We start from the raw sequence: 143,457 nt of genomic DNA on the forward strand, positions 1-143,457 counted from the left end.
GATTTGAAAGAACTTTTCACAATTTTCCCTTTCTGACATGCACCACAAAGTGCATCTGAATGATAATCAATGTTAGGCAATCCTTTGACCAGTTGTAACTTGCTAATTTTAGAAATTAATCTCCAATTAGCATGTCCCAACCTTTTATGCCATACCCATTTTTTATCATTCATTGACAGAAGGCAAACTACCTTCTGATCAGCCAGATCAGAGAAATTTATTTTATAGACATTCTCAACTCTCTTTCCCTTGAATGTAATGGATTTGTCATCCTTGTTGACTAGTGTGCAGTTGGTCTTACTGAACGTTACATCATACCCATTGTCACAAAATTGACTAATGCTCAATAGGTTATGCTTCAGACCATCTACTAGCCACACATTATTAATTGAGATGGAGGAATTACCAATAGTACCTGTACCAATGATCTTTCCAGTTTGGTTGCCACCAAACTTCACTTCTCCTCCATCTTTCATTGTAAGGGTAAGGAACAAAGCTTTCTCTCCAGTCATGTGCCTTGAACATCCGCTGTCTAGGTACCATGACCTTTGTTTCTCTCTTGCCCTTAAGCACACCTGCATTTTTGGCCAATTCAGATTTAGGTACCCATATCTTCATGGGTCCTTTTGGGTTAGTTTTGGAGGTTTTACTTTTCCTCCCTTGTACCTTAGGGTGAATGCTGAGTGGCTTCTGATCATTCAATACTTTAGGTTTGACACCTTTTGGTATTGTTTTCTCAGAAGCAGTAGCTGCTTTGTTCTTCTGATCCTTTTGTTTTGGAATTTTAGATTCTGGTTTAATCAGATTCTGATGAACAGGTTCTGATCTTTTCAGAATTTTAATCTTTTGACTCTTAGGATCAGATTTTGTCACTACCTTGATCTTAAGATTCTCTGGCTTTGATGTGATCTTAGCCTGTGAACCTGAAGCTTCAGGTTTTGACTGAACAGCAGTTATAGCATTTGTACCTTCAGGCACAAAGGTGGATTTCAATCCATCCTTGATACAATCACAGTAGCTCTTGAGACTGTATTCTTTGGATTTCTCCTCAGAATATCCAATCCCTTTGCCTTTGTTCTTGTATGTGCTGTAGATCATAGAAGCAACTTTGCTTCTGTCTATTCCAGCCATAATAAAATCATCCAAGGCAATCTCATGTTTATTGCCTGAACCTTTATCACATTTTTCTTGTAGCTTCTGACAAAGACTCTTGAGTCTATCTTCATATGTTGTTGATATGAGGTTAAACCCTTTGAGTTCTTCTTCAGAAGCTTTCAGTTCCAATAGAGTTGATTTTTGTTGTTTCATCAAATCAACATATTTTTCTTTTAAATCTGTCAACTCATTGGTTCTGTGTTCAAACAGTGATAAAAGTTCTTTTAGAGAATCAACAAGTTCTTGTCTAGGGATTTTGGAATATACCTCATTTTCATCTTCTGAATCTGATTCAGCTTCTGATACTGCTTCTGATGATACTGTTGCCACTAACCCAACGGCTGCCTTAGCATCATCATCAGCTTCTTCTTTATCAGAACCAGATTCACTATCCAAATCTTCCCAGGTCGCCATCAAGCTCTTTTTGATTTGCTTTCTGAATTTACTGGAGTTGAAGCTTGATTTCTTGGATTTGCCTTTAAACTTCTCCTTCTGAAGATCAGGGCAATCAGCAATGAAATGACCAGGCTTCTTACAATTGAAGCATCCCTTCTGATCTTCTTTCTTGAAGTTCTTGTAGCTACCTCTCTTGCTCAAAAATTTCTTCTGCTTCCTTGCCAGATACTCAAGCTTGTTGGACAGCATAGCCATCTTTACAGATTGATCTTCATCAGAATCTCCATCAGGTGATTCTTCTTCAGATTCACTGGCTTTGTAGGCTTTGGAAGACTTTGAGGTCTTTCCTTTAGATGGTAAAGCAATGGATTTACTCTTCTTAGAGGTTTCATGCTCATTTAAACTCATTTCATGCACTTTGAGTGAGCTAACAAGATCTTCAACACTTAAAGTATTTAGATCCTTAGCTTCCTCAATAGCAGTTACTTTGGGTCTCCATCTTGAAGGTAAGCTTCTCAAAATCTTACTAACATGATCAGAAGCAACATAGCTTTTCTTCAGTATCTGCAATCCAGAAACTAAAGTTTGAAATCTTGAGTACATTTCTTCTATACTCTCATCATCCTTCATTCTGAAAAGTTCATACTGATGAACTAACATCAAAGCTTTAGCCTCTTTTACTTTCTTGCTGCCTTCAAAGTTTGCACATAGAGAAGCAAACATGGCCTTCGCAGTAGATTTGTCACTCATTTTCATGTATTCGGTGCGAGGTATAGAAGCCACAATGATTCCTCTTATCTTGTGGTGTTTCTTATAAAGCTTCTTCTGAGCAGGAGTATGTATTCTTCTGTCTATAGCAGCTCCTTCTTCATCCAAATCCAGATCATCAACTCCATCTTCCAGTATATCCCATAGCTCTTCATCCAATCCCATGATAAAGCTGTACATATTAGTTTTCCACCATGAAAACTCTTCTGGATCTCCATTAAACTTTGGAGCTTTTCCAGAGTCTGTTTTCTTGTCAGCAGTATCATAGTCATGCTTGACACTTGTGTATTTTGTAGTAGTTGATTCCTCATCTCCAGACATGTTTTTCTAATAGATCTTGAACTGTAACACGGTTAAGTGCTGTGATAACAGAGCAGGCTCTGATACCAATTGAAGGTTAGAAAAACACAAGAAGGGGGGGTTGAATTGTGTTTTCTTTTTCTGTCTAAAAATTCTTCTTCTGATAAAACTTCAGAAGCAGTTTGATTGCTCCTGATGAAGTGATCAGAGTCAGATTGCAGCGGAAAAGAACAGAGCAGAGAAAAGAAAGACAAAGACACAAGCAGTTATCCTGGTTCCTTCCACAACACGGAAGTAGTCCAGTCCCCCTTGCACTTCCAAGGAGATTTCACTATAATCACAAGATTACAACTGCTCAATACTTTCAAAGTATGAGACTTCACAAAACAATGCTCAAGCACACACGCAAGAGTCTTCCAATGCTCAAGCACTAAGCAAGAGACTTCTAATGCTCAAGCACGCAGGCAAGAGACTTCTAATCAAACAAAAATACAGAGAATTGAGTTTGAATTGAACACTTGATATACAATCAGTGGTGTTCACAATACAATACAGAAAAGACTCTAGACTTTGAATTTCTAAGATGTATCAAATCAGTGCAGAAATTCAGTGTGCTTTGTAGTATCAAATTGACAGAGTTTTGGCGCTTTTGAACTTATGTATATCTCTATCTTATCTTCAAGTCTTCACTCCTTTATATAGAGGCGTGAAAGAGACGTTGAGATAATCAGCACGTCTAAAGAGTCGTTTGAAATCCTTTGATTATCCACCAGTGATCCTTTGCCTGATTTGGGTGTAGTCCTTTGAAGGATAAACTTCAAATTCATTCCCATCTTGAGTTGTACAAATTCTGCAGGCATGGCTGTTGTTTTGTCTTGTAGCGTAGACAGAAAACAGAGTAGTGGAGGTAGTGGTTGTACACTTGTACTTTGTCAACTCTATTAATGAGAGACAAGTGCTCAGTGCTTTCCATATATCCGTTGATACCTCCCTTTCAGTTCTTCGTTCTTCTTTGATAAGACTGAATTGAGAATCAGCAACTTTGAATCTTCAGTTTGATTAAAGGATCAAATGTAGCTTCTGGTGAAAATATTGCTTCTGATGAAAACTTTTGCTTCTGATGACTTTCTGCTTCTGATGACGTCATCTCTTCAGGAGCAGTTTAGCTTCAGGAGCAGTTTAGCTTCAGGAGCAGTTTTCTTCAGATGCTCAGAATTTCTTTTTCTTTCCATTGTTCTTCCAAGACCTATTGAAATAACTTGAGTAGCCTTTGGTCCTGTACACTTGAACAATTATTAGTAATAACCAATTGACAATTTTTAATACCTTGTTATCATCAAAACTTAATAAGGTTCATTGTGAAACACATTTTGTTCCAACAATTTGTACCTTGCCACTTTATGCTATTAACATGGATGTTGCGAGTCTGTTCACAGATTCATCCTTTTTGTTTTTAGCGAATTTGCATTATATCGATGTACTCTATCAATTTGAATTAATGAATATCTTTTACTTTTGTCAAAAAATTGAGATTTTCCTAATACTTTATGGAAAATTGTTGTATACACATGTTGTTTGGCTGAGAAACACATGTAAAAGTCGAAAATACCCCTCAACAATTAACTATAGAGGAAAAATAAAATCGACTGCAGTTAATTACCGAAGAAAACCTCGGCAGTTAACTATCGAAATCCAATTCCATGCCGCGGAGCATTTATTCCATCATTAATGCATTATCCTTTTATTCTGCCCCCATTGATTTTTATTTACGATTTTGAGTTATTACTATATATACCGCATTGCCTTAGCATTGATAGTATTTGATTTAGTTAATTTTTGTCATTACTAATACTAACACCAACCGTTAAATAAATATTCTCCTATGATTAATTCTTCAGTGACTACACGATGACGAAATTTTATTTTTCATGAAGAACTTTAACAGAATTATTTCCGTCACATATATTATAAATAATTTTTCAGTGAATACTAATAAAGGACTATCCTTGTAATTATTGTAATACGTTTTTTTTTTTATTTTTTTTATTTTTTTATATCAAATACTGTATACAAGGATTAAATCAAAAGTTGATTAAAGTACCAAAGTGTTGATTTTGTAATAAAGAAATGTATATATTTACAAGGAATAGCTAAGTGCGTACAAACTAATTACATATAAATGATACACATTTTCTCAAAAAAAATAATATAAATGATACACATAATGATAAAATATTCTAGATTAATTGAGAGATATGGTCAACCGATTTTGATCATTTTGTTTGCAAAAATATTGCACCATTAATGACAAAAATATTACTCCTTTACGAGGAAGATACAACTACTTTAACAAATTCTAAAGGAAAATGCATTAATGATGGAATAAATGCTCCACGGCACTTAAGTGCCGATGGATGAAATTGGATTTCGGCAATTAATTGCCGAGGTTTTCCTCGGTAGTTAACTGCAGCCGGTTTTATTTTTCCTCGGCAGTTAACTATCGAGAGGTATTTTCGTCTTTTACATGTGTTTCTTAGCCAAATCACATGTGTATACATCAATTTTCTACTTTATGTGAGCTTCATATGTATGTCTGTGTGAAAATAAGGGCGCATGCGCTCTTTGAAGATTCTACAAAAAAGGACACAAGCAAAGGAGACCTTAGATTTTCCACCAATTATCGAATGTTTTCCTTCGCCTCCTGAAAAGCCACAATGATAACTTTGTGTTTTGATCGCTCCATCATTTTTCAGTTTGAGATGTGGTGTTTGTGTTGGGGTATTTGTGTTTTTCTCGTTAGGTTTATTTGCTTGTGTTTTAATGTTATTTTTAGTTTGTTTTAAATTTGTACCTCATATTGTAAGGAACTTAGTGTGGATATCACCAAATTCAACATTCTCTCATTCTATAAGATGATTTGTGAACATGTGATTGAATTTGTCATTTCAGAGACCATATATAGTTGACATGAACAAACACCAACAATAATTTTTCTTTGAAGATGGATGCAAGTAAAGAGTGTTGATCTTTTACTATTCTTAACCATTCACCATATATGGAAGAAATTAGTTTGGTTGTCAGAATTAAGATTTAGTTTGTTAATGTCCTTTTCGACTTTTGAAATTTTAATGTATATCGATAGCATGTACTTGACTCTCAAAATATGGATGAAAAATGTTTCGACTCATTTTAGCCTCGAAAGGCCATACTGCACCTCATCATTTTGATAATTTGAATAAAGAAACTTATGAAATTGTAATCAATTTTATAAAATATTAAAGTCGTTCAATTTTATCTCTACCTATTATTATTACTTTTTATCTATAAATCAGCAATTTGAGACCGCAGTTAGTAGTGTCGTGTTCTTCTCATTCTTTTTCTTTGTATCATGGGATTCGACCAATAATTCATGCATAAACTTTACACGATGCATCCTTACAGCTGGAAAAATGGTGACATGTAATAATGTACAAGAGAATTGTGGTTCCTAGCATATACTACTACAAATCTTTTAATATCTATCGTAAACTTTTGGGTCCCCTTAATTATCCATCTTCTCTTTTGATTTGGAAAAAATGTACGAGTCTATTTCTTATGATATCTATCAGCCACAATCTTTAGCTAGCTTCACTCACTGGTTCAAATCATCTAATAATACTCTAATACAAATTTGTCATCTTCTTTCTTAATTTTTTAATAATTTAATTTGACTCTAACTTTATTTTTCTTTTTTGGTCAAATGGGGTGCCAATCCTTGAGTAGCTTTCCCCCCTTATATTTCACATTTTGAAAGAGATGCGAGACGGGCTAGTTTATTGTGATGAAAAAAGAATCGCAAGATTGTGAAAATATTTCTTATTTTCATTTGTTAAAATTTATGTAAGTTTTACTTATTAACAATTAGAAAAGAGACTTTTGAAGTATATAACATTATTTTCAATTTTCAAAAATTATAAAAATATCAAAAAAATTATTTTATTATTTTTTAAAATGCATCATTCCCATATAATATTCTATCTTCTTTTCATTATATTGATTCTCTTTAAAAGTCTCTTTTCCTTTTTTTAATAACTAAAACATACACAAATTTTAAGAAATAAAAATAAAAAATATTTTCATAAATAAACCGTCTCTTAACTTACATAAATTCAAAGCTTGTTAAAATGACATTTGATACACTGGAGTGCGAGTTCAAGCCTGCAATCTATGTGACAAGTAATAATGTAAAAATAGAAAAACGACCCAATCAATCCAGTTGAGGAATTGAGGCTCATCAAGTCATCGTAGAGTATATCTCAACGAAGAGAGTTAGAGACCTAATAATGTTTGTCGTGTGTGAATATGACCAGAAATTCTTATGAACTGTTCCATAGAGACAAAACAACTAAACGGCTGATCCTCGTGTACTCTTCACATTCACAATCTCCCAATCTTCCAATTCAATGAATTTAGCAGAGACAGTACGGCATAATGTATACAAATATTTAGACACAAACACATAAAAAAAATTAAATAATATAATTTTTTTACCATATGTTTTTTTAGTGTGATCAAATAATGTGTTTAATTTTTTTAAAGAAAATGTGTTTATATCTTCATGTTCATATGATAATTGTTCGTCTATTATAAGCCATTGATTTATGAGTTTGAAATTCAGTCGACATGACTTCATAAAAAAAAGTCTCATGTATATAGTTCATAACAATGATGCAATATTCTTTTTTTGAACAGGCAATGATGCAATATTCTAACTCAAGGTCGACTCAATAATTTTAAATAGTAAATGTAGCATAAAACAAAATTGAATATATGAGGTCTATCTAATTAGATATCAGACATTTTTGCTTGTAAAATTTAATAAATTTTTTTTTTTTTATCGGTCGGTCTAAATTGAGGGTTTTGATTACCTTACCCTTGAATCGGTTCCAACTTTGACTACATTGAACTCAACCCGCCACAATATTTACATACATTAAATTTGGAGTATGTTGATAGGAGGAATGTTAGCAATACTCTTTTGAGCGATCACTCTTTTATGGGGTGAAATTAATGTATGTCTCACTATTTTATGTGGGTTCCATTTTTAAAGTGTAGGTTCTACATTTCAATAAAAGAGTGCTAAAAAATAAGTGTTGCTACCATTCATCTGTTGATAAACATGATGAATATGCTGTCACATGTTTCACGGCTCCACCTCAAAGCCACATCTACCAACATTAACGGAATGACGTTATACACAAAGGATGAAATGATTGTTGCAGTAAAACAATAGCATAACATAACATGCATACTCTAGACTAATTAAGGTAGTCAACTCTCACACGTGTATGTTTGTTGATGGATTGTGCAAGACATCAATAATAAATGAAGCAAACCTATGAGATCACGACCCTAACCGGAATCATACATGTACACAAGCGACACTCTCATAGGATCCACGCAAGTTGGACTCGGACATCATTGTTGATAGTGTCAAGATCTGATTAAACGAAACCAATCATTAACAATGTCAATGCAGGTAGGACATGTCCGGAAAAGGTTCAACTATACAATACCTTCGAGGCGTAGTTTTGCCGGAAGGGTTTGGTATAGTCTTTGAGATGGCTGGAAATGGGAGTAATTTTGTGCGGAAATGTAATCACCATTCACCCTCCTTGATTACTTTTCTTCATCCTCTCCTATCAAGAAACATTGGAAATCGCTAACTCTGATTTGACATGCATGCAACAGTTTGAAAAATTTGGAAAGCTAGAAAACTTTCTTAAAATTTTTCTAATTTTCGGCATTTTCACTAATAGACCAATCTTTAAAATATTCCATTTTATTTATAACTTTGAACATTTTCGTTCCATCACCAATATTCTTATCCCGTAGTTCGAAAATTTCTTGATTCTCCCAACTTCTTTCTTGTTACTTTTCTAATCCTCCGTCCAATCTTGTCTCACATATCATTTACATTTTCTTGTGGTAGCTCACAATCTCTCTAAAATCTAGTGTAGAAAAATCCATTGTTTTACTTACTTCAAAAGCCACCATTTGAACTGTGGAGACCCATCACGACTTCTTATCGTCGCTCTCCTCTCAACCTTAATTACATCGATAACAAATACTCTATGTTGGATAAAATATGTTTGAAAAACAAAGAAACATGTTCGAAAACATTTTATCTCACTCTTGTATGTGATAAAATATGATCATCTCTCTTTTGAAAGCAATGTATTAACTATAGTAAGATCAAAAGGTGGCAAAAAATATAGGGTATATTTACCCTCCATTTACCTCCTCAAGACCATACTTCTCATGCAAGCCCTTAAAACATTTTCGATACACTTCCTGCATGCCCATTTAGCTCTCCTTCTAGACAAATCTTTTCTTAGTGTTGTATCTTGAAGTAAGTCTTTTAAGTTCTCCTTAAACTTTACTTTAAAGTATTCTTCCAACCTTACATAAGGTGCGTAAGCATGAATAACATAAAAGGTATCTTGTTCTATGACAATTTCAGGGCCATGACCCAATCTCATATCCTTTGCTACATCCACAATATCCTTCTTCCATTCTTTATGACCAATGGTGCCTACTCCATTTCTACATTTAACTTTATCGCTATATCAAAGTTTTTGCTTTTGACCTGCCCACTTAGTTTTTTGTAGGCACACAAAATTGATTCTCGTTCCTAAGCACAATGTCAACTATTTTCATTGATTTTCTTTTAAGAGTGTACAGATTCCTAGTTACAAAAAGGAATTATACTATAATGAACTAACTTCTTTAACCACATCCATTTACAAAAATTTGAGAACTCATGCTTATTTTTCATTTCATCCAAACACATATGGAGCAACTCTGACTTAATTATTTGATAATGTACTCGAGTTATACAATGTGTTGCTTTCAGGCAACGACATAATCACATTCATTAATTACCTATTTGATCTATGTCATAGAGATTCAACTGTCTAACACAATCACCTTCTTTTATCTAGACTTGGGACCAACTATGCATATCAAGACTAGCATATGCAGATTTGAAGCTATATACAAATAAAAAAATAAAAGGTTTACTTTTTCTTAAAACACACAACAATAAGTTTATGTAAACTTCAGATTGTGTGACTCATTGCCTGTTTGGTTGAATGTTATTGTCCTTAGACTTGCGTTTGCTGCCAACCAAACGTAACTTTATTGAAAGTTATTATGCTTGGTTTTGAGATAGGCAAATTGGTTAAAGGTCCAAACTCAAGTTAAGAGAATTGCATGTCATTCCTTCAAGGTGAACAATCATGCATCGGTGATGCTGATGTAGTAGGTAGGTGTCTCTATAGATTCTGGTGCTTTCATTTGAGTTATAAACGTGTATAATGGTGACTGGTTACACTGACAATGTAATCTTGGAAGATCAATTACAAGGGGCAGCTGTCTCATGCTCAGGCTTTTGTTGTACGTTTTTGTGAAATCCACCCTGTAATATATTTGATTTATGCACTAAAGTATCCATGGTGTCAATTCCAGCTATATTGCATGTTTCATGAAATATGTTATGTTCAAAATAAGAAAAAGGACGCATGCATATGCTTCGCCAAAGGGGGAAATTTGGAACCTACCACCACCATTGTTGCTCCACACGTACAACAATATTTATAATGTAGTTTCTTTTGACGCAAGAATAATATAATTATGACTCTCTTTTTTAAAATAATATAACTAGGGTTTAATAAGTTTCTCGTTTTTAAGATAACAAATTTTGATTTTAATCCTAAAAAATAAAATAAGATGTTTTCATCCTCCAAACAATTTTCTTTTTTGTTTATGATCTCTTATTTTATTATTTTAAAATGTGCTCATTTTGAGATAGTTGCCATAAAAAAATCAACTCATTTAAAAAAGTTAGTGGCTACTTAAACCGTCACAAAAATCCAATTGATATAAAAAGGGTTTTGTGGTGGTTCAAACCACCACCAGAAATGATTTTTTTTTTTGTGTGGTTTTAACGGTCACAAATGACTATATTTTGAAGAAAAAAACATAAATATTAAAAAAAGTTAATTAAAAAAATATAAATGTAAACATTTTAAGAAAAAAGCATAAAAATTCTAGTAATATAGTATTAATTGACAATGCATTAAATCAAATAACATCTGAATGAAACTCTTCAAAGGTCCATTATTCTTTAGATCCCACTTAAACTCAATCTTCAACAATGGATCTAGAGTTACCCCCACTTAATAGACAATTTTTTTTAGAGGATTTAATAGACAAACTAGACATCTAGATACTCTGTCTTATGCTAAACCTCCATTATAATGGATGTACTTCACCAAACACATTGCATGTAACTAAACCCTACTAGAGAGCAACGTGTAATGGTTTGAGCTAATCAAGCGATGGTCACTAATCACCATGTACCCTTTGAAGAAAAAGGTATACTTCCACTATATTTTTTTAAGGGTCTTATTAAGAGTGTCCTTGGAGCACTCTTTAAGGATTTCAAAAGAAGAAATAATTTTATAAAAAAATCAAAGATTTCGATTTTCGATGCATTGATTACAAATATTCATGATAAGTTACCATTTAAAGGCTTTATCTAGTGCCCCGAAGCACTGATTAACATTTTCTTTATTTTAAAAATGTTAACTAGTGTCCCCGTAACACTAATTAAGGAAATCAAATATAGTATAAGTATTTTAGAACTTGTGCAGTCAAAGTTTAAAAAATGAAAAGAATGATGTTTTCAATGCAATTTTTTTTTTAACTAGTGCCCGAAGACACTAGTTAACAAGACCTTTTTTTTTAGAGTAGTATTAGCAACACTCTCTCAATCACTCACATTCTCAGTGGTTTAAATTAAGATGAGTCTCACATTTTAGAAATGAGTTCTTTTTTTTTTCAACAAAAGAGTTTGTGTTAAAAAGAGTGTCCTTAACAATATTTTTTTTTTAAAAGTTAGAAACACTATTTCTAACACTTTTTTTGTTTGGTAAAAATATGTAAAACTCACTATTTTGTACGAGACTTATTTTCAAAATGTAAAACCTGCACAAATTTCACCAAATAAAAAACCATGTGTTAATAAAGAGGGTGTTCACGACATTTTCTTTTTTGACATCGTAAACTTCCACTACTTTTGCTGCCACATAATTGCTTCCTATGTGATTTTTTTATGAGAGAAAATAAAAAGTGAAGATTAAAAATTAAGAGATGAGGATGAGAGAGAAAAAAAAAAAGAGAAAGATAGAAACATAAAACGACAAGATAGGGCAATATGATATGGAGGGGCAGCAGGATCTAGATCCTTCACAGAGAATTAGAGACACATTAAGATTCAAGTTAAGGGTTAATGAGCTAGAGGTTTAAATCCTGACAACAAAAAAAAAAAAAATTAACATAACAACGTAATATATTAATATTCGCTATTAGAAAACACGCACTAAAATTCTATGGTTATTCCTTGGAATCTCTCTCTATATTGTATACATCACTTTTTCAGTACATCATTTAATAAATACTTCATCCGTCCCTATAATTAAACATCTATTTAATTTTATTTTTATTCTTAAATGTAAAACTCTTTTCAAATTACTAGATGCATTTATTATTTTTTCCTAAACATATCTCTAATTTAATACTACTCCCTCCGTTTCAAAATATAAGCAAATTTTACTTTTTAGGTTCATTCAATTAATGATGTATGTGGTTTATAATATGGACCACATACATCATTAGTTGAATGTACCTAAAAAGTAAAATTTGCTTATATTTCAAAACGGAGGAAGTACTATCTTATCTTGAAATATGAAAAGTCAAATTTAATACACATGCAAACAAAGGACAATTTCGGAATATTAACACATAAAACACACATTAATTACACCGGCAACTTTCTTTAACAAATATGTAAAAGACAATTGGTACCTACATTAAGGGACGGAGGGAGTATAACGTTTAAGGATATTATTTAGGTACATTGACCATTCATGAATTTTAAGTTGGTTTTTAAACAAAAAATATTAGTAATTTTCCATTAAAAAAATATTTCTAATTTGGTAGAACTATTTTCTTATAATGATTAGGTCATTAATTCTCTTACATTGTTGTTAGTCGAATTATACTGGAAATATAAAATTGCAAAACATATATTGGTTCAACAACTTGATCACAACATTTTTAGTTTATACTTTATACCTCTAAAAAATACATTTTTAGTTTAGAGATGTATTTGAAAATTCTCAAATAAATTCGAGACTTAGGCAAAATAAATTTGTTCAAAATAATTGACACTATCAATTTTCAAGACGATGGTCAATACATTTTTTCAATTGTACGATTATATAAAGTTTTCATCGTTGTTTAACCGTAATTAATTTTCGTTGAAGAACCAAGAGAGCATACAAGGTAGGTTTGTCTATACCAAGTTTCTTATCTCTTGAACCAATCTATCGTTGATAGTAATTAAATATTGTTCAACACTTGATAAATGTAATGTAGTAAAAATGTTATTTTCTCTCTTTTCTGTTTATACACTTTTTTTTATTTACATATTGTTCAAATAAACAGAGGTTGACAGAAAAATTACAGCATGTAAAGGTTGAGTTTCGTACTAATTATGCTTTTAAAGGGTGAATTTCTAGTCACGTACTAATTATGCTTTTAAATATAATCACAAAAGTAATTGAACTTATTTAGTTATTATTAATTTCATTTGACACCCCTTGACTAACGTAATATCATTTAGTTCTTTACAAATTACCCCTTTTATACGAATTTGGATCCCCTGCAATTACGGATCCCACACACTCACTTAATCATCACAATAATGACTTTTGAATTGAAATCAGACAATTTCTATTTAAAGTTCATTTATATATATAAAAATTTAAATTTGCACTGAAACTTAAATTGTTCAATCTTGATCTATCAATTGCCGGTGTATTTTATGAATGTGCGAAATCTCTGTACATAGGAATCATAAAATCTAAATTCTTATTTTCTACTACCTCCGTCCCTAATTATATCACTCTTTTGCCAAAATCACGGAAATTAAGAAAGTTGATTATAACATTAAATTTGTTTATAAATACTAATCCGTCCGTTTCAAAATGAGTGTCACTTTAGCCAATTGCACACAGATTAAGGAATAGAATAAAGTAGTTAAATGTCATAACAATTTTACTAAAATAACTTTACTTTATAAGAAAAAGACAACCTTAAGGTTGCATTGAAAATTGTGTGAGATCGAAAAGTTGGAGTATTTATTGAGGATAAAGTTGGAATAAAAAAATTAAAGTTGCATTGGAAATGTAAAGCGACATTTATTCTGAAACAAATTTCTTTTGCTAAAGCGACACTTTTTTTGAAACCGAGGGAGTATTGTTTTTGCAATTTTATCCTTAGAGATAAAGTTAGTTTATGTTTTCAACATAATATTTATGGTTGATTGAAGAAAAATATGCAAAATAAATAGGGGTATGGTGGTAACGAAATAATCAATCTAATTGGAAATACCAAAAGGGTCTTATATAAAGGGACAAAAAAAATTCTCAAAAGGATCTTATAATTAGGGACAGAGATAATATATGAAAGGTTTTAGAACTACGATTATGATCCACAATACTTCTTAATTTTAATGAATGATTAATATCAATGCTATCAGGCATGACATTAAGGGCTGACCCGCCCAGTTAAGTATGGTCCTTTATTAACCCGCAAAGGCGCAAACCAACGGGGTGGAGTAGGCCAACTAAAGAGGGGTTATGATCCTCTACATTTGAAAGAATAAATGGAGTATACAATTTGAAAAGAGATAGACATAAAAATTTGAGAGTGGATCCTACCATAAAATGGATCCCATCATCATTAATTATTTTATATTTTTTTCAAACACACACCAACTTAGTCAAAAGGCGGACCAATGGATTAACAGATTGACTTGTCTAACATGTTTATTTATGAATAAAGATAGGTAGACACGCTTAATGTTTACATCCCTTTGTACTACTTGAAAAATTTCAGCTAACCAAATATATGGTCTGTGTGACCACATATTTTCAGTTGTGTGACCACAATTTTTCCAACATTTAAAAGCTAAAATATGTGGTCACACAACTAAAATACGTGACGTCTATTTTTCCATTTAATTAACCAAATAAATAGTGGTCACGCAACTAACTAAATGTGGTCACACATACCATATATTTGGTTAACTTAAATTTTTCAGAGTGGTACAAAAGAGTGTACATATTAGTGGTGTCTACCTATCATTGCTCTTGTTTATTTATTTGCACTTTTTTTTAACAATCAATGTAACAATGTCACCTCACTAACATAACTCCAATCCAACAACATTAAATAACTTAATTTGTAGAACAAATTTATATAGAAATTGTGTGTAGATGAAATGCATGTAGAATTAACCAAGTTGTTTGGGCTCCAGTGGCAAGGAGCTCCTTCCAAGGACGTATTCGGGGAATACCGGGTTCGATTCCCAGGAGGAACAACGCTTGGCCAGTGCGCATGCCTCTACGCATGAGGCGGATTAGTCGTTCACCTTTAGTGGGTCGGAAACCGATGCGAAAGCTAAAAAAAAAAAAGAAATGCATGTAGAATTTGCAACCAACATATATAATCATGTTAGTATGTAATAGTACGTTAGGATTCCATCCGCCTAAAATAAGTCGGCCTGAGTTTTCTCTTTTAAGTTATCTCTTCCATTTTTTTATTCATGGAGTGGATTGGATCAATTTTAACTTGAAATCACTCCTATTCATTTTTCTTTCTTTCTCTATTTTAATCTAAATAATTGTTTTTTACATATATCTAATTTTTTTTAATGATTTTGTCGTCTAAGTACGACGTTGTGTTGCTTGTCATCTTGTGCGACATTGTTTGATTTTACGTCTTGTTGTGGTGTTTATTTTGTTTTTATTAAAAGATCAATTGTTCAGTTAATGATTTGTGCGTCAACATTGCAGGTTTGGATGCATTGGTATTCCAATCACTTTAATTTTACCATATTATTTGTAGAAATTTTGCCGTTGTATGCTATTAACTTGAATGTTGCAAATTTGTTCACAAATTCATCATTTACTTTTTTAACAATATTGAACGATGTACTCTATCAATTTGAATGAATGAATATAATTTTGGTTTTTAAAAAAAAAATCATATTAGTATGTAATGCATACTACATAAAAGAAGTTTAGTATAAATCAATTTTTTTTAACTAAAGTATAAATCAGATTTAGAAATCCGGAGTATGCATCGAAAAAAGATTTATGAATCAGAGTAGTATGTAATGCCTATACACCCTTCGGTTACTAATATAAACAAAAATTCATTTTTTAGATTCAATTAATGATGTACGTGACATATAATAAAGACCACATACATAATTAATTGAATGTATTTAAAAAGTGGATTTTTGCTTATATTAGTGATCGGATGGTGTAATAGATATAAAAACACACTTAATCATCTAGTTGGCATACATGTAGATGCTTATTAGTATGAAAAACTCTCCAGTTATATTTATAAGTTAGAACTTTAAGCTTCAAATTTTATAGGCCTCGTATTAGGTCCCAAATTTTATAGGTCTTGCATTTTTAACTTCAAATATATTTATATAGTTGAATTCTGTAAACATGTTCGTTCCTAGCTCAAGCGGTAACTAATTGAAAAGTTGTAATCCATGTTGTAAGTTTGATCTTAAGATTAGCTTTTATATTTAGTTATATGCACCTTAATTTTTTTTTCTCTTCAAATTTCTATTAAGACATGTAGTATCAGATCAAAGTTTACAAAATTAAAAAATGTAATTTATATTTGTATCAAAATTCAATATTATTTTGTTGTTTTAATGTTTTTTTTTTTGGTAGTGTTGTTGTTTTAATGTTTAACAATTGGTAGATAATTTCTTAAAAAAAACAGTTGGTAAATAATGTCCATATTAAATATTATTTTAACACATATTAGAAATCAAATAATGTTTTAAAATAAAGTTCTTGTATTAATGGGGTTGAGTTGATCATAAGTGGTTAGACTCATGCAACATGGCGAACTAAAGTTCAAATTTCAATTTGAAGACAATGGCAGAGGCCCTTTAGGGAAAATATTTTTGTATTTTAATAAGATTATCTTGCGGTCCACCCTTTTCTCTATTTCAGTATGCTTTACTATCACATTTTCAATTTCCATGGTAAGTAATTTAAATTTTGATAGTCAACTTTACGCTTAATGCTTATTAAAATATGAATTTTGTGGGTATATATTTAGTTTTCTTTTTGTAAAAAAAAATTATAGTTTATTTTGATGGTCAACTCAAACCTTTTTTCTGACTCCACCACAAATGGAGAGATATCCACATTTAATGTCCAACATATTTAAAATAAAATTACTTTCAATTAAAGGAACATATGAAAAAATTCATTAATTTTTATATTATTCTCTCTCAACATATTGAAAAGGTCTCAATTTAAAACTCTATTTATACTTATGAAAACATTGAGCCAGCATTGATCAGACACTTAATGTGAGTACCTCTTCTAGTGAATTTAAATTTTGATTTGTCACATTATAGGAGTTTAACTCCTTTCGCTAGACTCAACCTCATTTAGTAACGAAACTTTAATAACTTACGTGGGTTAACTAAAACTTTGAAAGGCTTATCTAATACAAAAACATAATTTTAAAGGGGACATTAGTTAGTTCTTCAAAAATAAAAAGGGACATTAGTTATTCAATGAATTTAAAGTTACGTTAGAAAATAAAAGGATATCCAAATATCATCGTTGAAGAACAATTGGTCTCTTGGTAGATATCTTTTTTATTTTAGATTTGTCTTTTCTTCGGTAAATATTGTGTTGTGGGTGAAAAACGATGAAAAGTTTCAATCCTCTATGCTTGTAAATGTTTTTTTTATGAATTATTTTATTAAGGATTTGTTTAACATGTGCAATATTTGACATATTAAAACAATTAAAAGTAACAACTTTTTATTAAAAACAAGTAATTATTTATTAAAAAGTTATATATTAATAAATAATTGAATATCCAACACTAAAATCTTGGAGGGAGATATTTATGTGCTTAAAAAGTGAATAGCGGATACTCATGTCTTACTATGTTTTTTTTTTAATAGTACATGTCTTAAGGTCTACTCCCTCCGTCTCATAATATAAGTAAAAAAAAAAAATCATATTTAGTATTCTCTCCGTCCCTAATTATAAGACTCTTTTGAGAATTTTTTTTGTCCCTTTTTATAAGACCCCTTTGTTATTTCCAACTACATTAATTATTTCTTTACATACATGCCCCTATTTATTATATAGGGACGGAGGGAGTAGTTTGCAACATAGTTTCTTGTGTTATCCTTGAAATAAGTTTTATAGGAAGATATAAAAACAATTTTCATTGGCTATTGGTTATTGAGAAAATGAAACAGAGAGCAAATTGAATGCACTTTGCATTTAATTTTCCTTTGAAAAAGATAATTTTTTGAAACAACATAATTAAATATGATAAAAGTTTGTCTTTTTTTGCTTATAATTTGGGATAAAGAAAATGAGTTTTTTTTGCTTATAATTTGGGACAGAGAGTATTATTTAATTTCCTCCCCTACTTCCTTTTAAAAGAATAGTTCCCACCAATTTATATGTTTTTTTTTATGTGCATACAAAATTAGAACTCCACTTTTCTTATCTGAAACCTCCAAGCCTAATTCACTCAACAAGATGCACTACTTCTTCTATATAAGGTCACTTCTCCCCCTTTGTTTCGATAACTCCAGATTATTGCTGGAGCTCAAAACATTCTTCAACAAATATTGTTTTTATATTAGGAAAACTCTAACCTTATTAGATTCTTGTACTAATAATACACAAAAATGGATTCAACTTTGGCTTACATCATTGTCCTCTTTCTTCTTACCTTATTTTCATTTAAGTTCTTTCCAAAACGACCTAAAACAAAACAAACAAGTGCAAAACTTCCTCCTGGTTCAATGGGGTGGCCGTACATAGGACAAACCCTTCAACTCTACTCCCAAGACCCAAATGTTTTCTTCTTCTCCAAACAAAAAAGGTTGCTATGCTACCTATCTAGTTCCACTCCATCTCCATGCTTCTCTCATCATTTTTATGGATTCAGATTCTCTGCATCTGATGTAGCCACCGCAGAGTCATTAAATTTATAAGAGATAAACATCTAATAATTTTGCGGTGACTAAATCAGTTCATGCAGAGAATCAAATTGAATATCTAAAGTAGTCTTTATGGTGCCGTCGATCGTAGATGATCCGAGGACTAAACACTATTGTTTTAATCTCATTAAAATTTTATAACCTATATAAGACACTTTTTAATTGTGAATGTAACTCAAAAACATTATGGTTATTAATAAATATATTAATTTTAGGTACGGAGAAATATTCAAGACGAACATTCTTGGATGTAAGTGTGTGATGTTGGCAAGTCCTGAAGCTGCACGTTTTGTGTTGGTGACACAATCTCACTTATTTAAACCAACATATCCTAAAAGCAAAGAACGTTTGATTGGTCCTTGTGCTTTGTTTTTCCACCAAGGTGAGTATCACTTGCGTTTGAGGAAGCTTATTCAGAGGTCTCTCTCCCTCGATTCACTTCGCAACTTGGTTCCTGAAATTGAAGCCCTAGCCGTATCCACCATCAAATCTTGGGGTGACGATGGATGCATGATTAACACTTTTAAGGAAATGAAAAAAGTAGGTTATATTATATCTTATAATTTATTTATAGCTAGTTTTTTTTTCTTCTTCTTCTTCTTATATATGATAACTCGCATGATTTTAAATTGCGGTCGTAGCCACATTGGCGTTGCAATATTTGATATTGCAAAAACCTCACTCAAATGTGATTGAAGTTGCAGATGGCAATTTAAAACCACAATGATTGGACCAATGATTGAATTGATTATTATATAGTACTATTTATATTGAAGTGTCACATTTCTGGCATTAATTTTTGTATGGTTTTACTAAATTGTTGTCATGTGGAATGTGATGTGTGCAATAACAAAGGGTCAATTATTAATCAGGTGGTCCATATTTTTTGCAGTTTTCTTTTGAAGTTGGTATTCTCAAAGTTTTTGGAAATCTAGAGCCGAGGTTGAGGGAAGAGCTAAAGAAGAATTATTGGATTGTTGACAATGGTTACAATTCTTTTCCAACTCAAATTCCTGGTACACAATACAAAAAGGCACTCTTGGTAAGTACTATATTAATTCAAGATATTTAATTTATGTTTTTTAAATGTATTGTTTTTGAATGTTACTATACTTTTGTGAAGGCAAGAGAGAAACTTGGAAGTATTTTGAAGGAAATAATTAGTGAGAGGAAGGAGAAGAAGTTGCTTGAAAGTGAAAGAGATCTTTTGAGCTGTTTATTGAATTGGAAAGGAGAAGGAGGAGAAATTTTATCTGATGATGAAATTGGAGATAACATTATTGGAGTGCTTTTTGCTGCTCAGGATACCACAGCTACTGTCATGACATGGGTGATCAAGTACTTGCATGATCAACCAAAACTTCTCGAATGTGTAAAGGTACCATCAAGAGATAAATTCAAGAAATTTAACTTTAGTTTATTTTTTTGGCGGTTTCTACGGTAGACTGCTTTGATAGGTGGTTCACTTTAGACCAGTGATTAAAGTTCCCTCAAAACTCTACTGGAGATCTATGACGTCTCTTAAAAGTAGAAACTCACAGTCCTCTTTGTTTCTAGTATCGAGTCAGTAGTTTAATTAGTGTATGTTTGACAAAAACATAGAAAAACGAATATGTATTGAGTTTTGAGGCAGGTCTATTTGTTTTTTCTTGTTTTTGTTACACTGACATCAATTAAGTCATTGTCTCAACGATGAAGATGAATAGAATTGAGAACTTCTACTTCTGTACGGAAATTTTTGTCGTCATTGAAGATTTGAACGATTTTTTGAGATTTGAGATATTTATGTCAAGTGACACTATAATTTGTGATAATGCTTGATTTGTAGGCTGAGCAGAAGGCAATTCACATGGAAAATGATGGTAAACTACAGCTGAATTGGAATCAGACTAGAAACATGCCAATTACCTATAAGGTATAAGCAATTAATGCAATATTTCAATGTCAACTCTTAAAATGAATCTCAAACTTTGTTATTAGTCTCGGCATTTATGCGTGGAGGATACTTTTATAAATGCAAGAAGTTTATATCCTTATTCTTGTTGTGTTTATTAGTAAGAATCTAAGAATTGAATTTTGTGGAATTTTTCAGGTTGTGTTAGAGAGCATGAGAATGGCAAGTGTTATATCATTTCCATTTAGAGAAGCAGTAGCTGATGTAGAGTACAAGGGTAAGAGCAATACTTTCTATATTTGCAAAAGTATCCACTATGTAAAGTCACAGCTATTTTGAGTCCATATTCTACTATACTATACTGAAAATTCCCAATGTGGAAAACGTTCATTTTAAATTAAATAATATATGACCAAGCACATGAAAAATATGACTCACATGAGAATATTATGAACCAGGATTCCTAATCCCAAAAGGGTGGAAAGCAATGCCACTGTTCAGAAATATTCATCATAATCCTGAATTTTTTCCAGAGCCTCATAAATTCAACCCTTCAAGATTTGAGGTATGAATGAGTCAATTATAATGGTAATACATGGTTAAGGCTAATTACTTGTCAAATATATAAATAGTAATTTTGTTATTTGTTGATGCAGGTTTCACCAAAACCAAATACTTTCTTGCCATTTGGTAGTGGAGTACATGCTTGTCCTGGCAATGAACTTGCTAAGCTGGAGACCCTTATTATGATCCATCATTTGGTCACCAAGTTTAGGTATTGTTGATTAATCAAGAGAAAGTAAAATGTTAAAAAATAAAGAGATCAATGAATGGATTATAGTTAATCAACAGAAAATAAAATGTTAGAAATAGAAAGAGATCAATGAATGGATTTTACTTAATCAAGAGAAGAAAAAAATTAGTCAAATGCTAATATATATGTGTCATAAGAGGAAATGTTAAAGAATTTAATATATAGTTTTCGTGAACATAGCTCAGTTGGCAGGGACATGCATTGTTATATGTAGAGGTCGGGGTTCGAACCCTAACATATCATTTATTCACCTTAAAAAAAATTGAATTCTACCTACTAAACTACTTGAAGAAAAAAAAAATCCATTCCAATTACTAATCAAATATCTTTTGCTAATGAGGCTAGTAAATTAGTGTTATGTGATATGTGAAAGATTTTTTGTTTTGTTTTGGTATATAGGTTGGAAGTGGTAGGATCACAATGTGGGATTCAATATGGTCCATTTCCATTGCCTTTGAATGGACTCCCAGCCAGGTGTTGGAGAGAATCTACCAGCATTGCTAGAAAAAGATTCATTGGGCAGAAATGAATGACATCATTGCTGAGAAAAATTCCACTTTCTAGAGCCATAAATTAATCTTTTTTTCTTTATCTTTTCTATATTAATTAACTATGTAATTTTTTTTCATATGTGGGCACTTCAACTTTTGCCCCTTCTATTCTACAAAATCCCCTGCAGGCGTCCTTAAAGAAAGATTGGAAAAGCCTCGATAGGGGGGGATGTATCTTTCATAATTTCATTTACTCTGCAAAGCATGAGAATTTGATATAAATAGAATCAAGGGATTTGGTTACTACTATTATAATTTTATTTTTTTTACAATACTACTATTATATAATTAGTTACCCAAAATTTATCAAAGAAATACAATGGTAATCTAATTCATATTACAATGCTAAATAACAAAAAAATTAATCCTCCCTAAAAAAAAAAACAAAAATGATTAATGCTCTAAGATCGGTCTGAGTGCGCCAATTTTTTTATGTGCAAAGGAATAATGTTCAAGAACTATCTCCGTGAGCTTAATTCAGTTGGTAGGGATATTACATATTATATCCAAGGGCCAAGGTTTGAACTCCGGACACCTCACTTCTCCGTATTTAAAATGTGTGAGTTCTAACCACTAGACTACTTGACAAAAAAAATATTCAAGGACTAATGTTATCTAAAATAAGATCGAGTTAAACAATAAAGACAGATGCATATTTGGTAGCAGAGTTAGTTTGTTAGAATCACGACTAGTCGTTGTAATTTTGAAAATGTTACAAGTGTAGATTTTGAAAATTCACGTTGAATTGTTATGATTATAACACATCCACCACAATATCAAAGATGCACTTAGTCATTTGTTTGTATGATCCATATTTTGAATTCCTATTTAGATATGTTCTTATGCAGTGTATGAGGTGATAAGAGGAAACAAAACAAAACCTGAAGAAAAATGTAATTTATCTACACTGCACAATTGGCCTCAGCCTTTCATCTTGTTCATGATCTTTCATGAGGCTGAAAAATAACCACCTATGCTCTGGATGGTTGGTCCAGTAAATTTAATGCAATAATAAATCCCTAAAAAAAAATCACATGAAACTTCCATTTAGGGGCTACGTGGTGTTACTGGTGTGGCCTTAAAACTCATGTTAATGCCTATTGTGGCCAATGTTTTGATATTTTATTGATGTTGATGAGGACCACAATACCCTTCTAGTATTCTTTTGAGGACCACATCATGGAGGGGCCTTAGCCTGGTCGTATTGTCCTAATATTGATCATAACATATTATTGTCATATATTGCTTGTTTCCTTGAGCCAGATTTTGGTGTTTCTGATCATGAAATATTGTCTCCTCTTGTTATATTCATATCATGATATGAAATATCAAATATGTGAATGTTTTTATTTTTATTTTGTTTTTTCTTGATCGCGTTTGAATATCCACTAGAATTATTGAGTGGACCAACCAAGTAAGTGCCAAATGAGATATGGATTTTGCTGAATTAGCACTTTATCATTCCACTCGTATATCATATGATGCATGCATTAAAACAGAAAATTGATCAAGACTTTGATAATCCCATTCACATGATACGTGAAATTGAACGCCGCTACGCCATTGTATGTTAATACCTTTGATAATCCCATTCACATGATACATGAAACAATTAAATAATGTAAATTGAAAAAATACTTGTCCTTGTGAACTTAACTCAGTTGATGGAGACAATGCCATAATATATGCAAGGTCTGAGTTCGAACCCCAACCATCGCAATTTTTTTATTTTTTTTAAATGCTTGAATTTTAAAAACACTTGAATTTGACTAATATAATTATACTTACGTCTTCCATGGACCTTGTACTACTGCTCATGCGCATCTGGTGTAGGGTCAACCGCCTATGAGGTGCCATATCTGAGGTTCATATCCCATAGTAGGAAAAAAAAACTCAATGAAAAATTCTTTGTGGCATTTCATCAAACATTTGAAAAACAAAATATACATACAATGTCTATTGTGTCATTTCTTTTCTTAAACTACCCACAATACACCTATATTAAATCATCAACTACATTTACAATAAAAATACCAATGTAATTGATTAACATCTAGCCAGAAAAGTCATCAGTTTCACAAAAAAATAAAAACTAACATATGAGCAATTAAAAACACCCAAACATATAAAACTAACAATGTTTATGGTTAGAGAATTTGAACACTTCTTGATTACTTGCTTGAGTTTGAAGAAATTTGATCGAGTATGAATTGTTGGAGTAGAGAGGGAGAATGTAGGTTTGTATTTGCTTTGTTTTGAAACAAATCGTACCGAGTTCCAGGATGTTTTCTATATATCAGGGTGGAACATCCACTTGAGAACGATAATTAGCTATTGTTTGAAAGTGAACGGTAATCGGTAATTAATTATCGTTGAGGACATTTTGATCGGTTGGGGTGCCTGTAAGCAATGCACAGGTGCCTAAAGAGCCATTTTCATATAATTATTCCAATGACATGACTTGGCCCAACCTGCAACTATATGAAACAAAAAAGCAAAGGAAATTGCTTTTCCCACCTAGGAAGTTGCTAATAAACATATATAATTATGTTTTTACCCCAACTGTAGTTAACTAAAGTTCACCAACTGTGGTTAACTACCGTTTGTACAATGGCAGTAAGCTGCAATCCAATTTTATAGAAAAATGATCAATTTTCCATGCAAACATTAAGTTCAGAAAACTGACCTACATATTGAGTTTATTTACGGTCTTTTTCAGGCATTTTTAGGACATAAAAGCAACATCTTCCACAAAAAAAAAAAAAAAAAAGAATTTTCCACTAAGGGACGAATTAAATATGAATTTCTAACGCATCAAAAACTCAAGAAACCAAAACATCAACTTAGAAATTGAATTTTGAGTTGGTTTTTTTTTGCAGACACCTCTATAAAAATAATTATAGAAGATCTGCAAAGTTCCGTAGCATTTAGACTAAGCCTCGATTTGTTTTTATTTTTTTAACCAAAACGCGCAAAATCCTTTTTTTTTTCCTCCCAAATGCGCGTCCACCCACGGGTCAAATTTTGTTCCCCAAATATTAAGGATTCAATCATTCCTTCAACCATTTCTGTTCCTAAATTTTGGTACACGACAGTTAGCTGCAGTCCAGTTTTGTAGAAAAAATGGTCAATTTTCCCTGCCGATATAAAGTTCAGAAAATTGACCTAGAGGTTGAATTTTTATACGATTGCTTGCAGGAAAGTTTAGGACATAAAAGCAACATCTGCCACAAAAAATTAGAATTTTCCGACAAGGTACGGATTAAATATGAAGTTTTAATGCACCAAAAACTCAAGAAACCAAAACATCAAAACATTGACCTAGAAATCGAATTTGAAGATCTAAAAAGTTCCGTAACATTCCGACTAAGCCTCAATTTATTTTGATTTTTCGACCGAAAAACGCAAAATCAACATTTTTTCCTGCGTGCGCGTCCACCACGTTTCAAATTTTGTTCAAGAAATATTCAGGGCACAACTACAGTTAAGTACCATTGCCACACTTGTAGTTAACCACAGTTCGGTAAGTTCAAGCTAAAACCATAGTTTCAATGTGTTTTTTTTAACAACTTCTTATGTGGGATAAGCAATTTTCAAAAGCAACATTAAACTTTATAATTTTGATTTTTTTGTTTACAATTGAACTAAGATTTACAAATCATTTCTAAATGATTTTACCAAGTTATAAAATTAATAAATATCACTTGTAAAATCGAAATCCTAAAGAAAAAGGGTTACATCTTAAAAATATTGAAATGCGTGTGAAGGATGGGCCTCATCCTATATCCCCTCATCCATTTCCTACATCGTTGGTTGTTGAATTCAATTCATTTTTAATTTATCGCCCAACGCTCAAAAGTAAAATGAGAAATCTCCTCTAGTAAAAATCTAGTTCATGTAATAATATTAATTTTTTCAGGGAACAATAGTAATCAATTTATTAAAAAATAATATTAGTCTAGTTCAATTTTTATCCTAAAAAAATAATATCAATCTTATTAAGTTAGGCATATTTATTTTCTATTAAGTAGCTTAATTTTCAATTTTTTTATTGTAAATAAGTGGAGAATCAAAAATTCGAACCCAATATCTACATATAATATATCATATCTTTATTAAATGAGCTATCCTAACCAGACAATTATATTTATTTTTATTTGAATTCAAAACCTCACAGTTTTACATGATTTTCATGTAATATTAAAAAAAATAAGAATAAAAAAAATTAAAAAAAAAGTAATATTGGTCCATTCAACTACAAACCAAAAAATAATTTAAAAATAAAAAAGTAAAGATATTAATTAGTTCTTAAGGGAAAAAAATTAAAGGATATTAAATGATTTAACAAAATATTTTTCTTTTAATTTTCTTCCATTTGTGTATATATACTCCAAAAAAAATTTCTTGGAACTTATCTCCTATAAACATTTTATTTTTACTTGAATTCGAAACCTCACCATTTTTACATGATTTTCAAAGTAATATTGATCCATTCAACAACTACAAACCAAAAAATAATTTAAAAAGAAAAAAATAAATGATATTAATTATTATTTTTTTGAGGGAAAAAATTAAAGGATATTAAATGATTTAACAAAATATTTTTGTTTAATTTTTCTTCCATTTGAGTATACGTACTAGTTAGTTACTACAAACAAATTTAATTTGAACTTATCGTTTAAATCGGTGTTTGGTTGAGCATTATAAATACAAGTTACCGGAGAAAGAAGCAAAATCATTAATCCATTCAACCACCAAAAACCAATAATAATAATAATAATAATAATTCGTTTCGTTCACGCAGAAACCAAACCACCATGGCTGATTCATCATCAAATCTGAAATCAGAAGCGATAATCGACTTAATGAAACAACACTTTTCAACCGACGCTGGCAAAAAACTCACCGAAAAAATTGGTCTCGTTTATCAGTTTCAAATTGCTCCTAAGGTCTTTTTCCTTTTTCTAATAATCTCTTTTCATTCATTTTAACTTAATTCCTGAATTATATTCTCTTGTTGTGAATTTTGTAGAAAATTGGAATCAATGAAGTTACATATACCGTTGATCTCAAGAAAGGAGAAGTCACCAAAGGTTAATTTCAATTCAATTTGATTCAATTTTATCATGAATTATCTAAAGTTGCATTGTTCTGATTACGGCTGTAGTTTCTTTAAGGTTGAAATTGCAATTTTGATTACAATTATCTATGATTGCAATTGTAGTTACTGATGCATTGGCTGTAATTAACTATAGTTTTTCATTATATTAAGGATTGTTAATTAATCACAATTTAGACCTATGGATGAGCAATGTGTGCATGAATGAATTAGGTTGGTAAAGATAGGGATTTGGATTGTGTGCAGTTCAGATAGTCTGATTTTGATTTATTTAAAATCTGAATAAAGAGGTTGAAATCTGGACTGTCCAATCTTAATCAGAAGATTGTTGTCTACAAACCTGGTGATTTCCATATCTTCTGTGATTAGATTCTTTCGATTTATTTAGGTTATAGATTGTTGTCTACGTAGCTGGAGTGGAGACTAATCAGCAACTGTTATAATTTTGCTTTGAATTATGAGATGCTTGCTTGCTACAATCTTTTTTCTACAATTATACTTGGTGTATGTTTGGTTCTGCCGTGATAAAGAATTGATTTTTGAGTGAATTGATTATGACTAAAAGCGAGTCGAAGGTAAAATCATTTGTGTTTGGATACGTTCATGTAGAATTAATTTTGGCCCCTCTAAAAGTGGACCAAAACATGCCATCAACTTGGTTAATTTTAATGATTGCTTTCTCCTACAATGCCATCCTTAATGTATTATTTGGGTGTGTATGTAGGGGCATATGAAGGTGGGAAGCCAGATGCAACCTTTTCATTTACAGATGATGACTTTGTTAAGGTTGCATTAGGGAAGATGAATCCACAGATTGCTTTCATGAGGTTCAGCATTTCAGCTAGAGTTTTGTGTTCTCTTTTTTTCCGTTTTGGCTTTTCTTTGCTTAACCATTCACTTCCTTGTATCTATTGTGGTGTTGTATGAATACAGGGGTGCAATGAAGATTAAGGGAAGTTTGAGTGCTGCTCAGAAATTTACTCCGGACATCTTCCCAAAGCCTTCCAAGATGTGAGCAGAGATGTCTATCACTACAGAAATCTAGCTAAATACATAACCTCAAAACCTGAGGAGTATATCTATAGTTAAACACGTTAGATCATCATTCCTAAGGTTGTAGAGGGGTTCATGAGAATATAGTTATGGATAATGAAGGATATTGTTAGTGTTCTGCAAATCTTCCAATGTCTTTTATAATAATACTGTAGTTGGATGTTTCAAGTTTGAAATAGTTTGGATGACTTTTTATAATAATATAGAGCTATCTTTCCATTGTTACTTTTTGCCATTAATACTTGGATTGATGCATCATTCAGTCTATATTTAAATCTTTACTTGTGAATGCTGGATATATTTGTGTGTACTGTGTACAATATTTCCAGTTAAATATTTTAAAAGACAAATTCTATTGTTAACATCTCTTCAGTTGTAATTTCCCCTAGTAGTATAATGCAATTTAACTGCTGAAACATATTGTTGTGATTATGAGAACTAACTTGTGCTCAGAATTATTCTTGCCATGATGCATACTTGGGTGGAGTTGAATTGAAGAAGCATATTCATTGGTTGAATTTGAAAATCTAATTGCAAATTGGGTAAAGAAATCCGGTAATTGAAATTACTCTTTGAACTGGTTTAAGAACCTGCGAAGGCAGATAAAACATAAGTAGTCGGGAAGGGAATTATTCAGGTTCTAATGCTTGTGAATTTTTCAGCATGTTTGGAAATTCGGACGGGAAAACAAAAGGATCGATGCCCTAATCAACTTTGATGAACTCAGTTGTTGACAAATTTTGGTAAGAAACATTTAATTAATTTTTTTTGTTCTAAAAACCAAGTTATTGAGCTCCACCAAATATGGATGGTTCGGAAACATAAATTCGAAACAATCTTTTGTCATAAATAAATTATTTTTTCTACAACGAAAATATAAAGGTCGTGTAAAAGTGACGCTTACCACCAACTATCAATATGGATATTTTAAAGATCACTTTATGTATGAAAGTGAATCAATAGATGTTTTTCATTTTCAAGTGATACAATTATACAACAATTGTTAGTTTGTTACAAAGGATCAAAGGTGTGGGATACGGATCCTTAATACCTTTTGACGAATTGGCAAATAAAACTAAAACGGTCCTCGTGAGTTTAACTCAATTGATAATGCATAATATATGCAAGATTCGGAGTTCAAACCCCGACCACCACTAAAAAAAAAAAAAAATCAAAACGGTTAATATAATAAGTAATAACCATGTCATGAAATGCAAGTTATGGATGGAGATACACATGCATGATTTTAGCTTTGACTTATTTGTAGTTACATTACTTAACTACCGTTTAAAAATATTGATAATGTGAGTGATTAGATTTTGATACTGTTTTAAGCATTTACTCCAATTCTTTCTTAATCAAGGCAACTCTTGGATTACGTACGACACCCTCTGAAAAGTAATATATCATTAAAAAAAAAAAGAGTATCCATATATTTTAGTTGATTACCTTTTTAGTTAATGGGAAATAAAAAAAATATAGAACCATAATATAAGGATTTGATTCATCATTAGATACGACTTGGATGCATTTGCAGTGGAATGAATGACTACATGACTAATACCCGACAAACATTAAACTTCCAAAATGTGAAATTTTGACTCTATATTCCAAAGCTTTGTTCCCACCACTCCCATACCTTAAACTATTCCAAAGTTTTTTTTTTTTTTTTTCTTTTTTTCCATCAGAATTTTATGAAATCCTCACAATTGTGAATCTTTATCTCTAATAAACCCAATTTTCTTTTTTCATATATTCACACTATCCTGATTTCCTTTGATTCATCATGATATATCTCCTCTATTTGTCACCTTGTTTTTTTAGTCAAGTCTTTATTTGTCACTTTATCTTGAGCATAATATACATTTATTATATGGTCAAAAAAAAAAATACATTATTTATGACTTTTATGATATTTATTTACGTCACGCAAGAACCAAATTTTCTTCTATATATATATATAAGTCACAGAACAGCACAAACACTTATAATACATTTGAAGAAATGAATTCTCTTCCTTGGCTCAGTCTTTTCTGCTTCTGTCTTTCTATTTTTCCTCTTTTAGCTTCTTCTACTTTGCTCTTTCAGGTATTTTATTAACACAAATCACACAACACACTTATTTCATTGACAACCTTAATCAAATGTGCATGTATATAATATAATAATTGTTTTTACAGGGATTCAACTGGGAGTCAAGTAACAAAGGAGGATGGTACAACTCTTTGAAGAACCTCATTCCTGACCTAGCAAATGCTGGAATTACACATGTTTGGCTTCCTCCTCCATCTCAAAGTGTTGGTCCTCAAGGTAGCACATTTTTGTACCTGCTTTAATGGATGTGAATATGATGATCATTATTTGTCATTCATTTTCCAAACATATGATTCTCTAATTATTGTACTAGTAATTGATATGTAATCATGTTAGGATCAATTAGGTTTTATGTGTAATTACTTTCTTTGTATGTTTGTCTCCAATACTATAATAGAAATATAAATAGGAGCACATACTTTATTCATTTGAACCAGGATTTCTGTTCTTACATTATATAATATTGTTAATTTTTTTAATCCAGGATATCTTCCAGGAAGACTTTATGATCTTGATGCATCAAAATACGGTTCAAAAGATGACCTAAAGTCACTAATTGCAGCTTTCAAAGATAAAGGAATCAATTGTCTAGCTGACATAGTGATCAACCATAGAACAGCAGAAAGAAAAGATGATAGAGGCATCTATTGCCTCTTTGAAGGTGGGACTCCTGATTCAAAACTTGATTGGGGCCCATCTTTCATTTGCAAAGATGACACTGCTTATTCAGATGGCACTGGAAACCTCGATAGTGGAGAGGGCTATCAAGCTGCACCTGACATTGATCATCTCAATCCTCAAGTACAAAAAGAGTTATCTGAATGGATGAATTGGCTCAAAACTGAAATTGGATTTTCTGGTTGGAGATTTGATTTTGTCAAAGGTTATGCGCCTAGCATAACAAAAATTTATATGGAAAATACTTCGCCAGATTTTGCCGTGGGAGAATATTGGAATTCGCTTTCTTACGGACAAGATGGAAAACTCAACTATAATCAAGATGCAGCTAGAGGTGAACTTGTTAACTGGGTTGAAAATGGTGGCGGCGTTGTTAATGCATTTGATTTTACTACCAAAGGTATTCTTCAAGCTGCTGTACAAGGGGAACTTTGGAGGTTGAAAGATTCAAATGGAAAACCACCTGGTTTGATTGGTATAAAACCAGAAAATGGTGCAACATTTATTGATAACCATGATACAGGTTCAACTCAGAAACTTTGGCCATTTCCTTCTGACAAAGTCATGCAGGGTTATGCTTACATTCTAACACATCCTGGAACACCATCAATAGTACTTTCTCTAACCTTTTCACTTTTTATATTATGTTGTTTTGAGTATTGAATAGAAATTTTTGGTTTTCTTGTTGAAGGAGGTTATTGGACCTGTATTCTTTGCATTTAGAGAATCCTAAATTGACACAGTCAAGCGATTTCAGTCTATTGAAAAACAGTTTAATTTGAATGCATCGACAGTGTTAAAAGTTTTACATTGTTAGTCCACCACAACCAAACATGTCTGCGACTTTTGAGGTGATCATAGAAAAAGTCTTTAACATTTTTGTTTATCGGATGACTGTAAACAGTTAAAACAAAATTCGTTCTCGCTAACTTTTGAGCTGTGGACCTTCTAATTTTTACAAGGGTTGTGCTCACCCCTACAGTCACTTCGTACCATAGGAATCCATTTCCAAGTCATTTTTGTTATTCATTATTATTACTAGTATAAAAGACGGAAATTGATTCCTAATAGTCAAATAGTGACTGTGCGGGAAGATCTCAAGCATCAAATTTTGATTCGTTGAGCTTAAAATCTGAACAACTGGTTTAAATCAAACGACCTTTAGTACACTGCAGGATTTGTCTAGCTTAAAATATGAACTATCTGATTTGAGTTTTTAGAAAAAATATTATAGACATTAATACATATAAACCTACTATTGTAATTATATTTTTATGTAGTTATGGATTATTTTGTTATGCAGTTCTATGACCACTTCTTTGATTGGGGACTGAAGGATCAGATAGCAAAATTGACTGCAATTAGACAGAGGAATGGGATCAACATGAAAAGCACAGTGAACATTCTAGCAGCTGATGCTGACCTATATGTAGCAAAGATAGACAACAAGATTATTGTAAAGATAGGACCAAGGATGGACCTTGGAAATCTTATTCCCTCTAATTTCCATGTTGCTACATCTGGCCAAGACTATGCCGTGTGGGAGTGACTTGAGTGCAATAAATAATATGCGGTGTTCGTTGTAAATTATATAAAATTTGTTTAACATGTGCAATATTGTATATGTTAAAGCAACTGTATTGTTATGTCCCAAAAGACAAAGAATCTGTTTCTAAAATCTGTTCACTATTAATAATATTATTATTTCAAGAATTTAATTACCATATATGCTAATGGTCAATTTTTTTTTTCTTTTTCTGGGAAATGGCAAAGATTTATTTAGAATTGATAATGGAAAAAGAGTACAAGTGCTACTACACCTACAAGTTAGAAACTAGTACAAGTGGACTACATCAACATCCAAAAAATACAAGATATAAGGTCACCTCTAAAAAAAAGTCTCATCTTATCTAAACATACGGTTGATAGGGCTCACAAATCGCTAGAATAAGCTCGGGTCATCCGAGTGTTTTTTCAATAACGAAATTGAACTACATCACTCTTCCACCCAAAATCACATCTATCACTCATGTAGACACCTTAATTGGGTTTTCCCCAATTGGGAGACCAAGATAGACTAAAAGAATTGTTCCCCTTCTACTCTTTAAAAAGGACGCCACATTCCTAAAAAAAGTTCAGTTTCATGCTCCACCAAACTAATTTTTGAAAAATTCACTTTCAACCTGGAATTTAATCCAAACTATCTTAAAATGGTTTTCGTACTCCACAAGTTCTCCACACACGCTCTCGGGTAAAAAGAGTATCGTCCGCTTATTGAGGATGAGATACAACCTTTTCACGATTGGGAATCCAAAAGCCCTTAAAATAGCCTACGCCAACCCCCTTTTGCATCAAGGTTCCAACCCCCTTCGCAACGATTAAAAAGAGAAAGGTGCCAATGGATTCTTGTTTTTCAACCATTTGCTTATTTGCACTTGTTCCCTTGGGATCCCATTAGCCAACACCAATAAGCTCCAGGAGCACACACCCGCCTTCATCCAATTCCGTTATCTAGAGCAAAAATCAAATCTATCAAGCATATAATCTAAAATACTCCAACTAACCAAGTCATATGCTTTCTCGAAATTAAGAAGATTTCACACGTATGTCTAATTGTATAGAAACTCATTAAGATCCACTATGTCGTTCTCATTGAGTATTACTCCATATTCCTTAAATTGATAATTCTTCTGGTTAAATTATTACTATTCAATTCATTGCAATTTCACAATCTAACAAGAGCATTAAGATAATTTTTCCTAAAAAAAAAAGCCGATTGATAATTTTCTTATTCCTAATTAACACACATAAATCGCTTGTTTTCAATAGCTAATTTAAATATTTCCTTAAAACAATATCTAAGTCAAATATAATTTTTTCAATTCTGAATAGATAAACTATAAGAAAGAGAACAAACTCTCGAACATCAATAACGACAAAATCATATCAAAATCCAGTCTCAAAATATGTCATACAAGCAGTTAATTCCATCTATTAAGAAAAATTTAATTATTATTTAAGAAATAAAAAAACGATCAAAATACATGTTAAATAATCCTCCAACATGTGCTTTGTCTCCCAGCATCAGCTCTCCCTTTTGGCTTCTTCAAACTATTCTTCTCTTATGTCTGGAGAGACATGCCACAGCTGAAATACAATGTGCCAAAGAAAATATGGAGCATTGCATGCATTACGATAAGTTAAGAAAATAAGTGTGAAACCTTTCACTTAGAAGACGCCTTAGCCTCTGACTTTCAATGGCAGGGAAATTCAATTTTCCATCTAATTTAGGATTTTTCTTTATGACTTTCTTAATTTCATCCATCACATTCTTTCTCCCAGAATTTGCATCTTGATATGTTGAAAGTAATGAATGATCCCTAATCAGGTTAAAAAATAAAAAAAAGAAGTTATATACAATGATTCAATCCGAACTTCATCACACAACATAAATATTGAATCATACCTTATATTGTCAATTGTCAGAAGATGAGTTAAGTCTTTAAATAGTGCTTCACTCTTTGAGCGAAATATTATCAGATCCGTCATGAGGATATTGGAAGCCTTGGCACGGTCGTTGCTAATGAAATAATACAAAAACTTAGAATAAGAAGAAAAAAAAATCATGATTATTAACTACTAAAATATTGGGAAAAAGAATTCAAAAAGAAGAAATTGAAAAACTTTGTTTTATATTTGGTTCAAACAATGACTAAATACACTTAACATAGTCATTGTTACCTTCCAAAAATTAATTAGGATTTTTCTATCATGTGCAAATTTGCACATGTTAAGAAGTTTAAAATAGAAATTTTAACCTGTCTTTTTTGGTGCAAAACGTTTTACATAAGATTTGCAATAAAATTTGCCATTGCACATATATAGAGCATAAAATTCTTAACTACCTGACCAATGCCTCAAGATATTTTTGCTTTCTAAGTTCAAAGAATATTTTGGTGGAGTGACTGTTATCTTCAACTTTTGTGAATCCAGATAGATATTTCTCAGCTTCATCCCACATCCCTTTGAGGATCATATCCTCGAAATATTCCTTGTCAAAATACAATCCGCTTTCACGCTCAATCCTGTAAATTAACAAAAGAATGAAGTGAAAATGCAATTCAGTGTTAATCAAATAATCATAAAAGAGAAAAAAAAAACATAATCATAATCATATACGATAGTAAAAACTAAATATAAAAATTGTCGGAGTTAGAAGAGACACATACGTGTGAACCGTTTCCTTTAAACCTGCATCATCCAAATATTGTAACACTGAGAAGATGACATGCTCTTTGCTGTTGTTGTTTGCCATCTTGATAACAACTAATTCTGTTGAGAACTAAAGTATTCACTAACCAATAACAAAAGTTATGTAACATGGTTTAAGGTGTGATAGGGTATTTATACACATGAAGAGTAAAATTTCTTCTTCATATATTAACATTTATGATTTAAAATCAATTTAAATATTCTATAAAAAAAATTAAATTTTAATATTTGTAAAAGCCGGTCAAATGCGTTATTGTAAAATAATATATATTTTAATTTATGATTCAAATCAATTTAAATATATTTGTAAAAGCCGGTCAAATGCGTTATAATAAAATAATATCTTTTTGACGAGAAAATAATATATTTCGTACGGTCGATAAGATATCCTAGTATTTATTTAAAAAAGATATCATATTAGATCCTCTTATTCTCGGGAGTTTAATATAGTAGTCGGTAAGGATATTGTATAATATATATATGGGTTGTTGTTGGAATCCCGAACACTCCACTTGTTCACTTTAAGATGTTTTTAAATCATTTACTGAACTTAAAATCTGAACTATCTAATTTCAATCAACGACCTTTAGTACACACTGACCGCAGGGTTTTGTGACTAAAGGGAATCTAGGGCTGATTATTTAATTTTGGTGAAAAATGAGTCTTATAAAAAATAGTGTATACATATAAACCTACTATTGTGATTAATATAGTTATAGATTCTTTTGTTATGCAGTTCTACGACCACTTCTTTGATTGGGGACTGAAGGAGCAGATAACAAATTTGACTGTAATTAGACAGAGGAATGGGATCAATATGCAAAGCATTGTGAACATTCAAGCAGCAGATATGTAGCAGAAATAGACAACAAGATTATTGTGAAAATAGGACCAAAGATGGACCTTGGTCCTTGGAAATCTTATTCCCACAAACTTCCACGTTGCTACATCTGGCCAAGACTATGTATACTAAATCGAGTGCTATAAATACTATTTGGTGTTCATCATAAACTATTATATATTATAATCATGTCTTGTTATGCCCCCAAAATATAACATTCACTATTCATATTATTTCAAGAATTTAATTACTATATGCCAATGATCATTTTTTCCTGAAAATGGTGGCAAAGATATATTTGAAATTGATAATGGAAAAAGAGTACAAGCGGTATTACACCTACAAGTTGGAAACTAGTGTACCAACATCCAAAATTACAAGATACAATGTCTCCCTATAAAAGAGGTCTTATCTTATCTAAGCATACATTCGATCAGGTTTACAAACCACTCTTAGAATAGGCATCCGAGTGTTTTCTCAGTAATGGAATTGATTAACATCGCTTTTCCATCCAAAGTCACATATCTATTTCTCTAAGTGGATAGTTTTTTCTCAACCCATGTAGACACCTTCGTTGGGTTTGCCCCAATCGGAAGACCAAGATAGACAAAAGGAATCGTTCCCCTTCTACTCTTTAAAAAAGGTGCCTTATTTCTAAAAAATTGTTCACTTTCATACTCCCACCAAACTACTTTTTGAAAAAATCACTTTCAACCTGAAAATTAATTCAAACCATCTTAAAATGGCTTGCATACTCCACAAGTTATTCACACACATTTCCGTCTGCTTATTGGAGATGAGATACAACCTCTTCACATTTGAAAAAGTCTTTAAAATAGCCTAAGTCGATCGCTTTTTACATTAACACTCCAATCCCCTCCACAACCAATAAAAAGAGAGGAAAGGTGTCAATGGATTCCCTTGTTTCAACCATTTGCTTATTTGCACTTGTTCCGTTGGGTTCCAATTAACCAACACCAATAAGCTCTCGAAGCACACACGCGCCTTCATCCAATTCTGTCATCTAGAGCAAAAGGCAAATCTACCAAACATATAATCTAAAATACTCTAACTAACCGAATCATATACTTTCTCAAAATTATAGATAATCACCAAGATTTATACGGGTTCCACAACTTCCTTCTTACTAAGTTTATGAATATTACTCCATATTCCTTAAGTTGAAAAGTCTACAGGTTAAATCATTACTATTCAATTTGTTTAGATTTGCAATGTAACTTTGAGATGAAGTTTATATGGAGGCAAGCGAATTTGGTAGCTCATAGTTTAGCTAGAGCTGTCAATTTTTATGCTAGCCACTAAATTCATGATTATGTTCCCCTTGTATTTCCTCGTTATTTAATAATGAAATGAGTTAAGTTAGTTTCTTAAAAAAAAATATTACTATTCAATTGTTGCAATTTCATAGTCTAATTAACAAGAGCATTAAGATCGGTATCTCTCAAAAAAGCCAATTGATAATTTTCTATTCCTAATGAACACACATAAATAGCTTGTTTTCAATAGCTAAATTAAATATTCTCTTAAAAAAAATATCTAAATAAAATATGAAAAAAAATAGCTAAATCAAATATAATTTTTCCAATAACGACAAAATAAAAAACTATAAGAAAGAGAACAAACTCTTGAACATCAATAACGACAAAATCATATCAAAATCCAGTCTCAAAATATGCCATACAAGCAAGTTCCATCTATTAAGAAAAATTTAATTATTACTATTACGAAATAAAAAAACGATCAAAATACATGTTAAATAATCCTCCAACATGTGCTTAGCCTCCCACCATCAGCTCTCCCTTTTGGCTTCTTCGAACTACTCTCCTCTTAATTCTGGAGAGACATGCCACAGCTGAAATATATTACTTGATTAAATGTATAGTATAGTAAAAATATATTTATTAATTTTAATACAATGTGCCCAAGAAAATATGGAGCATTGCATGTAATACGACAAGTTAAGAAAATAAGTGTGAAACCTTTCACTTAGAAGACGCATTAGCCTCTGACTTTCAATGGCAGGGAATTTCAACTTTCCATCTAGCATAGGATTTTTCTCCATGATTTTCTTAATTTCATCTATCACATTCTTTCTCCCCCAATTTGCATCTTGATATGTTGAAAGTAATGGATGATCCCTAATCAGGTTAAAAATAAAGTTATACACATAAAGAATGATTTAATTCGGACTTCATCACACAAAATAAATATTGAATCATACCTTATATTTTCAATTGTCAGAAGATGAGTCAAATCTTTAAATAGTGCTTCACTTTTTGAGCGAAATACTATCAGATCCGTCATGAGGATATTGGAAGCCTTGGCACGGTCGTTGCTAATGAATTAAGACAAAAGCATAGAATAAGAAGGAAAAAAATCATGATTATTAACTACTAAAATATTGTGAAAAAAATTCAAAAAGAAAAAAAATGAAAAACTTTGTTTTATATTTGGTTCAAACAATGACTAAATACAATTAACATAGTCATTGTTACCTTCCAAAAATTAATTACGGTTTTTCTATCATGTGTAAATTTGCACATGTTAAGAAGTTTGAAATAGAAATTTTAACCTTTTTTTTTTTGGTGCAAAATGCTTTACATAAAATTGGCAATAAAATTTGTCATTGCACATATATTGAGCATAAAATTCTTAACTACCTGTCCAATGCCTCAAGATATTTTTGCTTTCTAAGTTCAAAGAATATTTTGGTGGAGTGACCGTTGTCTTCAACTTTTGTGAATCCAGTTAGATATTTCTCAGCTTCATCCCACATCCCTTTGAGGATCATATCCTCGAAATATTCCTTGTCAAAATACAAACTGCTTTCACGCTCAATCCTGTAAATTAACAAAAGAATGAAGTGAAAATGAAATTCAGTGTTAAACAAATAATCATAAAAGAGAAAAAAACATATTCATAATCGTATATGATAGTAAAAATAAATATAAGAATTGTTGGAGTTGAAAGAAAGAGATACATACGTATGTATCGTTTCCTTTAGACCTGCATCACCCAAATATTGTAACACTGAGAAGATAACCTGCTCTTTGCTGTTGTTGTTTGCCATTTTGATAACAACTACTTTTGTGAGAACTAAAGTATTCACTAACCAATGTCAGAAGTTAAGTAATATTGTTTAAGGTGTCATAGGGGGTATTTATACTCATGAAGAGTAAAATTTCTTCTCCATATATTAACATTTATGATTTAAAATCAATTTAAATATTCTATAAAAAAATTAAATTTAAATATTTGTAAAAGCCGGTCAAATATGTTATTTTAAAATAATATATATTTTAATTTATGATTCAAATCTAATTTAAATATTTGTAAAAGCCGGTCAAATGCGTTATTATAAAATAATATCTATTTTAATTAATGATTCAAAATCAATTTAAATATTTATAAAAGCCGGTCAAATGCATTAAAATAAAATAATATCTATTTTACAATAAAATAATATATTTCGTTGACGGTTGAAAAGATATCCTAATATTCCTTAAAAAAGATATCTCAATAGATCATGTTAATAAATAGACATATTTTTTCTCGAAAGTCTAACTTAGTTGGTTGTGATATTTTACAATAATATAGTATAGGTCGACGTTCGAATCTCGAACACTCCACTTATTCACCTTAAGGTGTGAATTCTTAGTCACTAGGCTATTCGATAAAAAAAATAGACATCTTACTAGATATGATTATTTTTTAAATCCTAACATATATACTTTTTTAACAAGTAATCCTTACATATATTATTTAGTGATTAATATTAGGGTTAAATGATGTTTATCCCCTGTCATTTGACCGAGTTTTGGTTTACCTTTATAGAAAATTTTTGGATTCCAACCTTCTAACTTGAAGATTTCTTTGGTTTACCTTCGTGAATTTTGACCCTAGAAAATAGATGATATGATAGGGGTAAACTAAAATTCGTACAAATTATGAGGAGCAAGAGTACCTTAAATTTTAAAATTTGATGTCATGAAGATACAAAGCCACAAGTAATCTTAAAATTACAAGGTTGAAATCCAAAGTTTATTTTTTACATGGGATAAATTAAAACTCGCCCAAATAGTAGGGGTAGACACCATATAACCCTTAATATTATACATTTGTTGTTTTTTTTATTATTATTATTATTACTAGCGCCGTCTTTTCGCTCTTTTTATTGCGTTAACGTTTGAAAATTATGAACGCTATTATTTTATGAAATTTTAATCTTGATCAAAAGTAAAAATATCAACAATATTTATTATAGAAAAAGTTGTTATTTAAGGGTATAATTGGGACAATGAAAAAGTAAATATAGATACAGTCATCTAGTTTGTTACACTTTTTAAACGATAAAGGAAAAAATTGGACATTTGTGTTTGTTACACTTTTATTTTAATATTTACATTTATTCTTATCTATTTGTTACATGTGTTATTTGTATTGAAAATTGATGACATTTATGAAAAGAAAAATTCAGCCCAAAAGAGCTGAAAATGGTTGTTTTCTTTATATATAAGTGTCCATCTTTCCACTCTTTTTATTGCACTAACGTTTGAAAATTATGAGCGGTGTTTTTTTTTTATTTTTTTTTTTTTATGAAATTTTGATTTTGATTAAAACGAAAAAGTTATAACAAATTAAACTAACCATGATTATCTATTTCAATGACACAAAAAAAAAAATTATGGACAATAATTTTTAGCGACGCCAACAATAATCTTTATTATATAAAAAGTTGTTTAACAGCATAAGTGGGATAATGAAAAGGTATGTATAAATATACTCATATAGTTTGTTACACTTTTTAAATGATAAAGGAAAAAAAAACATAATCATAATCATATATGATATTAAAAGCTAAATATAAGAATTGTTGGAGTTAGAAGAGACACATACGTTTGTTACACTTTTTAAATGATAAAGGAAAAAAAACATAATCATAATCATATATGATAGTAAAAACTAAATATAAGAATTGTTGGAGTTAGAAGAGACATATACGTTTGTTACACTTTTTAAATGATAAAGGAAAAAAAACATAATCATAATCATATATGATAGTAAAAACTAAATATAAGAATTGTTGGAGTTAAAAGAGATACATACGTGTGTACCGTTTCCTTTAGACCTACATCACCCAAATATTGCAACACTGAGAAGACGACCTGCTCTTTGCTGTTGTCGTTGTTTGCCATCTTAATAACAACTACTTTTGTTGAGAACCAAAGTAATCACTAACCAATAGCAAAAGTTATGTAACATGGTTTAAGGTGTAATAGGGTATTTATATACATGAAGAGTAAAATTTCTTCTTCATATATTAATATTTATGGTTCAAAATCAATTTAAGTAAAAAAATAAATTTAAATATTTGTAAAAGTCGGTCAAATGCGTTATTATAAAATAATATCTATTTTAATTTATGATTCAAATCAATTTAAATATTTGTAAAAGCCGGTCAAATGCGTTATTATGAAATAATATATATTTTAATTTATAATTCAAATCAATTTAAATATTTGTAAAAGCTCGTCAAATGCGTTAAAGTAAAATAATATCTATTTTACAATAAAATAATATATTTCGTTGACGGTTGAAAAGATATCCTAATATTCCTTAAAAAAGATATCCAATAGATCCTTTTAATAAATAACACCTTTTTCTCGAAAGTCTAACTTAGTTGGTAGTGATATTTTACAATAATATAATATAGGTCGACGTTCGAATCCCGAACACTCCATTGATTTACTTTAAAATGTGAATTCTTAGTCACTAGACTATTCGATAAGAAAATAGACATCTTACTAGATATGATTATTTTTTAAATCCTAACATATATACTTTTTAACAAGTAATCCTAACATAAATTATTTAGGCAGGGCCGTCCCTATTAAACTGGAGGCCCGACTCTTATAGTAAAAGCAGGCCCCTAATAATTTTTTTTTTAAAGATTAATCTTCTATTAAAATTGAAAATAACGCTCGTATAATAATTATTAACCACCGAAATCAAAATTAATAATTATTTTTACTAAAGACGTGTTTTTTAACTTAGAAATTGAAACATGGAACATGATTTTTTACTTAGAAATTGAAACATGAAACATGTTTACTTTTCTTTTTTGAGTGGGGGTGGGGATATTGAGCAATAATTTTTTTCTTGAGGCCCATCACTCTGGGAGGCTCAGCTCGGTTGAATTCTTTACACTCCCCAAAGAACGGCCCTGTATTTAGGGATTAATATTAGAGTTAAATGATGTTTATCCCCTGTCATTTGACCGAGTTTTGGGTTACCTCTATAGAAAAACATTGGATTCCAACCTTCTAACTTAAAGATTTCTTTGGTTTTATACTTTCGTGAATTATGACCGTAGAAAATAGATGATATGATAGATGTAAACTAAAATTTGTTCAAATTATGAGGGGCGAAAGTACCTTAAATTTTAAAATTTGATGTCATGAAGGTACAAAGCCAAATAATCTTAAAATTACAAGGTTGAAAATGAAAATGTGTACGTATGCTAACTTGAATCTTCATATTTTTTGTTGGTCTAAGTTAACAAACTTCATGTTTTTTGTTGGATTCTCTTTGAATTTTTATGTTATGATATAGATTAATGTTCAACTTAATCCATCACTTTTGGACGGTGTATCAACCTGGTCTTCGACTTTTATAAAATATCATGATCGATCATCACTTGGCAGAAGGCTAGCTAAGTTAGACCATCCATCTTAGAAAGATTGTCATGTCAAATTGGTCACCGTAATTACATACATAGTATCAAGTTGATCCTTGAAATAATACATTTTTTTTAATGAAAATAATACATTTATCTGGGTTTTGTTTGAGAGTTTGGAGGGAAGGGAAAAGAATGGTTTTGAGGGGTGAAAAATATAGGAAAAAATTGAGAAATTTTTCATATTTTTTGAAAGAGTCTTTTGTTAGAGAGTGATAAATTAATACTTATGATTAATATATTTTTAATTTTAAAATATTATAACAATCTAAAGTAAATTTGAAGAATTCATATAAACCCTTCTAAACTTCCCAATAACCCTAATCCAATACAACATTTTAGTTCCCTCAAATAAGGAACGACTTATATTTTGAAGAAAAATAAACCCCCAAAGCTCTCTCCTCCTAATGTCTTCTATTTTTGCACTTACTCCTTCCTTTTTTTTCTTTTTCAAACTCTCCATTCGCAACCAAAGCCTTAATGTCTATTTAATCCATAAAATTACATGCTTAGCATCAACGAGGTATCTCCGGTTAACAAATACTAAATAAAGAGATTAATTACCAAAAAAATAAAATAAAGAGACTAATTAGATAAACTTTCTGCAAAGGGAATAACTAACTTAACATTTTATGATAGTGATTGAGGGATTAAATCAAAATACCCTAACAAAGTGAGGGACTAAGTTGAGCATTTGTTCCATGTTTTTTATATTAAAAATATCTCGTGTCTTTTCACTTAAAAAATCAATAATTCATTATCTTATGTCAATGGAGATAATAATCCATTAAAGTTGGAAAAGGCGCAAATCATCTCATCCAAATACTCTTGCATAAATAAAAGAGAATTATGATCTTATATAAACTAGTCAAACCATGCACAAAAAATTAATACAATAACTACATCCCAAAGACTACAAGATCTTGAATTCGAGTTTTGGAGATGAAAATTATAGTTGGGTGTGGAGAGGTCTCTTAAGCAAGTTTCCTTCGACTTCAGATTAATCATCAACAAAATTGATAATCGTTTGTCTAATGATATGGTTAAACCCATAGTTTTCAACATGATCTTATCCTACCGAAATTACCTGCGAAACATGCATCTTACAAATGCAACTATTTTCCACTATTCAGATAAATCACTAGCCTGTAATCAAACATTCTTTGAACCTAAGTAGAATGGATAATTCTAGTTCCATCTATTTGTTTACTAGTCAAACTTTCTGTCCAAACTTAGATAAAGACTTTAGCTAGGTTATAAAATTCTGATGCCATTGCAAATCAGATTTTTTGTATTTTTCTAAAGACTATACTTCCATTGGTCTGAATAAGTTGCTCCTTAAATAAGTAGGGTAAAGTGTAGTACACGACTCTTTGAAAAATCAAGCACACAAAGACCCTACCTGCCTATAAAAGGAAACATAACCGCAAAACCAAATACATACTTAAGAAACATGAAGTTTCTCCATTCAATATGCTTCCTTTGCCTTTGCATTTCTATTTTTCCCTCTTTTTCTTCCTCTGCCATACTATTTCAGGTATAAACATTCTTTTGTCCTTCCACTCCTCTCTTTGTTTCATTTTATATTTAAATTTAATTAATTTATTAGATATTATTATGCAAAAACCATCGAAATACATGTGTTTGTTTTCTTCTATAGCACCGACACTTCAGATGGAAGACGTGTCCAATGTCCGACATGGACATGTTGATTACATTCAATTAATTTTTTTTTCCAGTTTTTTATCGGTATTTGCGAGTCCATATTAGTGTCGTGTCCGGTGTTCGTGTGTGTCTGTATTTTTTTTTTCTTTTCCTTCTAATAGTGGGGAAGAGAGTTTAAAAGATATGAATTACATGTGTACATGTTGTAGGGGTTCAAGTGGGCATCAAGTGAAAAAGAAGGAGGATGGTGGAATTTCCTGAAGACCAAGGTCCCTGACATAGCAGATGCTGGTGTTGAATATGTTTGGCTTCCTCCTCCTTCCAACTCTCATGATGATGGTCCTCAAGGTAATTAATTAACCACTTCACAATATTATTATTTTTTGAGGGATTTTTCTAAACACATTTGTTTTCGTATTGAAAGGTTACTTGCCTAAAAGGCTATATGATCTTGACACATCCAAATACGGCAACAAGCAAGAACTGAAGTCATTAGTAGCAGCATTTCGTGAACAAGGAGTAAAATCCATATCTGATATAGTCATAAACCACAGAACAGCAGAGAGGTTAGACAACAATGGACTTAGCATCTTCGAAGGTGGTACTCCCGACAATCGTCTAGATTGGGATGTGTCCTACATTTGTGGCAATGATGTTCAATTTAAAGGCACGGGAAACAACGACACAGGTATTACTATTCTCGATAGAAGTCACTGATAATATAAAATCCATCAAAGGATAGAAGTATAATGCTTATGTAGTAGAGAAGAACAACTAACCAGTGTAACTAACAATTAGTTACACCAAAAGATACGTAAGACTTATATATAGTCGATAAAAATAAAAACTATAACTAGTTTAACTAACTATTACATCTAATAATCTAATAATAGGAGATGATTGGGGAGGAGCACCTGACGTCGATCACACAAATCCGAAAGTACAACAAGAGTTATCAGATTGGATGAATTGGTTGAAAACAGATGTTGGTTTTGTTGGTTGAATATTCGACATGGTTGTTGGATATGCTCCAAGGTTCACAAAAAACTACGTGGAGAAAACCTCGCCTGATTTCACAGTTGGAGAGCTTTATAGAAACGTCGAATTAGGTTCAGATGGAAAACCATTGGCTAATCAAGATAAGCACCGTGAAACTTTAGTTAAATGGGTTAATGATGCTGGTGGTGTTGTTACTACTTTTGATTTTACTACTAAGATGATTTTAGGTGCTGCTGTTCAAGGTGAACTTTGGAGGATGAAAGATGCTAATGGAAAACCACCTGGGATGATTGGAATAATGCCATCAAATGCTGTTACTTTTGTGGATAATCATGATACTGGGTCTCAGAAATTATGGCCATTTCCAGATGATAAAGTTATGTTGGGTTATGTTTATATTCTTACTCATCCTGGTCACCCTACAATTGTAAGTAACATGCATAAACCACAATCCTCTAATTTTTTTTTTGGTTAATTATAGGTTTTAGTATTAATTAATTGTTTAATTAACTGTTGGTGCATGCAGTTCTATGATCACTACATAGAATGGGGACTAATGGAGCCTATAAAGAAATTGACAGCAATAAGGAAGAGGAATGGAATTACAGCAACAAGCAATGTGAATATTTTGGCAGCTGAGAATGATCTCTATATGGCTAATATTGGCAACAAAATTATTGTTAAGATTGGACCTAAATTGGATCTTGGAAACCTTCTTCCACCCAATGCACAGGTAGCTACCAGTGGACAAGATTATGCTGTATGGGAAATTAAGTGAAGCATATACCTTTGATTATAGATTAAATATGTATTTTCACTATTAAATAAAATGAAATAAAAATAACAATGAATTGGCATTTGCATGCCTATTGTATAAGAACCAAAAATAAATTTCTATGGACTATACTTATGAATATAAAGGCATGTTTGGATTGACTTATTTGAGCTTATCTGGCATAAGCAATTGCGAGACTGTTTGGAGAACTTATGAAAACAACATATGCTTATGACATGTTCATAAGTTGTTTTCAGCTTATTTTCGTAAGTTCTCCAAGATGGCTTATAGAAACAGCTTATAACTTTTGTACGAAAACAATTTGACTTTTTTTTTTTTTTTTTTTTTAGAGAAATAGCTTATAATAAACAGTTATAACTGATAAGCTGCAAATTAAACTGTGTATTCAAACAAGACCAAAATGGTATACTATACAAGGTGATGACATGAATTCATGTCTGAAATTCTTCTGTTGTTAATGAGTATATGAGATTAGTTACTTTATTATAAAAAATGAATTGCTTGCCTTTGTAAAATTAAAACCACAATTCATAATACTTCAAATCTCAAACTCAAAAAATACCTTTGATTTGGTAAAATCTCACAAAGATCTTTACAGAAGCCGAAATTCAATGGCTTATACACAATACAGAAACATCTTTTTTTGTGTTTTGCTCTTTACTCACCAAGGGTGACGAACTTACTTCCATGTCCTCAAAAAGCACATAGTGGAAAACCATTCACAATACTGCAAAATCACTAACATGTACAAGTATGGTATACTCTTTCAATAGTCTTCGAAAATATGAGTAGTTCAGAAGACTACTGCAATATAAGAAAGCACTGTAGTTTCTCAAAAGTAACTACCCCGAAGGAGTTGGATGTGCTTTTCTTCTTGCAAAGAACATAAAAATTCGCGGAAACAATGACTTTTTCTTCTTCTTTCCACTTTTCACATCTGGCGAGGATCCATTTTCGTTGTTTGCATGAACATAAGACTTAGGACTTGAAAAGTAATGTACAGGAATAGTTTCACTATGATTTTGATCAAGTTTACCACTATGGTTTATGTTCTGGTTTACTACATTTTGGCCTATTTCACCGGCTTTTCTCCGTTGTCCATGTTCTGCTCTCCACTTTCTTAATTCTTGCTCTACACCTAATTTTCCTTCCCTTGCCTTCTCAGATTTATCCATAGCAATCTTCAATGATTCCCTTCTAGCAACTATTTCTTTGTTCACTTCATTCAACTTCTCCATTGTTTTCAATTCAGTCTCCTTAGCTATATCGATCTCAGAATTTGCCGTTGCAACTCTCGAATTGGCTCTTTCTTCTGCATCATGAACTTGTTTCGTTATACGATAGTACTCTTCAACTGATAGTATCACACCATTTGATGGATCCACTTCATTGTTGTTGCTTCTAGCCGACTCGCTCTCTTGCAATGCTTTAATTGCTTGTATTGCCAACCTTTCTGAAGCTCTTGCAGCTTCTATCTCCTTTTGAGCTGCAAGTAATCTACTATGCATTGTACTAGCACCGGCCTTGGCTTGTTCTGCTTCCTCCTTTACTCTCCTAAACACTTCGCAAGCTTCTCGAGCAAGCAAGTTGGCCTTATTTGCCTCTTCAGACGCTTCTTGAAGCTTCTTTGGCAGCTCAAGGATCATCTCTTTGCCTTCTTTTTCCTTCATCTGAACAAAAGCAATATCCGATTTAGTTTTGTTCAGCTCGACTTCGATAGACGCAACTGTAATCGAGGCCATTCCCTCTCTTTGCCCAATCGAGGCAAGCGATGATTTCTCTTGTTCGAGTTCTGATCTTAATGATGTTGCAGCCACCTTTAAGTTATTTACCTCAGAAGTAGCTTTCTCTATGTCAAGCTTTACTTCTTCAAGTTCCTTTTTAGCCGACTCAACTGCCGCTTGCATTTCAATATGTGACTTGTCCAGTTGCTCCTTTGAGACTCCTTCATCATCATCTCCTTCTTGGTTTGACTTTGATTCCATATAGGCATTTAACTCAGCTTTCAAATCAAGAAGCAACGCAGAAGCTTTACTATGTTTAGATTTAAGATCCATAGCAAACAAAATTTTTTGATTGAGTTTTTCTAGTTCTTGTTCTTCTTGTTTTAGTTCCCTCTCCCAATTGAGAGAATCTTGATCTCTTGCCATGACTGTTCCTATTCTGTGTTCTTCTGCTTCCATATGTGCAGAATGTGCTGATTCCAAAGACTCTTTTGTGGCAATCAACTCAATAGTCAAATCTTCAACCGTCTTTTCTACTTGCTTCGATGCAGCAACAGCATCTTCGGCTTTGTCAATAGCTTCGCCTTTTTCATCAACTAAAGAAGCGTATTCCACACGCAACGAATCTAACTCGTGTTTCACCGATGTTAACTCCGTAATGGCACTCGTATACCTTGCTTTGGCAACCTCGAGTTGCGCCTTGGCTGCCACACTGGAATCTTCGGCAATACCTTGCTCCATTTCTTCCACTCTGAGCTTTGCAAGTTCTGAGTCTTGCCTTGCTTGATGCTCTTCGGTTTGTGCCCTCTCTAGGCTCAGTTTTAGTTCTTCTATTAGTCTCTTAGCGCTGTCAAGCTCCTGAAGTACTTGGACTTTTTCTTGCTCGGAGTCCTCCGATCTTTTCCTGTACTCCGGAATCTCCTCGTACAATTTTTCAAGCTGTTGTTCTACTTCCTTGCTTCGCTGAAATCAAATAATAATGAAACAATCGAAATTGAAACGGAAAAGAATATCTTTCTTCATGAAGAAGTTAAGTATTCAGGAAATTTTGAGCAAAACACAGAAATGAAAGATTGATATATACCTCGACGGCTATCATTCGATGAGCCTTCCAATCGACAATCCCTCCAAACTTAGAAACAGCTTCCTTGACAGATTCAAATGGAGCTGCCGTATCAATTATGCCTCTATTTTCAGCAATTTTCTTCTCACTTGCAGGTGAGTCGGCACCTCCAACAGCAACATCAGGAATCTTGATTTGAGGCAGATTTACCTTTAGTTCTTTGTGATCATTCTGAAACTCTTCTGTTTCAGAAGATGAAGCCGTTAGATCCAGCTGATTATCTAAAAAACTATCACTAAAACCACCATCCTTATGCATGTTCACAATATCATCTAAAGTTTCTTGTTCAGAATCTGTAACCACAGGTTCCTGGTGACTTTGTTCTGTTACATGAACTTCAGCATCTGAGGTTGAGGCTAAATTTTCTTGAGGAGCATCAATAACTTCGGTTTGAGGACGATCTGTTAGAATTAATTCAATAACTAATCACATACAAGACACAATACATATATCATAATTTTAATCACACTTTAGCGCGAAAACCAAATAAACATGAGCATGCATATAAACAACCTTTAGGGTCAATCTGCAAATCTTCTGTTACAGAAGAGGATGTTGAGAGTTCCATAAGATTATGATCAACATCGCCGTTAGCAGTAACAGTTGAACCACCATCTTGTATATCTTCTAAAGCTTCAAGTTCAGAATCTGAAGTTATGGCTCCTAGGTGGTTTTCTTCTATTTCATGAACTGTTTCTTCTTTTGGTGTTGAAATTGAATCATCTGTGAGAAGATGTTCATCTTGTCCTATAGATTGCTCATCAGAAGCACGCGTTGACTTTGATTCTATTTCAGAGAAATTAGTCTCTTGAAAATGAGTGTCATGTTCCACTATATTTTTATCAGCTAGTGAGTTGATGGAAGCTTCAATGGAAGAGTGATTATCGGTTGGAGCTGTTATTATATCGGTATTTTCTTGAGGAGCATCTGCTAGTGAATTTGGTTCGACATTTCTTGAGGAGGTTGGTTTGTCTTCAACTTCCTCCATTGGTTAAAAAGAAATTGAGAGTGCCAAAAGTATCTAAAAGGCAAGTGAAAAAGAATATCAATGTGTGAAGAAAATGAAAGCAAAAATAATATGTGCAACATGTATAGAAAAAACATATTCAAATTGAAAAAACACAGAATATTATGATAAATGAATTAATAGAAAAAAGCTAGTAGTTCTTCCCTATGCATACATATTCAAATTGAAACTAAAATTACTATCACTAGGTTAAATAAGAATATATATATATAAAAAATTATTTCAAAGAATAATGACATATACAATAGGTTATAAATAATTCAGAAGAAGCAATTTCATAAACATTGAAAGTCAGATTAATTATTTCTTACCTAAAATAATTCAGACATATTCATTGACCCTTTCTGCAAGCTTTCAATTCTTAATCATAATAGGTTAAATGTTGAGATGTCTCCTGTTGCAGGGAAAATTCTTCAGGAAGAAGAGTAGTCAATTTTTATATGGTTTGTTGACAATTCTTCTGATATAAAAAATATCAAGAGAAAAAACAAAAACTTAAGAAAAATTCCAAATTTGCTAGAGAATTGTTAAACCATATGAGAAATAATTATATCAAACTCTAGCTATGATTTATAAATACTAATCCAAACTTTGCAAACCAGAAATTTTTTGGCTATAATAATTATGAATTTTTTGCAACATGGACATGCAAAGAGTGGACAAGGGAAGGAATTGAAAAGACAAAGAACAAAAAAAAATGAAGCAAAAAACTTGGTGCCTTGAAAAAAGAAGCACAAAGGAAACAGAAAAAAAAAATGAAATAACAAAAGTAGGAAAAGAAAGGAACATACCCTGATTAAGCAGGAACAAAATTGATGATTGATAGTAAGCAAAAATTAATGATCAGTGAAAAATTGATGATTAAAATTAGATTTTGCAAAAAATGAATTGAAGGATGAAAAGTTGGAACTAAATTTAGAAAAGAAAGAGTCAATCAAGGTTGCATGTACAGTTAGTGGAGCCTACCTTGGTCACATTAACAAAACAAAAATGTTTGCTCTTACCTCATTCCACATCTTTTGTTGTAAAAAACACTGGCTTTTACATGAAAAGTCAAACCTATGATCATACTCCCTCCGGTCCTATTTATAAGAAATATTTAACTTTTTTAATTAATTGCATATATAATGTATTTGGTTTATATTCAATACCAAATATATTAATTAATCAATGAATATAAAAAAATCAACTTTTTTTTTTATAAATAGGATCGAATGGTGTATTATACAAGGCCAGGAGGTTATAAGAAATTGTACTATTAATATTGTATTTTTTTCATTTTCAATCATCATCATTATCATTATAAAATGAAAGTTGGTGTTGTCTCTGCGTCATTAACCAACATGTCAATGTGCCAGCCATTATTTGACGTCTTACACTTTCTATTCCCTTCTTTAAGTTTTTCTTTTGGAAAAAATACACTCACCACGTTTAAGGTTTTTCTAAATGATACATACACCCTTTTTATTTTATCACATGACACAAACTTTCCGTTTCGTCGTCTAATAAAAATTAGAAACGCTGACATATCTCTTCTAATTCATTTCACTCTGGTTATAAACGTTGTTGTTGTAACTTGTTCTTATTTATTTTTTTCATTGTCAATGCTTTTTCTCCATCGAAGCATTTGATCTCCAAGTTGTGTTTATCTCGATTTACCAATGAGGCGTTCGAATATCTTTGATAATTTAGTTCCAAATAGTTAAATCATACGTGAATGCACTATAACATTATTTCCAAGTTCAAATGGATCAACTCCTAGAATATCAACCAACAGCTCACTAAATTGCCCCAAATATGTTCAACAGTGTATGTCAAAGCAAATGATGGATAAGTGCAATAGACATGAGACTCCATCTCATTAATTCGGTGATGGAAATTTCAGGTTTCCACATTCCATCTCCTTGCAAATGCTAACAAAAGACCGGAATCAATATTGTGGAACCTCTTGCAAGCAACATGTGACAGACAAGTAGTATAATCATTTTTAATAACAAGTGCTCTAAGAACATTGTTTAAGCATTTAAAAATAGTAACTTTTGGATTGGAAATTATACGGTTATGACTTTAATAAGTGTTTGACTTGTATTTTTAAGATATAATTTCTTTTTGTATATTCCTTAAACAATGCCTTTGGGCACAGGTTAACAAGACCCTTTTTAATAAATAAAATTCAAACATCCTAAAATCGATTCTATACCGGCTAAATCAATTTAACTCTAAAACATGTAACCAAACAAACACATCTCCTTGATAAAAATAGCTATTAAATAAAATTAATTGACAACAGACAAATTTCTAATAAATAATCAATAAAAAGACGATCCATTAAATCAAGTGTGTTTGATAAAATTAAATGGTGAACAATTTTTATTTTATTTTTATCAATAAATGGTGAACTAATTGATAAACATGAAACAACATGGAGTAATTTTTTTAATCAATATTTGTTTTTTAATTAAGATTACAAGATCACATTGAATTAAAAAGTATAAGCTATAAAAACATGTAATAAGTTTAAAAAAAAATATATGCTAGTAAAAATAAAGTTATAATTTCATGATTTTTTTTTGAAGAACAAATATATCAATTTTGATGGATTTAACTTATAAGTTTTAAGCTACAAGCTAAAAAAAATGGCATTTGCAAACATGGCCTAAATTGTCGTTTAGCTGCAGGCAGCTTCTTCGAATGGCTTCTTCACTCATCACACCTCGATCGATCACGTTGTAAATTCAATTCACGCGATAATTTGAAGAAACCTTCACATTTTTGGTTCGAGTTGCGATTCCGATTCCTATCGATCGATTGTGAATCGCGGCGGCGATGTATCAATGGCGGAAGTTCGAATTCTTCGAGGAGAAGTACGTTGCAAAATGCACAATTCCAGAAGAAGAAGAACAAGATGACAACAACGTGAAAGAGAAAGAGAAGGAGAGGAAAATCGAGTGTTGTTCGAGTGGAAGGGGTAAAGTGGTAACTGGTTTTGATGATGGAACCGTTTGCTTCTTCGATCGAGGACTCAAGTTCAATTATTCTTTTCAACCTCATTCTTCTTCTGTTCTCTTTATTCAACAACTCAAGGTTCTTCTTTCAAATTTTCAATTTCTTTTGTTTGAGGAATTGGGTTTTGGAAAGTTTGTATTTTTTTGGTGTTTGGTTGCTTGATGAATAGGTTTTGAGGATGAACATTGATTTGGGGACGTGGGCAGTTGTAGAAAGTGGAAATCAAAATCATAAAAGTACAATTTGATTGATTAATTGATTTAGTTTTGGAATTGTTTGTTTTAGGTAATTGGGTATCTGTTTGATTGAAATTGAGCATCCTTTGATCGTTTCATTAGTTTTTTTTTTTTTTGTTGAGAATATTGCTGCTTCATTTGTTAGGATTATTATCATTGTTTGTATTTGTGAAAATTGGTGAAGAATTCCATGGTTTAGTACCATGGGCCTGCTTGGATTGACTTATTTGAGTTTATCTACTCCTACTAGTTTTGGGAGAACTTATGAAAACAGCTTATGTCATTGTTCATAAGTTCTCCAAGATAGCTTACAAAAACAGCTTATAGCTAAGCTTATACAAAAAAAAAAAATTAACTTTATTTTATCTGCCACCATAGAAATAGCTTATACATAAGCGCTTATCATGATAAGCACTTGTGCTATAAGCTTCAAATAAGCTGTTTATCCAAACAGGACCCATATGTATGTGTGTTTGCATGCACACATGAGTGCCTATATGTTGGTTAAAAAGAAAAGATTGGTGACTTTTGTAATTTAAATGTTTTCCAGGGGTCTTGATTTGAACTTAAAACATTGTGCTTTTGTTTGTTGATTAACCAGCAACGCAACTTCCTGGTAACGATTGGGGAAGACGAACAACTTACTCCCCAGCAATCAGCTTTGTGCCTGAAGGTTTTTGACTTAGATAAGATGCAATCTGAAAGTACGAGTACGGCGAGTCCTGATTGTGTTGGGATATTGCGTATATTCACTAATCAGTTTCCTGAGGCAATGGTAATGACACTGTTATGCTTATGCACACTTGTTGCTCTTTTATCTTTAGAGAAATTATATCTGTATGGTAATGGTATGTCTGGTTAGTAACATGATTTGATTATTTCTATGCTTCTTTTTAATGATTTTGGAATTGTGGTGTACTGCAGATTACATCTTTTATTGTCTTAGAGGAAGTGCCTCCAATACTACTCATAGCTATTGGCTTAGACAATGGTTCAATTTACTGCATCAAAGGAGATATTGCACGGGAGCGTATCACCCGTTTCAAGCTTCAGGTGGAAAACCATTCAGACAAAACTCTTTCCTCAATCACCGGTCTTGGGTTTAGGGTGGACGGTCAATCACTTCAGTTGTTTGCAGTAACCCCGAGTTCTGTGAGCTTGTTTTCATTGCATGATCAACCACCAAGGAGGCAAACCCTTGATCAGATTGGATCTGGTGTGAACAGTGTTACAATGAGTGACCGTTATGTATGCAACCTTTGTTCCTTGCTCTCAATATATTTTTATATATTATCCTTGCTGAATGCTAAATGTATCTGTATGTTAACGTGAACAGGAGTTAATAATTGGTCGACCAGAAGCAGTATATTTTTATGAAGTTGATGGACGTGGTCCTTGTTGGGCTTTTGAGGGAGAAAAGAAATTGGTAAGATGGTTTCGTGGATACCTTTTGTGTGTTATTGCAGATCAAAGAACAGGAAAGCATACTTTCAACATCTATGACTTGAAGAATCGTTTAATAGCTCACAGTGCCCTGGTTAAAGATGTTTCTCATATGCTCTATGAATGGGGTAACATCATACTCATAATGACAGACAAATCAACTTTATGTATTGGGGAAAAGGATATGGAAAGCAAATTAGACATGTTATTCAAGAAAAACCTATATACTGTGGCAATTAATCTTGTTCAGACTCAACAAGCAGATGCTGCAGCTACTTCTGAAGTTCTGAGAAAATATGGGGATCATCTATACAGCAAGCAAGACTATGATGAGGCAATGTCCCAATACATAAATACTATTGGTCAGCTTGAACCTTCTTATGTGATACAAAAGTTTTTGGATGCTCAAAGAATCTACAACCTCACAAATTACTTGGAAAAGCTACATGAGAAGGGTCTTGCTTCTAAAGATCATACCACACTTCTATTGAACTGTTACACCAAATTGAAAGATGTTGAAAAACTAAACTTGTTTATTAGAAGTGAAGACAGCATCGGGGAACTTAAGTTTGACGTGGAAACAGCAATCAGGGTTTGCCGTTCTGCCAATTACCATGAGCATGCAATGTATGTTGCAAAGAAGGCTGGGAGACATGAATGGTACTTGAAGATTTTGCTTGAAGATCTTGGTAGTTATGAAGAGGCCTTGGAATATATTTCTAGTCTTGAATCAAGTCAGGCAGGGATGACAATAAAGGAGTATGGTAAAATTCTAATAGAGCACAAGCCATCGGAGACAATTCAGATTCTCATTAGGCTTTGCACAGATGAGGGTGACAAAAGAGGACATTCAAATGGTGTGTATGTGTCTATGTTGCCATCTCCTGTTGATTTTCTCAGCATTTTCGTTCATCACCCTCATTCCCTTATGGATTTTCTTGAAAAATATACCAATAAGGTCAAGGATTCACCTGCTCAAGTGGAGATTAACAATACCCTCTTAGAGTTGTATATATCCAACGAATTGAACTTTCCTTCAGTATCACAGTCTAATGAGGGTGCAGATTACCTTAACGTAGCATCAGAAAAAACTTCAAAAATAAGTGTCCAAACCAATGGAACTATTTCTGATCACAAAAGTTCCAAAAAGGAAAAGGGCCGTCTTGAAAGGCGTGAAAAGGGTCTGCACATGCTTAAGAGTGCATGGCCTCCAGAGACAGAACATCCACTTTATGATGTTGATTTAGCTATTATACTGTGTGAAATGAATTCATTCAAAGATGGGCTTTTGTATTTGTATGAAAAGATGAAACTCTACAAGGAAGTAATTGCTTGCTATATGCAGGCGCATGATCACAACGGATTAATTGCATGCTGCAAAAGACTGGGTGATTCAGTTAAAGGAGGGGATCCATCTCTTTGGGCGGATGTACTCAAATATTTTGGTGAGCTTGGAGAAGATTGCTCCAAAGAAGTAAAAGAAGTTTTGAATTACATTGAAAGGGATAATATTTTACCCCCCATAATTGTCCTTCAAACTCTGTCAAAAAACCCTTGCCTCACACTTTCAGTGATCAAGGATTACATTGCTCGGAAGCTTGAGCAGGAATCAAAGGTGATTGAGGAGGACCGACAAGCTATTGAGAAATATCAGGTTGGATCTTTTTTTCTTAAGCATATGATTTGATCTTAACTTTATTTGATAGCTTATGTATTTGTCTTTCCGTACTTCCATTGCATATACAAATAGCCATTTTCCCATTTCCTATTATTGTTGTCACATTATGAACAATATATACGAAAGCATGATGATTTCCATACAATAGACACCGATAGTGGATAAGACTATGGTTTAGTTATGAAGAACATATACAAGTGCGATGATTTCCATATAATAGACACTGATAGCAGATAAGACTGGTTTTTAGAGCTGAAGTTGTTTACATTTTAGGAATTTACAAACAATGGACCTATGGTTGTATGTATGCAGCTAAGCTTTTTTCTTTACTTTTTTCTTCCTACAAAAAACATCCATTAGAAGCAGGTTCATGAATATCTATTTTTCTCATTCTTATCCTGAAGAAGGCCAGCAGGAACGATACTTACTTGAAACGGCGCTTCATTAATTGCACTAATATTGATGATAGTAACACAAGGATATTGGGTCAGCAGAGTGGGCCAAAGGTGTTAAAGGTCTATGTGAGAAAAATTATGAAGTAATACTGCTGATGTGGTAGTAGAGTAGCGCGAGGGGTTTGGTGTAGTTACGATTTGTTATAATCAGTGAGGCTAGCTGGAGAGAGGGTATGCAGAAGTTTGTTTTCTGTTAGTTAGGCAGAGAATTGTAATCTCTCTGTGGAGCTCAGCTCTGGGGTGGATTGGGAGTGTGTTCCCATCTGCATTTGCAATTTCTGATTCACTAATACCAAAACCATTTTCTCATATTTCTGTTCATTTCCTGTTTTACTACTTCTCTGTCTTGAGGTATGCATCAATTGGGACAGTAGAAAACAGTTATAACCTAAAAGGACTAGAGGCATATTAGAATTATGTGACTAGCATGGATGATCCAAAAATATATGGCTAGTACTTTCAACATTTATCAATGTTGGGTTTTGAAATTGTTTCTTATCCCTCTATATCTGAATGACAAAACCATACATGTTTAACATTGTATCTTCGAACTCAGAAGCAATTTGGTCTTCCTAGATATTAAGTCCAGTCCATATCCCATCCTAGATAAGTCTAGCCCTCCAAAGTGTTGTTTGGCCAGTCTTCCATCCACCCTATCTCTAATTCCTGACACAGTTAAAATTCTTGTCTTGAAATTCAGACGCAATTTAACCTTGCTTTTAGTCCACACCTATAAAGCACGGACACTCCTCGGATTAGACGTGTCCCGGTGTTGGACACGTGTCGTGTCTGACACCGACGCATATAATTACACTGAATTATGTGATTTTTTCAGATTATTAGCGGTGTCGGCGTCTCAGTGTCTGTGTCATGTCCGTATCCGTGCTACATAGGTCCACACGCAATCTAGCCTTAATCTTGTGACTGAGTTTTATTTTTTAGTTTATTTTCTTTTAGTAAGCTTTAACTTGAGAGAAAGTACTACAATCATGTTGTCAAATCACAGTGATAGTGGCGCTATAGCACTGTAGCATAGCGGATTTTGATGAATCTGCTATGTAAACAGTAAACTGCAACGCTATCCTAGTTTCTCTGTTAGGGCAATAATGGCCTCTGTTCTAGTTTCTGCTAGTTGATATAGCGGCAATGGGGAAAAGGAGATTTCAGGGTTTTATAAAATAATAAAACTGAAAATCTGCATGTGTGCCGAGCATTACTTATTTTTATAGTTGAAAAACTGAAGAGTTAGCGTGAGCATTACTCCTATATGCACCGTAATACATGAATCTTTCAACAAAATTTTATAAAAGCTATGATTTGCCTCCACCCCGTTTTTATTTGTATGTATCGTGACTTTTTTAATATATAAATGACTTATTCTATTTCACATAGTGTTTTGCCTTTTGTAACTCATGCAATATGAACTTTATCACATACCTCACACTTTTATCTTCCCTAAACAGTTTGTGATACTCCCGGATCATTTCCTCATAATTAAATATGAGCAAGAATTTGGATATGGAACAGAAAATGGAGATATTGGAATTTGTCATGCTTGAACTCTCTGAGGGAAGGGAATAAAAAACACTCATTCGAAATTAGAGCATTGGCTATTACTTACTAGGTGATTGTGGTGTTTTAAAGTAAAACAGACATATTTGTTCTGCTATAATACATGTTACGGACCATATGCTATAAAGCAAGGCACATGTTCATAATTTGTATGAATTGAATTTTAGTCACCTATATCTCTTTTAGTTCCTGCTGAAGATGCAGATTAGTTGTTTAGGGATGATAGATTTGTATACTACAAAAAATTTGTTTTATAAGAAATGATAATCTCTTTTAAATGATAATTTTATTAATAAATATTTCTCAAAGAATATATATATATATATATATATATATATATATATATATATATATATATATATATATATATATATATATATATATATATCACATGAAAATGATAGTTACATGTGAGAATGATAAGAATAAATGAGTCACTAGATTAAAAAGAAGGGCTAAGATTAAAACATAGATTAAATAAGTCATATGCCAAACATGTGCCTTTCTCTCAATACCTGTTCGCGTTCTCACTTCTTCTTTCTTCTTTTCCCTTTCAAATTCTTCTTCCTTCCTGCGTGCTTCAACGTAGCCTCAATTAAAGAAGATACCAATTTCATTGTACCTTTGCATTTGCCTTCCTTTAATGGCAGTGCTAATTTTTCTTGTCCATAAACATCCCGAGGAAAAAAGCAACTACTTCCAAAAAAGTGAAATTATGTGGATTTGTGAGGTCTTGTCTAAATATGTCCTCCCCTTTTATCCTTTCATTAATGAAATTATGTGGAATGTAAATTCAAGTATGATAAAGCTATTTTGAACTTTTGATTTATTAACTGGGTTTAGGATGAACTTTAAAATTATAGAAATCGGCAATCTGGGTTTCTAAATTTTTTAAAACAACCGATAACTACACAAAAAAGAGGAACGTAGAGAGATGGCCGGAATCACCAATGTTGATGATCGGAATTGCCGTCGTTGAGAGATGAGTGAAAAGGGGTGGAGGAAAGATGAGGATGAACAAGAATGTGAAGGGCTGGGAGAGAGAACAAAAGTGAGAAAGAGGCATGTGAATGACACATGACTCATTTAATCTATGTTTTAATCTTAGCCTTTCTTTTTAATCTAGTGGCTTGTATTTATTCTTATCATTCTCACATATAACTATCATTCTCATGTGATATGCCCCCTATATATATATATTAAAAAATCCTTGCCTAATGCGAGTTTGCAGTGGTATTCATACCATCTTAGTTATTTGTTATTTTTCTGTAAACAGCATGGAAGGATTTTTATAAAGTATATTCTCTCTGTGCAGGAAGACACACAGGCAATGAGGAAAGAAGTTCAAGATCTTAGGACAAATGCGAGGATTTTTCAGCTTAGCAAGTGCACAGCATGTACGTTCACCCTAGACCTGCCCGCTGTGCACTTCATGTGCATGCACTCATTCCATTTGTGGTGCCTTGGCGATAATGAGAAAGAATGCCCCGCGTGTGCCCCAGAATATAGGTCTGTCTTAGAAATGAAAAGAAATTTAGAGCAAAATTCAAAAAGTCAGGACAGGTTTTTCCAGCAAGTTAAGAACTCCAAAGATGGGTTTTCTGTCATTGCTGAATATTTTGGAAAAGGGATTATCAGCAAAACAAGCAATGGATCCACTCCGGGTCTCGGATCTGGAAATGCATCATCTAGCAGTGGCTTCTGAGGTTTACTATTTATGCCCTTCCTTTCAGCTTTTCGCTCCATTCAATACTAAAAAGTTGGTTTCTAAATGTTGGATGAATCTGATTAATTTCCGGGTTTTCGACTTCTCCATTATTACGGCTTGTTATCGTGCTTCCATGTTCTTGAGTTTATATGTTATATATATCATCCAGGAATGGCTCGCTCATCAAGAAAAATTTCCGATTCGGAATGGTCACTTTGTTGCAGTGTTATGCTAGAGTATCAATTTTTTAGAAGGATTTGAAGGTACTAGTTGTGTGGATATGCACTGAAGAATTTCATGAAAGCTTCTCCTTGAAGGAATTATAAGATAAATATTTAAGGCAGTGTTAGGTCCAAATTGAAGTGAAACTTTTCTTTTCTTGTTTTTAAAAGTGTAATATTATGAAGGATTTAAATCATGCAGATGAGGTTTTGATTTGTATTTTTGCATAGGCCATGACAAATAGTAACAACTTGAGTTCTGTTTGTATTTTTGCATAGGCCATGACAAATAGTAACAACTTGAGTTCTGTTTGTATCAGTGAATTGCTATTGATTTTTTGTGTTAAAAGTTACATTACTTGCTTAATAATCACTTGGAAAGATAGATTGGTCTTTTATCATTGCACTACACGTAACTATTTGCGTGACTGACTTCCTTGATGTTGAAATACATTCAAGAATGGAATACATCCCCTCATTAAATAAATCAAACTATTAGAATTAAAATATGGTAAATATTAGTACATCAATACCAACACATGTTGCTGACTTGCTGTTGCAGCACGTGCATAGTTAGGTGAGTTCTATTTTTAGTTTTTCCTTTCACAACCCACAAAACAAAAGCAACAGTCTACCTTGTGTTCTGTGAACTTAACCACAAATTTTCATGGAGAAAACAATTCACATTGCTGTTATTCCAGGTGCTTGGTATAGCCATTTAGTCTCTATTCTTGAATTCTCCAAGCTACTTGTTCAGCTCCATCCAGACTTTCATGTCACTTGCTTCATTCCTACACTTGGATCACCCTCAAGTGCCTCAAAGTCATTCCTTCAAACTCTTCCATCAAACATTGGCTACACTTTTCTTCCACCTGTGAATCCCAACGACCTACCTCAAGGGACTAGTGTAGAATGCCAAATTCATCTCGCAACGACACTCACTCTGCCATATTTACATCAGGCATTGAACTCCTTAACTTTAAGGACTCCCCCTGTGGCACTGGTGGTTGATTCTTTATCTGCCGAAGCACTAGATTTGGCTAAGGAGTTCAACATGTTGTCCTATGTTTACTTCCCTCCTGCAGCCACCACTTTGTCTTTCTACTTCTATTTGCTCAAATTGGATAAGGAAACATCATGTGAGTACAGAGATCTGCCAGAACCTATTCAAGCACCAGGTTGTGTACCAATTCGTGGTCGGGATCTCGTTGCCCAAGCTCAAGATAGATCGAGCCAATCTTACAAATTCTTACTCCAACGTATTAAAAGATTCTGTTCTGTTGATGGCATACTTATTAATAGCTTCCTGGAAATTGAAAAAGGTCCTATAGAAGCACTGACAGAAGAAGGAAGTGGTAACCCTGCTGTGTACCCTATTGGACCCATTATCCAAACAAGAACAGAATCTGGTAATAATGGTATGGAGTGTCTGACATGGTTACATAAACAACAACCTTGTTCAGTTTTGTATGTTTCTTTTGGAAGTGGTGGTGCACTTTCACAAGAACAAATTGATGAGTTGGCTATTGGTTTGGAATTGAGTAATCATAAATTCTTATGGGTTGTAAGAGCACCAAGTAGTTCAGCCAGTGGTGCATATCTTTCAGCAGAAAATGATGTTGATCTTTTGCAGTTTTTACCACCTGGGTTCTTGGAGAGAACCAAGGAGCAAGGGATGGTTATTCCATCATGGGCACCTCAGATTGAAACACTTAGTCACAGATCAGTTGGTGGATTCTTGAGTCACTGTGGCTGGAATTCAATCCTTGAGAGTGTGATGCATGGTGTGCCACTAATCACATGGCCTTTGTTTGGTGAGCAAAGAATGAATGCAGTTGTGCTGAGTGAGGGCCTTAAAGTGGGACTGAGGCCAAGGGTTAATGATAATGGCATTGTTGAAAGGGAGGAAATTTCTAAATTGATCAAGGGTCTCATGGAAGGAGAAGAATGTGAGAATTTGCGCAATAATATGAAGGAATTAAAAGAAGCTTCTACTAATGCGCTCAAAGAAGACGGGTCTTCTAGAAAGACCATTTCTCAATTAGCACTCAAGTGGAGAAATTTGGTGCATGAAAACTAGCTTTAAGGAATGATTTTGTCAAGTCTATTTGAAGCATGCTTATAAGACATTCTATTTCACAGTTGAGTTGGTCTGGTCAGGTTCTTCAATATCTACACAACTTGTATTATGTATTGTTTCATATTTGATTATGTTATCAAAATTAAGGCTCATTATAAATGCATCATTGATAATGCCACTTCTATCTCCTCATATTTCACATAAAATAATTAAATATTTGGATAATCTACCTAATTGTTGTAATCTGCAGTGTTGTTTCTACAAGTAAAAGTGACATTGCTCTCATTGGCAACCATTCCAAGGGATCAATGTCAAATTCTATTAGGCTTTTCAAAATCACAAGTCACATTTCGAAAGATCCTAAGATTATTCAAGTTCAATCGCATCCTCCTCGATCAAATGCAATTCAGATGGCGCTACTAGATGCAATCCGAAATTGGCAGCTAGTGGTGGCATCTTTAGCGAGAGACTCCATGGCTTCTTTCATGGAGTTGTTTCACTAATCACATTGATCTTGGTTCTTCTCTTTTGGCTGAGTTGGATGATGCAATGCATTCTATTAAAGTTTCTTTCAAAAATAGGTTGTTTAGTCTTTGACATGAATGTGACTCTCAACTTGTAGTTCTAGCCTTCAACGATGTTTCTATTGTTCCTTGGCCTACAAGTAATTGTTGTAGGAAGAGTTGTGTATCGCTAACAAAGCTTATGAACTTAAGAGTTTTTTCACATCTTTAGAGAAGATAATATTGATGCTGAAATGTTAGCTAATATTGGATTAGCTAGATGATTATCAAAATAATTAGCTCATTATATGGAGATTCATTCTTTTATTTTATAGATTTGTTTTCTGTGTAAAAAAAATCACATATTTCATAATTACATACTATTTGTGTTGACAAATATTTTTTTTTTATATTTATAAGTGACAAACAATTATTCTTCATTTTTTTATTTATCTATGATAAATATTTGTTTAGTTCAATTTTTGATATTTATCAATGACAAGTGCATTGTACACTCGTCCACACCATTTCAATTTCTACTCTCTCTTCTCTTACCTTATCTTTTCTTTATGCAAAATTTTTATTCCATAATTCAAACCCAGCCAATTCTTCTTCTTCCAACAAAAACAAATGTTGCAAATTCAAGATCAACAAAACACGAATAACCACAATCCGTGGTTAATGATCACTTTTCTTCAAATTTCTTAGTCGAAATATACAATTTTATCTCTTTCATGCAATTTTTTTTTTATCAAACACTCCAAATGAGTCGAGTTAGAGGACAGAGATCTTAGTAGCATGTTAATTTGGTATTCCGTTTGAAAAATTTCGAAGTCACATGTTTCAATTGGTGTGCTAGTGAGATGGACATACATTAGCAAATGGTTGATCGTAGTGTCATTGTGGGACTAAATAGACTTTTTCGTCCTTAAATTTTCACAAATATATCAATTTCATCCTTAGATTATTTGAAATAGCTAGAATGTCTCTGAATTTTATAATATTCTATCAATTTAACCACTTGATCAAATCTTTCCGTTAACGTAATGTTAAACGCCGATTTCATGGTTGATTTGACGGTAAGTAACATAATCCATGAACAATTTGAACTATGTTTTCAAAATCAAAAGTTCTTTATAGGCGATCTCAAACCTTTTGATTGTTCCCACTCCAAAAATGAATTTTTGAAAGGATTTACTTGTTACTAATATAATACAACATCGTCTTGATTTGTAACGAATTAATTTAAGGTTTAAATGTGTCATTGGTCCCTGCACTTTTATCAGATTTTGGCATTGGTCCCTGCACTTTTTTTTGTTTGGCATTGGTCCATGCACTTTGTAAAAATATTGGTATTGGTCCCTCGGTTAACTTTCTGTTAAAAAAAAAACACAAAACCAACGGAGTGCCACGTGGCTCAATCATTTCACGCCACGTGACACCAATATCAATATTTTTACAAAGTGCAGGGACCAATACCAATAGTTTTACAAAGTGTAGGGACCAATTCCAAACAAAAAAAAGTGTAGGGACCAATGCCAAAATCTGATGAAAGTGCAAGGACTAAAAACATATTTAAACCTTAATTTAAGGATCAATTTGACAATGTAATAATTTTTAATGACTTTCATTTAAAAAAAAAAATCAATCAAATTCGACATTTCTATAGGTGACATTAGACTTGAAACTCCGCGACTACACTTGATGGAGAGACTAGATTAATTGAACATTATAAAATTTAAGAACGTTCTAGCTATTTCGAATAATTTGCGGATGAACCTGATGAAAATTCAAGCATGAAAAAGCTTATGCATTCGTCGTTGTGGTGTCGTATGTTTTTCCATCAATGGCCTAATTTCAATTTATACACACGCTCTGGTATTATTATCATACTACAATCATGAACATAAAAATCTCAACATGATTAAGGAATAAAAAAAAAAAAAATCACAACATGATTAAGGATTAGTGTCCTTGTGGTTGCTGCAGATCTAGGTTGTTGGGTGAATAAGAAAGAAAATCTTGATGGAGGGGACATAAAAATCTCACATAATTAAGGAATTAAAAAAAATCACGACATGATTAAGGATGAGTCTTCCTTGTGCTTGCTGCAGATCTAGGTTGTTGGGTGAGAAAGAAAGAAGATCTTGATGGAGGGGGTAGACCATGGTCACATGGGGTCACCCTCTCAATCCGCCCATGTAGCACTTGCATTGATATGTGATTTTTTTTTTTTAGGTGAAGATAGTTTAATGTAGAAAATATTTCATGAACACTCATAAATATTTTGGGAACAAAATCTGATAAAAGTAGCAATGGTATGGAGTGTTTGACATGGTTAGATAAACAGCAGCCTTGTTCAGTTTTGTATGTTTCTTTTGGAAGCGGTGGTGCACTTTCACAAGAACAAACTGATGAGCTAGCTATTGGTTTGGAATTGAGTAATCATAAATTCTTATGGGTTGTAAGAGCACCAAGTAGTTCAGCATGTGGTGCATATCTTTCAGCACAAAACGATGTTGATCTTTCGCAGGTTTTACCATCTGGGTTCTTGGAGAGAACCAAGGAGCAAGGAATGGTTATTCCATCATGGGCACCTCAGATTGAAATCCTTAGTCACATATCAGTTGGTGGATTCTTGAGTCATTGTGGTTGGAGTTCAATCCTTGAGAGCGCGATGCATGGTGTGCCACTAATCACATGGCCTCTGTTTGCTGAGCAGAGAATGAATGCATTTGTGCTGAGTGAGGGCCTAAAGGTGGGAGTGAGGCCAAGAGTTAATGAAAATGGCATTGTGGAAAGGATAGAGGTTTCTAAGGTGATCAAGTGTCTCATGGAAGGGGAAGAATGTGAGAAATTGCGCAATAATATGAAGGAATTGAAAGAAGCAGCTACTAATGCACTTCAAGAAGATGGGTCTTCTAGAAAGACTGTTTCTCAATTAGCACACAAGTGGAAAAATTTGGTGCATGAAAACTAGCTTTAAGGAATGATTTTGTTAAGTCTATTTGAAGCATGTTTACAAGACATTCAATTTGACAGTTGAGTTGGTCTGGTCTTTAATTTTACGTAGTTTTCTGCTGTAAAGTGATTTCTCATTCTTGATGCTTAAGGAGATCTCTAAAAGAGTCAGAAAATATGTATTTTCATGGCATTACCCTGCGTAACTGTTGTACAGTATTGAACATTGTTTCATATTTCAATTATGTTATTTTCGTATAGCTAGTATGCTGTTATCATCAATTCAGGCTCATTACAAATGCATCATTGCTAATGTCATTTTTATCTCCTAAATATTCCACATTAAATACTTAAAAATTTTAGGATAATCTGCTGTCAATTTTAAGTTTCATGAGACCAGCACAACACAATAAGTTATACATAGATCTAAACATTAAAAGGCTTCATAATTTTCATTGGCTTAATCTATGAATCTTTTATACGGACAATATTCTATGTTCCTAGCAATAACTGAAAAACCACAATTTGAGTCATAAATTTGGGATGTTCTTTTGGCTGGTGTTACTTCAATTTTCGCAACTATCTGGTCCTGCGGAAATCAAATAAGGTTTCAGGATCAAATCATTTGTCTGCACTGTGTTGTTTCTATGCTTGAAAGTGACATTAATCTCACTGGCAACCATTCCAAGGGATCAATGTCAAATTCTATTAATAAATTTAGTGTTATTAGGCTTTTCAGAATCACAAGTCACATTTTAAAAGCTCCTTGGATTATTCAAGTTCAATGACATCCTACTCTTGTTCCTTGGACTGGCCTAGAATATGCGATTGCGGAAATACCTGAATACGCTATGGGGCTGATCTTTCCCTTGCCAGCTGTTATCTTTCCCTTGCCAGTCATTAATTAGGAATTAGGAGTTCTGTCCATGCGATCTAACAGACTAACAGGACAAGCAGTAGTTTTGAAAGGAAATCTGGCAAGGAAAATAAAGCAAACAAGGGATAGGGATAAGGCAAAGTCTTTCCAGTAAGTGGTCGCAAGCGAATGACCTAGGAAGAAGCCCGTTTAAAAAGAAGTTCACATGCCCTGCAACGGATCTCAAACAAAGCGTGGCTGACAGCGCCAAGAAAGTATGGCTTACACTTCCTTAGGAAGTCAGAACTGGTGGAATCAGTGTAACTTGTATTATTATTATTATTATTATTATTATTATTATTATTATTATATAGTTTTGAGACTTATCAGTGTAATCAAACTTATGTCATTAATGTCCCCGTGAGCTTAGCTCAGTTGGCAAGGACAATGCATAATATATGCAAGGTCCAGGGTTCAAACCCCGGACACCACCAAAAAAAACGTATGTCATTAATCATTACATTTCTTTACCCAAAACAAAATTTTATTGAATCAAAGTTCAACTATTCAAAGATAAATAATCTACATGAAAAGCTCTTCACATGAATGTCTCTATATCATATGAAAGGCATAACATATAAGGAAATTAAGGAAAACGAGAAACAAATAAAGCAAAAGAAGAAGAAAAAAAATGTTGTTGTATAAACATTTAATCCATCAAATGAGAGTCAGAATTTCTAGGATCAATGACTTTAACCTTCCATTGATAATCAAGTGATCCCATGTTACTAGATCTTCTCCTTTCCCAATTCAACTCAGTCCTACGTTGTCTTGTCAACCTACAAAAACTTTGTAAATTCTTGTCCATTCTATCATGAAAATTCCACCAACGTTGGTGCGCCACATCACTTGCATAAACCCTTTGGTCCACCACATCCCAATTGCAATCATAGTCTCTATAGCAATGCCAAGGTTTCAAACCAAGGTAGTGAATAGCATATAGTTTTGGAGGGTCAGCACTAAATAAGCCATTTTTCACACTTGCTTCTACTGTTGTGTTGGCCCAAAAATTCTTTAAATAGTTTACCCGATTTGGAAGCCTATGCCACCACACAAATATCTCATTTAGAAACCCTTGATCACCTCCGTTGTATGATACGATGTCGTGGCGCAGGTTCATGAGCACACTACAATAAAACAACATTATATACACATAAAAGAATGTGTATATAAAATAGTGTGTTAAGAGTGTGTTACTACTTGCTACCAATCCTCATAAATTAATTACTTGATAAATTAAAAATTACCTGAAGGTGCAATCAGAGGGCTCGATAACCATCATCCCAGCGTTGAAAATGGATCGAGCATTACCAGTAGCAGACATTTGAGGAAAATTGAAGAGAATATCAAGATTCCTCAGCACCAAAATATCAGAGTCTATAAAGATGATTTTCTCATAATCAGAAAGTTGCCACAAACGAATCTTGGTATAATTATACTTATTGTAGGTTCCATTCTTTCCTCTCGGGTTTCCAATCCGAGTGATGGTTCGAATCTTCCAACCGGCCCCTTTCAAGGCATGACGTTTGCGGACGGATATGGAGCTGTCAATGAGAAGTATAAGGTCACGTTTGGTTCCTGTTTTTAGGAGGCTTTGTGCAAGTGTTATTGCTCCACAAACATATCTTTCTGAAGAGTGTAGGATTGTTGCATAGGCTTCATGTTTTGCTCTTGTTTTGCTTCTTACATTTTGTTCCATTTTGTCTATCCCTGTAAAAATCAACTCTATTTTTATTTTATTTATGTTATAATTTTATAAAGAACATAATAATGTTTATTATTATAATGCAATGTTTATTATTATAATGCAAGAAATTTGAAAGTTGTTAGCCCAGCTTGCAATGTTTCTTGTTTGTTAAGTAATCTAATGACGAGTGATAGATATGAATTAAGATGATGAGAGTTTAGAGACGAATGTATGTGTTGTAAAACTGATCTCATTAGTGATTTAAATCTGTTACAACTCATTTATATTGAGATTACTTGCTAGTCAAGCAATACAGACTTGACTAGTCTTGATTTTTGCCAGTGTAATGCAAATTTTGCTAAACAAAATATGAAAAACTACAATATTATGGAAGATAACATACCTTGTTCCCATATAGGCAAAGCTAAATTACATGACCCAACAGGCAAAGAAACTTTCTGTTCCAATCTCTTTACATCAACCTCAAAAAACCACCAATCACCTTCATGATTAACCAAGTCATCACATCTAAAAATCTCCAACATTGGTCTACATTTACTCCAAAAAATAACTCTACTCTTCCGTTTCCAATCTTTCTTCCCTTTCTTCACAACCATATTTGCTACCATAAGATGAACTTGTAACCTTAAAACTTCCCTAGCCCATCCTTCTTCTGGATACTTGCATGGTAACTTTGCAACTATTATGTCCATGTTTTCGTATGTTGCAAATTCTGGCATTGGTAATTCAGGACATGTTGGAACTTCGCTTTCTTCTTCTTCGTCGATCCATTCGGGAAATAAATCTTTCCAGTTGAAAAATTGTGATACTTTATCGAAATTAATTGGTATTATTTCTCCATGTATGTTCCATTCACTTATGTCGTCGTCTTCGTTCATGTTTACCATTCCAATTTTCATTTCTTTACCAATTTTTTCGCCTAAAAAATTTGGTACTTCTATCTTAGTTCCGTTTGCCTTTGGCTTCCATGATTTTGGTTTTGGTAATTCCTCTAACACCCCTTTAATTTGTATGCCTTTTTCTGCCTGCAAGTTTGAAGATCACACAAATATACAAGATATATTCCTATGGTAAGGCCACATTTCAAAATAGCCGGAAAAAATGTACAGAATCAGTAATTTTGTCTAAGAAACTGTCGGATACAATAATATGGTCTCTGAAATTGTACTGGTCAAATAATTTGATCATAAAATTAAAAATACTCAATCAAATTAGTTAATTTGTGACAATTTTATAGACTAAATTGATCGGCCTAGAAAATTTAAGCGATATAGGCTCGCCTTACCTTGTGATGGCATTCTCTCAAAGAGCATCCAACAAGTGAGGCTGCACTATCAAAATAGACCGAAGAAGGCAGACGGAGAAGAAGGGTTGCATAAACAATCAGAAAGATGGCAAAACAGAACAAATTGAATCGGACCACCAAAGTTTTGGATGGTGCTCTCTTCACCAGCAACTTATTAACATTTGAAACATCCATCTTTAAAGTGCAATGTTAGCTGAAATAATAGTGCCTAAATGGAGGGGACTGCAAACTATATATGTAAATGTGTTACTCTTTCATATATTATTAGGATATGTTAGTAGTTAAAAATGATGATTAGCTTAAGTAGCAAGGATTAGGAAGCTGCAGTTAGATAATTATGAGTAAATCTCAAAGCAAGACTAACCATTTATGTAGTTCCATTTGACCTTTCGTTGTTTTTTAATTAGACAATATTAAACATAAGGAACAAAATGGAATTGCTTCACTTTTATCTCAGTTAGTGTCCAGCTACAATTTCTAAATGGAAAATGTTTGGTGGACAACCAAACACATCAATGACACCATATATAAAGAAAATAAGGTATTGAAGGAGTGTATAAAATTTAGGGGTGCCCAAATAATAGGCTGGTGAAAAATATATTGTCACAAAATATAAATTTTGGGAAGAAAAAAATGGATTTCAAGCCAAGGACAATTCAACAACCAACTGCCAACGTTTCTACAAGGCATTAAATGCATGAGTAAAATTCTTCTACTCTAGCATAACTATGCATTTAGCTTGCGGTGCAGACTTTGTAAAATTCAATTTACTTTGGCATAGCTATGCATTTAGCTTAGACTTTGTTTGTTTCCACGTTTCTCTCCCTTTTCTTGTGTCCAAAGGCAATCTCACCGTGCAGTGATTTTATAACTCTAGAATTCCTAACTTTTTTCCACTCGTACGTTTAGCGGTTTCAACGTGGAAACAAACATATCATTAGTCTTTTGGCCAATCGCAAGTCAAAAAAGGGTTTTTAATAGTTAGTTTTCTATATTTACGGCACAATGATGACACTGTTTACGTGTAGTAGTTTCAATTTATGTCGCATCATCACATTGCTCATAATTAACTAACTGTTAGACAATATCGGAAAATAGGCGATTTAGGAGCAGACAAATTCCCTTTAGCCAATAGCAAGTTGGGCGAGCGCCAGCATAGCTGAACTAGGGTCAATCAAATTTTTCCGAGTTTACTGAAGTAAAAGAAGGTCAAAGAGATAGTACAGGGGCTTTACCTAACAATTGTTCAAGTGTTACTAAATTTAATCAGTAACATTTTTCTTGATTTAGTTAAAATTTTCAAGTGTTACTATATCATAATCATGTTGTAGTGAGCACCATGTATCCTTAGCTGGAGAAACACTAGAGCATTATAAATAATCATCATGAAATGCTTTTCACATGAATATGTCTCTATACAATACAGAAGGCACAAGATATATGGAGAATAAGGAAAACAAAAACAAAAAATGAAGCAAAAGGAAAAAAAATACAAAAAGGAAGTTGTATAATAATCTAATCCATCAAAAGAGATCCAGATTTTCTAGGATCTGTGACATTAATCCTCCAATGATAATCAAGTGATCCCATCTTATTAGATCTTCTCCTTTCCCAATTTAACTCAGTCCTACGTTGTCTTGTCAACCTACAAAAACTTTGTAACTTCTTGTCCATTCTATCATGAAAATTCCACCAACGTTGGTGTGCCACGTCACTAGCATAAACCCTTTGATCCATTACATCCCAATTGCAATCATAGTCTCTATAGCAATGCCAAGGTTTCAAACCAAGGTAATGGATAGCATATAGTTTTGGAGGGTCAGCAGCAAATAATCCATTTTTCACACTTGCTTCCACTGTTGTGTTGGCCCAAAAATTCTTTAAATAATTTACCCTCCTTGGAAGTCTATGCCACCACACAAATATCTCATTTAGGAACCCTTGATCACCTCCATTGTATGATACGATGTCATGGCGCCGGCTCATAAGCACGCTACAATAAGATAACATTTGTTAGAAGATCAAGGACGGACTTGTTGGTTTACTTGACTCAAATTTGTTGCACATAACAACATCATTAACATACATAATTTAAGAAACTACCTGAAGGTACAATTGGAAGGCTCAATAACCATGATGCCAGAGTTGAAAATAGACTGATCATTCCCAGTGGCAGACATTTGAGGGAAGTTGAAGAGAATATCAAGATTCCTCAGCACAAGAATATCAGAATCTATAAAGATGATTTTCTCATAATCAGTAAGTTGCCACAACCGAAACTTACTATAATTGTACTCATTATATGTTCCATTTTCTGCTCTAGGGTTTCGGATTCGGGTGATGGTTCGAATCTTCCAACCGGCACCTGCCAGTGCACGGCGTTTGCGGACGGAGATGGAGCTGTCGATGAGAAGTATAAGGTCACGGTTGGTTCCTGTTTTTAAGAGGCTTTGTGCAAGTGTTATTGCTCCACAAACGTAGCTTTCTGAGGAGTGAAGTACTGTTGCATAGGCTTCATGTTTTGCTCTTGTTTTGCTTCTTACGTTTTGTTCCATTTTGGATATGTCATATACTTTGTCAATCCCTGCAAAATCAACACTATTTTTTATTTAATTATTTACATTGTTATAGTTTTATTTTGTTTTCAAATTTTTTTTTATCTATGTTATTATAATTTAACAAAGAAAACAAATATCTTTTCATTTAAGATAATAGTATCAATTAATGGCGAAGAGAGTAAAATATATTAGACACACTCTAACAAGATTATATATGACCGACTTTTATAATTATAAGATAAGATAAGATTTTTAAATTTATTTATTATGTAAAAAATTTGAAAGATACTTGTTATTTGGTCCAAATTTACAAGAGGTGTGTGTTCTCCAATCTAAATTATTTTTCATCAAAGAATTGAAAAAGCAACTTTGATTGTAACGTAGGAAAAGTGTTTCTTAGAAAACAAGACTTTGGGTTGGGTAGACCAAGATGTTGAACTAATATTAACAAGCTTATGTTGAGACAAAGACCAAATTAATGCTGACAAAACAAGTAACTACTAACAGAACAAGTCAATATACAGTGGTTGGTTAGGGTCATGCATGCAACATAATGTAGTGGTTAACATGTTATGAATTTTTTTCCTTAAAAAAATGCTACAGTTTTGAAGCACAAACAAAATATAATTTGACTATAATTTTAACCGTCCTCCACTAAAAGGAAAAGATTAATTAAGAATTGGTCTATTAATAAAAGAGAGAGAAAAAAAAAGTCTCATCATAAACTTCAAATAAACACATTTATATATCATCATTATTTAATTCAAATACTAACAGAAACAAAAACAAACAAGCGCCTGTAGCTCAGTGGATAGAGCGTCTGTTTCCTAAGCAGAAAGTCGTAGGTTCGACCCCTACCTGGCGCGTTTCAGTAAAATTTTTACAAAAATTTACTTTTACTATTTTTTTTTACTTCATAAACGTTTTTAATCATAACTCAAGTAATAATAATCACTACTCACTTTTGATTTTTACCATTTTAATGTAATGCAAAATTTTGTGTAAGAATACATACCTTGTTCCCATAGAGGTAAAGCCAAATTGCAAGACCCAACAGGCAAAGAAATTTTCTGCTCCAACTTCTTTACATCAACTTCATAAAACCACCAATCACCTTCATGTTTAACCAAATCATCACATCTAAAAATCTCTAACATTGGTCTACATTTACTCCAAAACACAACCTTACTCTTCCATTTCCAATCCTTTTTTCCTTTCTTCACAACCATATTTGCAACTATAAGATGAACTTGTAACCTTAAAACTTCTCTCCCCCACCCTTCTAATGGATACTTGCATGGTAACTTTGCAACTATTATGTCCATGTTTTCATATGTTGCGAATTCGGGCATTGGTAACTCGGGACATGTTGGAACATCGCTTTCTTCTTCTTCGTCGATCCATTCGGGAAATAAATCTGTCCAGTTGAAAAATTGTGATACTTTGTCGAAATTAATTGGTATTGTTTCTCCATGTACGTTCCATTCGCTTACATCGTCGTCTTCGTCCATGTTCACCATTCCAATTTTAATTCCCTTACCGATTTTTTCGCCTAAAAAACTTGGTACTTCTATCTTAGTTCCATTCTTTGGGTTCCTTGATTTTGCTTTTGGTAATTCTTCCAATACTGCTTTCATTTTCATGCTATCTTCTCCCTACAAGTTGAAGATCACAAAAATATAAAAGATTTATTTCCATGTTTGATTGTTTGGTACACATTAAAATAGAACAAAACTTGAAAAACAAAGAGCAAAAACAAAAGAAGATGAGAAAGGGATGCCATGCCATTAGAATAGGCTCACCTTACCTTGTGATGGCATTCTCTCAATGAGCATCGAACAAGCGAGGCTGCATTATCGAAATAGACTGAAGAAGAAGGACGAAGAAGAAGGGTTGCATAAACAATGAGAAAGATGGAAAGACATAACAAATTGAATCTCATAATCAAAGCTTTGGATGGTGCTGTCTTCACCAACTTATGAAGATTTGAAACATCCATCTTTAAAGTGAAATGTTATAGGAGAAATAACAGTGCCTAAAATGGAGGGGACTACACACTATATATGTAAATGAATCCCTCTTTCATAAATTAGGATGTGTTAGTAGTTAAATATGAGGATTAGCTTAAGTAGCAAGGATTAGGAAGTAGTTGTTAGAGAATTATGACTTATAAGTAATTCTCAAAGCAAGACTAACCATTTATATAGCTCCATTTGTCCTTTCCTTGTTAATTAGACAATATTGGAGATGTGAACAAAATGAAATTGCTTTACTTATATTTCAGGTTATGTTATGTAAACCTACAATTTCTAAATGAAAAATATAAGCTCTATTTTAAATTATTAGATACAATATTATTATTTTAAATATACTGATTATTAATATTACTAACTTATCTTAGAAGATAAAATGTTGGAATTGAACACATATATATTCAAAGGACGATTTGGTAATATTTATATACAAAATTTACATTTTTTTTAAGGAAAATTTACAGATTAAATACACGACTCTTTTTTTCTTAATATATCTGAAAAATGATAAAAAGAGACAAATGTATTATATGATATATGTTTTCATTTTCCTCTTTTATCACTTTGGGACCATATGGGAGGGATAGAGTAGTAAAACAGCAATATGGATTGTGGCAAGCAAAAACAAAATCGAGAAAATTGTGTTGAGAGCAGTTGAGGAGGCTCACCAACAACAACAACAATTAGTTGCCCTGTCAATTTCCTACGTGTAAATAAAGATGAGAGGTTATTTTTGTTCATGAACTTTGAAGCTCCACCAATTCATGATGTTTAAATTTAATCATAAACTCCTTTTGTTTGTCACGTTTTTTTGTTGATAGTACAAAATATATGTATAGGTTGCACGTCAGTGTTTCATAACTCACCAAATGATTTCGTTGAATATTTTTATTTTGTATGGTTACAACCATTAGAATATATGGTAAACTATCACAATTCATGTCTCATGTTATCCCTTTCACGATTAGACTAACTTCGTGGGGTCTGGCCAATACATGAGACCAATTGTTACATACATTTTGTATAATTAGACTTTTATACACAAGATATTTAAGATTCCTATTCATAGGATGTTTAGTATTTCTATCCATGTTTTTTTTCTCTTCATTTTTGTACTTTTGTTTTTTACTTTTAAGCATTGACTAGGTCAACTTTGTTATGATACATTGTAAGGTGAGTCAATATAGTATACATTCATGACCCAAAAGGATGGTGAATTAATTATGACAATCCTCCCTTCAACCATAAAGAAAGGAAAAATAAAAAGGAAAAGAAAAGGCAAAACACTCACATCTCATCCCATCTTTGCAAATAGAGTGCTAGTACGTTTTAGTATTTGACTTGTTTTTATTAACAATAGTGGAATTCATTAGTTAATCTCATTAATTGAAATGGATTATAGTCTTAAGGTCCTAAAGACTGGTCTAAGGTAAGATAATACCTAAATCAGAAAGAAGTTTTAGGTAAATAAATTGTAAGAGATTTCATATATGCAATTTTTGTTAGGTATATCATAAAATTAGTGAGATATGTAGAGTTGGTTAGGGGGCCTAAAACAAATGCTTGTTCCCCCTTATGATTTGACCATCCCTGTGGTCTCTCACACATCTATAATTGCATCCACATTCAGGAACTTTAAAGGTCTATACGCATAAAAAAAAAACATTTCTATCTATATGTGACAGAGAGGGAATAATAACACAACAACTTTGAGACAAGGGTATTGACATGCTACCATTTGACTTAAACGTGACAACAATAACATTAATTTTTCTTTAGGAAATCATTTAAAACAATGGTTAGCTTAACTTTGAATCCTAGGTAGGGAAACATGCATTAATGTCTTGTCTTTGAACTTACACTTTTCCTGGTAAGGGTAAGAAAAGTAAACTAATCTTCCCAACTTAAATTCCTTTCACTGATCAGCATCATGGGATTGTTTGTAAAGTGGTTTGGTCCAACTGGTTGTTGAAAGAAAGCTTACAAATCTTTATTATGCTATATACGTCGGAAGCTGATCATATGGTGATTAATCAGCTTGCGAATCTGATTCCTAATCCATCAGCTTGCAGCAATTCAGAATCGATTTTCATACTTGATTCATTTTAGTCCTTAATCCAGCTTTGAATTCCATCAAGGCTTCTTGTATCAGTGTTCACGTTTCTCCTGATATGTCATCATCATCTGCAGAAAAATTGGAGAGGTAATCTAAGCAGGTTATCATGACAGTACACTATTCAGGATGCAATGGAACTGAAGCATCAATGAAGATGAAGTCTTACACTATTTGCAAAGCTTGCATAGCCTCTTCGGTTAGGCTTGAAGCATTTTTGTCATTAAGAATCCTTACAGATTCCACTGAATCTGAAGAAGTTAAAATCTTTGGTGTATGCAGCAAGAAGTGTGAGGTCTAAATCTTTCAAGGATGTACAGCCTTTTGAGGGAATGCTCCTACACATGATGAATCCTTCTAAATTCTCAAAAAGAATTTCTACTATGTATGCAGGTAGAAATTGTAATGTATGAAACAGGTCTAACTCTTTCACCTTGGCCAACAAGGAAACACATATTTCAAGTAAATCATCTCACATATTGCAGTGACTGAAATGAAGCCGTGCACTAGTAGAGACTAACTTTCTAAATGCACTACAAAGATCTAATCAACTGTAAACACAGAAAGAGACCCACCAGTAGGCATGCTTCCCAAGATATCCAGAAAATTATAATGGCCAGAAACTGTTATTTGCAAAACAGGATGCAGATAATCAGCAACTTCTGCGCAACCACGGCCGAAAGATCCATCTCCAAGCCTTCCCCTTTTACACTTCCAAGAACTAGAAACAAAAAAAATTAAAATTCGGTACTGAGCTGAAATAATTAAAACTCAATCAGTAAATAATGTAAAGATGTCTCTACAAGAATTATTTTTTTTGAAACATATAATGAAACAGATTAATATTCAACAAGAAGAAAATATTACAACAGTTTGTGTATAATGATCGATATACTTACATCAACATCCTGTGTGAACATAATGGCCATGAGTATCTTTGTAGGAATACTTATAACTACATGGTGGAGTCTTGGAATTGGTAGAGTTGATCCCATTCACTTTTATCCACATCAGAATCAAAGCTTAAGATTAAGAGTTTGGTTTTAAAGAGTAACCCCCATATTAACATCATTCTCTGGATTGGTGAATTGGATATCCATCATACTACTTTTCTCTTTCAACACATGGATTCCACTTTTATGGAATTCAAACCCAAAGTCAACTACCACATGGTTCCACTCATTTTCTAAAAGTGCTGCATCCACATCATCATTGAATTTTTCTATTTGCATATGAAAAATATGTAAATGAAACGATATCGGCCACTCATAGTCAGCCTCGACATCCCTGTAGAAAAATGTTTTGCCATTGATGAACACTTTCACGTTAGGTTGATAATTATCCCTTGTCAATGGAGAAACAACACAAAGAACTATGGCAGGGAACTTGTTACGAAACCAGAATGAAATTGACAGTCCTTGCATGCATTGGTGGTCAATCCACTTTGGAATCTCTGCTTGCGGAAAAACAAAACTGGTGTTTCCAGATTCATGGAGTTCCTGTAAGTCATAGATAATTCATAAAAGTTTAGGTCTTTAGGGACATTAAGAAGAATATCAATTATCAAATCAACTAAGCTAAAAAAAAGAAAAATAAATCAAGACCTGATTCATAAACTTGCTTGTACACGACAAAGTCAAAGATATGCAGTTAATGGCCGAAAAAGTTTTTAAGTTTGGCGGAATCCCTTTGATTTCCTGAAGATTCTCACAGTTATCCAAGAAAAGCTTCTATAAAAAGTGGCATTTTTCAATGCAGTTGGGGAGAATGGTAAATTTACTCCAACTTAGGTATAATTCTTTAACATTAGCAAACCACATAAGACCGATTGCCAATGATTCATCAGAAAGGTTGCAGTTCCAGACACGAAGAAATTCTACTTGTGAAGACTGCATTGAGATGACTTCTTTGTCACCCTGGTCTTCTTTTTGGAATAGCCATCCCCCATCCTCTATGATAAGCTCATCCAGTTCTTGCATCATGACAATGCTACTTGGTAACTGAACAATTCCACAATTACAAAGATATAATGTTCGAAGTCGAGTAAGATTTTGAAAAGAAAATGGCAATTCCTTTATGGGAGTTGTATACAGGTGAACTTGTCTTATATTTTCCATCTCTCCTAATATTTTTGGAAAACTCTCAAGGTTATCACAATATGAAAGATCAAGAACTTCTAGCGAAGCAAACTTGAGAGGTGGAATACTCTTGAGCTTGCGGCAATATCTAACACTGAGGACTTTGAGATTATTTGGAAACCGATCCACCACAAGTGGAAAACACTCAAGATTATGACAATATGAAAGATTGAGTTCTTCTAGCGAAGCCAAATTGAGAGGCGGGATACTCCTAATATTGCTGCAATTTGTAACTCTCAAGATTTTAAGTTTCTTCAGCTGTCCATCCACAATAGGTGGAAAACTCTTGAGACTATCACAATAAGAAAGATCGAGTTGTTCCAGCGAATCTAATTTGAGAGGTGGAATACTCTTGAGCTTGTGGCAATATCTAACATTAAGGACCTTAAGTTTACCCAGCAACCCATCTACCACATGTGGAAAACTCTCGAGGCCATCACAATATGTAAGATTAAGTTCTTCTAGGGAAGTCAACTTGAGAGGTGGGATACTTTGGATGCGGTTGCAACTTATAACTCTGAAGATTCTAAGTTTCTCTAGCATCCCATCCACCACAGGTGGAAAACTCACAAGACTATCACAATATGAAAGATCAAAATGTTCCAGTAAAGCCAACTTGAGAGGTGGAATGCTCCTGAGCTTGCTGCAATATATAATACTCAAGAATTGAAGTTTATCCATAAATCCATCCACCAAAAGAGGAAAACTCTCGAGATTATCACAATATGAAAGATCAAGTACTTCTAAAGAAGCCAACTTGAGAGGTGGAAAACTTTTGAGTTTGTTGCAACCTTTGACGCTCAATACTCTAAGTTTACCCAAAAATCCATCCACCACTGTTGGAAAACTCTCGAGACTATCACAATATGAAAGATCAAGTTCTTCCAGTGAAGCCAACTTTAGAGGTGGGATACTCTTGAGATTGCTACAACTTTTAACTCTCATAATTTTAAGTTTCTCCAACATCCCATCCACCACATGGGGAAAACTATCAAGACTATCACAGTATGAAATATCGAGAAGTTCCAGAGAATCCAACTTCAGAGGTGGAATGATCCTGAGCTTGTGGCAGTATCTAATACTTAGGAATTTAAGGTTCTCCAACAGCTGATCAACCACAGGCGGAAAACTCTCAAGACTCTGACAATTTGAAAGATCTAGTTCTTCTAGAGAAGTCAATTGAAGAGGCGGAATGCTCTTGATATTAATGCAACTTTTAATACTCAAGAACTGAAGTTTCTTTAGCAAGCCGTTCATCACTGGTTGAAAATTCTCAAGACTATCACAATATGAAAGATGCAGTTCCTTTAGCGAATCTAACTTGAGAGGTGGGATACTAATAATACTGTTGCAGCAAAAAACTTTGAGGATTTTAAGTTTACCCAACAACCCATCCACCACGGGTGGAAAACTCTCAAGGCTATTGCAATATGAAAGATCGAGTTGTTCCAAAGCACCCAACTTGAGAGGTGGAATATTCTTGAGCTTGCAACAATATCTAACACTTAGGAGTTTAAGTTTATCAAGAAACCCATCTACAATGACTGGAAAACTTGTGAGACTATTACAATATGATAGATCGAGTTCTTCTAGTGAAGTCAACTTGAAAGGTGGGATACTTTTGATATTACTGCAACCTATAACTCTCAAGATTTTAAGTTTCTCCAGTAACCCATCCACCACAAGTGGAAAACACTCGAGACTATCACAATATAAAAGATTAAGTTCTTCAAGTGAAGCCATCTTAAGAGGTGGAATACTCCTAATAGTGTTGCAATTTTTAACACTCAAGGTTTGAAGTTTATTAAGAAACCCATCTACCACATGTGGAAAACTCTCGAGACTATCAATATATGAAAGATCGAGTTCTTCTAGCGAAACCAACTTGAGAGGTGGAAGACTCTTGAGCTTCTTGCAACTTCCAACTCTCAAGATTTTAAGTTTAGCTAACAACCCAACCGAGTCATCCATTGTAATTAAGTTCTCACAATATTGAAATGAAAGTTCTTCTAAATTTAGGAGACCAGATATGTCGGGCATCCGTGCTAAGAATCCACAATTATCTATATTTAAAACTTTCATATTTTGGAACTTCTGCAAAAAAAAAAAAAAAAAAAAAAGAAGAAGAACAGCCAAACTAGTAAGAATGGATTAATATTCGAGTAATTTATTGATATAAGATGGGGGATATAAAATTCATCACACTTGCCTTCTTTAAGAAATCTCCCCACACAAATGATGTAAAGTCAAAGGCAATTTTGCAGATGGCAAGTTTCTTGGGATAAAAATCAGATGGTACACCTCCTGAAGGATATTTCCGCCATTCCAGAATTCTCAAACTATTTGGAAGATATTTGGGACTTTCAGAAAAAGCACCATGCCTAATAATTAGCGTTCTGAGGTTTTCCATCTTCTTGAAAGCCTCTTCATCCCATTTTACTTCAATGGAGGAATCCAAATATATGATTTCAATTTTACTTGTTCCCTTTTAACACAAAAAAAAAAAAAAAAAAAAAAAAAAAAACACAAATCAACCCCATATACATGTATATATGCTAGAGCTTAATATTATAAAGGGAAAATTTGTCAAGTAGGCATTAGTGACCGTAATAATGAACAAAGCTAAATCAAGGTTGAAGTTGAAAAGAAGAATCATCCATGCGAATTTTATTCACTCTCACCGTATTTTCTTCTAAAACTTGAACTATATCTTCAGGGCACCATAACCTACTGCGCTTTCCAGGCTCTTTCGGTGATTCTTGTCTAACAATTTCTTTTCCCATGTCCTCTATCACATCATGTAATGTTACGCTACGAGACTCGGTTATCTTTATGAGAGATTTCTCCACTAACACCTGCATGTGATCTTCCATGTTGTCACCATGATGAGCATGAAGCATTTTATTGACGATTGTCAAATCATATCCTTTGAAGCAACAAGCAATATCAAGAAAAACACTTTTCTCTTCTTCTTCCAAAGCATCAAAGCTCACTTTTAGCAACGTTTGCATCTTTTTATCAGGAATCCTTTCATAACGATCTAATGTAGATTTACATTGTTCTACTGTTTTATGAAATAAGTGAGAACCTATTACTTCTAAAGCCAAAGGAAGGCCAGAAGCATGAGTCAAGGCACGATTCAAAACATCCGCATAATTTGGACAAACTTTGTTGGTTTTAAATGCTTTTTGTCTAAGCAATTCAAAAGCATCCTTCTTGTTCAATTCATGGACCTCATACGTACTTTCAACCCCGTGAGACAATAGCAACCCTTTGTCCCGGGTTGTGATGATGACTCTACTGCCGAGACCATACCAATCATTTCCTCCAGCAATTGCATCCAATTGTTTCTGCTCGTCGACATCATCTAGAAGCAAAAGAACCTTCTTTTTCCGGAGCCTTTGTTGTATTACTGAAATTCCTTGTTTAACACTTGTTAACTCAATCTCCTTCTCTCCAATTATTTCCAAAAGAATGATCTTTTGGAGATATATCAACCCATGTTTCTCTGAATTTTCCTGAATGTTTTCAAGAAAGCATGAACTTTCAAATTGATGGACAATCAAATTATAGACTTCTAGAGCAAGAGTTGTTTTACCAATTCCATGGATCCCTACCTTGGCAACTCTGTCATCACAACCAACATTCAAAAGTGAAAGTACATTTTTCCTTTGGGGCTCCAGTCCAACTCTATATTCAACAACAGGTATAGTAAGAGGCTTAATCTCTCTTGAGACTTGTTCGACAATCTTCCCAATAAACTCATGCTCATATCCATCCCTACCCAATAAGTCAACAACAGTCATGTTATTGCATCATGTCTATATTTTGAACACTTATTTGTTCAAACTAAAAATGAAAGAGTTTAATATGCATACACGCCATTAGTTCAATTAGTTTATACAGTGACATTCAATAAAAGCCCTCTATTTTTCCCTTTCATACCATTTATTTTAAAGCGCTGTTACAAAAGTAGAGTGATGCGGCAAAATAGTGGATTTTTATTGCATGTCACTATAAAACTAGTTTACACTAAAAGTGCATTTCCTTTACTTTCAATCCAAACTACAATGGCATGTTTGGATAAACAACTTAATTATACGCTTATAGCATAAGGGCTTATCATACAAGGATTTATGGATAAACTACTTTTATGACAAAAGATAGGACGTTAAAAAAAAGATAAAATAAAGTCTAACTATTTATTATCAACTATAATTTTTTTCATGAGTTACCCTAGAGAGCTTATGGATATGAGTTGAAAACAATTTATGCAAATGTCATGATCTATTTCCCTCCCAAATAATATCACAATTCACAAATACTTCTACCACTAGGACTCTGTTTGGCAAGACAAACTTTTGAACTTAAAGTGGATAGCTTATATCATATAAGCTCATACAAACAAAATGTACCTATTTTGTAACAGTTCTTTCTCACAAGCTTATAGCTTTTCATTACTGGTTTATACCTTTCTTTTATAAGCTATTTCAAGTAGCTTATAGCTTATCATTTTTTTCTCTGAATTATATTCATGATATCTTAGTTATAACAAAAAAAAAAAATTAAACATATTTATAAGCTAGTTCAACCATTAATTTTACCAAACACTAAAAATTCAATCAGCTAGCTTATCAACCATTTGCCATATTTTACTAAACAGGGCTTAGATAAGTTTAAATAAGACAATCCAAACATACAGAAAAAAAATTGAAAAGTACATAGAGGAAAATATGTCTAACCCCTTCTTGTGATGAAAATATAAGTTGTTTTCATAAGTTATCCTAGAGAGCTTATGGAAATAAGCACTCCTAAACAGTCTTACAAATGCGTATGTCAGTAAATAAGTTCAAATAAGTCAATCCCAATTCAAATATACCCTAATAGTAATGACTAGAATAGGAAAAGCAAAAAATTGTAAGAATCTAACCCATTTTTGTAATGAAATCCAGCTAAATTAGCAACTTGGTAAAGACCCTTCTTCCATTTCTCCAACCTATCAACATCATCACTATACCTAACCTCATGAACAGCCATAGCTTCTCCAAAACTCCCACTCAACTTCCTCACATTCGAAGGCTCAACCTCATAAAAAACCGGCCAAACCAAACCCCCATTTTCAAGAATCTTACAAAGCTCTTGTAAACAAAAAGACGAAGACGCATAGTTTTTGGATAGCACAACAATGGCAATTCTTGAATTTTCAATAGCTTTGAGAAGTGAGGGTGTGATTTGGTCACCTTTTTGAAGATGATCGTCGTCGATGAAGGTCATGATTCCTTTGTTATGGAGAGCTTTGTAAAGATGGCCGGTGAATGTGTAGCGTGTGTCGGTGCCTCTGAAGCTTAGGAAAACATCGTAGGTGAATGAAGAAGAAGAAGAAGCCATAAGAAGAAGAAAGTGGATCAATGGAGTGTATACTATAACTATAACATGTTAGAAAGTGAAGAAAGTTGGTTGACTTTGTTAACTGGAACTCAATTGTTACTAATCATGAAATCCGATGGATAAAGATCATAGTGATCAGTAAAAAAGCAAGCATAAGAGTATTCATATAGGAGATACTCATAGAAACTCATTATAGAATGAATAGATTGATAAAAGATGATGAAATAATACACGAGTGTTCTTATATATAGAGTTTAACTGTTTAACTAACTTCTAACCAAACTACTAACTCTAATTTACCTATCAACTAACTATAGTTGATTATTCATACTCTAATATCAATCATTTCCATTCATGATTCAAGAACACACTTTTGGTTGTATTTGATTGTCCTGCATGTGTTTTTTTTTTTTTTTAAATATTTTTTAAAATAATTTAACAAATATTTTTTTTGCTGGTTTTTTGTTTGTCTTTTTCTTTTCTTTCTTAGCCTTCTTATTTTTTTTGGTCAAGTCTTTCTTAGCCTTCTAACCAAAAAAAGAAAACCTTAAATAGAAATTAATCTTACAATTTGGACCAAACGAACACCACAACAAACAAATAAACAAAATATCGCATTAAGACAACATTAGAACTAATGTCACAACAAAATGACGAAATGATAGGAAAAAATTAAATTATGTGAAAATCACTTATTTAAATCAAATAAAAGGAAAAAAAACAATATAGATGGATGATCTTAAACCAAAAATTGGCTCTAAACCACCTCTCTTGAGTGAATGAAGAAGAAAAAGAGTACTTAGCAGTTATTAGGGTTGAAATGGGGCCATTTCATTTATCAACAATATTTTTAACGAAAAATATGTCGATGTTGGGGGAGGTCGTAGATTGGATAAAACATTTGTTGTGACCTTGGTTCATTAGCAGGGAGGACAAGAACATAAATTTAGTATTTTTAAATTGATGGTTTAATCCAATTGTTTGTCTTTAAACTGTTTAAAGTTTGCCTTTCGACGAAGAATTGTTGGTTGTTAATGTGAAATTTGTGCCCCCTTACGATTTATTATCGTTAACCGTATTCTAGAAGGGCATATGGAGTTTAAGAGGTTCAAGGAAAAAGAATTAACTTACCTTGTTTAGGAGTGGAGCTGTCTTTATATAGACATAAGAGAAAGTGTTGGGTTTGACGCCTTATTGAGCTTTACTTTGTAATTAGGTCTATATCAAGTAGATTTTGACGGACCAAAACACGAAGAATATTTTTTTCTTTTACAAATAGAAAAGAGTGTGTAAAGACAATATCGTCTTCGAACACAAAATCGTCATAGTTGACGAGGTTCTTGCAAGAATCAACGAGAACACATGAAAAATCACCAATCTTGATGGACATTCCATCAAATTTTGGTTCGATTGAAGGATTTGAAACCAGATTGTTTGGAGAATCGAAACTGTCGAAAACAATTCGATTGTCAAAAGCTAAATTTTCCACAATAATTGGTGCCGAAATTGTGGAAACTTAATCACCAACGGATAATTCATCTTCATCCTATGTTGAATCGGAAGCGAAAGCATCATTATTTTGATTTTTATGGTATCACTATGATACCATGTTAGTAATCATGGAATCTCAAGAATAAAGATCATAATGTAGCACCTTACTTTCGTTTATTCGTTGTACTCTGATAGAAGACAAGATTTTCTTGTCCAATGTGAATGCTAAGTTGTGTTTACGGTCATTTGCCAAATCAACACAGCTACACTACTACACATAAGATAGATTAGATGGAGTGCCAATGACAGCTAGTGGTAAAAAAAAAAAAAAAAAAAAAAAAAAAAACTGAAATATGTCTTTCGTCCCTGCAAATATAGGTCATTTGAATTTTCGTCCCTGAAGTTACTAATCCTTCCAATATGCCCCTGCAAACATTAATCATTTGACTTTTGGTCTTAATTAGGTTTTTTTTGTTGAGGTGGGCTGTTATTAGTGACCTGGTGCCCATGTGGCAAGTGATGATTGGGTGAGGTGGTTTGTTTAAAATAGGTATTTCATCCCTGCAAATATAAGTCGTTTGAATTTTCGTTCCTGAAGTTACTAATTAAATGTAATTAGGACCAAAAGTCAAATGATTACTATTTGCAGAGGCAGATTGGACGGATTAGTAACTTCAGGGATGAAAATTCAAATGGTCTATATTTGCAGGGACGAAAGACCTATTTAAGCCAAAAAAATGACTAAAATTTAAAGGATCGAAACAGATTGGAAAGAACTTAAGAAACTAAAATGAAAATAGAAATAAGTTAAAGGAATAAAAAAATTGAAATAATTATTTTTACCTTTTAGTTATTGGCTATCAGGGCAAAAAAAAAAAGTTTCCGTGCATTACTTTTTATTTTAAGGGTTTAGAATTTGCCTTTATTTTATAGGACAAAAACCAAATGAAACGGTTTCTCTGCATTACTATACTTTGTGGATCGTTTAAGAGGTTTTTTTTTTTTTTTAATAAGAAACCAGGCTAAAGTTTAAAACAAAGATTACAATGAAATAAATTCAGGAAGTAGAAATCCTCATAACATCAACAAATAACAACTCCAAATTTATGAAGCACGGACACTCCTCAGATTAGGCATGTTTCGATGTCGGACATTTGTCATGTCCGACACTGACACTTGTAATTACATTAAATTATATGATTTTTTCAAATTATTAGCAGTGTTAGCGTGTCAGTGTCCGTGTCGTGTCCGGTGTCCGTATCCGTGCTTAATAGCTCCGAATGAAGGGGTAAGCCATACACACATGTTGAATTCGCACTCTCCAATCTACTGATGAAATTTAAGACCGCTTAATATTGCAATGTTTGTGGGTTTGAATGGGACTTTCAAAAGCTAGTTCATGAGATGAAGTGGGTGTTTGGTTGCACGGTTAAAAACTCAAAAAGCACTTCCAGTTTACTTAAAGCAATTTTGGGTTGTTTGGTTCTCTCCAAACGTGATGACGATGTCCTACGGTTCCTGCTCAAAATCAATTCTAGGTGAAGCTGCTATTGCTAGCTTCTGAAAATCGATTCTTCAACTGCAGGTTTGCCTTCCATCAAAATCTCTTTTTTGCCCTTGATTTGTACTGCTTTTCACCTCCCTCATAACTTTCCATCTAATCAGAATTCATAACTCGTTTCAAAATTCGAATGCAAATATGATAGTTTTCATAATTCAGTTTTGATAACATTGCATTTGATGTGTTTGATAAAATGCCTAATAAAAAAACAATTTATTTCTTTTGTTTTCCTTGACCTTAGTTATGATTGTTTATTTTTTTTCTTCTTGAAATATTAATGATATTGATGGAGTTTGAAAATAGCTTCTATGTTTTTCATCAAATGATAATGAGATTGATGAATATTATTTGCATTGTATGAGTGCTTTATATTTACTCTTAACAGGTTTTAGATGTCTGTGTTTTTTGCTTCAGATTTGTTGTGCACTTATCCTCAATAAACTCTATATTTCAGTTTTAAGTGGTTCTATATAAGCTCTATTTTTTGGTTCAGTTTTAACTGGTATTTTGGCTATGATTTGCTGGTTTTTTTGTTCAATTTTTACCACCCTTTTGGTTCAGTTTTACCTATTTTTTTGGTCCAATTTTGCTGGTTTATTGTTCTGATCATAGTTATTTGCAATGCCATGATTTCTTATGTTTGTGGATTGAGACATTGTTGATGGTTTGAGTAGACAAGTTTAAGCATCATAATGAAGCATTTGCCAAGAATGTAATGGATTCCTTCAGATTCAAATGTTGTAATTGTTTTAGCAGTGAGAATAGATAGATGTCCTAAACTCATGCATTTTTTTTTTTTGCGAGATTTATAGTTATTAGTATTAGCTGATCTTCTATTTTACTGCATCTTTTCTTGCTATAACATTTCAATGGCATATTGTTTTCCACACTCATGCATAGAGTTTAAACTATCTTCAAACCAAGGAAAAATCTATCAAAATCCAATTCTTGGTTATATGGGTTCTGTATGGACTAACTTCTAACTATTTACCTTTTGACATTCAAGATAGCTCCTGATTTATTGAATGGATTAGACTAAGTGTTTATCTTTCAGAATTGAAGTTATTGATATAGAATTGTGTTAGGAATTATTGTTTTGATCATACATATTTGGAACATTGAAAAATAGAAGTGCTAATATCATGAAGCTATGTTTTTGTAATGTCATGATTGACAGTAGCCAAATCTCATTGGGGGGTTGAATTGTGTTTTCTTTTTCTCCTAAAAAATCTTCTTCTGATATCACTTCAGAAGCTGTTTGAGAGTGCTTCTGATGTGATGTTCAAAATCTGATACGCAGCGGAATAAAAACAGAGTAGAGAAAAGAAAGAGAGACACAAACAATTATCCTGGTTTCTTCCACAAACCGGAAGTAGTCTAGTCCCCCTTGCACTTCCAAGGAGATTTTCACTAAGAAATAATCACACAGATTAAACTGCTCAATACTACCTAGTATGAGACTTCCCAAATGCTCAAGCACGCAGGCAAGAGACTTCCAATGCTCAAGCACTAAAGCAAGAGACTTCCTATGCTCAAGCACTAAAGCAAGAGACTTCTAATCAAACAGAATTACACAAAAAATTGTTTGAGTTTGAACACTTGATATACAATCAGTGGTGTTCACAATACAATGCAATTGAAAGACTCTAGACTTAAGAATTTCTAAGATATATCAAATCAACACAGAAATTCACAGTGCTTTTGAGAAACAAATTTGGCAGAGTTTGGGCGCTTTTAACTTGTTGTAATGTCTCTAGTGATCTTCAAGTCTTCATTCCTTTATATAGGGGTGTGTAGAGAGACGTTGAGATCTTAAGCACGTCTAAAGAGTCGTTGAGAAACCTTGATCAATACCAATGATCTTTTGCCTGATTTGGATGTTGTCCTATGAAGGATCAAGTTCAAATCCATTCCTATCTTGAAGGAACATTTCTGCAGGCAGAGCTGGTGTCTTGTCTTGTAGCGTAGACACAATCAGAGTCGTGGAGGTAGTGGTTGTACACTTGTACTTTGTCAACTCTTCAATAAAGGACAAGCACCCAGTGCTTTTCAAATGAACGTTGGCGCCTTCCTCTTTGTCTTTTGCTCTCTTAGACGAGTTTAAATCCAATAGACAACTCTTAGAGTCTTCAGGTTGAATCTTCTTATCAACTTGCAGATTCTGATGTTGTACAGCTTCTGAACAAATGGCTTCTGAAGGTCTTGCTTCTGATGATGTCATCAGATGCACTTTGCCTTCAGACGCACTTTAAACTTCAGATGCAGATTTCTTCAGATGCTTCTAGGTTTCTCTTCTTGTTGATTCCTTTGACCCTGCAAGACCTATTTTGTTGATCAACTTTGTCTACGGTCTTGTACACTTGAACAAATATTAGCAATATCCAATTGACAATTTTTAATACCTTGTTATCATCAAAACTCATTAAGGTTTATTATAAAACACATTTTGTTCCAACAATTGTTACCAGGAACATTAAACAGATCATACTTATCAGGAAGTTGTTTTAGATTTTACCACCTCTTGTTAAGATTTACTTTTTGCCCTGCCATTTTTGACAGTAGACAAATCTCATTACTAATTTTTACTAATTATTTACCTTTGAAAGTAGCCAAATCTCATTGCAAGAATGAAGAATCAAATGAAGACGATGATTGTTGTAATGTTTTAAATTTGTATTGCACTTTATATTATATTCTCTATTTGTAATTTTAACGAGTACTTCATTTTTTATTTTTTTTAAGGATTAACAAGTACTTCATGTTAAATATATATCCCCTACATGTATTTTTATTTGAATATTGTGTGATTAACAATAATATTAATCTAGTAATTTTATTGTCAATTAATAAAAAAAAATGAAGGATGATAAACTAAATAAATGTAAAATTTGATAATATTAATCTAATAATTTTATTGTCAATTAATAAAAAAATGAAGGATGAAAAAAACTAAATAAATGTAAAATTTGATGTATATATACATACATATACAAGCCCATTTTGGTCTTTTACACATCTAAAAGCAATTCTCACTCAAAACATTCAAACAACATTTTTCATACAAATCACTTTTGTTTTGAAGGTAACCAAACATAAATCACTTTACATTCAATTTACTTTTAACCAAAATCAATTCTATCTAAATTAATTTTTTCCACCGCACAACCAAACACACGCGAAGTTATCCAACTTCAATACAACTTTAGAAATGTATGACTGTAATACAAATTCATTATTTGCTCTCACGTCTAACGTTGGTGTTAGGTCGGGTTCCCATGTTTTTATCCTTAATCTGATTTTGATATCATTTTAAATGGACATAAATCCAACTCTCATAAAACTAGCTCATGTATAAGGTCACACACACATATATTTCAAAATTATAATAATGTAGTAATGGAGAAAATGAACAATATCCATATAGTATTCCAAAAACATATTTAAACCACAATAAAATTTATCCGTTCCCTAATTTTCAAATTCAACATGTTCATCTTTGAAGTAGACTCAAAGATTCTTTACCCAGCTTAGCTAGCCCATAAAAAATAGGATAATTTGGCAAGATGCCGTCAACATTTGTTTCAACCGTAGGATACTTTCGAGCTTCCATTATTAAAAAAAAAAGGTTAGAAGAGAAAAAAATATTCCCAACAGATAATTGTATAAGAAGATAGAAGAGATAAAGTTGCATATATACCATATACGTTTTTTTTTTTAAGAAGCATATATACCATATACGTTGAACGGGGTTATCCTTGATTTGGCTAGATTCTGTGTCGTTTAAAAGAAAGATTATTCCAACAGAAGTAGCCCAGAAGTATACATGAAGATGGAAAGAGATTAGATTTAAATGTTGCATATACATTATCATATGATGATATATGGAAGAAGATTCCTCCTCCCTCTAAAAATAAATAAATAATATCTTCTATGTTTTTTTCATTTTATATTGACGGTCACTTAAACAAATATGAACATTTTACATCAATCTTCAAAAGATAACAAAATATCTTTTATATACAGTTACAACATAATCCGCAGCCAATATACTACACATAAAAATGTGTATATTAAAACACTAAGTTCATACAGTATACATACACAGTGTACAATGTCACTGAAAATGTGTAAACAGACACTACGTATCGAAATGATGTGGAAATAAGTGATTGAAATAGTCGTATGTAACATATTCAATATGATGCAATTGTTGTTATTATAAAGGGTTAATAGTGTTTTACCCCCCCTGTAATATAGGTCATTTTCGGTTTTACCCCCTGTAAAATATATTTTTTGGATTTCGTCCTTGTAATTTGAAGATTTTTGGTTTTGGACCTTCATGAATTTCGACTGTACAAAATCGAAGATATGGCAGGGGGTAAACCGAAATTTGCTCAAATTAACATGGGGGTTAAACCGAAATTTTCTCAAATTACAAGTGGATAAACCTAAATTTGCTCAAATTACAAGAGGTAAAATTTTCCATGAAGGTCCAAAACCAAAAAATCTTTAAATTACAAGGATGAAATTCAAAAAAACTATTTTACAGGGGGGAAAACCGGAAATGACTTATATTATAGGGGGTAAAAGACTATTAACCCTATTATAAATATGCACACTACATCGCGTTATCTCAAATATATAGCTTAGCAAATGAAAATCTGTCGTGGGGTTGATGTCTGTCAAAAACACTATGGAATAACGCAGTGCCTCCACCTGTATCATGATACTTTCAGATTCATGGTGCAAATTATGTATAACCAAGAGCATGAGTTGGATACCTCAAGATTTTATCATATCCAATTTAACATAACATTAGCTTGTTTCATGATTTTCATGTATCAAACACTTTACTTAATCATTCTATATATATACATATTCTAAGCATTGTCTTAGAATATGACAGTGATTTAAGGCAAGAGTTGGATCTCTTTTGTATAACAACAAAGGATATAAACACATTTCATTGATTCCCAATAAGTTTCATTCAAAAAGTATATGACCATTAGACTTAGCTTACTAAAACAAAATTAAAAGCCAGCAACTTTTCCAAATACAAACTGACACATTATTGGAAAATAACAAAATATTAAAACAGGACACAAAATCATGAAGAATCTCATAAACATGTCTAATTCCTCAAACAACTGCAAACACCATCATATCAACGACGAATCACACAAAAGAAGAGAGTCAGATTCATTCCCACTCCTGGAGCACCAACCACCACACACGCACCTTCCTTAATCCTTCGAGCCTGCACCAATCGTTCCCATCCACCACCAATCTTGAAGTCTGCATAAGGAGTCTCCGAAAACTGGAGACTGCAGTTCCATACGTTGCCATTTTCATCAACCAAATCAATAACCATAGTTTCCCTATCCAAAGCCATATGAGCAAAACAGAATTCAGCAAGTTTCTGCAATGTCAAAAAATCATATGAGTAATTATAAATTTACCAAATATCATGGTAAGTGAAATATAATATCAAAAAAGTTATAAATTTACCAAATATCCAGCAGTAACATCATAAAGACTCATAATCTTTTCATAAGTCAGCTGAAAATTAAACACATCATGCACAAATGGGCGTGGGACAACCCAGTCAGGGGTGACTGGCACAGCAATACGATGAACCCTAAAATTCATTGGTGGTTCCAAGGTTAGATACCGAATCCTCTTACCAAAAAATAACATAAACAGAAAAAAAAAAAAAAAAATAGTATGAATATTCACCTATTAGCATATGATAGGAAAGCATTGCCTGGACGTTGTGGTGGTGAGCCAGCACTGAAAAGGGACGTGGACTCCATACTTGAAAAGCTTGAATATATAGAAGGCTAAATCCTTTGATATGAAACCACAAAACATTGGAAAAATGGGAGGTATTGAATAACGTTTTGGGAAACCAATAGTTGAGGGATGGTGGAATACAATAACCGTCATTCAATCAATGTTTTGAAACTAATCAGAAATGCATAGATAATAGAAGTTGTATCATTGTCTTGTGAATTATGATAACAATAACTACGGCACCGAAAAAAAAATCACGGCATAGCATTTCCAATAAAATAGGAACAGCAAGGCGCTAAAAGTGAGTAGAATTAGGGTTGGCACACTTTGTTAGCAATATTATTCATATCAGAAATAAATATGAAGTATGATATGATTAGAAAGGAAAAAAAAAAAAAAAAAAAGTAGTGAAGGCAGGACCCCACATAAGTTTTTGTGTATAGGGTCCACGTTGCATTACATTAAATAAGTGTTCTTTCGGCTGAAATAAATAAATATAACATCACCAAAACAGCAAGTAAAGGAAGAAGATATGGAGAACATAATCTTAACTCCTTTTTGTTAGTATATAAATTTGGCATTTCCAAAACCATATCCCAGCCTAGCTTAGAGAGAGTAAATAACACAGTACATATAAGATAAAATGATTGTCTACATCCCTATAGTTAGAGTTAGAGAGCCAGATCAGTTCAAGTTGAAGGGTCTGCCACAAAACATAGCCATGACAGAAAAGCAAGTAAGGGATATATTGATGAAAGCAGGTCGAAATGGAGATGGTAGCTTGAGCAAAGGTGAGCTTGAGAAAGCTTTCAAGGAATTTGGTTCGAGGAATACTTGTTGGAGAGCCTTTTGTTGTCTTAGAAAAATTGACACCAACCGTGATGGAAAAATCAGCAGGGAAGAGATTGATTCTGTTGTTGATTATGTCTTAGCATGGTTAGAGTCCAAGAATTAGTAGTAATGATCGCGTCCAAGTTTTAGTTTTATTAGATTAGATATAGACCCAAAGTCCTTGTGAGTTTAGTTCACTGTTAGTGGGACAATGTATAATATTTGTATGGTCTGAGGTTCAAACCTCGGCCACTACAAAAAAAGATATATACCAAAAATTACCTATATTACATACATATAGTGGCTTCATATAAAATTAATCTTGACTTAATATGAGATTAATAATGAAATTGTAGATTAGCTTGATCTTCTCATTCTTCTATCAAATTCTTTTGTCTTTCACTCTCGTCTCATTCTCTCGAAAAAGGTCGAAATTCTTTTACCCATGTTACTTACATTGTAGTCATTTAAAACCGGCCACCTTTAAATTTAGTCAAGTACTATCTTTTCTTAGCAAACTTTAGTCAAATATCTTGTTAAATGATTGAATTCCATGACTCACTCGTAGAGTACCCCTCCAAAAAAATAAAACTCACTCCTAGAGTTACGGATGTGGTTTTGTTGCTATAAAAAAACATACGGTTTTATACATTATTCAATCACGATCATTGATATGAGATCGGATAATCCAAATTACACATTAATTTTATAATCTTAGTCATTGATTCAAATCAAATGGTCCTGATATATTGTTGTCTGGCTGTAACAACATGAAATTCTAGTTAACATTTAAAAACATATAGAATTATTCGTAAAACTTCAGTTCGTCGTGGTCTTCCTCCTTGTAGACCAACAAATATATTCCCATCCTCATCATCACTGACTTCTATAATTGCTTTATCGGTGTTGTAACTACTTTCACTTTCTTCATTAGCAAAACCAAAACAATCAAACTTTGATTCAACACTTACAGAATTCGAGTCGGATGAGATCCCTATCGGGCTAGATGTTAATGGCGGCTTAGTTAAATCCAATGAAAAGGAAACTTTCTGGAATGAAAACATAAATACATACATGGTAATCTAAAGCATAGTTATTTAAGAATTATCTCATACCCTTAAACAATTTTCATATAATAAAAATTGTTGTTTGTGTTATTAAAAAAAAGAATTTAGATTATATTTTTTTTATTATATTGTTGGTGTTATTGAAATAGATAATTATGGTTAATTTGATTTGCTATAACTTGAAAGCAACAAACATTTATATTTTTAGTTTTAATCAAAATCAAAATTTCATAACTAAAACATCGTTCATAATTTTCAAACGTTAGTGTTGCCCGTCTTTTCGATAATATATATAAAGTAAAGATATGTTGAACATATATAATCCAATTAATTAATGGATATGAATCGAATATCCTGATCTTTTTGCTAGTATAAGTACCGGCATTTCCAAAACCATACCCAATTCAGAGAGAGTAAATAATAGAGTACTAGCTAAAAGACCTTAACAATATGCCTGTATTCATCCCTATAGTTAGAGAGCCAGAGTTCAAGTTGAAGGGTCTGCCACAAAACATAGCCATGACAGAAAAGCAAATAAGGGGTATATTGATGAAAGCAGATCGAGATGGAGATGGTTGTTTGAGCAAAGATGAGCTTAAGAAAGCTTTCAAGGAATTTGGTTCGAGGATGCCTTGTTGGAGAGCTTCTTGTTGTCTTAGAAAAGTTGATACCAATCGTGATGGAAAAATCAGTAGGGATGAAATTGATTTTGTTGTTGATTATGTCTTAGTTTGGTTAGAGTCTAAGAATTAGTAGTAAAGATCACAACCAAGCTCTAGTTTTACTAGCAATGGACCTAAAATTACCTATGTTATGTACATACAGTGGCTTCATGTAAAATTATTAATCTTCACTTTTTATGAGATTAATCAATGAAATTGTAAATTAGCTTGATCTTCTTATTCTTAATCTATATACTATGGAGTTCTTTTGTCCTTAACTCTTTAGTTTCTTTGAAAAAGAGGTCTAGAAGTAAATAAAATCTCATAAATAATTGGTCTAATCATGATTCAAACTCGTGTTCCTTTGAACTATTTGTTCTTAAGTGAAACTATAGATTATTAAAATTGTTAGTAATTAACTTGATCTATCTCTTTCAACTATTTTCTAATTTAGAGTTTGACCAAAAAGTAAAAAAAAATAAAAGACAAATTATTGTTCTATTATTGTGATTCGAATTCGGGTTCCATGGAATGAATTGTTTTTAGCTGAAACTCATAACTCTATAATTTCATTAATAAAGATTGTTTTTCACATATTGAAAGTATTAAAAAATCTACACGGATCTCGTCAAATTATTCCATGAGAATATTTAAAGACATTCACTTTTTATATAATTGTTGGTGTCAACAATCACAATTCACCTTATGTATATCTTTTAAGGTAGTTATGCTTAAAGTCAAATATATTTAGTGCAAGTTTTTAGGATTTAATTCATATATATTTTTATTTTAAAGAGTTTTTAGTTTTTACATTCACAATCACTCATACTCATCATATTATTAACAACATTTGAATTTTATTGTAACTATTATAGAAATTAAATCAATGGTAATATATGATAATTCTTAAATAAAATTAATTCAAAATTTAAAATAATTAAACATAAAAATCATATAATTAATAATTAAATGCCAAGTTCTATACCCATCATCATTCAAAAAGAAAAAGTTCTATACCAGCCAAATTTTAGGATGCTAGTGCTCACCGTAAAATATCACTCCCTTTGATGGGGAATTCTAGTAGTGAGTTATGGAATCCAATCATTTAACAAGATATCTGACTAAAAAATTGAAAGGTGGCCGGTTTCGGATGCCTACAATGTAAGCAACAGAGATAAAATAATTTTTTTACTAGAACAAAAGAGATAAATTAAGAATAAAATAACAAAAGAATTATTTGAAAAAAGACAGATTCTCATTCACTCCACCACTACCACCAGACCCATTCATTATCGTGCCTTCTTCTATTTAACACTCTCTCATATGACACACTCTTATAGGCAACTTGAAAGAAGATCAAAACCTATCAATCAAATATTTGAAAATGCCTGTATATGTCCCTTCAGATAAACTAAAGAGAGTGCCTATGGATCAAATCAACATTGAAAGAAAAATAATAGAAAAATTGGAAAAGGCAGATATCAATAACGACGGTCGTTACACAAAAGAAGAGCTAAAAAAAGCTCTAAAAGATTTAGGTTCTTACTATCCTGGATGGAGGGCCAATCGTTGTTTGGTTAAAGCTGATTTCAACAAAGATGGAGAAATCAGTGGTGAGGAAATTGATACTTTAATTGATTATCTCCTTACCCGTGGTTTTGGAAAGAATTATATGTAGTTTGTGTTTATGTTGATTAATTAATTTTAGGACTATGCTTATATACATACATGTAACGCAGATGAACCGGATGAATCTAATTAATTCTTCCTGTGTTGTGATATGCATGCATACTTACTGCTCTTAAAAATAAAATAGCTAATTATGTATAATATGCATGAATTTTATCTTATAGTTTCAATCCAACTTGTCTATGAAAGTACTACCTTATAGTAAGATCTTAGCTTTGTAAACTCAAATAACAGATCTTTTTAGATCATCTTCAATGATAAATTTGTAAGAAACACAAAATTGGTTTTCTATCAATTAGGTTTCAATTTACAAACATGAACATGAACTAAATCTGCTACACTCCATTACTTGCCGTCATTGACAGCCCACTAGTTTCCATCAGCTTATCTATTATCTTTTGTAAAGCTGGAGCACTCACGACACAATCCTTATCTGCAAAACACGATCTACCTTCTTCAGCTGCCTTGCAAAGCTGTGGATCTAAAGGAACCTTACCGAGAAAGGGTACCGCCATCTCGTTACACATCTTCAACGCTCCACCACGGCTACTATCAAATACTTCACTGCAGGCGATCAAATTCAGCATTTCAGGCGCTTTTTCTTTCATGTATTCTGATATCCACTCCGTAACATCTTTCATCTCACCATTATCTGTAATCTTCATAAACTTGAGATTTGAGATGGGCTGGGAGAGGCCACTCATATTCTCCACAACCCCAAGAACTTTCACTCCGACTTTCTTGCAAAAATTCACTTCTTTTTTCACATCAATAAGAGAGACTTGTTGAGGAGTGGTAACTATGATTGCACCGTCTACATTAGCAGCATCTAGGCATTGAACAATTGAAATATGTTCATCTGAGGTTCCAGGCGGAGCATCAACAATTAGAAAATCAAGTTCACCCCAATAAACATCTTTTAAAAACTGCTTGATAAGCCCATTTTTGCGTGGACCTCTCCATATAACAGCTTCGTCTGGATGAGGAAGCATGAACCCAATTGACATGACCCCAAGATTAGACTCAACATAGACAGGAGACCAACCAAGGTTGCTCTGGTGTATCTCTTGACCTTCTAGGCCAAGCATCTTTGGGATGCTTGGACCACAAATATCAATGTCCAGAAGACCAACTTGAAAATCCCTTGCAGCTAACGCAAATGCCAGCTGGGCAGAAAATGTGCTCTTGCCAACACCTCCCTTTCCTGACAAGACCAGTATCTTATGTTTCACAGTGGCCATTCTTTCAGCAATGGCAACCATATCTGCAAAAACCAATGCAAAAGAACAGTGAAAATGTCACCTAAATGCTTAAACATGAAGGCAATTTGATTTCTCAACATTCTCAATTCCATAAAACTAAGAAATTATCCGAAAACAGCTCAAGTGTCGTACAGAAAAAATATGACATCAAGAAAGTAGGTATTTCTGCCAATTTCCGTTAAGAAAAAATATTATGTTATCACCGTTAACTTTGAAACAATGGCAAAATAAAAGGATCCAGAGAGAATATTTATAATCGGTTTCAGAGGAAAAACATGCTGATTAAATATCTTGATCATTCTTCAAACTATTATCGGAGAGAATGCATTATATAAATCAAGTCTAGCTAATCCTACAAGCATGTCCAGTGAAAGCATGATAGAAAGACCACTAAACAGTGAAATGTTTTTTTTTAGAAGGCAAAACAAGCTAATATTATAAATGATCAAGCACAAGATCTGCAAGAGTAAAAAAAATACAAACAATACTTCTAAACAAGGCTTAGAGCATCTCTAATGGGGGTTCCTTACTTAACAAGGACCACTCCCCATTAAGGACCCCCCATTGGAGGAAGAAAAAATGAGTCCCTATAAAGCAACGGCAACTATACAAGGACCCTCTCTCTCCTGGGCAACTAACGGGCCCCACGTGTAAAAGAAGTAATAAAATATGTACTGGTTGGTCCCACTTGCAGAAGAAGTAATAAATTATTTTTGTATAATGATGTAAAGTTAGAGGGACCCTCTTTCTTCCACCTATCTAACTCTCTCTCCGTTGAATCAACCCCTAACACTACTCCATTACAAGCCACCACCAACTCCTTTTCCTATTGAAACAACCCCTAACACTACTGCAGAGCTGTGGCATAATGCTATTTGATGCAGTGTTTTACACACATCTTGTCACAAATCAAAGATGCAATATGATGGGAAACCAAAATTTAGAAGCAGAAATCGAGTATAGAAATAGATCAAACAATGGAAAATAGAGTGTATTTATTTGATGAATGAAAACTGTACAAGGTAAAGAATCCCAATCTACACCAGAGCCAAGCTCCCCAGAGAAGGAGAAAAATCTCTCAGCCTAACCGTAATGGTTCACTCCAATATTCCTCAGTCCCCATCAATCTTCACTAGCCTCACTCACCATTTATACAACTGAGGCATAACAAACCTGCCAACTAAGCAGCCTACCACACTCTTTATTTCATATCCTAACCACACACTTTATTACAATATACCCCTTTTTACTTATCAGCCCTCACTCGGGTCTCCATCAAACTCTGTTTTGAGAGCATGTAGCAGATGCTCAAGGTCAACATCCCTTCCCAATGAGGAACACAGTGAAGTAAACAAACAAACTATGGTTCGAGTATTTTGTTATAGCTAGATGGCTTAAGTCTTCATCAATGAAGCTCTTGGATACAGAGGTGCAACAAAAGCTCTTCGATGCAGGCAAATAACCCCATCTTTTTCCTGAGCATGGAAGCATTCTATTCTGGGAGCCTCTAAGTAGGTGTTCAAAGTCCATCACCCTCCCACATGAGCAACACACTAGCTATGGTTTAGAACTTTGAGAATTTTACTATGACACGTTTGCTAAAATTTGTATCTTCTAAAAACACAAGGATGTCTACCACCTAACGAGGAATTCTATTTCCTATCTTTTTGTGTGTTGTCTCTTATTCTTTCACTTTGTGTGAGCAAATGCCTACATAATGTCACTTTGTTTCCCTTTCGTAACTTCACCATTAGGCAAGTGTGGAAATCAGTCTGAAGCTATTATAATATATCAATTAGCATCTCTAGTCATGGATTATTAAGTTGGATTGAATGATGTCCAACACGTGGTTCATTTCATAGTTGTCAAAGGATCTCCAACTTCACAAATTGAACAAATCCTTTACACAAAACTATACCCACTATCAAATGCCCAAGGAATTAATAACCCTATAACAAGACCAAACAATAAACAAACTAAGCAAAACAATATCACATAAAATGTTTCACTAGTCCTGACTTTAAAAATCGTCATACGGCAATGCCATGAACTATGAAAGAGCTGATTTTATTCCATTTCTTTGCTAATCAACCCAAATAAGCAATGAGAATGATGAGCCTAGAAAGAAATCACACTACACTGTCTAGTACATAAGCATCAAGGTAAAAAAATTGCTCAAAAACAGTCCCAAATCCTAGAACTTTTGTATGGTTTTTGAACAAGCTTATATAAATAAGGACTTGTTTCAATTGGTCTATTTTAGCTTATCTACTAACATAAGCATGTGTGACTTGTGAAACTGCTTATGGACACAACTTACGACATATCCACGCAGGCACACACTGTTTTCACCATATTTTAATATACTCTACGGGGTAACTTACAAAAACGGCTCATAGTTTATATGAAAACAGTTTGACTTTATTTTATCATCTGTTATCAAAATAGCTTATATATAAGCACCTACATGGTAAACGATTAAGTGCGTTTAATTAAACTTTTCATTAAAACAGGGCCTAAATCGTGTAACTATAAGTAGTTGACGGTTATTGAAAATAAACATAAAAGCATAAGATAAAGGCGGAACCAACCAGGGTCAGGTCCTTTAGGGGCAGTGGCACAAATTTGCTGATTTGGGCAACCTTCACATGCATCAGATTTTCCAGCAGAATCAGACTGAGGACCTGGGCAATCTGTAAATGCCACAATACAAAAAACACAAGAATCAAAGTCAATGGAATATATAGAAACAGCAAAATTCAAACACATAATAATAAATATATTCATACGCTCGTTGGCATCCTCAGGTATATCTCCGTTCTCCATGGAAGCTCTTCTCTTGTGTACTATTAAAAGAAAAGCAAAAAAATCAATTATTTTAACAAACGGTTCGGTATCAATTATTTAAACTTAATCCGGATTAAATGGATATGATTTGGTTTTAAAAATATCCCGATTTTAAGACCAAATTTTACAAAAAAAAAAAAAATCCAAATTTTGTTAAAATAAGAAACATGCATGTCTTAGAAAAAAATGCACCAGCAAATTTACAAAAAAAAAAAAAAAAAAAATACAAGCTACAATAATCATTGCACAATTAAACATGCATCTGAGACTCAACTCAACAATGATATGGATGTGATTGACAAAGACTTTACAAATGGCAGCTGCTATAACATGATAGTTTTAGAGTAATCAACACTTCAATCTAAGGAAAACAGACTTGCAGGCCTACAACTAAAACTTAATCCATTTTGATACAAACTGCAAAATAAAATGATTTAATCACAGAGAACTATATCAGATTTGAACAAGGAAAAATAACAGTTAGATAAAAGCTTAAGCATAGTTCCTAATAATTGAGTTAGAACTTGTAATTGCAAATGACAATTTCAGTAAACCCTAATACCCAAATGATAGAACAAATTCTGAAACCTTTGTGGGGGAGAGAGTGATGGAAACAGTGACAGAGGGAGCGAGTGATGGCGGTGAGAAGGTTCAGCAGCGAGTGCGTGGCAGAGGAGGTTCGATTGAGAGGGATATCTGTGAGGGAGAAAAGAGAGGTTCCACTGAGAAGAATGAAGAAAGGTTCAACTGAGAAAAGTGAGACTAGTTTTTTTCTTTTTTTTTTCCTTTCAAAAAAAAAAAACTAGTTTCTTTTTTTCTTCAAGAAACCAGCTGTTAAATTCACACACATTACGTGTCGATAAGTTTGGAATCTGGGATTCGAACTCCGACTCTTGCATAACTTATCCTTAATTACAAACTGAGCTACACTTATCGGACAATAATTGTTAGTCTTTAATTAATAAACTAGTGTATTTACCCGACATTTCCCTGGTTAGAGTTAGACATATTCAAGAAGATAAAAAAATTATATGTATGATATCCGCAAATAAAATTTATCACAGATTGATATACGATTAATATATTAATAAATACACACAAATATAATAAAATATATCATATTATAAATACTCGTAAATTTATAGATGCACATGCAGATAAAATTAATTGGATTTAGTAAAAATATTAACACATATATAATAAAATTAACTTTTAGGAATTTGTGTTATTTCTGTTGAGATATTTTTGTTACATAAAATATTAGGAATTCAATGAAAAAGTTAAGTAAAATATTTAATAGATAAGATCAAAACTTTGTTGAGATATTTATACCAAATCAAATATTGATTTTAAAAAATAGAAAAATAATAAAAATATTGTGAATATACGTGGAAGTGACACGTGGCATAAAAAACCTTACTTTATATATATATATTGATTGATTGATTAATATCGTATGTAATTTGTTGAGATATTTCTGTTAATAGATAAAATTAAAAGTTTGTTGAGATATTTAATATTGGTTTTAAAAAATAGAAAAATAATAAAAATATTGCGAATAAACGTGAAAGTGACACGTGACATAAAAAACCTTACTTTATATATATACTATTAATATAATTTATTTGTACCAAAAAAAATGATTTATTTAATTTAACTATTTAACTAATTAACTAATAAATATTCTCTTGTCAAAAAAAAAACTAATAAATATTCTAGAATTCCTAGCTCAACTGACAAATGCCGAAATTGCAAGGCCGGACGTCGTGACCCGGGTTCGAACTCAGGACCTCACAGTTGTTTGTGAGTTTAATTTCAATGGATTATCACTTCATCTAAGACAAAAAAAAAAAAGTTAACAAATAAATAACAGAGGGAAAGTTAATTCCATGAGAGAAAATTTTTACTTTGACAAAAAAAAATAGAAGGAAAAATTCTTAGGTCAGATGGTCAATCGACTGACTTAAGTAAATGACTTAAGAAGTTATTTGGTCAACCTAACGACTTAACGAATTGATTATAAATATTTTTTTCATTATATTATCAACCTTAAGTCAGGTAACCTTATAACCGACTTAAGAAAGTTTGAAAAAATTGCGAAACTACCAACGCGTCACTTGTTAAGACGGGTGCCAGCGCCAACTGACTTAAGCACGATTCTAAAAAGTATTTTTTGTACTAATTGTGGGAAGAAATTATGGGGTTGTAGAAACTACAGAAATTCGAGTGTCAAAGGATGTAGCTACTTTAAGTTAGTTGATGACTATGAAACACAGACAAGGACATCGGACACGACACAGACACTGACACGCCGCCACAGCTAATAATTTGAAAAAAAATCACATAATTCAGTGTAATTATAAGTGTCGGTGTCGTGTCGATGACGGACACAACACATGTCCGACACCGGGATACGCCTAATCCGAGGAGTGTTCGTGCTTCATAGATTAATGAAGATGAGTTATGGATGAAAGGGAATTGAAGATTGAAAAACCGGAGAAAAAGGCTAAGAAGTTGAAGATTAAGTTATCAAGAACAAGACAATGGTTGATAATGGCGCTAATTTTTGGATTTGTATATTTTGGTCTTTGGAACAATGTTAGTTTGCAAAACCACATCCATTTTGAATGGATTTTATTTAAAATAGGAACAATGATGTATGTTGTTATGAAGAATGAGTGTAATTGCTAGTTTTGTTTTTAGTATGATGAATGAATGAATGTAATGGTTAATTTTGTTATGAAGAATGAATGTAATGATTTGATGAATGAATGAATACAATGGTTTGTGAAAATAGATGAATAATGTTGACAGGAATAAGCTTATAAGCTTTACAAATTATGATCTTTCCAAATTAAATGTTGACGGGAATAAGCTTTACAAATTATGAGCTTTCCAAATAATGTTGATAGAAATAAGCTTATAAGCTTTACAAATGTTGAATGAATAATGTATCATAATTAGTGAATTTGATATAAGCTTTACAAACGTTTTTTTTGTTAAACGTGCCTTGCTTCTGAATTTAATAAGGAAAACATTTTTATTTTATTTTTTACAACAAGGGAAGCATTGTTAATATATATATCCATATTAGTTTATTCAAGAAAAAAAATGTCCATATTAGTATTGAGAATTTGAGATTGATGAAATTTCATGGTGAGAAATTAATGCCGCGTTACGCACATTAATATTTTCTTACACATATTTGATAGAAGAATTAACGTCAAGCAATATATAAGTAAGAAGATCCTAAATTTTAATTAATACCTTAAGATTTTAAGTGAATATGTGGTGACCACCAACTCTCATTTATATGATCGCGTTTAACCCAATATGATGATTCAACCAAACCTGACTCCCCTTGTGTATCCAACATTATGGAAGTGTGTAAATGTATATGAAAAGTGAAAACTCTTTATGATTACTTTTATAGGAAAATGCTTCCTATAGCGAAACATTTCCTCCCGAATGCATCACGATTGACTTTTAAAAAGTAAAATTTATCACTTTTCACCATTTTTCAATGTCATATTTCTATTTTTATTTCGTTATCCAATGCTCCAAGGACAATGGTTAGCATTCTCCTTAAAAGAATAATAACCGACTACGTAATTGATCTTGATTTTCTTTTTAGTTTTGTTAATAAATTATTATTAGAATTATTTTGAATTATAGAGTAATAATGAGCAGGCTTAGTACCTACTACCTACCATATTCTGGCCTCTGGCGTGTAGGCGTAGCTTTTCTTAGTTTGCATGTTCAGAAAATTGGTCAGAAAAAAAGCTATAAAAAGACGGTACTCTCTCCGTCCCGCAATAAATGACATGTTTGAAAATGTGCAATTTTGACATAATTTATTTTAACCATATTTTTCTACTAATATACAAAGATAAATAATATCATATAAGATGTCGTTAGATTCGTCTCGATGAGTATTTTCAAAATATCAAATTTTCATAATTTTTTCCAATATATTATTCAAGATATTTAAACTCAAAATTACGCATTGGTATGCGTAATTAGGTCAACTAGATCACTTATTAAGAGACGGAGGGAGTATATTTTATTGTTTGCAACCGGTGGCAACTACCACGTGTCCTTTAAAATGAAATTTTCCCCTCATGAGAAACAACTTGACTGTCCGAGGCTAAACGCCACCTCCAAAGACATGTGTATTATGTTACAGTTCAAATTAGAGGTGCATACCTTTTTTATAGGACACTTCGTGACAGTGGTCCATATCCACCAGATCAAGTTGCTAAGGAACTTGATGGTAGTTTTGCCTTTGTTGTTTATGACAGCATAGTTGGAACTGTTTTTTCTGCACTGCTATATTTGTTACTCTACCATGTTCTTTGTCAACAATTCTTCAAAATCTCAACCCATCAATGAATGATGTTTGTTTTTTATGCAGGGTTCTGATGGTGGATTGAAGTTGTACTAAGGTATTGCAGGCGATGGATCTGTTGTGATCTCGGATGATCTTAATGTTATACAAGAGGGTTGTGCTAAATCCTTTGCTCCTTTTTCAGCGGGTACTAATTTTTTTAGCCATCATTCATACCCATTTATCTTGAAAACAAAATCCCTTCAAATTGGTCAAATTACATCATTACCAACATGTGGTTTGTCCGAGTGGTAAGACACCGAGGGATTTAGATTGTTTGCAGTTACAAATCTCACACATTCACGCACTAAACATATTGATATTTTTTAGATCAAGATCATAGCTTTGGATTTCAAGATCAATATTTAGAGTTAAAAAGTTGCTTGTTTTCTATTTCGTCCGATCTCGATCCAACAATCATTGATGTGTTAACTGTGTGAATTTGCGACTAAAGCAAATCCAAATCAGAGACTCAGACACTTCAAATAAGTCTTCAAAAGCTTCATTCTTAGCTCTTTTATATGAATAAAAATCAATTGTAAAAGAATTAGTCTCCTTATTGTTTTTTTTTTTTGAATAATAGTCTCCTTATTGTTGTTAAACAAAAGTAAATACTTGGTGTCTATAACATGTTTATAAAAACATTATGTTTTAATTTAGGCTAGTATTCCAATTAATTTTATTTTTAAAATAATAATTAAAGCACAACCCTCAAATACATTCAAGGGAAAGTAATAAAAATAGTTTTGATATTGATATGATTAGTGTTTAGTATGCAATAGAGCTTGAAAATTTCTAGTTAAATTCTTGTGCAGCAACTATGGTTTACTAATGTAGATTTACCCTGTGCAGCAACTATGTTTTACTAATGTAAGATTTACCATGTGCAGCAACCATGGTTACATGAATAGTTGGTTCCTAGAGGATTGTTTTAAGAGGTAATTGTTTTAGATGTGTGGAGTTTTTACGGGATCTCCTGCTAGTTGTGTTCTTAGCTTTCTGTTTGGTCTTGGCGTTACGCGAATGGGCAGCGCTTTTGAATTGTTCTTGCTGCTAGATTTTGCATGTCTTGTGCAAGCTCGATATCTAATAAATTTGTTGATTTACACAAAAAAAATAGTTTATTTTATTAGTTTTCTGGATTGTATGAATATTATTGAAATATTTATGATTTTGTACGAAAATTCCATAAATTATATGAAATTATGATGATATGTCGTTTAATTAATTTGTGTCTTTTTAAATTTTATTTCCTTAATTTATTTGTGTTATTTAATTTATTTCTTTAATTAAAATAAAAAGTGGGAATGGATAAATAAATAAAAAATTGTGATATACATTAGTGGGGGAAATTTCCCTCAATAAAGCAAATCTGCATAATCAATTGACGAAACATTACTGAGGGAAAATTTCGCCAGTAACATTACTGAGGGAAAATTTCGCCAGTAACATTACTGACGCCAGTATTATTGAGGGATCGTTTTCGTCAACAAATCCACCAGTAATGTGTATTACCGAGGGATATGATAGTACTGATTAATTCTGCCAATAATAACCAAAATTGTTTCAACCGCTATTGACATGCATCAACTACTTTGTTTCACCGAGTTTCAGATTATATATATTAACCTCAAATTGATAAACCATGTGACCAATATTGATAAACGACACTTATGTCAAGATCATGAGTAAAAATGTATGGTCACATTCACTTGTTTATCTTTCAAGTTTACAAAGGAGTTTAACTTATCAAGAAAAGATATTCTATTACCCAAAAAGAAAATGGGTGGCCATCACGTATTCACCTGTGTGACCTTTTCTGTCGACTCATTGTGTCGACAGACTTAAATTGCTCTTTGTGGTCTAATCATCATTGGTGTTTGACCCTTCGAATTCGGTTTATTTCACCAATTTATTCCCGTATTGTCAAAAGACATGCATTTAGTGTAACTTTATAAATCAATCTTTCCTCCACCTGGACGAGTTACTTAGAACTTGAAGAATAAATGAGAGAACTTGAAGAATAAATCACCCTTTTGAGAGATAAGTTCTTGACCCTTGGTTAAATATAAATAAGTTTTTTCAACAAAAGTGACAAGTAAAAAGGAAGATGAGATATTAACTTCAAATCGAATAGTTATGCACACTCAAAAAATGAATATTCTTGTTCAATATATTTGACTAAAGGGTGACCAGTTTGGAATCCTATCCTGAAATTTAAAAGCAAAAGAGATTAGTTAAAGGAGGGAATATATCTATTTTATTTCAAAAAAAGACTTATTCTCATTCACTCACTTCTTCTATTTAACCCCTTTCTTCAATATGACACTTTGAAAATCATAGGCAACTTGATAAAACTTAGGAGATCATCAACTCTTAACATTTCAAAATGCCTGTGTTTATCCCATCTGACAAACCAAAGAGGGTGTCTATGGACCAAATCAACTTCGAAAGGAACATTATCGAAAAATTAGAAAAGGCGGATATCAATAACGATGGTCGTTACACAAAGAAGGAACTCAAAAAAGCTCTAAAGGATTTAGGTTCTTACTACCCTGGATGGAGAGCCAATCGTTGTTTGATGAAAGCTGATGCCAATAAAGACGGACTAATCAGTGGCGAGGAAATCGACACTTTAGTTGATTATCTCCTCACTCGTGGTTTTGGCAAGAACTAATAATTATTATAAGAGGTGATATATGATCAATAATCAAACCCTGCTAATAGCTTTAAGGCAGTTTAGTAGTATATGCAGTTTATGTTTATGTTATCTTAGAACCCTCTGTGCTTATATGTAACACAGAAGAACCGGAAGAATACAATTAATTCCTCCTGTGTTATGCTATATATGTGCATGACTTGCTTGCTCATAAAATAAATAGATATTTCCCCTACCTTTCTGGTGTACTATTGATGAGCAATAGCTATTTACTTTTTTATTTTAAAGTTTGGGTCATAATGAGAATAATTAAAGAACAAGTAACGGATGATTCAAAACATTACTAGCAAAGTAACAACATAGTCCCACACCAATTTACGTGCATCATCATTTAATAAAACCTAGCTAGATGGATTTCTAAGAGAAATCCAATTCATCAGTTGGAAACAAACACTGTTTATTTAAAGTATTGTAAGTAGATGCATCATACCGTTGGTGGTAGATTTTTTTTGGAACAACACACACGTTATATAAAAGAAAGTTTGATCAATAATATTTTTTTTTTTTGAACAGCGATCAACAAAAATTGATGCATCTAATCCAACTTTTAAATCAATACATCAACTTTTATTCACGAAATTTTTTCATATACACTAGATGGTGTATGACGAACACTACATTATTTGTATATCCTCTTTTTTCTGAAGAAGAACCTAGTTAGTTTCCATGATGACCAACTTTAAGTTTGATATTTAGTTAGCTTAAAATAAGCATTGAGATAACATTCTTTTAAGTCAACTTAAAATAAGATGATGAATTTTAGGCAACTACTTGCTTAAAATATTCAAATTTCCAAAGTCAATCATTTGTTGTCTCGATAACATTTTTCTGAAAAAAACACATTTGTGAAATATTATAGTATATGCTTAAATAAATTTTTGATCCCCCAGTTCTTTTTTTTTTTTTAAATCAATATTTTGGTCTCCAATTTATTTAATTTTCAAAATTCCGATCCCTCATCTAATTTATGGAATTCTTTTTCTATGATGTGACATATTCATTTATAATATCACACCACTTTTTTGGCATGACATACTCATTTATGACATCGCGACACATATTTAACATATTTTTGATGAAATTGATATTTAGTGCGGCCTAATGAACATTCTCACTTCATAATTTATAGGCCACATCATAAAAAATAACTTAAAATGAGACGACAGAACATAATTCAGAAAGGAAAAAAAAAGTTAAATTGGGGGAAAAAGTCGATTTTTAGAATGGAGGATAAGCTCAAATACACTTTTGGGTCTCTATAATTTTTTTTAGCAAAAAAAACTCATTTTCTTTGTCCCAGATTACAAGCAAAAAAGACAAATTTTTATCATATTTAATTATAATGTCTCAAAAAATTATCTTTTCCAAAGGAAAATTAAATGTAAAGTGCATTTAATTTGCTCTCTCTTTCATTTTTTCAATAACCAATGACCAATGAAAATTGTTTTTACATCTTCCTATAAAACTTATTTCAAGGATAACACAAGAAACTATGTTGCAAACTACGAGTATGTTTTAGTTTTCTTAATAAGTGTGAATTTTTTTTTACTTATAATATGAGATGGATGGAGTATTACACAAATTGTAACAAAAAAAAAAAAAAAATGGAGTATTACACAACATTAGAGGCGAAGTAACAACATATTTGTTCCATGCCAATTTACATGCATCATTTATTGCAATTCGGAGGGATTTCTAAATAATCCAACTCATCGGTTGGAAACAAAGACTTATTTTTCAAGATTTATATTCATATCATGGATTTCATTGGACATATACCCGTTGGTCACTATAATATACAAAAAATTGTTTTTAAGAGTATAATATATTTGGTATATATCATAAATCAAATACATTAATTATTCAATAAATTTAAAAAATAGTTTTTCTCTTGTTAAAGTGACCGGATTGCATATATCTCAACATTAAGCGGTCCCCGACATCTTCAATAAGTCTTCTGCCTCAGATTTATAGGCAAAACACCAACCATAATCAACATCAAGAATAGGAGAATGAGCACAAAAGCTCCCACTTCCCTTGTTCATGCATTCAACATGAGAGTGACATATGTTAGGATGATTTTCCCCAATTATTTGTTCGACGCATCCTATCTGGGGATAACAAAAACAACGGTCACCGCATCGTAGAAAAAACCCTACACAAATATTATCCTTACAGCTTGCTTCTACCTTCTTCATCGGCAACATTACTGAAATAAATAGATTTATTAATCAGTTTTAGAGTTTAAATAAATAGATTCCCAGTTATTTCTCATTAGTTCTATAATAGTACAAATAAAAATGCACGATATATAAAATATTGGTGAAAAAATTGTTATACTTACAGAATGTGGCAAGCATGAACACAGCCAAAGGAATGAGTTTAGCATAAGCCATCGTTTGTTAGGAGAGTTTAATTTGCTTCGTTGCGGCATCAACCTTACACTTAAATAGTTGCTCTCCCAATATTAAAATAAATGTCATGTTTATCATTTCTAATTTATTAAAATAAATGGCATGTGTATCACTTCTAATTTATTAAAATAAATAGTTGTTAAAAAAATTATGCATCTTGACCAAAGAAAAAAAAATCATGCATTAAAAATTGTACTTATTTATTTTGTGGGGAGATTAGAAGGATAGGGATTAGGGAGAGAGCTTCACGTGTTCTTGCCGAAAAATTAGCCAACTAGTGTGAGTTATGAATTGTTGCAACAAAAGTGTGAAAGTTGAAATTTTTGTAGTAGCTTATAACTTACAACTACTAAACGAAAAGTGATAAGTTATAAATTATTTGAATTAGCTTATCTCAAACCGCTATAAGCTCATAAAAATAAGCTATAAGATCGTGAGAGAATGATTGTTACCAATAATTTCTTTTTTAATCAAATAAACTTATAAAACATAAACTTTAAATTATAAGCTCAAAAATAGGCCTTACCAAACAAACTCAAAAAGTTGTTGCGGGTATATGGAAAATTTCTTGTATTGATTTTACTTAGTAGTTAATTAATAGTTTTCTTGAAAGGCAAAATCAAAATAAATACATAGAAGGAGAGTAATAGTAAATTGGTGGGTTGCTAAAAATGACTAGAAAAGATAATATATAATTAAACAAATTAGTGAGAACTATAAAGTACTACTAGTCATAGATATTATCGGTTAGGTATTGCCTAAAAGTGATGGTTGATAAGTTAAACTTTTGCGTCTTACTCAAGTCGTAGATTATGAGTAGAATCATGTCAAATGTAATGTTATTGATAAATGTTCTTGTAAGAACATTTTGGGTGGGGAAGTGTCATATATAATAAAATTAGTGTTGAGGGTCGATAAGAACTTATGGGATATTAATGCGGTGTCTAACTTATTTGTGTGATTACTCTGAATTTAATGTGGATGATCTTTTAAACTCCCCTCGTGAATTAATAGTTGGGCAAGAGGTAGAAACTGTGCTTGCACTAGCTCAAAGTAGTTGGATGAATGTGTCGAAGTTAGTTGATGTTTAAGTAGCATTTCATCCTGTGTGTACTTGCCTTGTTGGGTATGTAAGATATGTATTAGTAGTATATGTGTGTTATTTTATATGTTTTTTGTGGTGTGATGTGTGTGGAAGTCAAAGATGATGATTTAATCCAATTGAATGCTAATCACCAGAAGAGTTCCAAGTTGCAATTTAATTCTTTATCGTTATAAAGGACACTATATTTCAAATGCTTATTGTTCTAAGTGCAAATATTGGCATTTTTATTCTGAGATCAAGCTTTGGAGAAAAATTTAATGAAGTTAACAATGTAAATTATTCTTATCAATACATGGTCACTTATAAGAAAGTCCTCAAATTTAGTTTGTATCTCTTGGCAATTCCTTACATCTCGTATAACAAACTTTTTCTCCTTTTATCTAATTTGAGCTCAAATTTATTTCACACTATATCTACATACTCTCATATCATATCTCTAGCTCTCCCCTCAAACGGCTACTTAGAATTTGAAGGATAAATTATTTAGTTTGTAAGAAATTATCTGTTGTAGTTGATCTATCTAGTATTGGAAATGTATAATAAAGATGTTGGAAAACTTGCTTCAGATTACTTAGATTACTTTGGTGTTTAGTAGGAGTTTTTCATAAAAATTGTGGTTGAGCCTAACACAACCTTACAAAATCGACTTGTGAGGAGAGGATTGTCCTCACTTATAATTGGAAATTGCTCTTCTCCCTTTCAAAATTGAGCATTCCCTTATTTATGTCTAACGTTAGTTAACTCAGGCTCGGCCTTTTCAACTTGAGTTAACTCAAGCTGGACATTTTTCAATATGAGTTAACTCACGTAGGCATGTGAATGATAAAAAACAAAAGGGAGGAGAACAATTTTCCTTATAATTGCCCCCACTTATAAACACATTCTTAAAAATTTTGGTTGGAAATAACACAACCTCACAAAATCGGCTCGTGAGGTGAGGATTGCCCTGAATTATAATCGCCCCCACTTATAAACACATTCTCATTCTCAGGTCATCTCTTATGAGATGTGGGACTCTTCAAGATCACACCCCTTCACGCCCAAGAATGGACATGTGGAGTGTGAATATAAATGTTGGGTGGCCCGATAATGGAAACCTGAAAGCAGGTGGCCTAACGGATCTTGGATGAGGCTCTGATACCATCTTAAAAATTGAGGTTGGGCCTAATACAACCTCACTAAACCAGCTTGTTAGGTGAAGATTGTCCTCACTTATAATTGTCTCCACTTATAAACACATTGTTAGTCCATCTTTTATGAGATGTGTGACTTTTAACAATTTTATTTTAATGATAAGTCATCAAATTCATGATATTAACATATTACATCCTTCAATTTTATTTCCAATGCAGGCACTCACATATATTGAAATGGATTGGAAACAATTCATGCTTGATGGAGAAGTGATTGTTAGCAAAACTAGGAAAAACTATTTTAGAGAGCAAATTCCTCTAAGTCTTGGTTAAATATAAACAAGTTTTTTCTACAAAAAGGAAAGATGAGATATTAACTTTTCAAATTGGATTATAATGTCTAGTTGCTTTCTGCCCAAGCACACTCAAAAAATGAATATATATATTCTTGTTCAATATATATTTGACTAAAGGGTGACCAGTTTGGAATCCTATCCTAAAATAGAGATTCGTTAAAAAAAGAATTTACTACAGAAGGAAGAATATATCCATTTTATTTCAAAAACAGACAAAGATACTCACTCCTATTTAACCCCTCTCCTCAATATGATAATCATAGACAACTTGATAGAAATTAAGAGATCATCAACTCTTAACATTTCAAAATGCCTGTGTTTATCCCTGCTGACAAACCAAAGAGAGTGTCTATGGATCAAATCAACTTCGAAAGGAACATTATCGAAAAATTGGAAAAAGCAGATATCAATAACGACGGTCGTTACACAAAGGAAGAGCTCAAAAAAGCTCTAAAGGATTTAGGTTCTTACTACCCTGGATTGAGAGCCATATTTTGTTTCATGAAAGCTGATGCCAACAAAGACGGACAAATCAGTGGCGAGGAAATCGACACTTTAATTGATTATCTCCTTACCCGTGGTTTTGGCAAGAACTAATTATTAAGAGGTGATATATGATCAATAATCAAATCATGCTAATAGCTTTAATGCAGTATATAGTAGTATATATGCAGTTTGTGTTTATGTTAATCAATATTAAAACCATCTATGCTTATATGTAACGCAGAAGAACCGGAGGAATACAATTAATTCTTCCTGTGTTATGCTATATGAACATGCATGTAGTACTTATAACTTGCTGCCAATAAAATAAATAGATATTTCCCCTGCCTTTCTGGTGTATTTGTTACTGATGAGCAATAGCTATTTATTTTTTTCCTTTCTTCGTGCATTCCACATGAGATTGACATATGTTAGGATTTTCCCCAACTATCTTTGTAACATCTTTATACGCTCTAGGTAAGCATGTAACATCTTAACAATAATTACACAACTTTTTTATGTAAACTTACTTATTTTAATACTTTAAAAAATGTCTTAAGGGCACTCGTTAACATTCTGCATAGTAAAATGATTGTAGATAAAATGAGCAAATCCAAACATATCTAGAGACTTACCAACAAACCACATTAAACTCCACCATACCAAGGCAAGCATCACCATGTCCACATCTGAGACACGGCGAAGAAAACGACTCTTCTAGGCCTAAAAAAAAAGTCTGAAGTTCATGCCCTAAAATATGAAGAAAAAAATAAATTAGGGGTCCATTAAGAAAAAAAATATACATGCTTAGTTCTTTGTTAGTCCATTTAAAATTTATCACATGATTTTACTAAAGAGAGTCCAAATCCTTGACTTGCAACAACATTGTAGTAGATTATAGAAAAATAGAAAGACACAAGAAAGAAAGACAAAGTTGTAGCGGCAACTTAAAGAGAAAGAAGAAAAATGGTTCTAGCGACAACTTCATCGTCGATGACGATTCATGTGCTATTATTCTATTCATTGTTTCAAGATTTTATCGTATAATGTTGGTTGCAAAAAATATGCATATAGTAGTGAAAAAAGAAAAACGAGCGTATAATTAATAGAATCACAAAAGGGGACAAAAGATAAATTTGCTTATAAACGAGTAGATAAATTTGAATGATGATAATCACATCAACGACAATAATAATGTTCTTGGGTCAAATATTGATATGTAGACATCAATGACCACTTAATTTCTCTTTTATATATCTATGATCCTAGACGAAGTTGGGGTATTTTTTATTCAAAAACCAGAGGCATTTTGATTGAAAAGGGGCCTATTAGGAAAATCGAATCTTACATTTCCTATGAACAAACGTTCTGAGCATTTTTCATATTCGTATTTTTTCAGAAAATTGAGTAATTGAGAGACTTTTGAAAGAAAATAATTGTCTTATTACTCTAAACATGTGAATGCAGTATATTATTTTTGTTGTAAATCGTGCACTTTTCAAAATAACAACTACATAAGTCTTTTATCAAACGATGGAGTGAATGATTATAATCATTTAAGTGAGAAACTAAAAGAACATGATAACGTTGTTGAGTGTATCACTGAAATATAGAAAAATATATGATAGAACATATTGATGTAGACACAATTATTAGTAATTTTGCATCTAAATTTTTTTCGTAGTATTTGTTTTATATGATCATTTTTTTTGTTTGAAGTCTGATGTTTTTATTAGACTATTTATTAACGTAATAAAAACTATAATCTTCAAACAAGATTTTTCTGACTTTAGAAATTCAAATTTTATATATACTTATTTAGTTAAGATCCAAACTTTATACGAAGCCAAAAAGAAATCCAAATTTTAAGTTTGTCCTAAGACGACCTCGACCAACATCTCAAAAACAGGCATGAGCATCATCTAAAATAGGCGAAAATTCATAAGACGGGTATAATCAAAGGGAACTTCTACGGTACACCCACAAATTAAGCTGTACCGGTACTCTCGCTTATAATTTTTATAAATTAACTATCATTTTTTATGAAAGAAAATAGGTGTTTGTTGACATATATATTTTAGAAAATATCATTTTATAAGAAAATACATCATTTCATTTTTTAGAAAAATCATACTAAATTTTTCTACATTTTATCGTAAAAAATAATCAAAATTCTCTATTATGAGTAATAGGAATTCAGAAAAATCAAATTTTATTGTGTTGACGTTTTTGGTAAATAAGATTTAATTATTATAATTATAGGTGATAGAAAATATTTTTTTCCTACAAAAAATAACTCATTTAACTATTAATTTAAAAATTCGGTGTACCAATACACTTAAATTGTTGGGTGTACCATATAATTTGCCATAATCAAAACCAAAAAGAGATATATACGAGAAGAATTAGAGAGCAAAGTAAGGGGATAATTCATAACATTTCTAGTGAAGTAACAACATAGTTCAACGTCAAATTACATGCATCATTTATTACAAATATGGAGGGATATTTAAATAATCTAACTCATCGGTTGCAAATTACAAATGAAATGAAAAGTAGATGCATCATCATATCATGAATTTCAATGGACACTAAGCACTCACTGACATTTTTAACAAGTCTTTTGTGAATTTAGATTTAGTCGTAAACTCTTCTTCTGCCTCAGATTTAGAAGCAAAACACCAACGATAAGGGAGCTTCTATGGCACACCTCACAAATTGAGGTGTACCGATACTCTGCTTCATAAATTTATAAATTAAAGACCATTTTATGAAATAAGTTGTTATTTGTCATTATTTATATTTTAAAAACACGATCTCATGAGAAAAAAAAAAACATCATTTCATTGTTTATATGAATTATATTAAATTTTTAACATTTTCTCATAAAAAATAATCAATATTCTTCATTATGAGCAATAAAAATTCAAAAAAAGTAAATTTTATTTCATCAACGCTTTTGCTAAATAAGATTTAATTATTATAGTTGTCAATGATAGAAAATAATTATTTTTTCTTCAAAAAACAATCAATTTAATTATTAATTTAATGTTTGGTGTTCTAGTACGCTCAAAATGTTGGATGTATCATAGAATTTGCCTATAAGGGAACAAATCTTCTCAAAAAGATCAACATGCATTTTTCTAATCAAGATGACTTTCCAATTAATAGGTTCAAAATATAATATTAGGGTTAATCATCAACTTGCAAACATATTCTTTCTCTAATCATCATATTTTTCACGTTTCATTATTTATACAACAATCAACAGGGCAATGAGGGTGATTTCACAACTCTTCCCATGAATCCCTAGGCTTTGACAGATGCATTTGATTTCATAACTAAAAGATCTTGCAACAAGGAAAATTTGGCCACATGTATATGAACATCTTCAATTTTTTCACATAGTTTTTTTGCAGGAATAGTCAGTAAATTGCAGCAATGTACTAGTCAGTTTCAGTTGTAATGTTGCACTAATTCCAAGTAGTTGGATTAATTTGTCGTAGTTAGTGTTTAGGTAGCATTTTATCCTATGTGTACGTGCATGAGTATATTTGTTATATGTTCTTGATGTGTGATATGTGTTTGGAAGATGATGATTTTTTTTAAGAGGTTAAAATTGAATATATTATCAACTCAAAAAGTTTTTTTTTAGCATAAGGTGTATATAGGAAAGACAAACAAAGTCGAAACAGTATTTACAAGAGAAAACTGTACAAAAATCATAAAAAAGAAATAATTATCAGCCTATGCCTAACAAGGTAAATGAATTAAGCCACCATCCATGATAGTTAAAGGGAAAAGTAGCAAATTTCACCTTCAACCACCTAAAAACGAGAGACTTAATCCTATCGATCACCTGATTTATTAAGCAAATTTTGTCGTTAAAATGTCTGCTATTTCTTTCTTTCTTATTTCTTTCGATATTTGGAAAATGGTGATTTAATTAACCACGTAATACATATTAGCCTACCCACAGAGAATATCTTGATTGGAGAACATTTGAAAATATATCCTAATAAGCTCGATATCTATAGAGCATATATATCCTTTTCAAAAACCTATATTAAAACGTGTAAATGACGTTGTTCGTTTTCATATACGCTACTAGTGCTAATGGATACCCTAATTATGATGATTTGTTCAATGAAATAAGATAATATCCCTAGCATTGACTTAACATTGACGGCATCCATTAACCAATTATCACAACTAATGGTGCTGTTTGGAATCTGAATCAGGTTCTATTTCATAGGAATAGCTTTAAGTTAGTACATGGATCTATAAATTAAAACTTGTCAATTTTTATTTTTTTGGTCAAGAACTTGTCAATTCTTTTAACCATTTTTATAAGGAAAATGTTACATAGACACATTTTAATTGCATACACCCTTGTACACCCCATGTATTAGGAAGAGAGAAGAGAAGAAGAAAGAGAAAGTGTACTTGTGCGGGGTCCATATGACCACATGTCAGATTTTTGTGTGGGTGTCAAGAGGTGTATTGCCACTTAAGGGTGTTTATGTATCATAACTCTTTTTATAAATAAATGTCTTCAATCAATTAGAACTTAGAGATCCACAACAAAGCACCACAAATTGAGTATTTGAATGGGTCTCCTATCCACATAACTAATTTTACGGTAATACTTATAAGCATCGATTTTCTCCAATCCAACGTCTCAAAGTAAATTATTAAATAGGTCCTACAAATAATTTTATATTGTTACATTTCAACAAAATTTATTTATTTTATTAAGATTTATTAAATAGGACCCGCAAAAAATGAAGAGAAAGAGGGTGCTTTAATAACCACTTTTCTATGAGAAATGATATTTGTATAACCATTATGTGACAACTTTTGGACAACTTTCTCTCTCATACTCACATGAGATTCTTATTCTCTCTCTTCGTTTCTCTCTCTCCATTGTTTTTGACCAATAAGAAGAGAGAAAATCAAAGTTGTCATCAATTGGATGTACAAATATCACTACTCCTTTTCTATAGGCATCTATATATTATACTCCATAATGGAGGGTGTCCGTTTAACATGGTGCTTAATACCGTGCTAATTTAATATGGTGTATATAATTTGGAATGAATGAAGTAATATGGTTAAGGAGTTGGTGTTGTTCCTATATTCATGAGATTTAATATTTTTTAATTAATTATAACAAAGTAAAAGAGATAAATTTGTAAATATAATAGTTTAAACGAAATATAAAATTGAAAAAGAAAAAGTCACCCTAAAAAGTATCATCTTTATATATAGATATATATGGCTTGAAATAAACCTATCTATATGTCGAAAGTACAATTTTGGGTCCGGTGAAGGAGAAGATTGTGAAGTATTGGGTCAACAAACAAAGTTATACATATGGGAAATACTACAACAAATAGAGCTGAATTTGCACACAACCGGTTGAAAAAGTATATGACTAGTAGCATGAGTGATTTAAGTACAAACTATAAATCCGTTCACAACATGTTAGTGTCACACCATACTCAAATACACGCTTCCTTTTAGACGAGCATTATCATGCTTGAACATAGATTCAAAAGAAAATTGTTGTGGTCTAGGTTGATTCGAAACATATCAAGAAACGCTTTGCATTATCTCGCAGATGAGGCTGATCGAGCAGTTGGTGTCGGTATGGATAAATCAAGGTGTGGTTGTTTGAATTTGATCACTTTCAGATTGCCATGTGCGTGTGCGATTGCATTGAAGATCAAGAGCAAAAAACCCCATCCGTTTGGATAAAATCCACACTCACTAAAAGAGGTTGAGGTTCGAATATGAGGGTGATATCTCTCTGTTACCAGAATAGGATTTGCTTCAGGTATTTTCTATAAAAATTACCGGTTGCAAGTGTCACTTTGTCTCTAAAAAGTTCACTTGTCCATCCTCTCGAAAAGTCTTTGGCTTTCCCAGACCCGTTAAAGTCATCACTTTACATTCTATTTAACCCCCTCATCGTGACACTTTCTAAACCATAATCATTAAATTCATACCCACATATAAACTCCAACAACACACCAACTTGAGATTAGAGAGCAATACTAATAATTTCATAATGCCTATACTACGCCCTGATAACAAGAAGACAATTTCTCAAGATCAAATCAAAGCAGAAAGGAAAATAATGGAAGTATTGGAAAAAGCAGATAGCAATAAGGACGGTTGTTATACAAAGAGTGAGATCAAGAAAGCTGTCAAGGATTTACGTTCCTATGTTCCTGGATGGAGAGCCATGCGTTGTATGGTCAATGTTGATGCCAACAATGATGGACAAATTAGTGGTGAGGAAATTGATACTTTAGTTGATTATCTTCTTGTCAAAGGGTTTGGAAAGTAACTAGTAATATATGTGAATTATGATCAATTCCCTCTCTTCAGGTTTAATTTTATGATATTATGACCCTCTATGTGGTAGTATACTAACTGCTATAAGCTATGTGTAAACATATATTGAACCTCTGGTTAAAGATTCGATCTCTGACCCAAAAATATTGAAAACATATATTTGGAGATGTTTCTTCAACAAGAAAAAAAAGTGGAGATGTCATCCCGTAAATTAATATCAAGTATCTAAAGAAATTAGTCTATGTAGCATGGACATACATTGATTTATATGCTGAAATAATGTATAAACTTTTGTCTATAAATCTATAGTTTCATTTTATATCCCCATGATTTTTTTGAGGTGACAACTAGGGTACCCATGGAAAAATGATGGGTAATTTACCTCAACCAATAAACATTCACCTTTTTAGGTGGTATCCATAAACTATCTTGATCCCACCAATAAATTGCTCATTATGATTTGTTGGTGGGTAAATTATCCACCATTTTTCAAAAGTAATCTAGAAAAAACCTTTTATGGAAGGATTTTGTCGCCGCAATGTAGTGTATGGTGTATATTAAATAAATAAACAACAGTGCTTTATCAAGCGAAAGAAATTAATTATAACGAAAGGATCGCGAAAGAGAAATTAACTAATGAAATTTAGAGTTTTGTGGAATTCACGGATTATGTTGATTGAAAAAATATGAAAGTAGACTATAAAAACTTGATGGAATACAAGTCGCGATGATCCATGATTATTATGTTTCGTTACAAGTAGCATTAGGCATAAATAAAAGCTATTGCTTTCTCTTTCTTTCAAGTTTGGATCAATTTCTCTGTTTTGAAGATATAGGATCAAATGATACATAGTTTCAAAGTAAATTTAACACCAAATTTTAACAGTTTATTTTGATTCAATTTAAGGTCAGACATTACTTAGTGTATATGCTCTATCTTTCCTTTTTTAGAGAACAGAAAACAAGAAATGTGAAGTAGTCGCTTATAACATAAATTGGTAACAATCCTAACAAATTAAGATACCCTATATAACAGAAATTGAATTTTCTAATGAAGGAAAAATAGGCAAACATAAAAGATAACTCAATGAGGTTTTTAGTTAAAAAAAAGGGGGTTAAATATGCTTTTGATCTAAATAAATAGACCAACTTTTCGTTTTAGTCCCTTTAAAAATTTTCTTCAAAGTTTAGTCCTTATAAAATTTTCAATCACTACTTTTAGTCCATATTTTTAAATTTTTGTACTTTATAATGAAATGTGTAGAATATTATTAAAATCTCTCCCAACAAAAATTAATATTTTTTAAACATTTTTTTAACTGAAAACAATTTAGTCATTTTTTTCACTTTTTTTTTAATTGAAAAAAATTTGGTGATTTTTTTACGTCTTACATATATTGATATATAATATTTTTTTTGAAGCAAATCTATATTATATTTTGACGTAAATGAAACCCCTAAAGATTGGGGTACAATATATTATATCAAATTAACCTCAAAGCAGTTCAATGTGCTTGTTTAATGGGGATATAGCTTAGAGTAGATAATAATAACAAATTAACCTATTAATTAGCACAAAAGGTTTTTCTTTTTCTCGCAAGTTACAAGTTATACCGAACCAGGCACCGGTGATCAATTAATTAACTGTAAGCTTAATTACATTTTTGGTCCTCGTGTTATGGTCTATTCACGAAACTGGTCCGGCCCTTTTAAAACAGAACAAAACGGTCTTTCAACTATCATTTTTGTTGCATTTTTCGTTCTACCTCCTATTTTCAAACTCCAGAAACACAGAGTAATGACAGTTTTAGGCGGTTTTAAACTTACCCCTATGATCAACCATGAAATCAACAAGAAATAAAACATGTGGGCACAAAGAATCTATTCTATTCAACACACTAACCAAAAAAACCCTAATTTGAATCATATCTTAGAAATTAGGGATTTTTTGTTAGTGTGTTGAATAAAGTGGATGCTTTGTACCCACATGTTTTATTCGTTGTTTATTTCATGGTTGAGCATAGGGGGTAGGTCTAAAACTGTCATTTCTCTGCGTTTTTGGAGAATAAAATGGGGGGTAGGACGAAAAATGCAACAAAAATGATAATTGAAAGACTGTTTTGTTCTATTTTAAAAGGGCATGATCAGTTTCGTGAGTAGGCCAAAACACGAGGACCAAAAGTGTAATTAAACCTTAACGGTATTATAACCCATCCACACTTAACTAAAGAACAACAAAGAGATCGATGCAAACACAAATAATTGGAAGAAAAAATATTGTACAAATTAACCAAATAAAATAAAAGACTAAACTTTATTGCCAATAACATAAATGTTTACAATTTGAAATACATAAAACAGGACCAAAGTTTACAATTTGTAATTGCAATATAATCGATCTACAGGCCTACGTATCATAATTTGAGCGAAAGAACAGAAGTTTTGATTAATAATCATGATTGTGATGAACTCGGATCCGATCACAAGGATAGCAAATCGTCTCATATGTAGTGTCGAAATACACCTTATAGTAATGACCTTCTTCCGTGATGATCTTCTCACTAGTGATTTGCCCTAACCACCAACCATCGTTGTCAAAAGCATCAACTTTTTGATTGAGTTGAAACTCACGAGGACTACGAACACGTGGCGGTAATGGACGAAGCTCATATGGATGAACGGTCTCTAAGAGAAGTCTAGACTTATCATCTTGCAAAAGGTTTTTGTAACGAACCAAATATTGTCCATTGAAGAAGACACGAAACAATTGTAGCTTCAAAGTATGAACCCACAAACCCTTCTTCTTTGCTGCATACTTCCACTTTGTCTCCGTACTTGTAACTCCTTCTCTTCATTGTCGAACTCATGGTTTCACAAATCAATAACCTACTCGAAGAAATAAAGAGCGACTAAAGTTTTGTTTTAATGAATTAAGTAACACACTATGAGTTGTTATATAGTTTTTTTTTTTTTTTTTTGACAAGGAGTTGTTATATAGTTGAATGACATGTTTTGGCAATTTAGATTTTTACGGAAGATAACTTTGTCCAACTAGCTTTCATAAAATTTCGGAAGGTTACTTTAGTACTTGTTAGCGTTACTTAGACGGTTGAAATTTTATTTTTGGTTATCGTATAAAAAAGATTCGTTTTTTGCCAATGATTTCTCAACTTGAGATTGGGATTTTTTGCTGAACTTTGGATAGATTAGGATTGTTTTCCTAAATTTTGTGGATTTGATAAACAAATATGTGGAGAGTTTTGTTTTTACTGTCAAATATAAGAATTTTTTAACAAAATATAAATTAAATATGAATTTTTAACCATTATAAATATGAAAATTCGTTTAATTCTTGTTAAAAAATTCTTTTTTTTTTTTACAGATTCTTATAATATTATAAAGTTTTTTGCAAAATTTTATTCAAAAATATGAATTTTACATATGTGTTTATTTTAAAGGAGGACCAAAAGTGAAGATAAAATTTTTTGGAGGGACTAAAAGTTGAAGAAATTTTTTAGAAGGATTAAAATGAAAGTTAACATATTTATAAGGACCAAAAACATATTTAACCAAAAAAATTCAATGAGGTTGAAATTTCACTCATCTCATTATAAGTACTAGCGAAAAGACTGCTGCCCTCTGCACCACCCCTCTCCCTTATCTCTTGGCGATTTCAATGTCGATGGTTTTGGGGAGGTTGTTCTTGTTCGCTGACGTCCTCCATATCGCTGGTGGTTTGGGTTGTCTGGTTTCAACAACCAAGGTGAGATCTACCATTCTTTCCGCGGTCACCTCTGCTCCAACACGATAAACCATCCTCCGGCTTTCTTTGATTCACCGTCTACAAGGGTTGTCATGGATGTCGATGGTGGTTTTTGTTTGGACGGTTGTTGCATATCTGGTTTCTCTGGAGGTTCGCTTGCTTCACGATTCAGTTTTGCAAGGATTGACCTGCTTTGGTTGTTGCCGTTTTCAAAAAAAAATCTTACTCGGTCTCGTGATCGATTTTGGATCGTGTGGCTAAAAATGGTTGTGAATTTGCGTCGTTTGTCACTGTAAATTGTGGGTGTGCGATATTCGTTACCGTGTTGGCAGTCGAGTTCATATGATGTCCTCAATGTGCCTCGGCTGGGTTTGTATGTTCGCTTGATGTGGGCCAGAAATGGCTAATTAATCACTTGATGAGTTGGTGCGCGTGAATTCGTTAATTACCGTGTTGGCGGTCGAATTCACCCCCATTTTCAAGCATTTGTCTGTGGTACTATATGGACTCAAAAGAGTCGTCGATGCTTGTTTTCTTTGTTGTAGGGAGTTGATGGTACGTGATCCGATTTCGTGTTGACGATCGGTTCATTCGCCAAAATTTAGATATGAACTTAATTGTTACAAATGTTTAGGGTTGAATCCATTTTTTGGATTTTATTTTTTAGTTTTTGGTTTTGCCTATTAGGGTTGTTGACTGGGTCAGGTTTTACGTCTCCTAGTTTTTTTCTGTAATTTTTTCCTTTTTTTAATAATATATATGAGCAATTGGCAATAGACTAGAATAGGGTACCAACTTAGTTGGACACTATTCTTTTTTATGTCATTTTGCTCTTGGGTTATAATAAAAAAAAATAAAAAAACCTGGGCACTCACGTGCCCGTCTTTCTGCTCTTTTTATTGCTCTAACGTTTGAAAATTATGAACGATGTATTTTTATGAAATTTTGATTTTGATTAAAAGTAAAAATATAAATAGTTTTTGCTTTTAAATTATAACAGATCAAACTAACCATGATTGATTATCTATTTCAATGAAACCAACAATATAACAAAAAAAAAAAATATAATCTAAATTCTTATTTTTTTAATGACATCAACAATAATCTTTATTAAAGAAAAAGTTGTTGTTCAAAGGGTGTAATTGGGATAATTAAAAGTAAATATATATACATTCATCTAGTTTATTACACTTTTAACTGATAAAAAAAAAAGTTGCACATTTGTGTTTGTTACACTTTTATTTTAATATTTATATTTATTCTTATCTATTTTATTTATATTAAAAATTAAGGATGACATATTTTTTAAAATGTTTGTTTCTTTTTGTTTTCTCGTGTTTCTTTTGTCTATAATCTCATATTGTTAACACGAGAATATGACAATATGAGAATTAGACTCGTAAATCACACTTAAGACGAAAGTGAGTATTGAAGGTGGAGGCTAACGTGAGAGGCCAAAATATATCTCTCACGGTGGTTTGGCCTTTTTTACCCGCATTTGCAAATCAAAGTAGAATTATTTTTTTTACAATAATTTATAGCTTTTAATTAATATAATAAGGTGGCTGCTAACATAAGGTAACGATAAGGTACTTCATTGTGAGGGGACTAGATCTATGGTTTAAATCAGTTCAACTCTATCTCAACACTCCCAACATTAATTCTAATTCACAAAAAATTAATTCACTCCCAACATTAAGTCTGATGATAAATTCCTTCAAAAAAAAAAAAGTCTGATGCTAAATTATTTCTTTCTCGTAAGTGGATATGATTTTTTTTTTTGGATTAAGTTGAAGGAAAATTGTAGAGCGACAAAAACAAAAAGTTGTGTATTTATAGGGACCAAAAACATATTTAACCATTTATTTTACGATAGGTGTCTATATTAATTGAGTAGATATAAGACTCTTTTGAAACATATTTTTGTCTCTTTTTATAAGATTCATTTGATATTTTCAAGTACGTTAATTAACTCATTATCAATATACCCTTATTTATTTTATATCTTTTTCTTCGATCACCGTTAAATACTATGTTGAAAAAAAACAATAAGCATCTCTCTTAAAGGATAAAATTGTAAAAGCAATATAATTACAAACAACTTTATTTCAATTTCAATTTTCTTAAATCCGATTATTTTTTCAAAAGGGCCCTATAATTAGGGACAGAGGTAGTATACTACTCCCTCCGATCCTTATTACAAGAAACAGTTGGCTTTTTAGGTTCATTAGATGATTGATATACCTAATTTATAAATATAGATTAGATACATCAATTACACAATAAACCTAAAAAATAATTTGTTTCTTATAATAAGGACCGAATGGTGTATTAGACAATAAAAATATTTTTTTAAAAAAAGCAATAAAAGTTTGATTTATTAATACATTATATCATCATTAAATATTTGAAATTATATATGTGATATTAAAAATTAATACTGAAGATTTTAAATTGATGGTTTGTCAGATTGACTTATACCGAATATTCTGATCGCCAAAATTTTAGTTCCTACTTCGTTATTAGTTCAATTAGGTCATATCCAACAGTCGAAATTGTTTTATTTGATACCATTAATTGGTTGGGTTTGTTTTGATCATTGGTGGAACGTCCTTTCGAGTTGACTAGGTTTCTACAGAGATAGTTTGTCGGGTTGACTTATTAAGAAGATTCTGATCACCAAAATTTCAATTCCTAGTTCATTCTTAGTTCAATTAGGTCATATCCAACGATCATAATTGTTTTATTTGATACCGTTAGTCGATTAGGCCTGTTTTGGTCCTCGGGGGAACGTCCTTCCGTATTGACTATGTTTCTGAAGGGATAGTTTGTCGGATTTACTTATACCGAAGATTTCGATCAACAAAATTCCAATTTTTACTCTGTTATTAGTTCAATTAGGTCATATTTAATGGTCTGATTAATTATATTTCATACCGTTAGTCGATTGGGTCATTTTTGGTCAAAGGAGAAATGTCCTTCCATGACTATGTTTTCTAAAGGGATGTTTTGTCAAATTGACTTATACCGAAGATATCGATCGCCAAAATTTCAGTCCCTACTTCGTCCTTAGTCTAATTTGGTCATATCCAACGGTCAGAATTCATTTATTTGATACCATTAGTCGGTTGGGTCCATTTTGGTCGTCGGAGGAACATATTTCCATGTTGACTAAGTTTCTAAAAAGATAGTTTGTGGAATTGATTTATACCAAACATTTCGAACACCGAAATTTCTGTATTTTAGTTTGAACGTTTTTATGTGGAAAAATCAACTAGTTTTTTTAGTTATAAGTTGGTATGTCTCTTTTCTTTTTTTGTTATAAAAAATACTATGATTTTAATAATTTTTTTCCTGACGTTAAATACCTTCATCTTTTTTTCTTTGCATCTTCAACCTCTCAAAATTTGAGTTTTGTGGATTGTTAACAACATAAAAAATATTTTTTTTTTTATACAACTATTTGAGTCAGCCAACATTATCTCTGATGAAGCTTTTCTTGCTTGCATTATTTATGGGTTTGTGATTAACAAATTGTAATAACTACTTTTTGTTTTTTTGAGAGAATCATTGTAACAACTACTTGAATTTTTAAATCCTGATCTAGAACAATAATGAATGTTTTTCCCAAAATTCATTCGTCTCCACCAACATGTTCTTTCTAAACATCCAGATCTGAAATCAATCACTAAAGGACATGTGGATCTCTGCAAAATTAAACTATATAATAACATTATCTCTAAAGGATTTTATTCGGTACGATTCAATTCCATGGATCTCTGCAAAACAGAAAAGGAGGGGAACTAAAAAAAATCTAAATTTAATCTTTCAACCAAAAAACAATTCAATTTAATGGATTCACTCTTTAAAAGAGAGTTTATTTTACCAAAATCTGATGTCTTTACTTGAATTTATGCTCCTTCCGCCGAACTCACAGATCCCTCTGATCCCCAAACCATGTTTTTTTTAAGGTTTAATCACCAATCTTTTTTACCCAAATTCAACCACCAATCTATTTTTCAAACCCCCAAAATAAGTGATTAATATCTCAAGATAAAGATCTCATGTTGTTCATAAGTGATGAAATAAGTAGATTTAGAACCAACACAAAGGAACTGTGAGATTCAAAAGCATGACTCAATCGCTTATAAATTTACTTGAGCAATATTGAGAGAAGAAATGCATGACTCAAAAGCAATTTTACTTCAACGATATTGGCACCACAAATTGACACCCACATAATGAATTTACTGCTAATGAAAGAAAAAAAAACAATTACAAAAGACGGAAGATAAATAATCAAAAATAGATTGGAGAGGCAAGAACAAATATTGATGAATTTTAAAGGGTTAGAGAGTTTAAAGATTTCTACTGCATTCAAATATTTATTGTTTTTTTTGGACCAATTATTTTACATGATTGGGGTTTTTAGAGGAGCTATTTTTTTCTAGGTTTCTTTAAAGGTTTATGTATTGGTGTGTGAGGAAGAAAGGAATTTCCAGAATTTAGAGAGGAAGAGTACGGGAGATTGTCTTACTTGATCTGATGGTGAGAAAGTCATGGTCTATCATGGACCATTTGTTGCACTATTTCATATTAGAATTTGCCTAAAAAATAATACTTACCGTTGAAAAGGGTGGAAACAAGTTGCAGGTCTCTCATCCTAACCACACAATAATTTTTATTAATATATCTAATGGTGAAAAATCAATTTGGACCGTGAGAGACATGTTTTGGCCTCTCACCGTAGCCTCCGCCAGTATTGAATAGTCCTAACCAAAATTCCCAAATTGTTGAGAGTATATATGAGGTTGGACAACATTGTCTTATTAGCTAGGTTCTGAAAATGAAATACAATTGCATTTAACAAAAATAAGTCGTCCTTAAAATGTACCACACATTTTAAATGTACGGAAGATAGTAATTTATTGATATCATATCAATTACGAATAAATGTAGCACTATAAAAAGTCATTATTCTTCTTCCTTTTATCTCCCTACAATGTTTTAGTCTCACATCTTCTTCCTTGAGGGCATATTGTCAATTTGTCACGGGTATAACAAAACATCCATAACCACAAATTTATAAACCATGGTCAACAGCAGCACCTAAAATCAAATCAATAGAAATAAAAGTGATACAGACACATAAAAGTAAAACTCCAACATACAAAGAATATGTTTGAGTAGAAGGGATTAGTGCATGTGTCCAACAAAAAAGCAAATTGGATTAGGGATTGTGATAGGGAATAGTGTTAGGTATTTGATTTGAAACATTTTGAAAAACAAAAGAAGGAAAAATAGTACATGATATATCCTTGACTTGTTGGATATTTTTTTATTTTATTTTCATATATGTGTTATGTAAAGACTATAATATTGCTTCAAAGTTTAATTTGTATATGTATATGACTAGAGAATTACTAGATAATGTTAGAGTTTGTTACAAGTTGGTTAACATTAGTTACAAATTAGTTGAAGTTTGTTTGTTTAGGTAGGATCACGATTCCTACAACAACTGTAATCAACTTTTTTTCGTTAATTTAATTCGGAAGTTTACCTTTCTTTTAGGTTTTGTTTGGGAGTTTGAAAAGGAGGAGAGGGGAAGGTAATATTTTGGGGGTGGAAAATAGAGAAATCTTTCACATTTTTTTTGAAAGAGTGTTTTTTTTTAGAGAATGATAAACTAATGTTTATGATTGATATGTTTTTAATATTAAGAATATTATAACAATATAGAATAAATTTGAAGAATTCATATAAACCCTCAAAAACTCTCATCCAATACAACTTTTTAGTTCCACCAAACAATGAGGGTTCTATATTATGAAGAAAAATTAACCCCCAAAGCCCTCCCCTCCTAATGTACTCTATTTCTTCAACTTACTCCTTCCTTTTTTTCAAAACCCTCCTCTCCCAACTCGCAGACAAGCCTTAGTTTACTTTTTTCGGACCCTTTACCATGCTTCTCAACATTATACACCGGCAAAATAAAATAATTTTATACAATTATCAAATCTCATTTAGAAATTCAGATATGTCATATATTATTTTCCTTTTTTGAAGTAGGTCATGTATTATTTTCTAAAATACAACTTATGCAAATATCTAAATTGTGAAATTTGATTTTAAAAGTATGTTCACAAAAAAAAAAATGATTCTAATATTTGTATAAAAATACTTTATAATTGTTATAATTCCTTTTTATTTTTGAAAGGTAGTTACATTTCCTAATATGCTTGGTATATCCATTGATGCATTCGACACTTGATCCCTATGCCATAAAAATATCTCAATTAGTTTTAGGAAAAAAAAATCAATTTGTGATTCATGTGCATGTGTATCTAAATCGAATATATATTTTTCCAAAACCTAAGTAAACATTTTTTTTAGGCTAAAATGCACTTTTTGCCCCCTAAGTTTGCAAAAGTTGCAATTTTAGCCCCCTATTAAAAAAAAAGGCAAAAGTGACCCCTCCTGTTTAGCCCCTTCTGCAAAACCTCAATTTTGACCTAGTCAATCCTGCATGGCACGCCACATAACTTAAAGAACTGACAGCTGTTTATTTTTTGAATAAAAAAATAAAGAAAATTCCACATGTATATATTATGAATTAAAAAAATTAAAAAAATAGAAAAGAATAGGAAGGGGCACGTGAGAAGCTCCCACCATTCTTTCTCTCTCATCTTTATTCATCAATCTCCTCATTCATCATCTTCTTTACCCAGCAATCCATCAAACCCAACAACTACTTATTCTCTTTTCATAAATTAATTAAAACAAATAAAAAAAATAAAATTAAAAACATTATGAATCAAATCATAACTGACCCATCCTCCTTCGGAATTAAAATCAAAATCAACACGCATCCTTATCCTTCATCACCAACACTCATCCTCTCTCCAGATTCATCATCATCATTCATCCCATCATCATCCTTCATTTTTGGAATATTAACCCACAAAATCTTTTTCATTCTCTTTCTAATCTGACCCACAAAATCTGAATCAAATAAAAATTGACTCATCCTCCTTCAAAACTCACAGATTTGGAATACTGAAAATTGAAGGTAGTGATCTAGGGTTGCGTGAAAGAAGAAGATTGACTATTTTCATTTTAGATGAAGGACCAGTAATGTGACTTTGGAAAATAAATGAAAAAGATGAAGGAGTGGAGCAAAAGTGAGAGAACAAAAGTGATAGCAAAATAGACTCAGCCACCCCCACGTGAAGGTGGAATAATGAAGTGAAGAAGAAGGAGAAGAATAATAAAACTTAAAGAAGAAGGATGAAGATTAGTGAGAATGAAGAACGAGAGAGATGAAGCTGGAGGGAGAGGTGGTGGTGTGAGAGCTCACGTGCACTCTCCTTCTTTCTTTTCCTTTTTTAATTTTTTTAATTTTTTTAATTCAATTGATAAATATGTGGCTTTTTATTTTTTTTAATTTGAAAATTACACACGTGGCGTCCAACTCACTCAAGTGTGGTGCCACATATGCGTTGACCGAGTCAAAATTGAGGTTTTGCAAAAGGGGATAAACATAAGGGGTCACTTTTGCCATTTTTTTTAATAGGGGGCCAAAATTGCAACCTTTGTAAACTTAAGGGTAAAAAGTGCATTTAAGCTTTTTTTTTTTAAGGAAAAAACCTAAGTAAACTTAAAACGTATTGTAAACGATCTTATATGTAAGATTTGAGGTTCAAAATCCAATCACCACACAAAAAAAAAAAAAAAAAAAAAAAACGACGTTATATACCCTTGTCATATTCGCTCGTGCTCGTGCCACATTATATTTGACAACAAATCATTATTCTTTTTCTTTAACAAGGGACAACAAGCATTATTCTACTCAATGATATAAGATATACATTATCCCCCATAATTTGCTTAACAATGACGGTATCAATTGATCAATTGTCTAGTCATCCTTTACTTAATTAAGTTGTGAATCTTTATTTGAAGACCATCGAAGGCCATGTGTTTGTTATAGTTTCATAGAGTTTTTTTATTATGAAAATGTCTTAATACGAAATATTATGACAAAATCATCTTACCACTTTTGTTATGGATACTCTTTGTGAGTAGCTACCAGAAAAAATGGATACTCTTTGTCAGTGTCTTGCATGCATTGCAGATATATAAGAATAAATTCCACCTCTACTATTGACCGTATTATTTAGGGGTGTAAGTGGGTTGATTTGAGTTGAGTTTGGCCAAACCCAAGACCCGAACCATATAGGGTTTGACTATTATTAACTGAGTTAAGTTTTGTACTAAAGTGAAAACTTATTTGTTAATGGTACCAATTAATAGTAACTTAGATTGTACTTTAATTTCTTCAATAATATATAGTGAGATCATGACTAAATTAGCTTATGCTTTTGGAATACTTTGAAGGTGTGAAAAACACAAGAAGGGGGGTTGAATTGTGTTTTCTTTTTCTCTCTAAAAAAATACTTCTTCTGATAAAACTTCAGAAGCAGTTTGTGAATGCTTCTGATGAAATGATCAGAATCAGATATGCAGCGGAAAAGAACAGAGCAGAGAAAAGAAAGACAAAGACACAAGCAGTTATCCTGGTTCCTTCCACAAAACGGAAGTAGTCCAGTCCCCCTTGCACTTCCAAGGAGATTTCACTATAATCACAAAGATTACAAATGCTCAATACTCTCTAAGTATGAGACTTCTCAAAAATGCTCAAGCACACACGCAAGAGTCTTCTAATGCTCAAGCACTAAGCAAGAGTCTTCTAATGCTCAAGCACGCAGGCAAGAGGCTTCTGATCAAACAAAAATGCAATGAATTAAGTTTGACTTGAACACTTGATATACAATCAGTGGTGTTCACAATACAATACAATAAAGACTCTAGACTTTTGAATTTCTAAGATGTATCAAATCAGTGCAGAAATTCAGTGTGCTTTGTAGAATCAAATTGACAGAGTTTTGGCGCTTTTTAACTTGTGTATCTCTATCTGCAATCTTCAAGTCTTCACTCCTTTATATAGAGGCGTGAAAGAGACGTTGAGATAATTATAATTAGCACGTCTAAAGAGTCGTTTGAAATCCTTTGATCATTCACCAGTAATCCTTTGCCTGATTTGGGTGTAGTCCTTTGAAGAATTAGCTTCAAATTCATTCCCATCTTGAAGGCACAAATTCTGCAGGCATAGCTGTTGTCTTGTCTTGTAGCGTGGACAAAACAGAGTAGTGGAGGCAGTGGTTGTACACTTGTACTTTGTCAACTCTGTTAACGAAGGACAAATGCTCAGCGTTGTCCAAAATGACCGTTGATACCTTCCTTTCAATTCTTCGTTCTTCTTAGATGAGATTGAAATGAGAAACAACTACTTTGGATCTTCAGTTTGAATATATGGATTAAATGTAGCTTCTGGTGATGACTTCGCTTCTGATGAAAACCTTGCTTCTGATTACCTTCTGCTTCTGATGACGTCATCACTTCAGATGCACTTCAGCTTCAGAAGCACTTTAGCTTCAGACGCAGTTTTCTTCAGATGCTTAGAATTTCTTTTTCTTTCCATTGTTCTTCCAAGACCTATTGAAATAACTTGAGTAGCCTTTGGTCCTGTACACTTGAACAATTATTAGCAATAACCAATTGACAATTTTTAATACCTTGTTATCATCAAAATTATTAAGGTTCATTGTAAAACACATTTTGTTCCAACATACTTCAGGTGCATTCGTCCCGCTAGATAAGATTTAATAGAGAACTAGAAGAAAATTGATCAAGATCTTCGATCAGACTTTACTTATCTTTCAACCGAATTAAAAATTTTCAGATCTCTTTCTCTCAAAATCTAGAGAGTTAAAGACAAAAAAAAAAAATTAGCAGTTACAAACTTTCCTAACTAGAGAAAGATGTCAAATAAGTCTCAAAATCCAAAGCCCACTAAGCCCCTATTAAGTCTTTTAATTAATTATGAGCCCCCCCCCCCTATTGAAAGAACTTTTGTATAACCCTAGTTCATTATGTTATAATCTTTTTGTGGACAGTTGTATGAGGCTTCATGGCCTCAATCTTTTTGTCAATCGACAATTTTTGGAAGTAATTTTCTATAAAAAAAAAAAGTGGCCTCTCCCAAACAATATTGAATATGGCTTCATGAACAATATTTTTTCCAAACATGTAGGTTAACTTTAGCTTTGAAGTATTTTTGGCCTCCCAAACATGTGGGCTGATACCATGTTTTGAGAGCTATATAAATTGACAGATGTATATACATTGGCGAAGCCAGGAATATTGTAAAGCCCGGGCAAAATAAAATTTACAACACATTTATAGGGCGTACATAAGAAATTGCAAGCAAATAATAAAAAATGTAAAGAAATTGCCTAATTTATAGGGGTTTATATAAGAAATTCTTAGGGATTTACACAAGAAATTGAAAAAAATTTGGCCCGGAGCCCGGGCGAGTGCCCGGGGTCGCCGGGCCTTAGAACCGTCCCTGTGTATATATCCATGGACATTGGTACCGATATGGCTATTAGGGGTGGCACTTCAGTGTCATTGAAAAACTAGGGTGGTACTTCAGTGCCATTGAAAAACTAATGGCCATTGAAAAACTAGTAGTGCTCTTAGGTGCTCTCTAGGGTCAATTATTGCATTATATACACTCCATCTAGGGCTGGACAGAATATCCGTACCCGCCCGAAAACCGTCCAAACCGATAAAACCGTGACCATTCGGGTCGGGTATATACGGTGTCACGGGTTGGTGCTTCAGGTTTTTCGGTTTTATATGGTTTACAACGGTCGGATTCGGATTGGAAAAACGAATCCGTCGGTACCCAATAGCCGACCGTTTGTATGCTTGAAGTGATAAAATTTAGAGAAATGATATATGTACATCCACTTTTTGACAACTTTCTCTCTCATACTCACATTATATTCTTAATCTCTCTCTTTCTTTTTCACTCTATATTGTTTTGGACCAATAGAAAGAGAGTAAATAAAAGTTGTCATTAAAGTTGTTAGATATGGTTGTACAAATATCACAACTTTAAAAGTTAATATTGTCTTCTAGTTTTAGTATGTGAAAGTTGGCTACACCTAAGAGACGTGTTGTCTCATCTGTCAATTGTCTTGGAACTCACAAAAACTATTCAATTTCATTTCTTTAAATTAAGTTATTAATACTCTAGTCTATTTTGTTCTACACTTTCACACCTATACTTCTAGTATTAACAAGGGAAAATATTGGTAGACACACTCTTTTTTGTACCACTCTTCTACCACCATATGTGGCAGGGATATTTTAGTAAATTTATCACACTTTTTTTTTTTTATTTTAGTAATCTGACCATTCAAATATTAATTAAAAAATATCACAGTACAAAACAAAGAAAAACCATCAAATCTTCCTTCTTGGTTAACACCTGCGCACAATACTAGAGAGAGAGTGAGAGTCGCTCTGTAACAATGGCGGAGAAGAAATTGAGCGATTGAGCAAAGAATGATTGGACGATCTAAAAATGTTATGGCTTCATTCCGGTGTCGACGATCAATGGATTTTCTTTTTCATATAATTTTTTGTTAACATATTAATCAGAATTTGGGTTTGAGTTTGTTGTTGATTATTATACAAAAATTTCACTCCAATTTGCTGTAAATGTTGTGGATTTATATTTGTTGTTATGCTGGGTAGAACGAGGAGAAACAATAAAAATGTGATTCAGATAAATGTTGGGTAGAAAATGAGTAACAAAGCAATTGTAAGGGATCAGCAAAACGTTTCAAAAAACAAGTGTTCACAAAAAAAAAAAAGTGATAAACGTGATTATTGGTGGAAAATAAGAAAGAAGACGGTATTTTCTCATCATGTTAACTTCTGTAAAAAAAAAAAAGAGAAAAAAAAACAATCTTTTATGTTAAGTTATGTCTGAAATATCTCGGCCATTAGTTTAATTCAATGATCAACAATACTGCTGCAGGGACTGCCGTGTAGGAACTCAGCTGCTGAGGATGAAAACACGATTTCTGATTCTGATCAAAATAAAATATATTCCGAGCTTTTGAATCAAAACAGAAACAGATCCGTAAAGAGAAGGGGAGAATAACGAGAAGGGGAAAGGCAGCTAGGATATAGCATTGATATTTTATTATTTTTAATTAAATTGTGCCACATAAGAGGTGTATAAGAGTGGGATTGCCACATTAGGTGGTATACCTATCACCACTCATTAACAAATTATTTTATGAACAAAAGTCATTACACCAGAATACAAACACTACATCTCCTCCCAGAACTAGACTCCTGCTTCAATTCCTTTCGATTTAGAACTTTTCCTCACTCAGCTCCATAGATCTAAACTCTTTCTTCTTCTATTTCTTCCTTTATTCATATTCCCACATTACACAGACCACGTAATCCTTCTTCATTCTTTCACATGCATGTTATAAGCCGTGAGTACCAACAAATCTTGAACCCTTTCTTCCTCGCTTTCCACACTGCGATTCCGTTTTTTTTTTTGTACGAGATCTTATTTAATCCATAACCGGTGGAGTCCAGCCGACCACCCGTTAAAACCGTTGAACCACCGACCGTCGAAACCGTAGACTCAGATGGACGGAAACGAACTGTGATATTGACGCCGACGGTTTGATCGATTCTGGATTTTGAGCCCGAAACCGTCCGCTGTCTAGCCCTAACTCCATCTATCCCTTTTCATAAGTATATGACTTTTTTTTTTTGTCAAAAGAAAAAGTATATGACTTTTTTTTCAAATATATTAAAAAAAATGGTTAACGAATTTAATATGTGTATTTTATATGTAAATCTTAAATTTTTCATATATGTCTTTTAATGTCAATCTTTAATTTTTCATTAGTTTTTCACATATATGTCTTTTAATGTCAATCTTTAATTTTTCATATTTCACAATAAACTTGTATAATTAATTATGTTTGAGGAAAAAAATGGCATCAAGTAAATTGCATATGGTCTTATATTTAGAGGGAATTTTTGTTTTCAAAAAACAGGACGGAGGGAGTAGCTATTAAGCTGGTCCAAATTATTTAATAGCATAATGGAGTTCAAGTGCTCTGGTCAAAAAGAAAATATTCAAGAGCATATCTGAATGCTAAAGTCTTTAGCTGGAAACATGTGAGAACATATTTGCACAACACCAGGCAAGGAAATGTGGTTCTAAATTCTAATCTGTAATGGATTTTGGGACTTGTGGTAGATAGAGGTCATAATGGAGCTAGTACATATATTTAAGTGGATCTTCGAGGATTTAAACCCAATTGTGTATCTTGATTGTTAAACAACGAACATTGAATAAAACCATGCAATTTGTATCAAAGTTTCTTCTATAAAAATCATTATGCAAATCTTATTATTTATACAAATCTTTGATGCATTCTTAAGCAACCATAAAAAGATTTTGTTAGTTTAGATAAGAAAACAATGATTTTGTTGCCACCCTATACATAAAGGCTAATCAAAACATAGATAGGTGCATTATTTTACGCACTTTTATCGCCACCCTATACATAAAGGCTACATGGTAGACTCGAACTTTAGTTAAAAAAATGACAATATTTCAAGTTTAAAAAAAAAGTTATACATCTAAACATAGAAGTTGTAATTCAAACCATGTCATTTGTATCAAAGTTTCTTCTATGAAAATCATTATGCAAATCTTATTATTATCCAAATCTTTGATGCATTCTTAAGCAACCATAATAAAAATTTGTTAGCCTAGATAAGAAAACAATGATTTGGTTGTCACGCTATACATAAAGGTTGCATCTAGATATAGATAGGTACACTGTTCTATGCACATTTATCGCTATTCTATACATAAAGGCTACATGTTAGACTTTAACTTTAGTTAGAAAAATGACAATATTTCAAGTTTAACATGTTTTTAATATATTGTGCTCATATTGAGTTACTCATCCTCCAAACAAGACTAATATTCTTAATATCTTGTGGTAGTTATATACATTGTCCAGCCCAAAGTGGCTGCTCTGAATTTATGTGTGAATGCACCGTCTGCTACACCAAATAATTAGCCCAACAACCTATCCAATAGTAATAGTATAGTAACGAACATATTCTTTGTTCTCCTACAAAGCATGTTACATTGCTACTGGACATGTTATTCCGCTGTACGTTTATATTTATATACATACATACTTAATACTATATTATATACTGTTGCAACTGGACATGTTACTTATTCCATTCCATGTATGTATGTATCTACGTGAATATTATTATATTGATTCATGTTTATCATATACCTTTTTAAGGAACCATCCTTATCATACTTAAAACTAAACGGGGCACTATTACTATATAAACACCAATGTCACTGTTAGAACTTGCATACATTCAACAACAATAGATATATAGACAAACACATAGACGCAGCTAGCAAAATCAATTACTCTAGGGTTTGTTAATTAGGGTTTTGCATGGCGTTTATACAGCGTAATATTTCAAGCGACGGGAAGCGTGTGATGACTCTGCAACAGTTCAAGCAATGGTTAAAGACATCATTCGACACAAATGGTGACGGTCGCATCAGCAAAGGTGAACTGCGTGAGGCAATGAGAATCACCAGTGGCCTTTTTGCTTCATGGAAGAGCAATAAGGTCTTGAAGTCCGTTGATTCAAACCATGATGGTTTCATTGATGATAAAGAATTTATTAATCTTGCACGATTTGCAGAGAAGCACTTGAACATAAGAGTCACAAAGTAGTTTTTTCCTCAAGAATTTAATTCTTATTGTGATTACTACAAGTTTTGATTCATTGTAAATGTCTTTAATTTTTTGTACTTAATAATATACTAATTAAATTATCAGCTATGCTAGTATGATCTGAATAGTCTCCTCACAAATTTCACGAGTTTCCCAATGCACCACTCTTTCATAGAATGTGAAATGTTTTCTGTTGTTTTTTATTAATGGGGTAAAGATTTTGGTATAAAACAAGTATCCTTATTCCTTACATTAGACTGGGAAGACTCATCTCTCATGTCAAAATATACCATAGGAGCGGCAAAACTCTACCTTAAGAGATAGATAGAGAGAAAATATGGTGTAGAATGAGTGTATGAAAATCAAGGGTGTACAAATATGTTAGGATGTGATGTGTTGATGATGTCACATAAAGGAAAGATAAAAATAAAATAAGGTGTTTAATGTTTTTTTTTTATATGGGAATGGATTCTATCCACCTTTAAAACCCGCTTTTTCTCAAAATATCATTCTCATTTGTAATGAATGGTGGAGATTTCAATAGACCTTCATATCACATGAGAAGATCCACTATTGTTAGGAAGTTAGAGGTGTTCAAATATAAATCTCGTTTTAGTATATGAACACAATAACTTGGTTTTTTCTAGATTACCTTTGAAGAATGGTGGGTAATTTACCCACCAACCAATGAAAATGAGCAATTTGTTGGTGGGGTCAAGATAGTTAATGGATACCACTTAAAAATTAGCTTATGTGGCTAATATGTATTGGTTGGGGTAAATTACCCACCATTTTTCCATAGGTACCCTAGCTGTCACCCAATAACTTTTATAAAATACTAGCGGAAAGACTAACATGTTTTTCATTGTATTTATACATTTATCATGTTTTAAAATATTTAGTTAAATTTATTTTAATTTGTGTTTTAATTTTAAATTTGAAAAATAAAGATGAGATTGTTAAGGCAAATTTGTAGTAAAAAAATGTTTAAGTAAAAACATAGTTAACCGTGAAGGAATAAGGAATAAGGATTTTGGTATAAAACATAGTTATCCTTATTTCGCAGTTCTTATAATTTTGCAGTAGATTTAGATTTAAATTTTAAAAAAAGAATTGGGTTACTAAAAGTAATTTTGTTTAACAAAAGGGGCTAAAAAAAATAGTTAACCGTGAAGTTGCCTTTATATAAGGTATAAATAAGTAACTTGGAACATAATATATGAGCTTGGTAGTGCCTATTAATACATTGGGTTTAATTTGTATACATTGTTGGTGTAAAAAAGTTTTAAAAACATACATTCAATAATATGTTGTCATATTATTTAACGGATTGAAAACACATGACTCGTCATGCTTCATTAATTGATGTGGCAAGACATCATTGAATGTATATATAACACTTTTATACACTGATGATGTATATAAATTAAAGAGAAATGATATTTTAACAATAATTTTTAAACAACTTTTGTGATAACTTAATGTACTTTTATTTTCTCTCCTCTTTTTTCTCTCTCTCTCTCTATTATTATTGTGCAATAAGAAGAGAGGAAAAAAGGTTGTCATCACTAATGTTGTTTAAAATTAGTTGTTCAAATATCATTAAACTCTAATATATTTTGCATTTTTTTTAAGTAAAAAATAAAATTGGGGTGGGCAATGAACTCGGGATTAACATGGAATTATTTACTTTTCCATCATCCAAACTTCTTGTGCGTCTTAGGACATTTTAAATTTGGTTTTTTCTAGATTACCTTTGAAGAATGGTGGGTAATTTACCCACCAACCAATAAAAATGAGCAATTTGTTGGTGGGGTCAAGATAGTTCATGGATACCACTTAAAAATGTGCTTATGTGGCTAATGTGTATTGGTTGGAGTAAATTATCCACCATTCTTCCATGGGTACCCTAGTTGTCACCTTTAAATTTTACTTTCTAAACACTTAAAATATGGGCAGGAACCCTTCATTTTTTTAAATTTTAGAGTTCAAAAGTAAAACGCGCGAGAAGAAATTCTCTATGAAACTAGCTAATCCATTCATTACTTTTCAATATTAGTTTTCCGAAAGGGTCCATTCCTCTTCATAATATTCCACTTTTTGTTTTCTATATAAGAAGAATAGCATTCCTTCATTTGTTAACCGAGTATAACGTAATTATATCTACACATTTAATTTTTTAAATACAAAAACAAAAATTTATTTACTTTCATTCTAATGTATCAATATTAAATGTGGTACCAATATCAAAAAAATAAATAAATATTAAATGTGGTAACATGAAAATAAACTTGATTCTCTTTTTTTTCCGAAATTACAACTATGCATTGCAAAAAATTCAGTTCTTCTTTTTAAGTAAATGCTTTTCACCCAAGTATGTTTTCAAAATGAAAAGTTCTTTCTGGGTGATCTCAAACCTTTCGACTGTTCTCCCTCCAAAATGAATTTCGGAATTTTTTACACGGTTAATTCTTTTACTCCATATAGTTTATACTTCATTATCATTTTTAGATTTAAGTATTTTTTTTAATTAGCAGAGGATGTTTAAATATGTTTTTGTTGCTCCAAATATACTACTTTTTGCTTTTAGTCATTGTATATACAACTTTATACAGCTTTTTTCTAAAAAAATAAAATAAATCCCTACAATTATACAACTTTTTTCTAACATACATGTGTATACAACTTTTTGAGTTTGGTTCTTGTTATTTTATTATAGTCCTTATGAAATTAACTCATGTTAGAATTAACCCCCTGTGTAATATATGTGTAATACTCTTTTTTTTCAATTGGATATCCTCTGCACACAATTATAGAGGTTAATCCTTCAAATTGAGAAGAACTGCGATAGATGGAATTGTAGCTCATATTGAATGGATCGACTAAAATAAATATGATGCATATTGTATAAATCAATTCCAAGCTAAAAAATAAAAATCATGGGTTAAAAATAAACAAGAACCAAAAGTAAAAGGTGATATATTTGCAAGGATTAAAAATATATTTTTTATTGTTTAAAAGTAAAAAGTGGTATATTTGATGAGACTAATATCTAATTTAAACCTTATTTTTAATACTTTTGTATTTATCTTAGATATAATGACTTAAATTTAATGTTTCGGCCAAACTTTATGCAAAGCATTATTCTTTGTTTTCCCACAAAGCATGTTACATTGCTACTGGACATGTTATTCGACTTTACGTTTATAATTATTATAATACTTGTAAAAATAGTATATTTTATATTGTTTGCAAATGGACATGTTAATTATTCCATTCCGAATATGTATCTTTGTGATTATAATTATATTGCTAATGGTGCATGTTTATCATACTTATTTTGAGCAAAGCGTGTAGATCATAAATAAAACTTAAAAGTAAGAGAAGGAAATACTATAAATACCAATGTCACTGTTGGAACTTGCATTCAACAAGACAACATAAACATTCAAACGCAGCTAGGAAAAATAACTCTGTTGTTTCTATGGCGTTTATAGAGCGTAATGTGTCGAGTGATGGGAAGCGTGTGATGACTTTGCAACAGTTCAAACAATGGTTAAAGACATCATTCGACACAAATGGTGACGGTCGAATCAGCAAAGATGAGCTGCGCGAGGTGTTGAGAATCACCGGTGGCCTCTTTGCTTCGTGGAAGAGTAACAAGGTCTTGAAATCTGTCGATGCCAACCACGACGGTTTCATTGATGATAAAGAGTTCATTAACCTTGCGCACTTTGCAGAGAAGCACTTGAACATAAGAATCACAAAATAGATTATTTTGTGTGTACACACCTGAGAAAGGATAACATGAGCAACAAATCTCTCAATTAAGAGTTTTAATTCAGCTTCGATTAATTACTGTACAAGTTTTGAATCATTATAAATGGCTTTTTTTTATTAAATACACGCTACATTAAAATATTTACATCTGTCTGAACTATTTGTGTCTAAAGTCTTCTTGTAAATGTATTTGATGATGTGTATGATTTTATTCGAGATTTCATTCGATTGTTATTTGCTGGCATGACATTTTCTCAAAGGTGAAAAATGTTTGTTTAAATATGTGAATGTACATCATCTATCTTAATAGGTAAACTAAACTGACCGAAAATGTGAATAATTTGGTCTGTTTCTTTTTTTTTTTTTGTAATAATTTGGTCTGTTTCATACAAAGAATGATTCTCTTAGATTTTTAGAGAGAGAAACTTTAACTTCTCTCTAAACTTTATTTCTCCTTCGTTCATCGAGGAGGGATGGTTTTAGATCATTTTTTGACCTAGAATCACTCGTCTACATCTTTTTTCCCCTTTTTCTTTCGATCTAAATAAATGGTTTTCACATCTATCAAGTTTTTGCTTTTGTGTTTTTGTGATTTCGTCGTCTAAGTGCGGCGTTTTGTTGTTCGTCGTCTTGTGCGGCGTTTGATTTCGTGTCTTGTCGCGGTGTTTGTTTAGTTCCTATTGAAAGATCTACATCAGTCAATTACAAATTCAACCAATGATTTGGGCGTCAACGCTGCAGATCCGGAAGCATGGGTATTTCGGTGACTTATGTTTTA

The 143,457-nt window shown here is 32.3% G+C and overlaps 14 protein-coding genes, 1 non-coding gene and 2 pseudogenes across 23 annotated transcripts; 9 read left to right on the forward strand and 8 right to left on the reverse strand.

The window, feature by feature from the left end:
• Nucleotides 1–18,336: 18,336 nt before the first annotated feature.
• LOC11414529 (abscisic acid 8'-hydroxylase CYP707A1) lies at nt 18,337–22,322 on the forward strand. The gene is made up of 9 exons (XM_003589135.4): nt 18,337–18,690; nt 19,024–19,348; nt 19,701–19,850; nt 19,932–20,186; nt 20,637–20,723; nt 20,901–20,979; nt 21,161–21,267; nt 21,359–21,477; nt 21,916–22,322. The coding sequence occupies exons 1-9, from the start codon at nt 18,494–18,496 to the stop codon at nt 22,043–22,045; spliced, it is 1,449 nt and encodes a 482-aa protein (XP_003589183.2). The 5' UTR covers nt 18,337–18,493; the 3' UTR covers nt 22,046–22,322.
• Nucleotides 22,323–26,775: 4,453 nt separating this feature from the next.
• On the forward strand, nt 26,776–28,478 carry LOC11409201 (sterol carrier protein 2). Its single transcript, XM_003589137.4, has 4 exons — nt 26,776–27,016; nt 27,100–27,160; nt 27,911–28,013; nt 28,120–28,478. The coding sequence occupies exons 1-4, from the start codon at nt 26,885–26,887 to the stop codon at nt 28,199–28,201; spliced, it is 378 nt and encodes a 125-aa protein (XP_003589185.1). The 5' UTR covers nt 26,776–26,884; the 3' UTR covers nt 28,202–28,478.
• A 1,709-nt stretch (nt 28,479–30,187) lies between these two features.
• LOC11419190 (alpha-amylase) lies at nt 30,188–32,737 on the forward strand. Its single transcript, XM_003589138.4, has 4 exons — nt 30,188–30,327; nt 30,420–30,549; nt 30,818–31,623; nt 32,315–32,737. The coding sequence occupies exons 1-4, from the start codon at nt 30,244–30,246 to the stop codon at nt 32,558–32,560; spliced, it is 1,266 nt and encodes a 421-aa protein (XP_003589186.1). The 5' UTR covers nt 30,188–30,243; the 3' UTR covers nt 32,561–32,737.
• Nucleotides 32,738–34,201: 1,464 nt separating this feature from the next.
• LOC11422464 (protein TPR3) lies at nt 34,202–39,215 on the reverse strand. The gene is made up of 7 exons (XM_024780068.1): nt 39,130–39,215; nt 38,806–38,985; nt 38,367–38,480; nt 38,125–38,283; nt 34,917–35,096; nt 34,478–34,591; nt 34,202–34,391 (listed from the first exon to the last, which is right to left on the reverse strand). Exons 1-7 carry the CDS (start codon nt 39,213–39,215, stop codon nt 34,202–34,204), a joined length of 1,023 nt encoding a protein of 340 aa, XP_024635836.1.
• A 5,065-nt stretch (nt 39,216–44,280) lies between these two features.
• On the forward strand, nt 44,281–46,490 carry LOC11428037 (alpha-amylase-like; annotated as a pseudogene).
• A 382-nt stretch (nt 46,491–46,872) lies between these two features.
• On the reverse strand, nt 46,873–51,196 carry LOC11418160 (protein WEAK CHLOROPLAST MOVEMENT UNDER BLUE LIGHT 1). 5 transcript variants are annotated; one of them, XM_039832781.1, is made up of 5 exons: nt 51,007–51,196; nt 50,527–50,609; nt 49,702–50,209; nt 49,150–49,598; nt 46,873–49,028 (listed from the first exon to the last, which is right to left on the reverse strand). In XM_039832781.1, the coding sequence occupies exons 3-5, from the start codon at nt 50,174–50,176 to the stop codon at nt 47,184–47,186; spliced, it is 2,769 nt and encodes a 922-aa protein (XP_039688715.1). In that variant the 5' UTR covers nt 50,177–50,209; nt 50,527–50,609; nt 51,007–51,196; the 3' UTR covers nt 46,873–47,183. The 5 variants fall into 5 exon arrangements, with proteins under 5 accessions (XP_039688715.1, XP_039688711.1, XP_039688713.1 ...); XM_039832777.1 differs by having other exon boundaries at nt 50,527–50,626; XM_039832779.1 differs by having other exon boundaries at nt 50,527–50,675.
• Nucleotides 51,197–52,832: 1,636 nt separating this feature from the next.
• On the forward strand, nt 52,833–60,868 carry LOC11417879 (vacuolar protein-sorting-associated protein 11 homolog). 2 transcript variants are annotated; one of them, XM_039832788.1, is made up of 6 exons: nt 52,835–53,299; nt 54,059–54,232; nt 54,382–54,705; nt 54,794–56,554; nt 59,921–60,311; nt 60,483–60,868. In XM_039832788.1, exons 1-5 carry the CDS (start codon nt 53,042–53,044, stop codon nt 60,308–60,310), a joined length of 2,907 nt encoding a protein of 968 aa, XP_039688722.1. In that variant the 5' UTR covers nt 52,835–53,041; the 3' UTR covers nt 60,311; nt 60,483–60,868. The 2 variants fall into 2 exon arrangements, with proteins under 2 accessions (XP_024631123.1, XP_039688722.1); XM_024775355.2 differs by lacking the exons at nt 59,921–60,311; nt 60,483–60,868 and adding an exon at nt 58,497–58,800 and having other exon boundaries at nt 52,833–53,299.
• A 158-nt stretch (nt 60,869–61,026) lies between these two features.
• On the forward strand, nt 61,027–66,339 carry LOC11418161 (hydroquinone glucosyltransferase). Its single transcript, XM_039830545.1, has 3 exons — nt 61,027–62,613; nt 62,865–63,104; nt 65,404–66,339. Exons 1-3 carry the CDS (start codon nt 61,202–61,204, stop codon nt 66,095–66,097), a joined length of 2,346 nt encoding a protein of 781 aa, XP_039686479.1. The 5' UTR covers nt 61,027–61,201; the 3' UTR covers nt 66,098–66,339.
• A 1,146-nt stretch (nt 66,340–67,485) lies between these two features.
• Nucleotides 67,486–70,500, reverse strand: LOC112417484 (UDP-glucuronate:xylan alpha-glucuronosyltransferase 2). 2 transcript variants are annotated; one of them, XM_039832794.1, is made up of 5 exons: nt 70,373–70,500; nt 69,988–70,237; nt 69,085–69,727; nt 68,242–68,704; nt 67,486–68,121 (listed from the first exon to the last, which is right to left on the reverse strand). In XM_039832794.1, the coding sequence occupies exons 2-5, from the start codon at nt 70,180–70,182 to the stop codon at nt 67,644–67,646; spliced, it is 1,779 nt and encodes a 592-aa protein (XP_039688728.1). In that variant the 5' UTR covers nt 70,183–70,237; nt 70,373–70,500; the 3' UTR covers nt 67,486–67,643. The 2 variants fall into 2 exon arrangements, with proteins under 2 accessions (XP_039688728.1, XP_024629100.2); XM_024773332.2 differs by having other exon boundaries at nt 69,988–70,500.
• Nucleotides 70,501–71,333: 833 nt separating this feature from the next.
• Nucleotides 71,334–74,799, reverse strand: LOC11412568 (UDP-glucuronate:xylan alpha-glucuronosyltransferase 2). 2 transcript variants are annotated; one of them, XM_003589149.4, is made up of 4 exons: nt 74,374–74,799; nt 73,582–74,221; nt 72,112–72,592; nt 71,334–72,001 (listed from the first exon to the last, which is right to left on the reverse strand). In XM_003589149.4, exons 1-4 carry the CDS (start codon nt 74,563–74,565, stop codon nt 71,524–71,526), a joined length of 1,791 nt encoding a protein of 596 aa, XP_003589197.1. In that variant the 5' UTR covers nt 74,566–74,799; the 3' UTR covers nt 71,334–71,523. The 2 variants fall into 2 exon arrangements, with proteins under 2 accessions (XP_003589197.1, XP_003589198.1); XM_003589150.4 differs by having other exon boundaries at nt 74,369–74,798.
• Nucleotides 73,360–73,432, forward strand: TRNAR-CCU (transfer RNA arginine (anticodon CCU)). Its single transcript has one exon. It is a non-coding gene; the product is annotated as a tRNA-Arg (tRNA).
• Nucleotides 74,800–76,251: 1,452 nt separating the features above from the next.
• On the reverse strand, nt 76,252–84,430 carry LOC11443802 (TMV resistance protein N). Its single transcript, XM_024775356.2, has 7 exons — nt 83,781–84,430; nt 81,532–82,630; nt 81,060–81,335; nt 78,317–80,944; nt 77,612–78,211; nt 76,882–77,433; nt 76,252–76,783 (listed from the first exon to the last, which is right to left on the reverse strand). The coding sequence occupies exons 1-4, from the start codon at nt 84,236–84,238 to the stop codon at nt 78,443–78,445; spliced, it is 4,335 nt and encodes a 1,444-aa protein (XP_024631124.1). The 5' UTR covers nt 84,239–84,430; the 3' UTR covers nt 76,252–76,783; nt 76,882–77,433; nt 77,612–78,211; nt 78,317–78,442.
• A 13,038-nt stretch (nt 84,431–97,468) lies between these two features.
• On the reverse strand, nt 97,469–102,210 carry LOC11416368 (cytosolic Fe-S cluster assembly factor NBP35). Of its 2 annotated transcripts, none has more exons than XM_024775357.2 (4): nt 102,030–102,210; nt 101,384–101,440; nt 101,186–101,287; nt 97,469–98,596 (listed from the first exon to the last, which is right to left on the reverse strand). In XM_024775357.2, the coding sequence occupies exons 2-4, from the start codon at nt 101,418–101,420 to the stop codon at nt 97,668–97,670; spliced, it is 1,068 nt and encodes a 355-aa protein (XP_024631125.1). In that variant the 5' UTR covers nt 101,421–101,440; nt 102,030–102,210; the 3' UTR covers nt 97,469–97,667. The 2 variants fall into 2 exon arrangements, with proteins under 2 accessions (XP_024631125.1, XP_003589206.1); XM_003589158.4 differs by having other exon boundaries at nt 102,004–102,210.
• A 5,932-nt stretch (nt 102,211–108,142) lies between these two features.
• Nucleotides 108,143–108,735, forward strand: LOC11415290 (calmodulin-like protein 5). Its single transcript, XM_003589160.4, has one exon. The coding sequence runs from the start codon at nt 108,218–108,220 to the stop codon at nt 108,503–108,505; it is 288 nt and encodes a 95-aa protein (XP_003589208.1). The 5' UTR covers nt 108,143–108,217; the 3' UTR covers nt 108,506–108,735.
• Nucleotides 108,736–110,239: 1,504 nt separating this feature from the next.
• Nucleotides 110,240–111,003, reverse strand: LOC11418162 (albumin-1). Its single transcript, XM_003589161.4, has 2 exons — nt 110,892–111,003; nt 110,240–110,756 (listed from the first exon to the last, which is right to left on the reverse strand). The coding sequence occupies exons 1-2, from the start codon at nt 110,941–110,943 to the stop codon at nt 110,473–110,475; spliced, it is 336 nt and encodes a 111-aa protein (XP_003589209.1). The 5' UTR covers nt 110,944–111,003; the 3' UTR covers nt 110,240–110,472.
• A 2,799-nt stretch (nt 111,004–113,802) lies between these two features.
• On the forward strand, nt 113,803–114,434 carry LOC11417880 (calmodulin-like protein 4). Its single transcript, XM_003589162.4, has one exon. It carries the CDS (start codon nt 113,865–113,867, stop codon nt 114,150–114,152), a length of 288 nt encoding a protein of 95 aa, XP_003589210.1. The 5' UTR covers nt 113,803–113,864; the 3' UTR covers nt 114,153–114,434.
• An 8,413-nt stretch (nt 114,435–122,847) lies between these two features.
• Nucleotides 122,848–123,268, reverse strand: LOC11417204 (protein AGENET DOMAIN (AGD)-CONTAINING P1-like; annotated as a pseudogene).
• Nucleotides 123,269–143,457: the final 20,189 nt, after the last annotated feature.

Source organism: Medicago truncatula, chromosome 1 (genome assembly GCF_003473485.1).
Source record: "Medicago truncatula cultivar Jemalong A17 chromosome 1, MtrunA17r5.0-ANR, whole genome shotgun sequence".
Lineage (NCBI taxonomy): Eukaryota > Viridiplantae > Streptophyta > Magnoliopsida > Fabales > Fabaceae > Medicago > Medicago truncatula.

Bases quoted from the DNA above. Each gene is read 5' to 3' on its own strand.
- LOC11414529 (XM_003589135.4), top strand. From the start codon at position 18,494: ATGGATTCAACTTTGGCTTACATCATTGTCCTCTTTCTTCTTACCTTA. The intron at 20,980-21,160 runs GTAAGAGCAATA...ATTATGAACCAG, and splicing joins AGCTGATGTAGAGTACAAGG to GATTCCTAATCCCAAAAGGG. The intron at 21,268-21,358 runs GTATGAATGAGT...TTGTTGATGCAG, and splicing joins TCAACCCTTCAAGATTTGAG to GTTTCACCAAAACCAAATAC.
- LOC11409201 (XM_003589137.4), top strand. From the start codon at position 26,885: ATGGCTGATTCATCATCAAATCTGAAATCAGAAGCGATAATCGACTTA. The intron at 27,161-27,910 runs GTTAATTTCAAT...GTGTGTATGTAG, and splicing joins GAAAGGAGAAGTCACCAAAG to GGGCATATGAAGGTGGGAAG. The intron at 28,014-28,119 runs GTTCAGCATTTC...GTATGAATACAG, and splicing joins CCACAGATTGCTTTCATGAG to GGGTGCAATGAAGATTAAGG.
- LOC11419190 (XM_003589138.4), top strand. From the start codon at position 30,244: ATGAATTCTCTTCCTTGGCTCAGTCTTTTCTGCTTCTGTCTTTCTATT. The intron at 30,550-30,817 runs GTAGCACATTTT...TTTTTAATCCAG, and splicing joins TCAAAGTGTTGGTCCTCAAG to GATATCTTCCAGGAAGACTT. The intron at 31,624-32,314 runs GTACTTTCTCTA...TTTGTTATGCAG, and splicing joins ATCCTGGAACACCATCAATA to TTCTATGACCACTTCTTTGA.
- LOC11422464 (XM_024780068.1), bottom strand. From the start codon at position 39,215: ATGGCAAACAACAACAGCAAAGAGCAGGTTATCTTCTCAGTGTTACAA. The intron at 38,481-38,805 runs GTAGTTAAGAAT...TTAATTCATTAG, and splicing joins TATCTTGAGGCATTGGACAG to CAACGACCGTGCCAAGGCTT. The intron at 34,592-34,916 runs GTAGTTAAGAAT...TTATTTCATTAG, and splicing joins TATCTTGAGGCATTGGTCAG to CAACGACCGTGCCAAGGCTT.
- LOC11418160 (XM_039832783.1), bottom strand. From the start codon at position 50,176: ATGGAGGAAGTTGAAGACAAACCAACCTCCTCAAGAAATGTCGAACCA. The intron at 49,599-49,701 runs GTTGTTTATATG...TTATTGAATTAA, and splicing joins TTTGCAGATTGACCCTAAAG to TTCTAACAGATCGTCCTCAA. The intron at 49,029-49,149 runs GTATATATCAAT...ATTTGATTTCAG, and splicing joins ATCGAATGATAGCCGTCGAG to CGAAGCAAGGAAGTAGAACA.
- LOC11417879 (XM_039832788.1), top strand. From the start codon at position 53,042: ATGTATCAATGGCGGAAGTTCGAATTCTTCGAGGAGAAGTACGTTGCA. The intron at 53,300-54,058 runs GTTCTTCTTTCA...TTGATTAACCAG, and splicing joins TCTTTATTCAACAACTCAAG to CAACGCAACTTCCTGGTAAC. The intron at 54,706-54,793 runs GTATGCAACCTT...TAACGTGAACAG, and splicing joins TTACAATGAGTGACCGTTAT to GAGTTAATAATTGGTCGACC.
- LOC11418161 (XM_039830545.1), top strand. From the start codon at position 61,202: ATGGAGAAAACAATTCACATTGCTGTTATTCCAGGTGCTTGGTATAGC. The intron at 62,614-62,864 runs GCTTTAAGGAAT...TGTAATCTGCAG, and splicing joins AATTTGGTGCATGAAAACTA to TGTTGTTTCTACAAGTAAAA. The intron at 63,105-65,403 runs GTTGTTTCACTA...ACTCATAAATAT, and splicing joins TCCATGGCTTCTTTCATGGA to TTTGGGAACAAAATCTGATA.
- LOC112417484 (XM_039832794.1), bottom strand. From the start codon at position 70,182: ATGGATGTTTCAAATGTTAATAAGTTGCTGGTGAAGAGAGCACCATCC. The intron at 69,728-69,987 runs GTAAGGCGAGCC...TCAAACTTGCAG, and splicing joins TGAGAGAATGCCATCACAAG to GCAGAAAAAGGCATACAAAT. The intron at 68,122-68,241 runs GTAATTTTTAAT...GTTTTATTGTAG, and splicing joins CCCTCTGATTGCACCTTCAG to TGTGCTCATGAACCTGCGCC.
- LOC11412568 (XM_003589149.4), bottom strand. From the start codon at position 74,565: ATGGATGTTTCAAATCTTCATAAGTTGGTGAAGACAGCACCATCCAAA. The intron at 72,593-73,581 runs GTATGTATTCTT...TTGATTTTGCAG, and splicing joins TTTACCTCTATGGGAACAAG to GGATTGACAAAGTATATGAC. The intron at 72,002-72,111 runs GTAGTTTCTTAA...ATCTTATTGTAG, and splicing joins CCTTCCAATTGTACCTTCAG to CGTGCTTATGAGCCGGCGCC.
- LOC11443802 (XM_024775356.2), bottom strand. From the start codon at position 84,238: ATGGCTTCTTCTTCTTCTTCATTCACCTACGATGTTTTCCTAAGCTTC. The intron at 81,336-81,531 runs GTGAGAGTGAAT...TTGTGTTAAAAG, and splicing joins AAGTTTTAGAAGAAAATACG to GGAACAAGTAAAATTGAAAT. The intron at 80,945-81,059 runs GCAAGTGTGATG...TTTTTTTTGCAG, and splicing joins GGGGAGATTTCTTAAAGAAG to AAGTTCCAAAATATGAAAGT.
- LOC11416368 (XM_024775357.2), bottom strand. From the start codon at position 101,420: ATGGAGAACGGAGATATACCTGAGGATGCCAACGAGC. The intron at 101,288-101,383 runs GTATGAATATAT...TGGCATTTACAG, and splicing joins ACCTGAGGATGCCAACGAGC to ATTGCCCAGGTCCTCAGTCT. The intron at 98,597-101,185 runs GTTGGTTCCGCC...TGGTTTTTGCAG, and splicing joins CCCTAAAGGACCTGACCCTG to ATATGGTTGCCATTGCTGAA.
- LOC11415290 (XM_003589160.4), top strand. From the start codon at position 108,218: ATGCCTGTGTTTATCCCATCTGACAAACCAAAGAGGGTGTCTATGGAC.
- LOC11418162 (XM_003589161.4), bottom strand. From the start codon at position 110,943: ATGGCTTATGCTAAACTCATTCCTTTGGCTGTGTTCATGCTTGCCACA. The intron at 110,757-110,891 runs GTAAGTATAACA...TATTTATTTCAG, and splicing joins GTTCATGCTTGCCACATTCT to TAATGTTGCCGATGAAGAAG.
- LOC11417880 (XM_003589162.4), top strand. From the start codon at position 113,865: ATGCCTGTGTTTATCCCTGCTGACAAACCAAAGAGAGTGTCTATGGAT.